This window comes from Oryza brachyantha, chromosome 1, assembly GCF_000231095.2.
Source record: "Oryza brachyantha chromosome 1, ObraRS2, whole genome shotgun sequence".
Lineage (NCBI taxonomy): Eukaryota > Viridiplantae > Streptophyta > Magnoliopsida > Poales > Poaceae > Oryza > Oryza brachyantha.
In genome coordinates, this window is record NC_023163.2 from 21991341 (window position 1) to 22118438 (window position 127098).

A 127098-nucleotide genomic window follows, 5' to 3' on the forward strand; every position below is an offset into this window, starting at 1 on the left:
TTTACTTAAATTGCTAAACGGTTTGTATTTTGCTATAGACTATAAATAGGAATAGGCGAATAGCGTCGAAAAAGAGGTGAATATATAGGCGAGTAAATTGATTCTTCTATGCATTCGAGGGGAACCCAAAGTTCAAATCCGCCACGAATTTCTCATCGCCAATAATAATACTACAGTATTCGTGGGAAATTATTTTTAGCACATGGGTGGATGTCCACCCATATGCTTGTATGTCATCTAAATAGTCATAAAAAATATGAAAAAAATTGATAAGATAGATTAATATGAGTTATATCACTCCACAAACATGCAAGTTTAAATTTAATTTTTACAAGTTATAGAAAAAAACAAAAGTAAACTGAAACTATATACGCACATTCGCAATTATTTTTGTTACCACATGTAAAAGTTGAATTTAAATTTATATGTTTATAGAGTGATATAACTCATATTAATCTATCTTATCAAAATTTTTTATAATTTTTAAACTATTTAGATGACATACAGTAACGGGTGGACATCTATCTACCCATGCAAAACTGCGTCCCAGTATTCGTGTGTGCCGAGGAGAGAGGGAGGCAGTTCCACAGGCCCAGGAACCGACGTGAGCTCCAAAGTCAGAGGGTCGGAATCTCCCCCCTCGTTCCGGCCAGGGCCCACCACTGCGGCTGGTGGCCCCGCAAAGTCACCAGCTCGCCGACAAAAACCCGCGAGCCGCGACGCGAGCTCGGAGACGGCAGCGCCGGCCGGTCTTCCATTCCACTGGTCGCGTCGCGTGAGATTGCACAGGCACAAAACCCGCCTCGCGGTCGCGGCCGAAATCTTGTTTAATTCTTTTCTCTCCCGCGGTTGCCCTCTCGCCGGTCCCAAACATCGCTCCGCGCCGCGGCTGCCGGAGCCGTGGAGTCCGCTGTGCTATAAGAGCTGCGCGCGGAGCGAAGGCTAGCCTAGCCTGCATACACAGTCGCTAGCTGCTAGCCTGCTATACCACGTGTGCGGTGATAATGGAGATGGAGGCGAAGCCGGCGGCGATGGAGGTGGAGGGGGTCGAGGCGGCGGGGGGCAAGCCGCGGTTCAGGATGCCGGTGGACTCCGACCTCAAGGCGACGGAGTTCTGGCTCTTCTCCTTCGCGCGGCCGCACATGGCCTCCTTCCACATGGCGTGGTTCTCCTTCTTCTGCTGCTTCGTGTCGACGTTCGCGGCGCCGCCGCTGCTGCCGCTCATCCGTGACACGCTCGGTCTCACGGCCACGGACATCGGCAACGCCGGGATCGCGTCGGTGTCGGGCGCCGTGTTCGCGCGTCTGGCCATGGGCACGGCGTGCGACCTGGTCGGGCCCAGGCTGGCCTCCGCGTCGCTGATCCTCCTGACCACGCCGGCGGTGTACTGCTCGTCCATCATCCAGTCCCCGTCGGCGTACCTCCTCGTGCGCTTCTTCAGTGGCATCTCGCTGGCGTCGTTTGTGTCGGCGCAGTTCTGGATGAGCTCCATGTTCTCCGCGCCCAAGGTGGGGCTGGCCAACGGCGTGGCCGGCGGCTGGGGCAACCTCGGTGGCGGCGCCGTCCAGCTGCTCATGCCGCTCGTGTACGAGGCCATCCACAAGATCGGTAGCACGCCGTTCACAGCGTGGCGCATCGCCTTCTTCATCCCAGGCCTGATGCAGACGTTCTCGGCCATCGCCGTGCTGGCCTTCGGGCAGGACATGCCCGGCGGCAACTATGGGAAGCTCCACAAGAGCGGGGACATGCACAAGGACAGCTTCGGCAACGTGCTGCGCCACGCCCTCTCCAACTACCGCGGCTGGATCCTGGCGCTCACCTACGGCTACTGCTTCGGCGTCGAGCTCACCATCGACAACGTCGTGCACCAGTACTTCTACGACCGCTTCGACGTCAACCTCCAGACCGCCGGGTTCATCGCCGCCAGTTTCGGGATGGCCAACATCATCTCCCGCCCCGGCGGCGGTCTCCTCTCCGACTGGCTCTCCAGCCGGTACGGCATGCGCGGCAGGCTGTGGGGGCTGTGGACCGTGCAGACCGTCGGCGGTGTCCTCTGCGTGGTGCTCGGCATCGTTGACTTCTCCTTCGGCGCGTCGGTCGCCGTGATGGTGCTCTTCTCCTTCTTCGTCCAGGCCGCGTGCGGGCTCACCTTCGGCATCGTGCCGTTCGTGTCGCGGAGGTCCCTGGGCCTCATCTCCGGCATGACCGGCGGCGGGGGCAACGTGGGCGCCGTGCTGACGCAGTACATCTTCTTCCACGGCACCAAGTACAAGACGGAGACGGGGATCAAGTACATGGGGCTCATGATCATCGCGTGCACGCTGCCCATCATGCTCATCTACTTCCCGCAGTGGGGCGGCATGTTCGTCGGCCCGCGGAAGGGGGCCACGGCGGAGGAGTACTACAGCCGGGAGTGGTCGGAGCACGAGCAAGAGAAGGGGTTCAACGCGGCCAGCGTGCGGTTCGCCGAGAACAGCGTGCGCGAGGGCGGGAGGTCGGCGTCGGCGTCGGGCGGCGGCCAGCCCAGGCACACCGTCCCCGTCGACGCGTCACCGGCAGTCGTCGACGTGTGAAGAATGCAACGCACAGCAATGTAGTACAATTGATGGTACGTGTCAGTTTGACCGCGCGCAGTACGTAGAGTACAGTGAGGGTAGTGTACGTGTGTGTCGTGGCCCGCGCGGTGGCCTTAGGGATTTGGGAGCACTGCAAACGGTACTCCAGATACATAATACAGGGTTTGATTTACTGTGGATCGGCACTTGGTGGTGTGCTCCCTTCGGTTGTGAATTGTGATGGTTATTATACAACTTTTGATGTGATATACTGCTACTGGTGTTCCCATTGTCAAAGTCGTCGTTGATTTGCTTGATAGCGACTCGAAATGCCGAGAGTGAGAGTGAGAGTGCTCGTGTCTTATGAACAAAACTTGAGTTTGAAATCAGCGGGCAAGAACGCAAGATCAAGCTTCATCTTTTTCTCGGCCAAAATAGGACCACCAGGTTTTGGGAGAAAACCAGTGATAATGGGCTTCATCTAAAAGAGGCGTGAGCTTCAGTTAAGCACAGTACTCCGTACAAAAAACTGGCATGACGTTCATCCGCATGCTATCAACCCTATTTACTAGTGGAAATAGCTCCAGTTATTTAAGTACGACTCATGGTATGGTGGTGGGAAATTGAAGTAGTAGGAAATACGCTACTAGCAAGCTCAATAGCCAGAGGTGGAAGAAAGGAGATCGCAAGGCGGCAAGGGCCTAGGTTCCAGGACGCCACCGCTGTTCACCGTTGTGCCAATTGATCTTTTCGATGGACACAGGCGGCGCAGCTTTGTTTGCCTAACGTTTACCTTGCCGTGGAGCCCTCCGAAGCCCCGGCCGACGACCACAATTATCATGGTTTTTTTTAGTTTTGCTTCGCGCGATAACCGTGGCGGAGAAGTCATCGGTTTAGTGAACCTTTAGCCTAGCTATCAATTTAACCATGTTATACCAATTTATTTATTTTATAGTCTTCTTCAAAACCAAATTTTCGTCACCCTATTCCATTAAGGCCGCTTTGGCAGCCGCCTCTTCTCAGCTAACATATATTCTCTCGTTTTTTACGAGTACACTTCCCAGACTACTTAAATAGCATATTTTGGTAAAAAATTCTCTAGGAAAGCTTATACCACAAATAATTTTAGCTTATAGAAAATGTCTCTTGTGCCCTTCTCATTTGTTCTAACTTTTTAAAGGCTTTTGCTAGTTTGGCCTAACATTCGTCATAGTCTCATAGATTAGTGCACTATGTGAATTACTTGACAGATTGTGTCAAATTTAATTTGATTTAGTTGGTTTGTGATAAATTTGACTTTCGTTTGATTAATTTTGTTATGTTTTGATAGAGTTTTGACAAATTTAACAGAACTTCTGAGGAATTTGAAATTTGAATAAACTATAATTTATGACAAAAAGTATTTTGTCAAAATTCATTCATAAGTTTGATGAAAAAATATTTCTTAAAAGTTTATTCATGTTTCAAATTCGTCAAAAGTTCTATAAAAATGGAATAACATTTGTCTATGTCAAAATGAGATAAAATTTGTCAAATTGAATTCCAATTTTTCAAAAACCAAATAAATTAAGTCAAATTTAACACAAATCTATCAAACCACACACACATTGTACTGATCTATCACAAATGTGTTAGGGTAAACTAGAATAAATCTTTGGAAAGTAGAGTCAAATGAGTTAGGGTAGAAGTGGTATTTTCAAAAGTTAACCCTGTTTGGTGTACTTAACAGAATGGGCTAGATGGGCTAGACGGTGGATTCGTTTTTAAAAAGGAGAGTCAACTTAGCAAAGTTGATAAAATAGAGTAAAATTAAGTTAGGCAACAAAATAGGGTCAAAGTCCCAATAATCCTTTTTTGGATTATATAAGGGATGCACACAAGCGCATGTCTAGATGCACATTTTTCTAAAATATTGGAGGATTTAAGTTCATACATGTGTATATCTATACCGCCTAAAGGTGATTCTCGACACAAAACAAACTGCCTAGCGACCAAGCAGAAGGTTGGAAAATTCTGCATTTCTCTAGATGGAGTCTATGCAGTAACCCCAATATAATATGTACTCTATCCGGGATCATGTGTTTTGAAATTTAACCGAAATATATTATAAGAGACACTATAATATTGCTTGTCCCATCAACTTTTATTTGAATTTTTCTTCCCATTTTATCATCAACAACCCTTTACTTTACTCCCTACATTAATAAGGACTATAGTTTTCTTTTCTATATTCTTAATTTCTTACCATCTGAAATCCCTTACAAGGAGTATAAAGTGAGCAGATGGTTTAGCATTTTTTTTCTTATTTCCGATGCCAAAAGTTCCATTAATCCGCCCCTCAAAACACCAAGCAGAGCCCATCTAACCGTGGAGTTGCAGCCCAAATGTAGCGGGCGCAGCCACCGTTTCCGTCAAGCGGCCCGGCCTATTCCATCTCCCGGTGAAAGCGTGCAGCTGGGCAGGATTCCCCGAGGCCCGTGGCCACCGTGCGCTGCGCATGCGTGCGCTGGGGGAGGCGAGCAACCGCGACGTTTCTGCACCAACCGCCCCGTGCGGCCGTGCCGGTCGCGGTGCCCGCCGCCCCCTCTTCCCTCTCGGGCTCCACCTCCTCGTCTCGTCCCCCCTTCCTCACTGGCCCGCTGCTACAGATAACGCCGCGCGGGAGAGGTAGCCGCGCCCATGGCCGCCGTCGCGAGCCCCGCCCTCCGGCTCCGCCCCCGGACCGCAGCACCGTCGCCTCCTCGCTGCAGCGTCAGCTCCTCCCCCTACTTGTATTCCAAGGCAATCCCCTCCTCCTCCTCCTGCTCTAGCTAGTTTATAGAATTTCATACGGTGTTGTTTCGCTTTCTTCGGTTGGGGATTAGGCAGGGTTTTAATTGGCCGCCGTTAGAATTTCCCGTGAGTGCTTGTACATGTTCCAGTCGAAAAGAGATAAAATCTTTTGTGCGTGCGGTGGTGTCATCCAGTGAGGTTGTCAATCCGAGTCAGCCGCAGAGGAGATACATTAATGGCAGGTAATTTTAGGGATATTATCGCTTAGAATGGTCGCAGTAACAGTACCTACCCCCACATATTTCTTGCTTTTGAAAGATCACTCCACATACTCTTGCCATTCTGCATGCTATGAGCCTATGACCACTAAAAGGCCATGTTTGAGATAGTTGAAATTGATGAATTGTCATATTTTTGTGGTAGCTATTTGAGAGTTCAAACGAATGAGTTAGTTTCTAGGAGAAAGTTAAAAAGTTGTTCTAGAAAAATTATTCCAAGAAAATTTTATGTAGAAAATGTTTGCGTTAGAAGCTTGGGAAGAGCGCAAATGAAAATACAAAATCATAAAAGAACACAGCTGAATTGTTTGTTTTTGCCCTAATAAAATACTGATAACACCGATTATCTCTCAGGCTGCATGGCCATTGCCAATTCAGAGAGTAAATGAAGGTAGAATGCAGCATTTGGATGCTCTAAAAGGTTTCCCCCTTGTTCCATCTATTTTCCATAAAACTCTTAACTGAGTTACTTTGAATTGCCGTTTTATGCTTATTTTCTCTACATGCTAATAGGGCATGCTTTAAGAAACTATGGCAACCACGATGGAAGGTTTCATATTAAACGAATTACTTCCTTCGCTGCTATGGACAAACAGGAGCCAATTGCTTCACCTACCACAGACGTGTTGCCAGTGGAAGAGACCGATAACAATTCTGGAGATTCCCCTATGTCTAGTAGCTCCTCATATTTTACTGAGAGGGGTATTGGAAAATCAGGGTTCATCTCATTTCAAGGTGGTAGTTATCAAATGAAAAGTGTAGAGAGCGTACCACACCCTGGCAAGGAAGCGTCTAGATTGGTTTGGTTTGTTGGCCCAACTATCCTTGTGGCCTTCTTGGTTCTTCCATCACTTTACTTGCGCAAAGTACTCTCAGCTGTGTTTGAGGATTCCTTGCTGACAGGTATTGCTTTCTTTGATACTTCAATAGTCGATGGAAACAAAACAATTATGTTGGTTACCACTTCCATATCCATGTCTGTGTGTTTGCACAACTCTAGAGGAGTATGATTAATTAGTACTTGAAAGTAGGTTATTTTATATTACATTTATATTGCTCTGTTCAAGCAAACCTGATAACAATTCCATTTTTTGTTTAAACTGAACCATTTCGTGCAGCATTCTTTTGTTAAAGCGTTTTAACATACTTATAATGCTAAGTCCTAAGACACTTGATCTCCCTGATTCCCATTCCACATTATATTATCCCAGGCATGACTGCATAATCTGATGTTTTTTGTATTGCTTGCAGATTTTCTTATACTATTCTTTACTGAGGCTCTGTTTTATGGAGGAGTCGCAATTTTTGTCCTGTTGATTGATAAAGTCTGGAGGCCTTTGCAGCAAGTAGCACCTAAGAGTTACATCTGGTCAAAATCCAGATTTTTCCGTATTTCTTCAGTAGCAACAATGGTTTTGAGCTTGATGATACCTCTTTTGACAATGGGAATGGTCTGGCCCTGGACTGGACCAGCAGCTTCAGCTACTCTTGCCCCTTATCTGGTTGGTCTTGTTGTACAATTCGCATTCGAGCAGTATGCACGGCACCGGAAATCACCTTCTTGGCCAGTCATTCCTATCATCTTTAAGGTAATCTGACGCTTATATTTATCTTGGTGTTATTTGATACTGAAGCAAAGCTTAATCCATTGTGTTTTCCAGTTATAGTCAAGCATGCACTGGTGTGATTTCAGTTTATCCATACTACATGTTGCAGTGTGTTAGATGACAAAAAACCGACTAGATAGACATGTATAGAAGCAAGCATCAGATCTTTTTACACGTTATAATTAACATTCTTATTTGTGTCAGCTATATTTTTTTCCATTTCATCTCTAGCTATTCCCACCTAAACCAAAGGTGGTTATAGATGCCCCAACTAAACCTCATACGAAGATGTCGCTAGAAATAGTTGAGGATCAAATTTTATCTCAAAAGAGAAATCGATGTTTTACCACCAATCACAAGCTTTATGTTTGGCACAGTATTCAACCACCCATACTAGAACTTACGAGCAAGAATTGCTCTATGAATCACCATCTACCTTAGACATCTTCTAGAACTTTTTTCAAACCCAAAAATCCAGTATCTTCCTACAAATTATTGAATTACTCCAGTAGGGGATCTTTGTGCAGAAAAAGAAAGAGCAGGGTAACATTTCAAACTAGCATTTGAACTGCGAAATATTTATATAAAGGAGGAGAGATCAAATTAAGCAGGCCAACTATTTAGCTCAACGTCCATTCCAACAAACTGAGAAATTGTTTTGCCATTTTAAAGGAATTTTTTGTGATTATTTCGATACACAATTAGATATCAATTGATGTTGTTTGTCTTGTAAACTGCTTCGGTTTCTTAGCATGGGTCTTTTACTCTTGTTCCTCATCTCTGCAGATCTACAGGCTTCACCAACTGAACAGGGCAGCTCAGCTGGTGACAGCACTCACCTTTTCTGTTAGAGGAACAGAGGCAACGAACCAAACCTTGGCTATCATGAACTCCTTAGGAGCACTACTGACTGTCCTCCAGATTCTTGGGGTTATCTGTGTATGGTCCCTCTCGAGTTTTCTGATGAGGTTTCTTCCCTCTTCAGACATTCCAGATCCATAACTTCTAGCAGCTCTTGTAGCATTTTAACTTATGGGTATAGCCTCCATTCTGTAAATCGATTTGCCTGGAGCCCAGTTGCCCAATTGGTTACCGTTGGTTTAGGCATTAAACCTTGCGCATCATCATCTGAGGAGCTGCAGTCGAATTATCTATAGTTGCTAGAATTCCTTAGTTGAATAAACTGTAAAAAGGAGATGAACTGCCCGTGCTGTAGAATTAGGACCTTCGGACTTCGCCGATCCGACGGCTAGCATGTTAACATGTTCTTGTGGATCAAATTCTGGGCCTCCACAAGCCAGTCAGTCAACCTTGACTGAAGGTATGTGAAATGTATTTATGCTCCACCAAAGACGTGTTGAGCAAATGGTGCAAATAGAAATTATATGCTCGTTTCCATGATGATGCTAATCCAATGCACCATTTTATTTCGTCGATCGTATTGCTTCTTGCTAGTTGTCAGATGTTCAGCCTGTTGTATTTTCTTTTCCTGCTGTCCTGCCGTCCTTGTTTCTCTTTGTATGTAAAAGCGACTAGATTCCACAGCCTGAAATTAGGTGCAGCCTTTTTGGTCATAATTTGCTGAGTTCTAACAAGTCAAACGTTAGTTTATTGGGTGGGGGAGATTTGTACCATGAGACAGATTGAAACAGCATATTCTGCGGGGATATGCTTTATTGCCCTGGGATTTGATACCCCCTTGTATGTACGTGTCTATCATGATAAGATAAATCTAATTAGCCTAGGCGTAAGCATGATTTTCATTAGTTGTATGTAGCGATTTGAATATACGTTGCGGTTATGACGATTGGCTAGTGCTTGTCAGCAGTTCATGCAAATCAAAATTCTCCTTGCAAGCAAATGGATTTATTTTAAAACAAAATGTTTTGGTGGCAAGTTATCCGGAAGATAATTACATGTTCCTTTCCAAAAGGGATCATATGAATGATCGAATTGTTCCAGCAGACTGAACAGAGCGACTGTGTCATTTGTCAAAGCTGCACTGTTTTACTACCATCGGTATGTACTTTCTCAGATCTAGCTTCTTCTGACTGAATTTCAGATAAAAGGCAGAATCAGAAATGTTACTTAAAAAACAGATCTCGGGGGTGGTATGAAAGAGAAAATTAAATGGGATGCAAGATAGAAAACTTAAAGAAACAGATCTCAGGATTGGTATGAAAGTGAAATAAAAGGGATGGAAGATAAAAATATGTGCGCTTGCTCCATTGGGAGGACTGGAAACGGATGAATTCCAATCCTCCGCGATAGAAACGAGGCAAAGCGCTTCGCCACTAATGTTTTAACACCCGTAGCCCATCCTTCTGTGCAAAAGGTGGCCGGGCTGCCCAAAGGAGATTTGTCACAGCCGGATTGGAAGATTTTGCACCAGCATACGCAAACAGCAACAACATCCAACTGACAAGCAGCAAACAGGATGATGAATCTAGCTTAAAAACCATAATAAAAAGAACAAATAAACCACAAGAACAGGCAAGCAAACTCCAAATACAACCACCACAAACCTATAAAACTTGACCTTGTTTCTCAAAGCAACAGCAGCACAGCATCAGGATGAATGCTAAAAATGACCAAACAGAAGGGGATCTGGTAGAGGCGTCTAGCTTGTGCTCTGCTTTATATAGGGAGGCTGCCCGGCCTTGGGTTGCTCTTTGCTCTTTGCATTGCGGCGGGCGCTAGGGTTCCGGGGCGGGCAGCGCCCAACTCGGCAACTTGCCTGAAATAAATTGCAAGTTGGTCTTACTGGGCCCCGTTCTCACCACTAAACTGGGACGCATAGGTCTGGGGTTGCACTGGCCCACCCAAAGGGCCTAGGTCTGGGCCCATTAGCACTGTGTCGCACTGCAGTGACGGATTTGGATATCGCACAGTCTATACTCTATAGTGTAACTGCAACCTATGCAGTCACGCTGTTTGATCTCAATCGAATGGCCCAAAAATTTTGCGACACTGTTTATTCAGAAAACATGTAGCACGGATACTGTACCATCAGATCGTAGCCTTTCGTTAAAAAAATGGACGGTTAAGATTGCGTGCAGTTCTTAACATACCGTTGACATTAGGACTGCACTTAATCTCAGTTGGCTAAGGCTCCAGTACAGATGTAAACTCAATCCCAAAACCACATCATTTTAGTCCAGCTTATTTATCCCAGCAATAAATTCATTTTCGAGCAATAATTACATTTGAGTTTGTGAAAATGGTGAACAAATTTGTTGGAATTAGGTAAAATACGAAACAATGCAATTTTGTTGGAATTTGGTGAAGTATGAAACAATTGCATTGAGATTTGATAACCCTTAGGACATTATAGTCTTTTTTGTTTATATATTGGTATGGGTGGGATGGATGGAAAAATGAAGTTGTATTACGCACAGTTAGTACAAAAATTTTGAATATTGTTTTTGAAAAAATAATATAATGATAATTTTTATTACTGTTTTCTTTTTAAATTTAATTTTTAATAACATGTCGATATGTGTTGTCGGATAGAGATTCGACTACGGTAGATGAGAAGTAGTTTTCGGCAGATGCCAAAGTATATGCAGGATCATAACGATGGTAATGAAACATAGATTTTTATAATGGTTCATGGATGGATAATGACCCTAATCCAGTTCACCGAACTGGTGTCGCCTTCATATGAACTCAGTGAGAACTACATAATTATAAGACCGAAAATATCTACTTAGCTATATTTAACTTGGATGTTACGAAGTCGACAAGAGTGAATCAAACCGCTATTGATGAGGTTGCTCCTCAAGTCTTGATCCTATGGACTATGTATCTCTTAAGACCTTATCCCTCCATTCTTGGGTTGACATGGTATTTATGCTAAAGAACATCCATACTTCTCAACACAGGAGCTGGAGAAAACTTTTAAGAGTACGACTAGATAAACATAATTGTATCTAGATCAGATTGGTTATTCCATCCTATCCAAATACAACTCTTCTCCTTAACCATACCCGTCCCGAAGTGGGATCATACCTATCCATAGTCACTGTGATACGTGGTATTGTTGAGATACATTAGCACTAGGGTACAGTGTACTGCATATCTATAACATTGACAACATGGTATTAATGTTACCACTAAATAGTTAAATTCATAAATATAATTACAATCGTTTTGGATCGCTTCCATAAAATATGATAAAATAATATTATCTCCATGTTTTAAAAGATGATATCATTAATTTTTTGACACACGTTTGATCATTCTTCTTATTCATTTTTTTTGGAAATATATAAAAATGTAAGTTATAATTAAAGTGTATCTAGTAATAAATCCAATTACAATAAAATAAAAGATAATTACATATTCCCTCGAACTTCATTTTTAACTCACCCCATACAAATCAATATACAATCAATCACAAAGACTAAAATACCCTTCATATTTTCAAATCCTGAATTCCTGATGCAGTCGTTGCCTACTTTTTAAAATTGCAATGCATGTATCCCACGCTATACCAAACTCCAATTTAATAATAATTACTCTAGAAACAAAGCCTTTTTGGAAAAAAAACAAAGAAGCTACAAACCAATATAAGATAAATGATTAAACATATACCACAAAAAGTTAATGACATTATCTATTATATCATGTCGATCGCTACATACATGGATCGTCAGTTTGAAACTACCTATGTCGGAGTGAATCATCTGGCATATGCCAAACCGGGCCTCAAGTAAGTACTGCATGGTTCCTATAGGCTACTGTGGTTTGAACTTGGTTTATGGCACGTAAGGCAGAGAAAAGAATCGGTATGCCATGTTGGGTGGCCATCCTGGTGTTGCATGCACTTTACGATATCTTGCTCCATTAAGAGCATAACTCTATATATATTACTTTATCATTGTGAAAATGATATTATAAAATAAAATAGGATGAGTTATCTTTAATTATATGGACTACCCATATAAATTATAATATATTATCTCTCATCTCTCTTTCCTCTCTCGTGAGATAGCCAAAAATATTGGATATGATTTATGTTATGGCTTATATTTATTGCTATTTTTATACATAGTGTAAATTAAAATAGCAAAATGTAAAATATATGAGTCTTATCTATTATCTATGGACTAACTAATTTATGCTCCATCCGTCCCTAAATGTTTGACGTCATTGACTGTTTTATATATGTTTGACTAATCATCTTATTTAAAGAATTACATATTTAGGAATTATTTTGATATCATTTCATTTATTATTAAATATACTTTTGTGCACGTATATAACTTTACCTGTTTTAAAAAAACTTAAATTTCACGAATAGCTAAACGCGTATAAAAAAGTCAATTACCTCGAACAAGGGGAGTATATATTAGGAATGTCATAGATCTCATGGTCCATCTAGAACCACTCTAACTTGGAAGAAGCCGTAGCTCTATTCGAGTTGGTCCAACTTTCTACTTAAATCCGCACAATTAAATCGGTTATATTGGGCATGACATTAAAAATAAGGAGGGAATAGTACCGCTTTCAGCCGTTTTTATCCGTAGACTCGAGGCTCGAGCAGTCCCTGTCTACAGCGTAACGTTCCAGCGAAACCATCGATTTTCTTATCTCTGACCGGTCCTCACTGCGGCTCGTCCGCTATGTTGGCAGCTACAGATACGCAACATCCGGGACATGATGCACACAGATTTGTCAATCGTTAGCAGCCGCGTTTAGATTAATAATCTGCTCGTTGGAATACAGATGGTGTTTTCTATCCCCATACCCCATCTATCGTCAAAGTCTTCTGTGGCCACATGGTTTATGAGTTGTTTCCAATATATATCTATCTTATTGCAGATTTATTTGCCATTAGTCGTATTGTGCAGGCATATTGATAGCTCACGTATTGAACAGTTATTTGGTGTTGATGTTTTCTACCCTCATCTTCTTTATTTGACAAAACCCACTTCTGATATAAGTTTAGCCATTTGTATTATTTATTTTTTTTAAATATGCAAAATTATATGTCATATTTAAATAGCTTTAACAATAAAACAAATCACAATAAAATAGTTAATAATTATTTATTTATTAATAAAATAGTCAAACGTAGATCTAAAAATCAGTAATATAAATAGGAATTTATAGGATTTTATTCTTATAGGAATTTTTCTACAAGATCCTTTGAATCAAAGGAATGAACCCTATAAAACTCCTATAGAATGCATCTTCCTATATAAGTTTTGGAGGAAATTTAGTAAGAGGTTGACCCTCATGGGAAAAATCCTTTGAGTTTATATCTCTCATCAAATTCATGTGTTTTTTCCGTGGTCCAATCAAACGGCCATTACTACGTTTTTTATTTTGCAATCGTCTGTTTTACATCTATATTCCTGTCAGAATATGTTTTCCTTATTACTCTGCTTTTCCATTCCTGTGATTAAAAGGGGCCCCAGAAATATAAGGTAGTATACAAATTCTGTTTTAAGTGTAGCGTTATAGAGTACAACACGCGACGTGAAGTCTCTATAAACAAAATTTTCTTTTGTTTCAGAACGATGACAAACAAAATAATAAAAGTGGTACTTCACTTTGCATGACCATCGAGCCCCCACATGGAAATTGATTCCTGTTTCGTGGATCTTGCCATTCCTTTTTTAAGTAGATAGAAAACACTGGTCAAAATCTGAGCAATGCTTCCCACATTAATATATCTGAAATAGCAGTCAAATAAAAAGGAGTTAGTATACGTCTTAATCTACTCTCCAACGCTGTCGATATATAATCATTTTCACCTAGTGGCTGGTCGCTACTGCCAAGATATGCTTGCACTATAAAATTAGGACATATGTTTTCTGGAATGAGGCCAAAATATTTTAGTGCGCGCCACATAAAAGAAGTAGTACTGCAAAAAAAAAAAGTAAGAAAACAGTGGATAGGTCACTTCAGTACTTTACCCTCTGCTTAAATAAAGTTACAAAAAGGAACAACCATCAGCCTTGGCATGGACTCAATGGCACGAGGCCGGGAGGAGAAAAGAAACGCAAAGATGTGCGACGAATCGACGGAAGTATGTGAAACGCGGCAAACTTTGGAGTAAAGCAACGCATGCAATTTTCACAATGAAAGGCATTTATTTACAAAAGCAACTTTTGCGCTCAACTTGCATTCGACTGTTCAAGTCAGTTAGCAACAGCACATGCGGCCAGCCGGTCCCGCGCGAGCTCGTCCAGCCCGACCGGCGAACACGCGAGGATGACGCGCCCCAGCGGCTCGGCCTCGACCGCCGGCGCGCACGGCACCCACTCCCACCGCTCCACGGCGCTGCCTTCCCCGTCGCGTAGCTCGTAGAGCACGGCGCCGGCCGCCGGGTCGGCCGCATTGTACACGTACCCCCCGGCGGCGTTCCCGCACACCCCGATCGACGGTGACATCTCCTCTTCGTCCTCCTCGTCCTCGTCGCGGGGGAACAGCCTCTCGGACATGTCGCTCGGCATCGTGTCGTGCGCCGCGCCACGGGACAGCGCGAGGGCGTCGCCGTCCACCTCCCATGCTTGGATGACGACTCTGCCCTTTGCTTGCTCGGTTCCACGCTTCGCTCCGAACAGGACGAGTCGCTCGGCGCCGGCGCGACCAGGGGCGAGGCCCCACGTGGAGACGGCGGCGTCGGGGCGAAGGCGACAGGTCGGTCCCCACTGCAGCTTCGCCGGATCGAACCAGCTTGCCCATCCGGTGGTTCGGTCCGTGAGGTACACTCTCTGATCCGTCGCGGCCGCCGAGAGCCACGTCGCCGCCGCGGACTCCCGGAGAGCGGCGGGCATCGGGCCACAGGCCGTCCAGCTGCCGCTCTCGTGGACCTCCACCACCGAGGCGTCCTCGCCCTCGGCCAGCGCCAGATGGCACGCGCCACCCAGGGCGACCACGCGGTCCCCCACCGCGGCGAACACCGGATCGACGCGCCACACGCCGGGGGCCTTCAGCGCGACGCACGCGTCTTGGTCTTTCCCGAGGGGATCCCCTGCCACGGCGAGCCCGGAGAGGGAGAGCGCGCAGACGCGGTCACCGCCCGCGCCCTGCACCAGGCGGACGTGCGACGGCGTGTCGTGCCGCGCGGCCGGCACGGTGACCCAGGCGCCGGAGTGCGGGTCGTACGCCGCGGTGCGCCTCCGCCTGCCCTGGAGGTGGACCACGAGCCAGGGCAGCCGCCGCGGGCGCCGCCGCAGCGCCGCGCGCACCGCGCGGAGCCACTCCCGCGACACCCGCGCCGTGGCGGCGAGGTCGGCCGCCGGCACGCGCTCCACCACCGACTCAAGCACGTCGCCGTACAGGTCCATCGCAGCGAGCGACGCCACGCCGTCTCCCGCGACCTCACCCCCCACTTCCTCGTGCCGCCTGTGCTTCATCTCGCGACCCCAAACTCGCACCCCCATCTCCAACGACACCATAGCTTCTCAACTTCGAGACGATCACCCGCAACCGACAAAAGAAAACTCCTCTCGCTCCCTCTTCCAGCGATCTCCAACCTCGAGCTCTGATATGGCGAGCCAAACACGGAAGCGCCGGCGCTTAAAAGGACACGACCAGTGTGGGCAACCAGCCACAGTGGTCAATGATCAATGGGACCGGATCACCGGAGGGGGATCCCCCACCTTGCAGTTACACGAACGGGTGGAGCAGCCGACACAACAAAACGTCAGCGGCTGCGCGACTTGGTCAGTGCAGCGCACGACACGGTCACCCCCCGACCGCGACGGCAAGGCCTATCCTTGGCTCCTTGCGCCGGCGCTCCTGAACAGAAGCCATCGGCGTCCGTTGCGGCGTCGCGCTGCGCCAATTTGCGATCTCCAAAAAGAAAAAAAAAAGTCGACTTCGCAATAATTAGTTCGGATGCGCCATTTCCAGCCGATGCTGCCAAACGCCGCACGGATGGGGCCAGTGGAGAGAAATTAGAACGACTCGTCGAATCAGATAAGATCATCGCCAATTCGCCATTAGCCGGGGCTGTGTCTTGATTGTCCCGTCATGTGGCTAAGAGAAGAGACGTCGCGAGTCGAGAGCTATCAGTACCGGGAAATAGATATTTTTCAAGTGGCGCGGAATTCTCCGGCCATGGGCGGCGACAGTGGCAGGTGATCGAACCGCACCACTTGGTTGGCGCGCGCGATCTAACGCAGCAAAACGTCCGGTTTTCAGAGCCGCCCGCTGCTTGATCGTGTCCTTGACGATCCTAATCCTATCTCCGCTCTGGGCATCGCTGTCGGGAAGACGAGAGCCACTACTTTGTTCTAGAAGCACATAGCCTTTGTCGAAATCAACGGCAAATTATCTAGTGACGACTCAACATCATACGCGTGGGACGAATTTTCTTCCAGTTGTTAGATATCTCTAACATTTTAGCCCAACAGCTAAAATGATCTTGATCACGTCCTGATCGAGAGCATTCAGTCTAATAAGCTGGTGGATTCCTATCACACTGCGCAACATAAATAGGGGTTAAGGCCGGCATGGCACACATCACGAGATTTGTCGTCGTCGTAACTACAGTCCATAAAACCCTAGCCGATCTAGAGGGAACACGGTAAGTGACGGAAATCGTCACCAGCTACACCATAACCTCGCCGGAGTTCGTCTATGACCACCGTCTCCGCCGTTTTTACCCGTACAATGCCATTCATACGCATAACAGTGAAAACCCAAACTAGCTAGAACCATTGGTGATTGCAAATAGATCCTCACACCTGTAACACTGTAACTCAATCCATTATTACACGCGTAGTATGGTATGCGGTAGGATGAAAATCATACGGTTTCACGAATTAATAGGCCGTCCGCCGTCGCTGTCGAGATATGCATCTGCGCTTATCTGATGTGGCCTCATGGGCATGGCCGCCCGCCATACCGGACCGGCCGTCTCGATAGCACGAGTGGACGACGACCGCTCGATTTGCACGGGCTAATCGATTCCGTGGGCGCCGTACCGCTCTGCCGCCGTTTGCTCGTCGCATACCCGCCACAAATCATTAATTATTACGACTTGCTGGTCTTCTTCCTCCGGTGTTCAGTCGGCACTATTTTTTTTTCATTCGGCTTTTCCTCCCGAAAAATTAGACCAGAAGTCGAATCTAGGATCTTAAATGTTATTAACATTTTTATAACTACTAAACTATATACCCTTTTGCTAGACAGCGTCCTTTATAGAAGAAGAAAAAGAAACAACGTTACTATCGGTTTTCAATTACAGCCACGATATGAATGCATGATTCCCATCGCTTTTGCAACTAGTCAAAATTTAAATTTAAAATTTAATTTGAAATTGATTTTATGGTTTTTAAATTATAATTTATTTATAATATTTTTTTAATCAATGTAGACACATATATAAAACTTTTACCCATAATAAATAAGTCCATTTATTTTTTTAAAAAAAGTGAAACGATCTTAACCCATAACTCTGATTCAGAAACATCAAACATTATTCCACTAAGCAGCCACAAGGAATCAAGGATCCACAAAAGTTCACTTCATTAACATGTCTATTGGTCTCAGATTATCAGTACAACGCCCTCAATCTTAGACAGCAACGCCTCACGCTAGTTTATGATGCCTCGGCTTTCCTCGTGCTAGTTTCTATCTTTCCGTGAAAGAAATGTACAAGAAATTACATATATATTATCTATGTTCCATATTATAAGACTTATGGTTTTGGCTAGATTCATATGTGTGACAATTATACAAAACTAGATACATGGATAAATTTAGACAAACACAATAAGTCTTATAATATGGAACGGAGGGAGTGTACTTTGTAGAAGATGAATCTAGATAAACCCTAGCAGCCACTTAGGTTGCAGTTGTGGCAACATGTCAAAAGTTTCGACCACAACGGCCACCTTCCGCGAATTCATATTCTTCCCATGTATATCATGGAATTTCTTTCGGTCCCTATATTATAACACACCATGTAAATTCTGTTAGGGGTGTTAACGGATTGGATAGTATCCAATCTGATCCTAATCCGCTCGAATTGAGGACGCGGTAGGGTTTAGAACTATCAGGTAGATACGAAGTTGGATTCGGATAATGAGTTGTCGATTTGGATACGGATATGATATTGTTAATACCCGGTAGATGTGGATTATCCGATTTTCTTATTGGGTTATCCGATAGTCATTTTATCAAATAACCCGAGTTTTTTAGCCCATAGAACAGTCAATCAAAAGCCCATTAATAGCCCAAGTATTTTTCATCCAATATTGAATCACAATGTATTGATTGCATGCACATATCACATTGGATAGCAATAATCCGTTTCTGAGCCGTCTCCGCACCGACTCCACGCCATTTCCGACATCTACAACAATTCGCGTCCGCAAGTATCTGGATCTTCTTAAAATTATAGTTTAGGATATGGTACGACCATTATTCGTCCGAATCCGCTCTGTGAACCCCCTAAATTTTGTCACCAAGCAAATATACATATACAATGGCTATGTTTGAGTAACTTAAAATTCTAATAAACACTCGGTGAGAAGTCATCTTTTTTGACACTTGAAAAGTTGAGTTTTCTAACTACAGTCTTCTAATTCTCAGGATCTAAATGGTAATTTAGATTGTTTTGAGAGCGAGAGAGCTTAGAAAGAAACTGAGCCACCAAAAGCTCCTTAAACAAACCCAACATGTGTGTATCGTCTACGTGGTCGGTTCTAAGATTTCGGTGACCCAAGGCGAAACTAAAAACAAGGCCCTAAATATAACATATGAGTAATTTCAATCTACTAAACCATAATACCCTTTTGTCCCGTAATACTACTACCTTCCTAGTTCAAATTTGAACTAAGAAAACATTTGTATTGTGGGATGGAGTGGGCATAAAGTAAGCACTATCTATTAACCATGAATGTAAAGTATTTGTATCTCGTACTTCCTGGCTGCGTTCAAAGTTAGAACTTAGGACCAACTTTTATCTAGTTCACACTGACAATAAAAATCTATCTTATAAGGATATATATAAAGATAGAGTCATATATGTTATGTTAATCGATACATAATTTTTTTATTATCTTATTTTTTTATCTGCCCCATGCAACAAATGTTCCTATAATAAATAGTAAAAGCTAACTCTAAGTCGTTATCACGCGTAACATTAACATTTTTCATTCCTCCCTTCTCTTTGCTCCATACCTATCATATTTGTTTATAAGATGATAGAGAGATTACGTCTAATAAATGTCTTTACCGTGCCCTCAATTGCCTCCATTTTAATGTCAACGGCGTCCTTTCCAAGAGATGTCAACGACACACACACAACTCAAAATTTTATGCAACGATCTAACAGTGAAGCTAGTCAAGCTACATCCCTTCTCATGTGGCTAGACAAAAACTCTTTCTGGTATTCAACTCTACCTCCTTAATCCTCAAATCTTCAGAACTCTAAACATTATCAGCTGTAATTTCTTTTCACTAAATTAAACTTAAGTTCCATACACCTCCGTTGGTTATTGACTACATGAGATTTAGGAAAAGACCCTTTAAGGAAACTCTATCACACCAAATATCTTCCGACATATTATATTTTAATCCTGAACACATGTCAAGTGGTCTGTTTTGTTTGCATCACACTAACCGCTTCATTAATTTTTGTCAGCTGATAGGACATGATAATTAAGTCGGTTTTGCTTTGGACCACAACGTGACTGGCATTGGGCAACATTAGCGACATAATAACTAATTTGTTGAACAACTCTCTTCTCGAACGCTGTAGCTGAAGGCTGCCGGGTAGGAGCAAATCTAACAGTCATGTATCTTATCATCTATATTAAAAATAGATGATACGAAGAGAAGAACAGACTTCTAACAGATCATACATCTAATTATATAAAAATAGATGACCATCTAAATTAGAGAAATATCATCTAAATTTGAATGTTCTCTCTCCTCCATACATATTTCAACATCCAATCACAATAGGAGAGAACAATATCAACATAATAGTAGGTGGTTACAAAATATTAATAAATAAATATGGATGATATATTATGTATGATCTTGGAGTAGAGGGTAATATGGATCGAGAATCTTTTTTGGATGGTCATCCAAATGATCATATATATATATATATATATACACGTGAGCTGTTTGGGTTTTGCTCTAAAAGACACTAACAAAAACAGCGCAAGAGGATTGGAGGGAGCACGTAAAGTTTCTGTTAGAAGTATTTTGTTTAATTTAGAGGTTCTTGTCCAGAATAGGGGCAACAACAATAGCAGTGAAAAGAAGAATCTCACTCAGTTTCTTCAACTCGCAACATCTAACTGCATGATCTGAGCTCATCTCGTATAGGTTTTCAAGCAAAAGCAGTTAAGAGCATGTCCGTTTGTGGTTAAATAGTTATAATCAATTAATCAGTTCGGTAGATCACCTTTGATATGTTTGTAGAGTTATCTATAAACATACTAAGATACTAACTAGATATTTAAAATGATTTTCCACATTAACCAGAAATATTTGGATATTGATTTGATGAATTGTATAGTAGATCGTATGGAAAATCCATTACAAAAAGATCAGAAAGTTGGAAATAGCATGGGCACTAATTTAATACTCCCTCCATATGCATGAACTAACCAACGTCTAACCAAAAAAAATAGGAGTAATAATTCTATAATTTTTATTAATGTGATATTCATATCTGTCGTTTTAGTGTTTGAGTAGTTTAATTCTAAATCTTAAAATTAATAATTGGCCTCTTGTAACCAATACGAACTCTTCTTTTATTATAAGTTGTCACAATTTCAAAGATAAACAATGTGTTGAAGATAGTAGTATTAAAATTTTAATATTTCTTTCCTATTTGGTTCTTTGGATTCAAATTTGAAGCTGTTTTTTTTATTCTCTCATCACGTGTACAAACGTGGAAAAGTTCCTGGTGATTCCTCTGTGAATCTGAAATGATTTTCTCCATTTGGATGCGATTTCTATGATTCTCTGGAGAATTTAGGATGAGAATCTATATCTAACATGCCCTTATAACACTAGTAATGCGACCAATTGATCTAGAGTCAGTTCTTCATTTGCCATTGAAATTTTACATGATCCCTTTTATGTTCCTAAGATTTACTCAATCCCTTATATAACTATGAGCCTTTATTTGAGTCATTTAATTATATACGTATTATGTTTGTTAAGGTACCAAAAATTCGTACATAAAATTCTTGGTATCTTGAGATACTTTTCAAGGATGATAAAAAACTCTCGTTAGTTGACCATTAGCTAACCGTTATAATTGATTTTATTGCCCTTGTCATATATTAACAAAAGTTGGAAATGTTCCATGTAGGAAATAAAAACAGTAAGGGACACACTGATATGCGATTTTAATTTTTTAAAAAATTGGAAGGCAATTTCATTAAAATTTTTAAAATAATCAAACTTTGCATCGAATATGAAATGAGTTTTTGAATAAATATGCAGTGAGAACAAATTCATTTGTAAGAACAAAGGGGATGGAATAATTAATTAATTTTTTCATAAAATATTTTCACCAAAATTTATAACCAAATTGCAAAAGCCTGGTTAATTTTCTGTAGAACCTAGTGTATAAATTTAATCATAAATTTTAACATTTTATCAAAAATATAAACTTTATTTTTCTAATTTGATAGTATCTGATTATGTCTCGTTTGGTTTTATGATGAATTAGAACTTCTGTCATTAGATTTATGAAGTAATACAAACAGCACATAAGTATGGGAGAGAATGTAGTCATTTTAGAAATATTTAGGATATATAAGTGATGAAGCAAAATTCAGGGCAAAAGAATTAAGTAAATGTGAATTTATTCATGAAACTATATATATATCATACGCATACATTTATACTACCATGACACACTTATGTTTTTATTAAATCTTACTGAACTCTAGATTTATCGGTGGCCACTTTTCTCAACTGTGTTAAATGGCATGTAACTAAAAAACAGAAAGGGTATAATCTTTAAAATAGATGTCATTCTAGTGTAACAAGAAAATTTGTCGAATGTGAATAAAAAAATGAAATACCTATTATTTTCATTTAAAATAATGCCAATCCCAGCAGGTGGGTCCAATGGACAAATACCAATACTTTCATTAACCCACGCAAACAAATTTGCATAACGAACATTTTATACTCTAGGTTCATATGTATAGGATTAATTTTATAAAAAAATTATACTACATCAAAAATATTATCTTAGAAGATGTATCTATAATGATTAAAGCTAAAAAAATTTATATATAAAGCTACTTAATTATTGAAAGTATTGCATATAAGGTGGCGCATATGTGTATGTTCATCCGTTATAGGCTTTTGGCACGATAACACATCTTTGTTTCCTTCTTTTCCACAGGCCGAAAACAAACGCCGCCGATATGGCGGGAGACACGTAGCGGCGTTCATAGCCACAGCGTAAAACGGTGGAAACAAAACGGCATCCCCCACCTGGAAAAGGCCGGAAATCCGCAGGAGAGGAGACGCCTTGCCTTGATCGAGCTCAACCTGGCTGCAAATCTGCAATAGGCTAGAGATGAGATAGCTGGCTGCAGTGCAGCTGCAGCTCCGAATCCATGGCTCCGCCGTCCGTGTCCCACTCCCCCGCGGCGCGTGTGCTCCTCGCCTCGACCCCGTCCCCGCCCCATCTCTCCCGCCGCCGTGCGGCCCGCGCCCTGGTGGCGCGGCCAGCAGGCCGGCGCCGCGGTGGCGGGGACGGGGGCGTGCGCCTTCGGACCATCCGGTGCGGCGCGATGAGCGAGGAGGACGGGGACCGGGGTGGTGAGCAGGTGGAGGCGGCCTGGGAGGAGATGGCGGCGCCCGGCCGCGACCTCGTGACGCTCTCTGCCTGCCTCGTTGGCCTCATCACTGGCGTCTCGGTCGTCCTCTTCAACCTCTCGGTAACTTATCCTCACGTCTAGTTTTACGGTTTGGATATGTGTATTCCACAAAAGAAACCGGTTTGGATAGTTGGATGTGATTCGCTAGTTGATTGAACATTGAAACTTTCAGGGAAAAAAAGAGAACATTGAAACTGCTATTTGATTTTCTTGTGAAGCAAAAAATGAGCAAGGTGATAGTGAATTGGATTGGTACAACAATACTGACGAACTTGCGAAGAAGTATTACTACAACATACACTTCTGAAATCTTAATCCCTTCTAAAGCTCTTCTCACATGTAGCATTCCTGACTCATAAGCTAAACAGGTGCTAATTCATGTATCCATGCCTTTAGTCTAAAAGAAATAGCTAGTCCCATAATCATTTTTTCCGGGCCAGTTGGAGCATTCTTCATCCATTGTGTTGGTTTGATTCAAGTTGTGTTTGCCAAATTAGCTTGTCCAGTCCTTACCCATCTTCAGGAAAATGTCATTTCTTGATTATTTCCTATTGATAACATAGTGCATAATTGCGTATAATATCTGTGAGCCATTAGATGCCCCTTGAAAATGGAGACTGGAGTTTCAGCTGTCAGGCATAAATGATAGACTTTGACAGTTTCAGCATCTCAGCTGCATTAAAGTCTTGAAAGGAATCACTTTTGTACATGTTGGAGACTCAGATGTGAAGTTTGTAATCTTTTGGCATAGGTTCATGAAATACGTGATCTGTTTTGGGATGGCATTCCATTACGAGGTGCTTCATGGCTAAGGGAGGAGCCCATTGGTGATATTTGGCAGAGAGTGATACTCGTTCCAGTCACAGGAGGCATTATAGTTGGCATGTTAAACACATTAAGAAGTTCTATAGAATTCAACTCAAATGACAACATGTCTAAGATAAAGGGTGCCGTTAGGCCTTGCTTGAAAGCTGTGGCAGCATCTTTTACTCTTGGAACTGGAAATTCGTTGGGGCCTGAGGGACCAAGTGTGGAGATTGGTTCGTCTATAGCCAAAGGATTTGGAAATGTGCTTGAGTTGGAAGGCGGGAAAAAACTCTCTCTTGTGGCAGCTGGATCAGCAGCTGGAATTGCATCAGGTCAGTCTTGCTATCATGTTTTTTTAGTTTGAAAAATTCCACTCGCTGCAGATTATTTTTCTGTATATTTTATCTTCTGACATTGGTCTATAAATCTATCATGTTTTAGTTAATTACACACATTGAATAGTTTTTGTATCAGAAGTTGCACATCTTAATGCAAATAATCGGTATGTAGAACTTTTTGGTATGCTCCTAGGTTAGTAGTTCACCTAAGTTGACCCAGCATAAAAAAGGACATTCACCTTTTGCGAATACAGTACATACTCTAAACAGTCCTACATTTCAAACAGCCCAAGCAAACATTTTCCCCATGCGTTCTGATTTCTGATTACATTGTACTTATATTTCAGGTGATTGCCTTGTATTTTAGGTTTTAATGCTGCTGTTGCTGGATGCTTTTTCGCTGTGGAGTCTGTTTTGTGGCCTTCTTCTTCTGTGGATTCTTCATCCCTTTCCAACTCGACACCTATGGTGATACTCAGTGCAGTGATAGCGTCTGTTGTTTCAGAGATTGGTCTTGGTTCTGATCCTGCTTTTACCGTTCCATTATATGATTTCCGATCACCAACAGGTACTTTATTATAACTGATTTTTCCAGCGGTATTGAATGTGATGCATATAGAACATATCATGCAATACTTTCATTTAGTATATGCATAATTTTTAATGGGTAACTGACTGGTATTTTCGACATGTTCTTATTGTAACTTGTAAAAGTGTAATACCTCCTGAATAATTTACGATTTCAAAATAAAACATGTTGTAGCCAACTCCTAAAAGTTGAGTAAAAGGAAAGGAATCAAAAGACACTGCCAAATGTAGGAATCTTGAAAAATCTCGATGTTTGCATATTGTTTCAAAACCACGCATTGTGTTGTTGTTAACCTGATCCTCCTAAAGCAATTAGTTATGCCATTAATAAGGATTGATTTATTAGTTGTAAAACAACTCTTAAAACCTCCTGGAGGTAGCCTAGCCATATCCATCCTTGTTTTACATATTTTTTCCTTGTGCTCCAGAGATTGAAAGTATGAGGATATTTACATGACTTAATAAATCTCAGAACTTCCTCTATATCTTTTGCTGGGCATCTTCTGTGGCTTGGTGTCAACTACACTATCTAGGTGTACAGCACTTTCTATGGAGATAGTTGAAAGTTTACAAACGACCGCTGGATTACCAAAGGCTGCATCTCCTGCCATAGGCGGCCTTATTGTTGGTCTTCTAGCCCTTGTATACCCTGAAGTTTTATATTGGGGCTTTGAAAATGTTGATATTTTGCTGGAATCACGACCATTCACAAGTGGACTCTCGGCAGCTGTATTGGTTCAGCTCATTGGAGTAAAAGTATTGGCGACATCTTTGTGCAGGGCTTTTGGATTGGTCGGAGGCTACTATGCACCATCCCTTTTTATTGGTGCAGCTACAGGCATGGCATATGGCAAGGTCATGAAGTTTACATTTACTGGCCCTGAAGCACTGTTCCATATCCCATTCCTAGATGTGGCATCACCTCAAGCATATGGCCTGGTAACTTGTCTATCAGAGATAGTCTTCTCTTTTGCGTAATTTTTTTACCGGGGAAAATATCAAGCAAAGAAAACTTACTTTGCATGTTTGTTCTGTCTTTGTAGGTTGGTATGGCAGCCACACTTGCTGGCGTATGCAAGGTGCCTCTGACATCTGTTCTCCTACTGTTTGAACTTACACGGGACTATCGTATAGTTGTACCTTTGCTTGGGGCTGTTGGATTATCATCTTGGATTGCTTCTCCTCAAAGGTTTTCTAGGAGCAATAGGGGTAAGCTGGATTCCTCAGAGGCAAAATCAAGTAAATTTAAACAGGCAAAAAATGTGCCCTCCCAAACACAACAAGCAGCTACAATGGATACTGATGAGCCTACTACAGAACTATGTAAACTTGAAAGCTCATTATGTGTCTATGATGCCAAGCTTGATAATATGCTGGAAAATCTTACCGTTGCAGAGGCAATGAAGACTAAATATATTTCTGTCTCAACAACAACTCCAGTAGTTGAGGCCTTAAACCTTATGCTTGTGGAGAAGCAACAGTTTGTCATGATAATTCAGAGTAATAATTCTCTAGTAGGCTTGCTAACGCTCAATGATATCCAGGATTTCTGCAGAACTGCAAAAGGTACCAGGGCACAGATTGAGGTGAGTTGCTGTCATTTTTCCTTCTTTTTTTTTCCCTTCTGCAAATTGACCTTAATTGCACATTTAGGGTATACCAAACTTCAACTGGACATGCATCCTTGTCATATCAAAACATCTTAGTTTGCTAGCCCCTTGGGATCTTAGATCCTTTGGCCAATCTTGGTCTCTCAAGTTTCTGTGCTTCATGCTTTCTTTAAATATTTCCATAGAAAAATAAAGTTGATTTCTTATTTGTTTTCTGAGGTGCAATCATAATCAGAAGATGCTAACTGTATTTTAGCTGGCACATATATTTTGTTGCCTTGTAGTTCTATCTGTTAGTTACTCATTTCTAGTCATACTACAGGAGCCTATGGTATCTCATGTTTGTGGAGCTGTTGAGTGTAAAATGTTGCCAGTGACATCTCAGACACTGCTAATCACTGTTGAAAAGATTATGGACTCTCACGGAGTGGATCAACTTCCAGTAGTTTCAGAACATGTTAATCGTCAGAATAGAGGACTCTTGGTTGGTTTCGTAGATAGAGAAGGCATCACCATTGCACGAAGGTAAAAGTAAATGCTTCGAGAACTTAGTTTTAATTTTCAAAATTTTTAACACCATAGAAATCATTTATTTTCCAAGTTATAACCAGGTTTTTTTTGTCCTCGTTATCTTCTTTCAGAGCTGCAGCAACAAAAGATTTTTTGAGTTTTACATCTGATATAAGAAGCGAGGAAAGATGACATGGAATCGCTTAACGCTCCAACTTCACATCACATGATATTAGTGCGTAGCTGTTCAGAACTGCCCATTTGTGTATATAAGTGCCAACCCCATCGGACTCAAGATTTTTACCAGACTGTTTTGCTAACTTGAGAATGTAACTGGCAACTTAACTGTTCAGGAGCCTTTAGTTTTACTCAAAGGAATCCCAGTATAGCAAATCAGTCTCTGTATGTGTATGCACAAATGGATATATCTGGTTTTGTCGTACCAGTGTGGTAGAAGCATTTTGAGACGAAAGCAATTTGTCAAACTTGCGTTTTCCATTGCCCCGATATATTGCTAGGACAACAAAGGCCAAGTTTACTCCCAAATTTTTTTTCCAAAAACCATCACATCGATACTTTGAATACTTAAATAAAGCATTAAATATAGATGAACCAAAAAACTAATTGCACAGTTATGGAAGGAATCTTGAGACGAATCTTTTGAGCCTAATTAGTCCATGATTAGCCATAAGTGCTACAATAACCAACATGTGCTAATGACGGATTAATTAGGCTCAAAAGATTCGTCTCGCGGTTTCTAGGCTAGCTGTGAAATTCGTTTTTTCATTCGTGTCCGAAAATCCCTTCCGATATCCGGTCAAACATTTGACGTGACACTTCTACCAAAAATTTTCGCAATCTAAACACCACCAAAGTGGAGTATTGGACTAAAGTAGCTCTCTAAAGACTATACCAGAATGGCACCCCTCTCTCGCGCACAGACACGCCATGATCCGAACAAGCGGTCAAATGAAAATATGAAATGTTGTGGTTAGTAAATGCGGTCTCAATCTTTCGTGCGGAAGAAATAGCCATATACTTCAACGTATGACCAGTGATTACCCCTGCAAGTATGCAGGTATGCAAAAATGACATTTCGTATGCGTCTATTTTGTAGGCAACTTGCATACGTACTGCAGTTTGAACGCGAGACAGTTTTTGTTCAGTAGGGTCAGGTGGCAATTGCGAAGTCTGAATGGGCAGGGAATCAAGTCTAACCCCGTTAAATAAGCCGGAGAAAAAGCCGCTGCTGATCGTATGCACGAACAGAGCGCGCAGGGCGTGCGCTGATTCCTCCCATACGTACGAAGAGAGAAAACGAAGAGAGGACGAAAGAGACAGGATGCGTGCCGGTGTTCACGCTTCCAGTTTAAGCCCCCACAGAACGGAGTTAATTATAGGGATTGCTAGTAATACGAGAGGTGTAATTAACCCTATGACTCAAATGCAAACGGAAAATAGTAGAAAACGCAAACTTCGGAATATTCCATAAAAATGCTGCGAATTTGACGCTCTGCAAGGTAATTCCCATGAGAATCAAACCAACCGAAAGAAAGCTGAACGTTGAAAAGAAAATTAAGGCCGAGAGATATGAACAACGTTGATGCCGTATCACAGATTCACGAGCGAGAGCAAGAGATCAAGCATGGCTGCACATTGCGAAAACGTGTGTACAAGAAACACAGAATAACAGAAACACGATTTAAGTATGATGTCCTTTTTGATCATGCGCATGGCGGCATGGCGATATATTTGCTCTAACCTTTCTTGCACGAAGCAACTAGCCGAGAGCGAGCTAAAACAGAGTACGATCAAACACGGGGACTGGCTCAGCTCAGCGGCGCCGGCTCTTGGCGCTGGCGCCGCCGCCGCGCGGCTGATGCTTCTCCTTGCCGAAGAGGTTGCAGAAGCCGCAGGCGGCGACGCGCGGGGAGGGCGGGTCCAGCGCCGGCTGCACGTGCCCCGCCTTGTACCCGCCGTGCCCGCTCGAGCCGCTCCGCCGCGGCCGCGCGGCCGCCGGCGCCGCCTCGGCCTTGCCCCCGACCCCGAGCTCGCCTGACTGCTGCAGCTTGTCCTCCCACACCATCCCCGACGACCCAGATCGCCGGAACGTCTCGCTCGACCGCTGCAGCCCCGCCATGGACGCTCTCTACGCGGCCTCTCGTCCGTGTGCTTGTGCCGTTGTGCGTGTGTGTGCGCACGCCGCGGCTATATTGTACTACGAGCGAGCCTGTGTGGGTGGCGCGGGGGAGTCAAACGCATATGTGCTTGTGTTGCGTGTGTGGGTTTGGCATAGGAGTCGCCGTGCGCGCCCGGCCGCGGCAGGACAAAAGAGCAGCATGCACCTGGCGCACGCGAGGGTAGCAGCAGCAGATCCAATTAAACAGAGAGAAAAATCCGACCAATACCAATTCAAAGAAATACCATCGCTAAATACAACATCCATGGTAAATACAACATCCATGGTATACCATCGTTAGAGCCTATTTTCTCAAAAATATCATCTTCTTTTGTTACTCTCCGTTAACCCCAATTATTTCTTTATGAAAGAATAGATGAAACTATAATGATAAATGATAAAGCATTTCTAGACAAAGCTGCTCGTAGGATAGTATTTTCTAAAAGTCATGTTCATCGATGGTATTTCTCGAAGGAGAACGCTTACATTCGTTGAATTTTCTCTCAAACAAAAGCCGTATCTCCGCGACTCCGAGGGAGTTGTTGGCTGTGAACTCGCATCGTGAATACATGGCCGTGGCTATTCTAATCAATTAAGTAGGGAAACACAATGATAAGCATGGTTACGATCAAACATTGACCGAAATGAGAAGAGAAAAGTAGTTTAACAGGAGATAAAAATACGCTACCAATCACGTCAAATCATGAATTAATCAAGCGACGAGGTGAGGTGCATGTCAGCAGCATGCATTAGGTGAAAGGAACGTACGCACGCACGCGTTCATTGGACAAGTTATTCTACTTGGGGCGGCTCCGCTTGCGACTCATCAACGGATCGAGCGAGAGCGTATTCAACTACGTACCGACGTCGAGACTGATGAAAGACTTTTGAGATCGATCGACGCGTTCAAGACATGCTCGCGCGCGCGGTGGCTACCGGCTAGCTAAACTAAACCCTCCGCGCGCTCACGGAGGCTCGACTCGGTTTGCCCGGCACACTTCGGTATGATCGATCGGTCCGGCGGGCGCGCCAACCGGGCTGGCCTGCACCGTATGCTACCCGTCGTGATAGTTTATTAGACGGGTTTTCGCTCCCCTTTCTTTCTTTGCAGGGGTTACGTACCCGACGTTTACTTGAATGAAAGTGAAAACCAAAAGAGTAGGAAGTGACAAATGGATGAATTGCATACGGAACGGAAGAGTAGGAACGAGATGCTGAAAGAGAGAGACGCACGCATGATGCATGCAGATTAATTCATAGAGAATTGCAGCATGATGCAGACATGAATATACATGAGTTGACTCTCAAAAGGAGTTTTGGTTCTCTCTATATAAAAAAAAGCCGTGGTTGAAAGGCATGTTCTGGAAAAATAACAGATCTCATGTATAATGTCATCAAGGACTAGTCGACCGGGTGGGTTTGCAGTTTGCTGCCCCCATGCATGTCTCCATCTGTTCTCTCACTAGTGCATATATACGACAATCAAAAAACTTGAACAATCCAAACAGAAGCCATTATCGTATGACCCTTCATACAAACGCATGTACTCTGAAAAGATCATCAGTGACATTCAGCAAACAATACTTTCTTTTTCATTAGCATACAGTAGTACGTGTTACTCCACGAGTGTGATCCATTAACGGCGAGTCTCAGGGTCAGGGTCGCCAGACCCGGTCCGCCGGTGAGCTCGCGGACGGACGGATGCCTAACAAGTCAAATCGATCGTCCTGGTCTGAACACCCGCCTCTCCCGTCCACCAAAAGGCCATCTATTGACCGCAAAAGCTTTGCCTCGGCCGGCGCATGACTGCCGACTTAACAAGTCCGGGACAATCTCCACTGGCAATCAACACTCCACAGCGGCAGGGCAATACGCCAATACGTCGTCGTTTCGTGCCTCGTTTGCGGCAGCCTTTCGTACTCGTACGTATATGGATCGCTTTCGTCCCCAGTGCTTCCAAAGCCTTCTTCCACGGCACGAGCGGACCGGACGTTGACGCACCGCGCTGCACCCATCGATGGTCGATGGCTTGGATACTTGCCCATCCATCGTCCATTCCAAGATCGAACTGGTCACAGTAGATCGTGTGAGATCATAGTCATGATCTATATTTTATGATGAACAATTGGTTTTTGTAAATTGATTGAATTTGGTTCGAAACGGTTATGGTGTTGGTGTGAGTGTGTGTGACTAATATGGGTCAGGTGGCGATATTTGTGTACGGAAACGGTTGGTTTGTCTCTATGTGTACAGGTGACTTGAGGTCAACTGCGGTCAATGGCGAGGGCCATGACTAGGTTTAGGGAGGAACCAAGAGCTGGATAGCGAGGACCATGACTAGATTCAGGGAGGAACCGAGGTTTGGATGGTCGGGATGCCATGTGACATGCTTAGACTAAGTCGTGATTCTCGGAGGTCAATATCGGTCAACGGCGGTGTGATCGTGACTAGGCTCAGGGAGGAGCTGAGGTCTGGACGATCGAGGATGTTGGGTGACGATGTTGAATACGAGGTAGCACATGATGGAGAAACACCGTGTGGGATGGAATCGTAACGGGCTTTACATGTTATATTTTACATGTTATATGTGTAAGCGGCGGAAAAATCGCGTTGATAAATTAGGGAGAAATTCGGAAGAAAGCTGGAGTTGGAAAAGGAGACACGTAGAGGCTGGTTCGTGTTGCTACAGTAACTCGGACACTGTAGCGTGAGGCATTGGGATTACTGTAGCATGTTTGCCTCTCCGTGTGGCGAACGTGAGCATGGCACCGTTGGTGCGCCGGAGTTCGCTTCGGTCACGGAGTTCGCTCCAGTCGGCCGTGCGGCTACGAGAGTCGGCGGACGTATTCGATTAATTATTCTTTGAGATAGATTCAGATATGGATTATTTTGATATAAATAGAGATCGAGGAATATGCTCTTGCTATGTTTTTGAGAGATTTAGTTGTTGATTTTAGATCAATGATTTTGATTGGAGTACTGTTGGTGCACTTTGTAAATATCTGTTGAAGCAATAAAGTTGAGCATCCAATCTACGTCTTCTGTTTTCATCTGCTAGTAATTTTCTGAATCCTGACGATCTGATCGGCGACACAAGAGCGGCACAATTAAGTTGATCTCAGGAGCGGCGTAACCAGATTGGCGGCGGCATAGGAGCGGCGTCAGATTTAATATCAGAAGCGGCGTAACCAGAGGTAATCTTTTATTTCCGCTAAAAGATTTTTGAGTTTTGGTTCTACCTACCGTTCACCCCCTCTGGTAGACGTGATTAACTCTGTTTCGATCTACGTATAGTTGAAGCTGCGACGAAGGATAATGAAGACCTCATATTTGTGTACTTGAGCTGCCATCTTCTTCTTGCAACAGTTCACCAGAGCTGGCGTCCCATGGTACCTCCATTTAAATCCCAAACTTTTAGGCCTAAGCCGCTAATCTGATGAGATGGACAATGTCATTGGATTTGAGATTGGGATATGTCTTCCAAGTTCTAACATAATACCGGGCCTCCTTGAGTCCATTTAAAGCCCAAACTTTTAGGCCCATACTGGGTCTCCTCGAGTCAGTTTAAAGCCCAAACTTTAGGCCCAAAATTAGTAGTAAATCCCTCATACGACGCAAAATAACCCCCAAAACTGTCTTATCGATCTCACATGTGCGCGCTAGCTAGGTAGCAGTGCACCACCAGCGCCGGCGCGATCCCCACAAAATTCCGGACACCACCGCCCTTCTGCTGGTCTGCCAAATGGTGTGCCCTCCCGACCCGACGCGCGCGCCGGTCTCTCGACAGCGACAAACGGTACGTGCCGACGCGTGCATTCACGATTTGGCTGTCGTCCGGCCGCACGCCATGCCATGCACGCGCTTCGCGACCCCGTCAACCGTCTGCCTGCGCCGCCTCCTGCCGCCTGCTGAGCTGCAGCCTGCAGCGGCAACGTCACCAACTCAGCTAGCATCCACATCGGCAGAATTTGTTTCACGTCACGTCCACCCGTGCACGCATCACGCTAGCATTACATATAAGCTAGCGCATCCACGGCCACCACCAAGATCAACACTCGTCGGAAAGATCGAGCAGCAGCCAGCTAGTTGCTCTGTCTTCGAATCGATCGGTCCTTGACTACTTGCATTACGGACGATGGCATTGTCTCGCTCCGCCGTTCTCCGTGTGCTGGTCGCGGTGGCTGTTGTGGCGCCGCTTGTCGTCGTCGTCGTCGTCGCGGACTCGCCGCCGCTGCAGGACATCTGCGTGGCCGACCTGCGGGCCGCGACCGCCGTCGACGGGTTCCCGTGCAAGCCGGCGGCGTCCGTGGTGAGCGACGACTTCTTCAGCGACGCCATCGTGTCGGCTCCCAGCACGAGCAATCCGTTCGGTGTCAACTCCACGCGCGCCACTGTATCGGCGTTCCCTGGCCTGAACACGCTGGGCCTCTCCATCACGCGCACCGACCTCGCGCCCGGCGGGCTTAACCCGCCGCACTCGCACCCGCGCGCCTCTGAGCTCGTGCTCGTCCTCAGCGGCGAGGTCATGGTGGGGTTCACGACGGCCACCAACCGGCTCTTCTCCAAGGTGGTCAGGGAGAAGGAGCTCTTCGTCGTGCCCCGCGGTCTGCAGCACTTCCAGCTCAACGTCGGCGCCGGCAACGCGTCGTTCGCCGCCATGTTCGACAGCCAGTCTCCCGGTCTCGTCACGCCGACCTTCGCGCTCTTCGCGACCCAGCCGGCCATGCCGATGGAGGTGCTCGCCAAGACGTTCCTCATGGGCGAGGACGAAGTGGACGTCATCAAATCCAAGTTCGCTGGCTTTTGACCGTGATGGCCATTAGTCTAGCTGTCTAGCTAGCAGCGCAGATCGATGGCAGCTGCTGCCCCACATTCGTTTGTGTTCATGCGTGTGTGCATTCGTTTGTTTTTCATGGTATAAAGTGGCACTCGTTTGCTACTACGTTGTCTGGTCTGTGTATCTGAAATTAATCTTCAGTAATGAAGGTCTGACATGTGATTGAGTTCTGTGATTTACACGATCCCCCTCTTGTTTTCCTACGCAACGAAACAGGAAATATTTTCATTGTCTGAAGTTACCAATCGTACGCTTATGTGCTTATTGTCATTTGCCTAGTCGCCAAACGGGAAAGGGACACTTTTAGTTTTAAGTCTGAACCATCTTTATTATTAGAAGTTAAAACAAACTAAACATTGACCTCCAGACTGGCCCTCCACGGAACCAGAAACATGAACAGTTTGAGCACAACTGAAAAACCAAAGTGCAACACCGAACACGTCGGAGCTGAAACTTAAAAAGAGGATACATCACATACACTCGGCAAAGGCAAGATCAGTGCCAAAGATGACACAAGTACTACTACTGGTAGTCCTTCCCAGGCTTGTAGGTGCTGGTGTCCTTGCCGGCGGCGGTGGCGTTGTTGTCGCCGGACATCCCGAGCGTGTTCATCACCGCGTCCTTCGCCCCCACCGCCACACTCTTCACCTGCTCCCCTGCCTGCACACCAAGAGAACATTTTGCATCAATATGAGCACGATTGCACGAATGATTGACGATATGCAACGGTTAGGAAGTGCGATCTGTAAGTGCGGGGGGCGTGTGCAACCTGCTGAAGCACCGCGCCGGTCTTGTCCTTGCCGGCGATCGCGGTCTCCTTGGCGTACTGCGCGGCGCCGGCCGCCTTCTGCTTGGCGGCCTCCGCGGTCTGGCCAATGTAGCTCCCGGTCTGCCCGGCGCCGTCGCGGGTGCGGTCCGCAGCGGACTGCGCCGTCTCGGACGCCCTGTCCTTGGCCTCGTACGCCTTGTCCCTGGTGGCGCCCGCGGCGCCACGGCCCTTGTCCATGGCGCGGCCCGTGGCGTCGGAGGCCGCGTCCTTGGCCTCGTACGCCTTCTCCTTGGTCGCCTCCTTGGCGTCGTGGCCCCTGCCCACCGCGCGCCCCGCGGCGTCGGACGCCGTGTCCTTGGCCTCCCGCGCCTTCTCCTGCGCCGTGCCCATCACGCGCCCCGTCTTCTCCTGCAACGGCGCCAACGCGCAACACAATGTAAGCTAGCACCCCTCCCGGCCTCCGCAATGGATGGCACGGTGCGGTGTACGTGCCCGGATGCACGAAGGAAAAAAAAAACTCACCTCGGTGCGGGCCTTGGTCTCCCCGGCGTGGTAGCTAGCCCGTTCCTGACGAGAAGCCATGGCAAAGTTTAGCTTGAATCACTCGCGAAAACTAGACCGGATCACTGGATCGTGTCTGACTGAATCACACTCTCAGAGGCTGGCTGGCTAGCACGGATGCTTTGCTTAGTGAGGGAGCAGCTTGAGGCTACCGGTGCATTTATAAGATCGTCGAGGGTTTGGATGAGGAGGGCACGTGTCGTGCATGGGCATGTGCGTCCCGGCCACGTAAGGGGGACACGCGTTGCGATGGGCGGAGGCGCACCAGGTGTCCGAGTTTCGGTGGTCCGAACTGGCGCGGCGGGAGCAAGAGACAGGAACGGGATACGTATCGAGAGGATAGGGGGAGCCGACGAGTTCGCGAATCGAGATTCGAGGCGCTTAGGCGGCGTGCGTTTCGTGCGCAGTCGTGCTGCGATAGGCGACGAGCAATGTGACGCCGGTGGTGACGGACCTTGTGATTTTGCGGCTGTGTGATCGCCGCACCGACCTCATAGGGCATACACAGTATAAGTATCCCTGTTTTAGGAAAAAAGAAAATGTCATGTAGAATGAAACTACACACCTCACAGTACAAATGGCATTTTAGGTAGGTCCCATAGAAAAAACACTTTTCTTTTCTCACCACTCCACCATGCCTCCCCTCTCTCTCCTCTCTTTCTCCCTCTCGGATCTGAGCCTGATCTCGGCGGCAGCGGCCCTCAGCGGCGACGGCGGCCCACAGCGGCGAAGCTAGGCAGGGGCAGCGTGTCGATGGCAACAAAGCTCGGCGGCGTAGGGGAAGAGCTCGGCGTCGGGAACCGTGGATCTCGTCTTGGCGACGGTCGCGGATCTAGGAGGCACCGGTGAAGCGTGGCGGCGCAGGGGAGGGAGGGGGCGGAGCTCGGCGTCGAGGACCATGGATCTGGAGACCGGTGGCGGTGGCCGACGAGTCGGGAGCGGCCACGGTGGCCGGCCTTGGTGGTGGCGGATCTGCCGGACGGTGGCGGCCTCGGGGGCGGCAGCGGTGGCTAGCCTCGGCGCCGACGGTCAGGGGCGACGGCGATGACCGGCCTCGGCGACGACCTCAACTTTCTCTGGTGCCTCCCTTTCTCCAGGTGATAGTTTTTCTCTCGAACGTTGCTCCATCTGACACCATCTGATGAGGAGCTCGTTGCCTCTGCATGATCCTCACGCCTCCGTGGGGGGACGGTCCATGCCCACCTAGCTCGCTGGCTCCGACTTGGTGGGCTAGAGCTACCCGCCACGTCGGAACGTAGTGCATGCTCTTATGTTGGCAGGGGTGCACGCGGCGCGGTCTCATGGAGCACGATGCGGCCCACACCGTGCTGGTAGCTAGGCTCTCGTAGGCTGCGTTCGAAGTTAACAACTGCAAGTAGTCAAATCAAATCATGTAAAACGAGGAAAACCATTATTACATGATTAATTACCTATTAACTTTTACAAACTTGAAAAATAGATTAATGTGATTTTTTAAACAACTTTCATATATATATACACACACAAAACCTTGTTTAGCAGCTTGAAAAAGCGTGCACGTGGAAAATAAAATAAAAGTTTTACTCATTGGTCACTTGCGAACGCGATTATCACAATAATCATATGTATCGTTAAGATATGTAGCGGTTTTTGGCGATATAGAATGGCAAATATCGACTCAATTTAAATTTTTTAAAAAAATAGTAAAAATATTCAAAAATTTCATGATGATAGTTATGTTTATCTAAACTTAGCAGTGAAGAAAATTTTTAAAAGCAAGACATGAATTATTTTGAAAGTGTCAAAAGGTGAGAAAAAATTGCACGGTTTCTTACTCCCCAACACTACCAGGCTTTTGTAGGTTTTTTCCTGCTTATCATCTCCTTTGACCACTTGTTTTAGGGGGGAATTATTGGTTTCTTTAGGAAAAAGCCAAATGCCTTATTTATAAATAAAAAATATAAATATAACTTTTATATACGTGTTCTTAGTGATCTAAAAGCTAAGGCTGAAAATAAACCACAATAAAAATTCAAAATGTACTCCAATGTATAAGCCGAAGCGAAACAACGGGGCTCATTTTGTTTTTTCTTTGTAAGTTTTTATTTGTAATAAATAAATCTAAGAGCTTAAATAGCTCTAAATTATCTGTAATCAATCTGGATCGAACATATACTGCAGCAGAGAGCGACAGTGCAATGCATTGAGCATATTTTGTCCTAAATAAGATCCGTACTATTCACTGACATATGCCACTGACATATGGACCACACGTTAGTGAGCCTCGTTCATAATGTCCTTCGGACGCAACAATCGCTACTCTCTATAGTAAACAGAAGTGCTACAGTTATCCACTTAATAGCTGGTGCTATATAATGACATGAGTAGTGATAGGAGCGTAATGTCAGATACAGTGATGAGCTCGAAGAAAGCATTGGGAAAAGAGAAAGGAAGCCGACGACAAAAGGGGTCATCTCATGGTATTTTAAATGAAAAAGGCAAACCGCATAATTTTTAATGAAAAATAATTTATAAATATAACTTTTATACATGAGTTTGTAGCAATGTAAAAACCAAGTTTAGAAAATAAACTATAATAAAAAGTATCTCAAAATAAACTCTAGAGTCAAGGCTAAAAATTTAAATTTTAAATTATAAGTATAAACAAAAATAAAAAGATGATAGTGAAAATAGTCGCCAACTCCTCACATGCTCCAAAAATCTACATTAATTTATACTGTCGTGTAGCCAACACTAGCAGAATGGCTGAGAAAAAAAAAAGGCAGGTATAACACTGACAAGCTAGAGATAATTATTTTACATGTCATCTTAGGTAGGATTGAGATCACATACAGCCGTAACTGGGACTGCATGTTAATGATTGCATCATGAATGATGTAGATTAAGTGCTACATTTACATTGCTAGAGTATGTGTCTAATGTTTATCTTTGGTGAATAGTGTCCCAATCAATCTCAGCCATTGGATGTTATTTAGATAGCCTTAGTCCGCCTGTTTTAGTTGCAGTCACACTAATCACTGCACAGAAACCAAATTTATCATCTTATAGCCAACCATTTTGCCTATTTGATTATTTTTAGATATGACAGTCAACTACATTGTTAACCTTGCTATATGGTCTAGGTCGGATATTGTAGCTACAACAAATTCCTTACAGCATCATCTTTTTGTTGGTATTAAGCACAAGCAAAATGATTAAAAAAATTATAGGCAAAACATGTATGTATGCGTTCTTAGCAATCTAAAAGCAAAACCTAAAAAATAAATTAGGATAAAAAAATCCAAAAAATAACCTTAAATTTAAGTTTTAAAATTCATATCTTGGCTTATAAAAACATAAGTATAAGAGAAAAGATAGGGCCTTATTCAACACATTAGTTATCAATAGCAGAGACATCTATATCCAATGTACTGTTGAGGATCTAGATTCTATTACCACTATAGGTCACCCAAAAATATCAAGCTTCTATGAATGATCCAAATACTCACACCCATATCTTTTCGCTTTTATCTATACTTATAAGCCAAAATTTAAATTTTCAATGTTAAATTTAGAGGTTCATCTTAGGGTTTTCTCACCATCTACTTTCTGACCTTAGTGATCGCTAAGTATACGTATATAAAAGTTTTATTCATAACTTTCTTTTTATGCAAATATACCGATTGACTTTAACATAACAAAGTCAACCAATCACTCCCTCAACAAGCAGGTTAATACAATATTGTCGAAGCTAAAATTGTCAACATTAGTATACATGGATAACACATGAAGGAATATAAAATACGAAGAAACAAAATTTTGCGTATATTCGTGGGTTAATAAAAAAAGATGGAAATATGTAGTGTAAGTGTATTACGTGTCTCTTTGTTTTTCTCCATTGTCCCACTTGTAGTCATGGATTAACAAGAGGGAGAAAGTTCGTGTGTTCGCATGGTTAACTGGCGCTAACACTCTTTCTAGTCCCTATCCTGTTTTTCTCCTCCAAAACAAAACGCGGTTTGCTAGAAGTTAGAGACGGTAGATCAAAGATAGACAAAAGATATGAGTAAATTAACCATGAAAGTTTCTAGCTGGATGGATAGATAGATTGGTAGGTACTGTACCGCCTAAGTACATCAGCCACTGTAAGGATTGCAACCGGTCCCGCGGATCGCCAAATGCTGAACAGCTGAAGGTCCAAGCACCTTCTAACCAGCTCTTCAGATCCCAAACTGGGCTAGAAACTTGGCCTTTAGAATGAGGAGTAGCCGGTATTTCCTGCAAGTCCCTGATTCACTCGTTCTGGCTTCTCAAGTACAAGTCATGCAAACGTGCTTCGATACTTCTCAAGTATCTTGACTTTACTCAATATGCTTCTCAGAAGTTAGGATTCAGGATATGGTTGCCACCCAAAAGAGAAGCAAAACATAATTGCATCGACACCGACCCCCGTTACTGCTGTACTAGGTAGCCAAGTTCAAGGTAAATCAGTCGTAATGACAACGTTATGGACTTACGGTAGCATAGACCCGAAGGATCTTTTGATTAATCAAAGCTTTTGATGCATGAAAAATGGTGTTTGCCCCCGGTGACTTTCAGTGCAGATCGCAATTCACAATGTCTAAGCGCATCCTGGACTCCTGTAAAGCAAAGCAGCGATAGTCAAAGACAAGATGACAGCATTCGATCACTGCCCCTACTGTACGTTAAGCCTGGAGAGCTTCTTGCAAAATATCACAATCTGGAGATAGGCAGCATTTTGATCATGAAAGTTATGCCAGCGAATCCCCAAATACTCCCAGACGGTACAGTGAACGCAGCCAAATTAGGAGTTACCTGCAGACCGGACGGCTCCATTCTGAAAAGTTCTGTTTCCTGGTCCTGCAGAACAGTAATGATGAATGGTAAGAAGTTATACATGCAAGATGCCTTACAGCCTCGGCAATGTAGCTTTGCTCCACTTCACCAAGCGGTATCTCGAGAAAGAAAAGAAAAACCAAAAACAAAATGACACAGAGATCTCATTTCACTATTTGAATAAGAGCACCAAAAAGTTAGAAGCACCATCACAAGCTAAGGGACTGCCTTTTCACAGCTTAAGCTACAGGTTTCATAAAAAGGAAGAAGAGAAATAGTTTTGAATCTGAAAAACTCCAGTAAAGCAGTAACAACATTCTTGCATATAGTATGAGATTCCTGGATAAACAGTGCAAACTCATAATACATCCATCCCGTCATAAATATGTCATCAAGCAAACTGGGACACAAGGAAGTCGCCTCAGCTCAAAATATCAGATACAGAAACAGTGCTTCTGAATTGAGGTGCAAACTAACCACTGATAGTGCTTCTCACTGTTCACATCTATGTAAGCCCTTGTGCATATGTAAGAAAAGATGTATCTTCCTCTTACTTATGGAATGATCGTCCTAGGCAGATGCCATACCACCATGCTTTTTTCTCGAGTCAACAAGAATGTTGATTTAGTTTCTCCTGCACCATATTTCCTACTAGTATGTTCCAGACTATCTTATTTTCTTGACTAGAAGGCTATACTCAAGACTCTTGTTTGAAATGGACCTTATACTACGTGGCAAATAAAACATCTCCATGCAATCTCAGAGTAATGCTTGCACGGCCACACGTGCACTTCCGATGTAACAATCGATGAGGATATGGTATGACACTGACATATGCTGGTCATTCCATAGCTTCTCTGCATGTGTAGTCATGTTGTTCAAGAAAGACTTTTATACATGGTGTCATCACAGATGAAGATAGAAAGGTAGTGGGGATGCCAATTTCTATAATCCTACAGCACTTGGTGCTGTGTGCCGCTAGTTGCTAGCCTATGGTTGGATCATAAAGCAGTGACTCCAATTTTTTTTTCTCCTGTTGTATGCATTTGGCTCTCAGAATGCTGCACCAACAGATAGATGGGTCAACTTCATAGAGGTGCTCGCTGCCTAGGATGACATAATGAGCGGCCAACAACAAAACTGCATCTTGGTCGTGATCATTTGTACAGTTGGTAGTACAGTGGATAGTGGGTAGTTAGGTCATAATATAGTCCATAAACAGAATGTGCATGCAACCATATGTAGCAGAAGGACGGCGTACATATATAATAAGTCAGCAGAATATGTATCTGCATATGCCAATGGTATGAACAGATCTAGATAGGGAAAATCTCAAACAGGATCCCCACAAGGCCACAAGACAATGGGCAAGTTATTTTTCCTTTTGACCAAAGGAACCATTAGTGGGGGTGCTGTTGCACTTGCATTTGCAGTTCTCTCCAATTACATTGTATTTTCTCCACTCACTGTCCCCTAGCACACTGTGACATGGCTGTGGTGTGCACTCACTCCACTTATTACTGCTGCCTCTTTTGCATTTAGTTACAATGTGATATTGGATGCACTATATCAATGTTTAGGTTATTTGACAGATTCTCTCTCCTTTTTTGCGTGTAGATAGATTTTCTCTCCTTGGATGCTTTTAGTATGCTAGTACTATAATTATTAAATATTTTATATTGTACCAAATATTGCACCATGATGATTTTCAGAGGTGACTTATATGCTGTAGCAAACTAGCCATCACCAAAGCCTGCAGTATACTCATCATTACTAATTCACTATGCCATGATAAACTCTTTTAATACTTTGTGCTTACAAAATAACAAATACATAACCTAATCATAACCTTCTTGAAAAGATAAAGGTGCTATTCCAGGTAATATTTCAAGCGTGGTCGGTGACTCGGTTTATCTACAACTTCAGATCAATGGTGGAACAAAATTGACAAAACAATGCTTTAATACGCACGTATCAGTTTGCTTTAGCTTTAGTTGCTGAAAAAGCAAATGTAACTTTTCAAGTAGCTTCAGCCAAGTGCAGTTGACCTTGTGTTGTGGGATTATGATTTTCATCATAATTCTGGACAACAATCATTACTGGCAGACCATATATAAAGTTACAATATTTTTTCCACTTCCCATGACCCGTCCAGTATAAAAGGGGCAGAACACAATAGCTCCTTGCCAACAATCCTCTGAAACGAATAACGTTCTGTAAGCAGAGATCAACATGCCTAAATCAAGTTTTGTACTCACTATCATCCTTTTAATACTTCTGTGCAATGCATCTGCTGGTATGATATTTGCTCTCTCTTCTGTTCAATATGCTTCCATTTTATTAACTATCTATCTAAATAAATTTCTTTTGTCATAATGCAGGCCAAACCATAGTTATAAAAAATGATATTCCTGCTACTCCAAAGTTGATAAAGGTTTGTCCCAAAGTTTTCAATACAGTTTCACCGAGGGCAATTTTAGCATCTCAGATCAATTATTTCAATTCATACATGTTAGAGCTATTTAATATTTTTCCAATTTTCACCTTTTAATGTGTCCCCTAATGTTGTCATAGTTGGTCACTTTATGCTCCCCAATATTACAGACAGCTAATGCTTCAAACATTCATATAATAACACTTACTAAGACAATGTTGTTGACTGCAGAACTCATTTAAACAAACACCATAATTAATAACTTCCATGTTTCTTTGTTCATTTATATACTTAATTAATTTTCCATGTTCTTCATTTTCTAAATGAAGGGGCATAGTAGAAAGATTCTCACGGATATTCAGGATTATGATTATGGAGGGGCAAACTCTAAGCATGATCCACGCAGAAGGCCTGGGATTGGAGGCAGGAGCCGCTAGACATCTAATCTCCTTCGTACATATCACTGCAGATGATCGTGTGAACTACATGAAGGGGTTGTATGAGTAAAACTAGTAACTTACCTAATATATGAATATCTGAATCCCCTGATGTATGCTTTAATCTTTATACATCCATATGGATCAGAAAGTCATATAGATATACCCTTATCCCATCATTAGTTGCATGGACTTAAGACCAGCTCATTTTATAGGGCCTTAGGTGTAATACTAGTGCATACTTCCGAGGCAGTTGACCGTGTATGAAGCCATTTTGTGCGGTGATAAATATTATTCACTTGTGAGTTCATACTGTCCTCTACCAAATTTCGACGAAGCAGATCTGCTCACCTCTTCTGTCCTTTCTAAAAACACGTGTAGTACCCCAAAACTTGTGAGTTCATACTCTTGTCGTCAGCAAGAACAATCGAACAATCATCACAGGAAATCATGATAAATTGAGGGAAAAGGCAGGACGAAAAATAGGTGAATTGACAAGTAGGCTGTGAAATATACTTACTGTAGAGCATGTGGTTTATTCAGTGCCCTTCTTCTTTTATAAAATAAGGACCTGGCTTGATAGGATAAGGATAGAGGTAACCTTCCGGCCGAGAAAATCCAGCTTCATTCATGCGGTCACTGAGCACATGCAGTATAGGCTTTTTCAGTCCATACTCATGCCTGTTCTTTTCAAGATAGGAGTTAGCTTCCTCGGCCACCTCCATAGTGAATGCAAATCTATTCTCTTGAGATAACATCAGCTGGTTGATGTCTAAGCATATGATCTTCCCATTTTCCCTGACTTTTCTTACTGTCTCTTCTAAGAAAGGAATACGTTCCAACTTGTATCGCAACATGTCATCCTCCTTGGTCTGCAAGAATACGTGTAAAAATCATATACAGGGAAACCAGAAAAGAATGTGAAAATTTTAGAGCATGACAACAGTGCCAAGTTCAGCAGTTCAAATGTTTTTTATGTGGTGACATGTTCAATAGTGATGCAAACAATGAAGCCATGACCCACATACAACTGCCTGGCAGAATGCTTAATTATTCGGCATGGTCATGCCATGCTGAATAGGATCCATGGTTGACACAAAGCAAACGAAGGCCAACGTGCTAGTAGCATGTGGTGGGGCGCTCTTTGGGGCCTAGGGCTATAGTAGGTTCCAGTATCCCTTGCTCAAAAAACATTGTTTGAATGCAGACCTGTATTCTTGAATGAATGGATTATTGACTAATTTAAATTAATGTATGCTACAGTATTTTATTTCAGTCCTCCACATGAGGCACTTATAATCCACTCCCATATCTTAACCTCCTCTTAATTCATTATAATGTATAACTGACTCCACCATTTTTTGGGTTGAGCTAGTGCAGTGCTGATCATGTGTTTTCTAGTTTGGGGGTCAAGAAAAGGTCTCTTATACAAGATGTGAAAACGACCGTCTTGCCTACAGCACATAGAAGGCAGAAACCTACAGTTAACAAAACACAATTCTGGATCTTAATAATCTAACCAAAAGAATATCATACCTTTAACCAGCGTTACTTTTCATGGTCCCCTTGTATTTTAGTACTGTGTTTCCAGTGGCTTTCGAATACTTAATACACGTATAGTTGCATACAGATACTTTGATATGATATACTGTTTACCAATGATGAAAAATAACAATGCCTAGTACTTTGATTATCCGTTGATGTCTATCCAGCAATATAAATGTTGAATGCCCCTGAGTAATTGAACAATTTTATCTGCCACAGCTAGCAGCCTAATTCTGATGAATATGGAACCACAAGAGCCACACTAGAAAGATGAAGGAAATGTCTTGAAACAGAGCATGCATAACACTGAATAACAGATGTCATGGGGTTGCATGAGAAAACGCTACAGTAGCAAAGGAAATTTCTTGTATGAACAAACAGAAAGTTTTTTTTTTTGGAAATAACCTAAAATAATTGCCTTATCCACGTGAAGCTTTAGGATTCTTCTAAATAAAATTATATGCAAACAAGAGCTCCATAAAAAATGCGTGCAAATGATCGCATCACATACTCCTCGCAACACAAGAAGGATTGCGAGGCTTAATGCCACATGGTAATGGACAATTGGACAGCCCATGGCGCTTGGACAGCCCATGGCGCTCCTCTCTCCTGGACACAACTGACCCCGTGCTACCTAAAAGGAGCGAAAATGATAATCTCGTGAAAAGGCATGCCTTGTAATGCTTCATTCCAAAACGGAGGCTTGCAGATTATTCAGCGAGAACGTCATCCATGCCATCCTAGTTCCATCCCAAACAATCAAGCACGCGGATACATAGGAACAACCGAACTAGGAAGAGACTACCCCCTTTTTTTCGGCAAGAGCGCATACCAGTTTCCGGCGACGCCACACTCGCCGTCCACCGCTGACTCGCCCGTCCCCGCCGCTTCCCTTCCCACTCCCAGAGTCACTGTTCTGCTTTCTCTGCTAGGCATTGGGGAAAAATTAAAAAAAAAAAAACAAAACAAAATCGTGAGTCAGGCGAAGAGGACATTGTTAGGCTGGGAGCCTGAGAGGTTTGGGGGTATGGGTGGTGTGGTGGGTGAGCTTCCACCTGCGCCCTCATGGAGATGGTGACGCCGCTGCGGCCGGTCCTCCCGCTTGCTCGTGGCGTGGGGAGGAGGCCGGCGCCGAGGTGGTGGGGCGCCGCGTGGGAAGCAGCCATTGCCATAGCCATCTCGTACCGGCCGGTCCTCTCCTCACACGGCCTCACCTCATCGGCTCATCCGATTTCTAGACGAGCCAGGCACGCTGCGCTGCGCTGCAGGAACGGTCCATCTCGGGCCTCACGAGAAGATTAGCTGGGCCTGAAGGCCCATGTAAGCTGGGCCTAAACGGTATTCCGATTATATGCGGCCCAGTAATGCTATTGGGCCTTGCGTGCGTCTGGATATCGACTTACGTGCGGCCCGAGAGCGGGGAATACACGCGGCCTATATTAGTTGGGCCGAACCATGTTTGGGACTGGGTCATGGAAACGGGCTTCTAGCTCGGCGTCACCACGGCGAACCTTTTCTCCCCCCATCGAGCTGGGACACCGCGGGCGAGAAGGAGAGGAGAGCGTGGATCGACGGGACGGCTCGGGGCCGGGGCGATTCCATCGGCGAGGAGGAGCGATGGGCGTGATGGGGAGGCTCAGGGTCTTCGTGGCGCAGGAGCCGGTCGTCGCCGCCTCCTGTCTCATCGCCGGCTTCGGTATCCTCTCCCTTCCCTTTACGTTTCGACATGTGCGTTTGTACGGCGGCTGTCAGTTCGTCGCCTCCCCGTCCATAGGTGTTTCTGGTGACCTCACTTTGGGGAACCCTAGAATGGACTCTACCGGGAGTCCCCACGTTTGCCGGAGGTATCGATCGTCGGACGTCAGCTTGGAATATGTAGTAATGATTAGGCAGGGAAATGCTTTGGCCCCTCAGATTCGGAGCCATGGCCTGTCCTAGGTTTCTCTAGCCGTGGTTCCTAGCTTTGATTTGGTCTGTATATTAGGTTTTGTCAGAGACTTTTTTCCCTCCAAAAGACCGTAACTGCTGGATATTACACTGGAAGGCCGTGGTGAAACAAAGAGCCAATGCAATTGATTGCGTTAGCTTGGAGACTGAGGATAATAGATTTAGCCATTGAGCGCTGTCGCTGCCCTTAACTAAAATTCTGCCTTTCTATAAAGGGTTTCAGCTGCCAGAGACCATGTTCAAAATCAGAAGGCAATATGTATTACCCTGTGTATGCACAGTTTACCAAGTACCATTCACTTTCAACTGTAATTGTAATGTGGCATGCTTTTATGTACACATGTTGGTCGATTTATTGATAATTTACAACCATGGTAAATTGACCTAAATTTACATGATAGGATGTGCCTGCCATAGTGCTTTATATGTAAATTTTTATTTTTCCCCTGAAACACCAAACTTGAGAAAAGAAAATTCTATGTGAAGGTTATGTTTGAATTATTAAATGGCATTCTAACAAATTATCTAATTTGTTGAATGTATCTCTAACAGAACACATGCTTCTAATTTGCAGACGTCAACTAATTACATATTTCTTCATACTATCTACTTTGTTCAAGTCATTTTTGTTGTTAAGAAACTGCTATACCTAAAATGTTATACTTTTTACTTAAATTAAAGCTGTCTAACATTATAATTCTATAGTATTTCTTCTTTTAGAAATGGTATTACCTTTTTTTTTTGTTTGAGTGATCACTTGCTTTAGTGCAATTAACATCCCTATCATTAATTCCATTTGTCACACACTCACACACTAACTTCTATGTTTAAAATGTATGTTCTTTATTTTGATGGAGAAGCTCTTAGTCCGCATCTAAATGAGATTATTTGGAAGTTCTGTATTTTGATGTTTTGGTTGTTTTTTATTATTGTATCTTTTATACTTTAGTTCACAAATTCTGGGTATGATGAACAAAGGTTAGCTGCAACTAGACTTGCGTAATTCTCTATTGCACTATTCTCTGCCTTAGGTTGAATACCATGTAGCAATGTAGCACTTTTTGTATGCCGTTAACAATAATGGCTTTTTCCTTCTCTATTTTTCTTCTACACTGAAACTTTTGTGCATGATTGGATTTATGATCTTGTGTATTGTTATGTCGCAAAGAGACTTCACATAATCTCTAGGAATAAATGAATATATATTTGCATGCCATATTATGCAGGCGTAATATACTTACTACCTCCGTCCCAAATTTAGGTCGTTTTTAGCCATTCTAATCTGTCCCAAAATAAGTTCACTTATGAGCAATCATTGCATTGGAGTTTGTGAAAGAAGCAATAAATGCATTGAGAATAGATAAAGTAAGGGATATTGTAGTGGGATTTGATAAAGTGGAGGGTATTTTAGTTTTTTACCTTTTGTACTGGTAGGTGTGATGAGTGAAAAATGAAGTTATTTTGGAACGGAGAAAGTAGTATCACTTAGGTCTGTCTTTTTATGTTCTTAGAATATTAATTGAATCGGCAGTTTTATGCATTAACTGTAGTTTGTCTGTTGGAAATATCATAGTTTTGTGTTTCTTTTTGGCCGTTCTTTTTATGTATTGTGCCCCTGCAATTACAGGTCTTTTTCTTCCAGCTGTTGTCCGGCCCATATTGGATTCATTTGAGTCTGCCAAACAAGTCCCCCCAACCAACTCTCAGTGATGTATGCAATTTTGTCTCCTGCAGCTTCATTTTGTTGATATTGGTTGCTCCAAATCCATTGAAAATGAAGTGTTGGTTTCTCTTGACTTATGAATATAATAATTTTAACCATCAATGACTTTTCTAGTTAGTGTGAACTATTTGAATACCATCCAGTTTTACCATGTTTTTCTTGTGACATTCAATTCTCTGTCACTGAGATATTCATTGATTTAGGAAGAAAGCATGACTAGCATCTTTAATTAATCGCCATGAAATCGTTCAAACTTAGTCTGAGTATTAGACTAAACAGTCCACCATATGTTTTTTTTTTTTTGTATTCCATACTATTACTGAAATAAATCATCAAACCATAAAGACGAATAATCCTTCAGACTGCAGCTGGCTCACAGTCACACTGCTGGATTTTTTTTTTCTTTCTTGATATCAGTTGTAAACTTCGTTTATTTATCGAGACTGCAAGTTTTGTTCAGACAACAGTAACTGGTTGCCTTTTGCTACTGCTGCAGATGGTTGCTGGTGTTGACAAGAAATAAAGAGTTCAAATTTCTCGTGTTGGGCATGTAATCTGGAACTATTTTCTTTCTAAGTACTTATGTTACTTGTTTCAACAACAATATGATATGCTCTCTCGCACATACATCACGTGCGTTTGGTGCTCATCACAATCCAAAAGGTAGAGAATAGAGCATCTTTGTAGATTTGTCAAAATAATGACTGCAGGTGAAGTTCGATTTTCTACCCGCTGCATGCATGTGGTCCGAGAGAAGTGACTGATTTACGTTTTGTTGTATGTGGTTTGTGGAACACCAGTTGCTACCTCAATACCTTTTAATTCTCTGTGAGGCACATATAGATAAGAGTGGGTTACTGATGTCCGTGTCAATACGTGGCAACGCTGGGTGGATGGGCTGACACTTTTGTGTTTTGTCCGTTTGGAGCTTGAATTGTTGAATACTTTGTGTTTCTCCCTGCGTGGAATGTTGAAAACTTTCCATAGCGGCGACGATTTGATCAGTGATTGATCTTGTAGTCATTGGAAACGTCGATCGTTGAGCCTGCGCTGTGATGACATGCTCAAAATTACTCATGGTTTTGCTGTCAATTCAAATGCATTCTAGTATCTCGGTTCTGAACGGTTTGCTAGAAATAAGCTGGATTCCTTTGGATCGTTACGGTCTGGAGTCCGGACATAGAAGTGGATTTCGACTCAATTTCACGTGATGCAATGGACCAAGCTCCGGTGCGTCCTATTCAGTGAGCCAACCATTAAAGACAATCTCGTGAGCTTCTCTGCATTATGTATGTAATATGTACGATGCAGTATGCTGCTGGACACGTGGGAACGATCACAAGGCTACCGTGGATTCGCTGGAGCAATAATGTTGGCAATGGCGAGGTGTGTACCCGATCCATGCATCTGGACAAAGCTATCGATAGTGCCCCGTGAACAGTCCAAGCGTCTATCTAAAAATTATTGCACTCTCACTCTCTACTGTAGTATTTTCGACAAAGAAGATGCTGTCCTTCCGTATTTGTTCATCCATCCATCCACTATTTTTCTGGCTTCTAGACGTTTATATGTTCAAAACATCTACAGTGCGATCTCGTCTGGTGTGGGCGTGTGGCCCAAGATGGGTGAGAGTGACTGTGCGCCATCAGTTGCACGTGCGCGAAAGGGAAGTGTGTTGGCCCTGCTCGCGTAAAGCGAGATTTGGAAGACTCTCTTCACCGTCCTCTGCTATGTGCTGGAATCAGTCACCCAAAGATGGCTCTTTCTTTTCTTCTCGTAATGATGTATGATACGCGGGATAGTAACTATTAAAGTTGTAGTTAGTGTCATGCATCCATTAGCTGAGGCCAAAACTTTTAGACCAAATGCGATGTGCTTTCAGATTCGCGCTAGGGTAAAAAGAAATTGTTTGGTGCACACACGAAAGCTAGGAAATGAACTCGCGCAGTGGCCTTGGAACTTGAAAGTGATCGACGTTATCCACTGCACCAGCCACATTTCTTTATCAACTTCTATGAAAGTTATATAGAAAATATAAGTTACAGCGTGTGTGATTACTCTATAACAGTTATGGTTGAAAGCTTTTCGAGAGATTTTTAAGTTGTAACAGATAATCCCAAAGGGCAAAAGGCCGTGGCCCCCCTGAGCATGCCTTGACCTGCTCGTAGCGTGTAACTCGTGCACCATCGCCGTCCAACCGATGCCTTCCGGAATGGACATCTGGCCCGAATCTACGCAAGATTCAATGCATGTTTCTTAATGCGCGGCTCATCATCATCATCAATCGGGTGCATTGCATGTCGCCACAAATGGTCGAAGCGCCCCCGTACGGCGGCGGCGGCGCTCGCGTCGCCTTCCTCGTCACGATCCTCATCGATCCATGATCGCGTGCGCGTGCGTGCGTCAATTGCTGCGGCGGCCTGGTGGCTCGTCAATCGGACACGCGTGGTGTGAAACGATTGGTCGTTGCGCATCTGCTGCTGCATGCGTGAGCTGGACATGGATGGGACAACATTCGTAGAGTCGTGCGCGCGTGTCATGCTCGATGAGGTAAGCACGCCGGCCGGTGGTGGCGTCAGCTGCTAGCGAGAGGGGGCCGGTTGGTCGGACGATGTTTGGATCTGAATGGACTGTGCATTGTTAACGCTCCGAAGAGAGGAGAGCTGCACGTGCACAGGCCATCGATGCGACAGCGAGTAGAGATAAGAAAGCTGCACTGGCCTGCGGGTGCACGGGCGAACTCAACTCTTTTTTCAGCTTCATGAACTGAGGCATGTGGGTAGGTTGGTTTGCAGTATCACAATTATCATTGTAATAATCACGATAATTGGCTGCTGCCAGGACACGATAACGATAACTAAATTTTGGTTCAGTAAATATCGTGAGAATTTAAATTTTTAAAGAGAAAGAAAAATCCAAAAATAAATCTATGATGGTATATCACGACATATCACGTGGTTTTAACATAAAATAGTGATATTGACATCGTGAAACCATTGCGATTATCGTCCCATTTATCACGATTACTATTTCTACGTATTTAACAGGAAATCAAACGTTTGATCAATAGCAAAAGTGGAAAAAAATGGTATGTGTGGGTAGAGAGGTGTACATGTACGTGCCACGGGAACGATCTTTTGCCCGGCGCCCCCCTTCCCTTTTGATAAATATAGAAGTATTATCGTGTTGTATCTAATCTCTTCTACCATTATTAAGGACAAGAGTGATTAGTAGCAGCAGAAGTTCTGCCAGTGGAGCAGTGGAGTGTACAGGTGGTCTGTAGTCGGTTTGTTGGATACTTGGATAGATGCAATCGGGCCATGCGATATCCGTGTATCCGTGCGCATTCCAAATTCTGTTACTGCTTGAATCCTTGAAATTTGACCTACTAAACGCATAAGATCTAAGCTTAGCCTAAAATATCAAGAAGTATGAATGTGATGGCACTGGTGTCCAAACTCCGTAGCTCAGATATGGACGAGTGTGGAGTCTTTGCGCTGCTGGACCTGGACCCCCACCACAAAGAGGAAGAATCATATGCATGGTTCGCCCGACGCAAAGGTTGAAAAGAGAGCTAGCTAGCTATCGCAAAGCTGCTCCGATCCAAATCGCAGGCCTTCTGCGTCGTAACTATACTCACACATGGGCTGGATCATTAGCATCTTCAGAAGGACAAGACCATCCCCCCCCCCCCCCCCCCGACTGCCCCGTACGGGGTTGAATTCCCATGCCCGGAACAGCTCGCAGCAGCTATCATGCATACCCCTCCCTGGTCCACCCCCGTGCACTCCATTTCGTTGCCGCCAAGAGAAGGGAGAGGCGGCACCACGCACGCACGCACGCCCGGCCGGGCCGCGAGGCTGAGGTTGCCGCGGGTGCACGGCTCTCGCGCGCGCGCGACAGGGAAGAGGGCGGAGGGGCCTCATCTACATCTCTCTGCTCCCTCGGAGCCACACACACCGGTGTCATATCCCTCTCCCTCGTTGAAAAAACCGGTCCCGAATCCGACGGATCGGGATCGATCTGCTGGATTGCTGGTGCGGTACGTATAAGTGTACACGTGGCGTAGCATTAAGAACCTTATTAGCTGTCTCTCACCGGTGTGCATGCATGCACTCTGCGAGGCGGGCCGCTGTGCGTGCGCGCGTTCGTGGGCAATCCGGGGCGGCGGGTATCTCCTCAGACGCGCGTGCGTGCTCGGCAGGGGTAGAGGGTAGGAGTAGCTAGCTAGCATGGTCCATCGCGTGTGTCTACCGAGGTGGCGAGCCTGCCGATTCACTCCAATGTATTGCTATTTTTGGTAACGGTCGTGGACCCTTTTTCAGTACACTGTCAATGCCGTTGCACTGCCATACTATTGTAGTGCAACTACAACCTTCCACAGCACTTGCCGCTCTATTCTCGGCCTGTTTGAGAGAATATCGATCCTCTGTGCTCCTTAATAGCCATGTCCCATTGTCCGGTACACAAGAAAACCTAAGAGAGAAAAGAGTTTTTTTTTTTTGTTGAGGCCACCTAAATAGAATATTTCCATTTGTATTTTGAAGGGTCTGTCAACCCTAAATTCATTTATTTCTTTCACTATTAGAACATATGTGAAGTGATGACTTTTGCTGCTGTAGAAATGATGTAAATGTCATGCCTATGACAAGTTTGATGCATATGGAACCAGTCAACTTATCATTATGTAATATCATGTATGTCCGCTATAACAAGTTTGTGATGTTACGGTATTGGTGTTGGTCTATTGTAGTATGGATGTATTAATTGCAGCGCGGCCTTTTGGATGTCAATTTGAGTGGTGAAATCCTGTGTAGCAGCAACTATTGTTGTCATAGGTCAAATCGACAGGATCTTTTGTGAAAGTCTATTGGCCTTATTTTTAGTATATTTTTCCTAAGCTACAACTCAACAAATGTTGTTTTGGGGTCTCATTGGAGGAAATTTTCCCATCATATATCCCTATCGTGACAGGAAACATTTCCTTGACAGTGACTTGTCATAATATTAATATTTGGGAAAATTTTGAATTATCATCTCAACTATTGTGATACTCTGAATTACCCCCTATGAACCACAGCACCATATATTTAGCACCTGTAACTTTTTCAATCCGAATGAATTAACCCCCTAAGCATTATTTGGAGTGGTTTTTGTCATGGGATTTCACATGTCGAGTTTATATTAAACTAATATGTGCATGACTACGACGGAACTATAATTTTCTTAAGACTAGGGTTGAATTAGTACAATTTACATAAATTTGCTTTTTATCTTTATTTTTTAAAAAAACGATCTATGATATTAATAGATATTTAAGTCTTGGGGTAGTTTTTTTTAGCCCTAGCTGGCCTACTCCTAATACCACCCTTATGAATGTCTATCCTGTGGTCTGACCACATTTATATCGGCCCCCGGTTTAGAAGAAAGTGAACCATACACAAAATTATACCAACATTCAAATATGAAAAAGTTAGACTTTCAACTTTAAATATAAGTCCGAACGACAAGTATGTTTGTGGTGATATATAATCCTTCCCCTTATGAAAGGTCAATAGTAATATATGGTGACAACCATTGATACTTTGTCACATCAGGGGGAGAGGCGTGGCACAATGTTTAGCTAGGAAGAAAGGAGTATATGGTTGTCAGTCTCTCAAGACATGAGACTGAGTGCAATTCGCAACGCGGGATACTATGATCGCTAAGTTGCCTTGTGTCCTATAAGAATCAAACTGTCCATGATACCTACGCCCGACCGAATAGGACACATGGGATCTAAATTATTCACGTGTAATATTCCATTCGTTTTATGATATAAAATTTTTTAGCTAGAGCTACGTTCATATGTATATTTATGAGCATATATATGCATACACGCATATATTCATCCGTGGATAAATCTAAAAAATCTAGAAATTTTGAGGGGGGACAATGTACACATCGACGGAAAGGAATCGGCCGAACCATCCAAAAGGCCAGCATGATTCACATGCCGCGACGCCTCGCTCCAAAAACCGCTCAATCCCATGAAGGCCCCCGACCACCCGCTCGTCCTGGTGCACCGAACCCGCCCTGGGTCCTGTACCTTCGCCGTACGCCAGCGCTCCCGCTATTTTAACCCCAGCTCGATCGCCACTTGGGATCGCATCCACATCCAATCCACCACACCACTGCAACACTCGCCCGGTCATCCACTTGGCACGCTCGATCGGGTCGACGGAGCCAAGCAACTTGCCGCGGCAATTAGCTCCCGTGAGCTGACGTCTCGTGCTCGACGGCTCGGCTCCCTCTCTATATAAAAGCGTAGTGAGCTGGTAAAAATTTCACAAGGGCACGCGCATCTTGTCTCGGCGAAGAAAAGAGAGAGCACACGCGGTTGATTTGTTTGACCGACGCGTGCGGCGCGGAAGGCGAGCGAGCGGGGGGCCGGCGGCATGTCGTGGTCCGAGACGGACGCCGGGCTGTTCGCGGCGGTGCTGGGCCACGACGCGGCGCACCACCTGGCCACCACGCCGCCGCACCTCGACGCGCCGGAGGACGCGGCGGCGGCGGCGGCCTCGGCCGAGCTACAGCGGCGCTTGCACGACCTCGTTGAGCGGCAGGGAGGGGCCTGGACGTACGGCATCTTCTGGCAGGAGTCCCGCGGCGCCGGTGCCAGCGGCCGCGCGGTGCTCAGCTGGGGCGACGGCCACTGCCGCGACGGTGCCATAGGCGCCGGACCCGGTGAGGTCGGCGCGGTGGAGAGGAGCATGGCGCGGAAGCGTGTTCTGCTGCGGCTGCACGCGCTGTACGGAGGCGGGGACGAGGAGGGCGCCGACTACGCGCTCCGGCTCGACCGGGTCACCGGTGCCGAGATGTACTTCCTGGCATCCATGTACTTCTCCTTCCCGGAGGGCTCGGGCGGACCGGGCCGCACGTTGGCCTCCGGTCGCCATGCCTGGGCGGAGGTAGACCCCCACCCCTCCGGCTCCGCGAGCGCGCCAGGTTGGTATGTTCGCTCGTCTCTCGCGCAGTCCGCGGGGCTACGCACCATCGTCTTCCTCCCGTGCAAGGGCGGCGTCCTCGAGCTCGGTTCCGTCGTAGCAATCCGTGAGACTCCCGAAATCTTGCGCGCCGTCCAATCCGCCTTGCGCGCCGAGCCTTCTCCGCCGGAAGATTTCATGAGAATCTTCGGCAAGGATCTCTCACCCGGTGCTCCAATGCGACCGGCCCAGACCATGGGATGCGACGCCCCTTGGACGCCGCGGCTCACCAGCCAAACCACGCCGGCACGCCCAGCCAAGAGGGAGGTGGTCAAGGCCAAACCAGCAAATTCCCCCAAGAGCATAGACTTCTCCAAGGCGAACGTGCAGGAACAGGCCGGTGGCGAGGAGCGGCGTCCGCGAAAGCGGGGCCGCAAGCCGGCGAACGGGCGGGAGGAACCGCTGAACCACGTGGAGGCGGAGCGGCAGCGGCGGGAGAAGCTGAACCAGCGGTTCTACGCGCTGCGCGCGGTGGTGCCCAAGATCTCCAAGATGGACAAGGCGTCCCTGCTCAGCGACGCCATCGCGTACATCCAGGAGCTGGAGGCCCGGCTCAGTGGCGGCGCGCCCGTGCCCGCGCGGCCGGCCGTCGAGGTGAAGGCAATGCAGGACGAGGTGGTGCTGCGGGTGAGCACGCCCCTGGACGAGCACCCGATCTCGAGGGTGTTCCACGCCATGAGAGACTCCCAGCTCAGCGTCGTGGCGTCCGACGTGGCGGTGTCGGACGACGCCGTCACGCACACGCTCATGGTGCGGTCGGCCGGGCCGGAGCGTCTCACGGCGGAGACGGTGCTCGCGGCGATGTCGCGGGGAGGGAGCGCCACCACCCCCTCCCCGTGACAGTGCAGTAAGTTAGACCAGCACTACCCTCGTGCGTACAGCTACCAACTTCCATCCGTCTGTGAGTCCTAGGTATAGCTAGGTTAGCCTACTCCTCCTTGTGTCCGCAAGGAATTAACGACAACGTACATGGTACCCCGTTAAGAAAAAAAAACAAGAAATGCACCGGCCAATGGAGGCAAAGATGAAATTTATAATTCGTTTTCCTCATTTGTATGTTAGATTTTAGATGCATGTACACAAATTTAGCCTGAAGCATCGTATAAGAGTTTTCCATATGTTATGGCAATTGCATGTTCTTGCTGTCGATATAAGCTTTTGTTTTCGCCCAATGCGTGTTAAGAGCAAGTATAATAGTAGGCTATAAATTGACTATAAACTGACGTGGAGAAAACAGATAATGAAAATGAAGTGGGGTCGACTCTTATGCAAGAGCCAGCTATACACCAATTCTAAAAAAATACATTAAATGCAAAGGTAAAAAAAAGAGATAGAGATAAAAATTATAGCCAACCTTATAGCTAATCTATTATATGTATTGACTATGATATAAGCTTATAGCTAGTAAATTGGCTTTATTATTAAACTTGCTCTAAGAAAAATCTAGACTCTGCAAACCAAAACTAATAAGTTAACCTGATCTCTTTGCTACAGTCTGTGGCATATCATGATTCCATCTTTTTGGGAAGCATCGGTACTGTTTTCACGCGGTTTACTTTGACCAACCGCTTACCGACCAGGCGACCACGGACTACCTCCATGTCCCTTACTATATTCCACATCGTCAACGTCCACGCCGGCGTCTGGAAGTTTTCTCCGTCGTCGAAGCAGTCGGCCTCTCGTGAGAAAACCGGCCGTTCCGCGTCCACGCGCAGGGTCAAGTCAGGGGGTGTACAGAACATGCGCATGCAGCGGTAGTATTGTGTATGCACGCGTGGTACACTGGTACACGCCTCGGCCCTCACACCTCACCTCACCTCACCGCGCGATCCCGCACCGCACGAACGGTGGAGAGAGCCACGCGGCGGGAGAACGGGCGTGGTGTGACTGGTGTCCCGCCGGAATGCCGGATGATGGGCATTGGGCCGTCGAGTCGAGACGTCGTATCGGGCGATCCGATCGATGGGTCGACGTGACGGGCCAACAACCTTAACACAGCAACTCCGCGCGCTGCCCCCACCACATCGATCGCCGTGTCGATCCGCGGCACAGAAAACGTGGGGCCGTGCACGAACTTGCCGACGCGTGTCTGCGCCCGGAAATTCCTTCATCGGCGACGCCGTGCGGAGAACTGGGGCTGGTTCGTGGCACGGTACCGTCGCGCCTTTGATGACTCGATGGATCACTGCAGTACATCTATTACGGCGTTCTCGACTCATAACACTAGATATATTTTCTATAAACTTTTCATCATCAAGAAATTAGTACTAGATACTACTCTAAAAATGCAAACACCACTATTACACACTTAAATTTAATGCTACTTATCTCACATGATATCTTGGATTCATTCTCTTTCCTCATTTATTCACTTGCCACATCATTTTTTATCCTATGTGACAACTTATTTAATGCTATAGACACCATCCTAGTCATTGGGTTAGGAATGCTCGTTCTCAACCCATAACACTAGATATGGTTTCTATAAACTTCTCGTTATGAAGAAACTAGTACTTAGACACTACTTTTTCAATGCAAACACCACTATTCCACACTTAAATTTAATGCTACTTATCTCACATGATATCTTGGATGTTGTGTAGAAACTATGTCTTATGCAAGACATGGTTTTATTCTTTTTACTCATTTATTCACTTGTCACGTCATTTTTTATCCTATGTAACAACTTATTTAATACTATGAACATCATTCTAGTCATTGGGTTAAAAATGCCGCTCGCTCTGGACGCTGCCGCACACCGTCTGTCGATACAATGTCAGAATAATCCGTAATTACTCGTACCTTTTGTTTTTTCTGCCTGCTGGGCTGCTACCCACACGAAGTAATCCGTAATTACCCGGCCAGCTAGCGGCTAGCGCGCAGCGGCCAACTGCCCTGCACTTCACACATGAAACCCTCGGCCTCCACGTGACGCGCATGAATCTAGTACTCCCTCTATATTTTAATTATACCATTAACTTCTAGATCATATTTGACCATTCGTCTTATTCAAAATTTATATCCAAATATATAAAATTATAATGCATAATTAAAGTTCCTATAATAATAAATTATATTATAATAAAATAATTATTAATTATATATTTTTTTAATAAGACGAATGATCAAACGTAAACCTAAAAGTCAACGGTATCATATAAAAAAAATGAATGGAGTAATAGCTAACTGCAGTACGACGGTGGTGCACCGGTGCTCTTTGCCCACGCAATTCTGAGTTATTTGTGGTCATATTTTCCAAACTATTAAATTGTGTATTGATTAAAAACTATATATAGAAATTTATCATCTCATATTCACAGATAATTTTTTAGTGGTCATCGTTTATACCATTAAATAATTATAAAAAAACTCAGATAATCTCTTAGTTTCTTCAAACATCAATAAAAGAACACAACCATCTGATTAAAAAAGAACACGACCAATCTACTACTGTTTCACTCTAAAATAAGTGTAGTTTTTAGTTCAAAATTAAACTATAATATTGTATTTATTATGAGATTGAGAGAATACCTTTGTTTCAAAGACTTCTTTTTAGTTTCTCTTGTTTGCATAAAAAAAACTTTAGTTTTAAGCAATTATTATATTAAAGTCACGGCAAAGTAATAGACATGCATTGATATTTGAAAAAGTAGGGGACATTCGAATTTGAAAAAAGTGAATGACATTTTGGTCTCCATAGTTTGTATAGGTGCATGTGAGATATACTAAGGCCACGTTCAGCGGGGAGAGATAAGTTAACTTATCTCTGGCACGAAAAACGTACTAATCGATTAGTACATGATTAATTAATTATTAATTATTAAAAAAATATAAAATAGATTAATATGATTTTTAAAACAACTTTTCTATAGAAAATTTTTATAACAAAGATTATCGCTTAGCAGTTCGGGAAACTTGCGCGTGAAAAAGAGAGAGGTAAGTTAACTTACCCTGCTACCCGAACACGACCTAAAAATATCTCTTTACGAGTAACACCAAGAGTATAGGAATAATTACCATGCACCGAACGTCCACCCAACTCGATAAACATTTTTGCTAAAATATATGCATGATGCCACATGTTGTCTCTACATCCAATCCCAAAATAATTGAAATTTTATTATATTTAGGACGGAGCTAATAACTTATTTTGGTTGATTCTTTTTTCCTATGTGATTGCTATCGCAAGTATGCTTCTCTCCCATATTTGCTCTAGTAGTTAATCAGTTACCTTTTTCGTAATTCTCTTATATATATATTTGCTTTGTCCCATTCTTTATGCACACACAACTTTAGCAAAAGAAGAAAGACAGATACAATATTAGGTTAATAGTTAAGCTAACATTTGATTGCAGGGGCTCAATCCCATGACCTGTCCACTAAACTATGGCAAGTTTGTGTAATTACATGTGACTTAAACCTAAGTTTAACTGTACTGTTATATTTGATAATTTCTAGGGTGATTTTTGTTAGTAGAATGTTAAGTAAGCAACTCTATATTACTCCCTCCGGTCAAAAAATTATCATTTATGACAATATTTGTTTAAATTTCTAAAATTCTTATGGTCAGGGGATTTTTAGTTGGGGAAATAAAAATTTTTGGATATCACATCGAACGTTTGACCGGATGTCGAAAGGGGTTTTCAGACACGAATGAAAAAACGAATTTCACAGCTCGCCCATAAACCACGAGACGAATCCATCATTAGCACATGTAGGTAACTATAACACTTACAGCTAATCATAGACTAATTAGGCTTAAAAGATTTGTCTAACGGTTTCTCACATAACTACACAGTTAGTTTTTATTTTATCTATGTTTAATGTTTAAAATTTTAGAAACTAAACCAAATCTCTCGTCTAAACGATAAATATTTTTATTTTTGATCGAAGAGAGTAATAAACTTTCCCTTAATCTCCATACCACCGGCCGTGCACAAACACTTCTCGCCCCCGAAACGCCTCATTCGCACGTGCGACAGTATGTATGCCACGCTCGATACATGCATTGCATGACACAGTGAAACAAGAGGTGGTACTCCTACGTGGTTAGGCAGGTGGTCACTCATCGTTCATGCCTAACAGGCCGGGCCTGCATCACACAACTTGCGTACATTCTGTCGCGACAAACGCGAGCTAGAGGCCAGGCGACGTACCGGTGGCCCACATCGCGTGCCTGTGCACAAATGTCGTGCGTGACCGTGCTGACATAAGCAGTTGTTTGGAAACCTACACCAGTACTAGTTTATTCAGGAAACCAAGAATAAAGTGAATGAATTTAGTGGTAGAAAAGTAATCCATCGGATAATTCCATTCCCCCTCTTCTTTAACCCGTGTTTGGTTGGTTGGAGTATTTTACTATTCCTCTTCACTCGCACGTGCAGGATGCATCCGCCACGTCCTGACACGGCACTACTTTCTTACGGTGGGCGATTGGTTATTTGATTTTTATATTTATTTAATAATATAAATAATAAAATAAGCTATTATAAAATTAAAGTCTACCCTATAAAGATAAAATAACATGTAAGATTATGAACTTTAATATAATAAAACCAAGGAAAAAGATGGCTAAAAGCTTAAAACATCGCAGGGCTATGCTATGGTGCTAGGCTGCTAGCTATACTGCTAGAGTAGTGTTGTCACCACTCACCACGGCCCACACGTGCTTAACATTAACCAAGTAGTAAAGACGAGTTGTGAGAGGCATTTATAGAACTTTAACCAAGTGGAGGCAGCCATAGGTGGTGTGTTGCGCAAACTATATCTATATGGTTAATTGATTAATCACCTTATGCAAAGTCCACAAATCGTTAGCTAAAAGAGTCATCGATCCTTGCAGGTAGCTAGCCAGCCGGGTAGAGCATACATGGTCGCTGGTTTGTTTCGCCTGTTTGGGCAGACAGCTAATACGATTACATGACTACATGGTACCGCGGCTTATTTGGGGTCATACTTTAATTGTCACCATGTGGCTAATTAGAGCTGTACCAATTGTAGCAATTTCATGCTGTCATTTTCCACAAATGTTTATCATGTTCGTGGTCCGGGCTTTGGTCGTATTCCAGAAATAATTGTACCATGACATGACGCGTACGTGGTGGTTCCATTATTGGTTCGGCAACGTGCAACTTGTGGCATTAGAGGGTGGTGTATTCGTAAGGAATGAAAAGATGGTTTGCAAATTGCAACAGTATCAGGGTCAATGGGGTGATCTTTTGGCTGTTAAAATAACGTATTTATAAATAAAAAGTAATTTATGAATAAAACTTTTATATATGTTTTTTTAGCAATTTAAAAACCAAAACTAAAAGATAAACTATAATATATATATATATATATATAAAATCTAACAAATGCCATTAACAAACACTTAATTCTAAGAAATACCACCGATTGTATTTTATCTTATACTCACTCTATTTCACAATGTAAGACTTTTTAGTATTATCTAGATTCATGTGGATGCTAATAAATCTAGACATATATATAAATTATATACATTCATCGATGAATGAATTTAAATCGAACTAAAAGATCTTATAATAGAAACGGAGGTAGTACTAAACATGAGCTGAGACGAAAACACTAGGGCGAGGATTTCAGGGATAGTGTGTTCACAGGTGTGCACTCCTTTCTGGCCGAGGATAGTGTTAACCATCATTACTTTACTACAGATCTTACCAATACCATAACCTCACATCATAGTTACCTATAATTCGTACCCAGAGGATTGCATCTTTCCTGGTCAGGGAGGCAAGATTCGAGCATCAGAAAAAAAGGGTATAGTGCTGCAAACTATGGAGTAGAGTATTACTACTACTAATTAAACTTTATAGTACATCCTTTGTCCTGGCTTCAGGAATCAGGATGGCACAAGGCGTGAAACCCGTGTGATTAACCAAAAATCAGCTTTGAGAAACAAAGATAAAAGAACAAGTCACCTGCTCAAAACATATGAAATAAAAGATTCCTTGGCGCAATTGTCAAGCGCAAGGACATGACTCAAAATACTAAGGCTGGGAACTAGCTTTAAAATATGAGTTAGTCCGATGACAGTGTTTCATGATCCAAACAAAAGAGGCTTGAAGTTAGAACCCATGAATGATTTTTTATAAAGTGGCCAGACGCATGTCAGTATACAAGTGAAGGGAGATGGCGTGGCAAACAGGCCGGCAACATAACCAACTCCAATGCTAAGACGAGCATATGAAGAAATATCTCCAACTGTCTACCCTAGGCATGAAGCTTGACTAAAGGATAAGTTCTACAAAAGTTTATAGGAACTCTAGTAGCTCTAGCCACTCCATAGAGGACTTACAGCCATGTACTGGCCCTTAGTAAAGGGCCAGAATGAAGGCCCTTCTGATTTGGTACAGGCCAAAAAGGGCTTCTGAAACATGCTTTCAGTCCGATGACTCTCCAAGCTTTTTAATAGCATCCTCTATTGCAGGCACGGCATCACGAAATGCTTCCCACTGCTCAACTGTCAAACTTATCCCTGCAATTAAGAAACGTGCAAAATAAGAGATGAAGACCATAATATCAACATATCAAAATAGATGATGGTACAGATACGTCAGGATATTAGAAGACAAAAACGAACTACATTCACAAAGGATGCAATAGAGGACATGAATTGTGTACACTTGAACGACACAAACATTAAAACTGGAAAAAGATGAGTTGTTTTTCAACTTTGGTGGTAAAAAATGAACATGCTACAGAGGCTGATCCTTTAGGAAGGAAGATTTCTCATGTGAAGCGATTGCTGGACTAAGACCTAACCAACTCATGACAGAAGTACAATCTGAGAGGGTGATATCCTATTCAGAACATTATAAACCAATACATCATTAGGATCCTGTTGTACAGAACATGGAGAGCAACTGGGACTCATTTTTTATCTTTGGTCTGCATACCAAAACAATAAAAGCTCTAAATAAGATTCACCAACCATTTCTGCATAGAAACTAGAAGATTTCGAAGGGTAATATGACGGAGGGGAAAATCCCACTGATTTGTGAGTCTAAGATTAAGCTTCAAAAGATGGGGATATACTTTCAAGGATCAGTAGCCAGCTAGGCTTAAATGTTCATTTCATAGCACAAAATCTGGACAACTATAAAAATAGAGCTGGGCAGCTGTTGCATAAGATTTAATGACATTGCATCTATTCAAACATTCCACAAACTAGTTGGAATGATATCATTTAACTTTCTCAGCAACTTTGTTCAGCTGGACTGTACAAATATTAACAAACTGCACAACAACTTCCAAACTACACTAAAGACTTACATGATGCTAACACAAGGTAAGATAGGTTCCTAGAACCCTAGTACTACCAACATGAATCATTGGTAATGACTACTCGTGAACCGTACTGGCACAATTAGTAGAGGAAGAATCATAACCATGATCAAGCTTGATTCAAAAAAAAAATGATCAAGCAGTGACAAACGGACAGTTGCGCGGATCTATAAAAATATTTTCATTACCACAATTAAAGCATAAAGGAAAGTGTCAACAGACAAGTAAGCCTCACTCAAGAATGATATTTGCAAGTACCTTAAAATTACTAAGGAAAATTGCACAAAAATAATAATATTATTATGACTTTTAAGTTGGAAGAATATTTTTAAACCCAAATCACGATCCCCTATATTCTTATTATTATCACCCCTTTTCTTTGAGCAACCCACCCTTAATCCTTGTAGCAACACTGGGATATAAGCAATAGGTCATACATGCACAAAACAAAACCTAGTTATCATCTGTCATGCTTGCAACTGTGATCAAACAGGGGGAGAAAAGGATAGACGAGCACAGAGAAGACATCAAAATATTGCGCTGATCAAGCTATCATAGAATTCACAGTTATGATGCAATTTAAGTGTACGGATGCCAGACAATTGGTACGAGTGTAACATTTCCCCAGAGGTCCAAACAAAACCTAGCCCAACTGACATTGCAGCAAGCTCCTCACGACTGGTAAATTCGAGAACTATGTAAACATACTAAGGTGCATTTTAATCGAGCGGTTCTAAAAATTCAAGTCCTGCGTTTTAGCAGAAATCCTTAAGAAACTGGGAAGATGTGCATCACCTTTGGAGGGCCTCTCCTTGCCGTCCTTGAAGTAGTATTCGCGGATGGACAGAAGTGTCTTGCCCTTGAACTCCTGAAGCGTCACCCTCCTACTGGTCGACAGCTGCAAACGCAACCCACATCACACTGCGAAACCTAGAACCCGGACAGCCCAATCAAACAGAAAAAGAAACAATGAAGCACTAGCGATTTCACGCAAGGAGAGGAACTCACGCGGCAGAGGATGAGGTCGCCCTCGTCATCGTACTCCCTCTTCGCTCCACCTCTCGGCTCCTCCTCCTCTTCTTCCTCTTCCTCCTCCTCCTCCTCCTCATCAGCCTGTTTGTCCTTCCCCTCCTCGCCCGCACCGCCGCCCTGCTCCTGCTCCTGCTTCTGCTTCTGGTCCTCCTCCTGGGAGAGGGCCTCCAGGTACCCCTCGACGACGCGGCGAACGAAGCGCTTGCGGTCGGGGACGGAGAGGTCGATGCCGAGGCGGTCGGCGGCGGCGGTGCGGACCTTGAACTCCGTGAGAGACTCCATATCGGAGCCCCGGAGGATCTCCAGAACCGTGGACTCCACCTTCTTCTGCGTCTCCTCGTCCATGCCGACCGCCCGCTGGGCGCTGGCGGCCGGGAGGCGGCGATGCTTCGGCTCCCCCTCGCTGGCTCTCTCTCGCCCCCACGCGCCGTACAACGCCGCCTGCGTCGATGGACTGTGGCTGTGGCCTGTGGGGGATGAGGACGGCCGGAGCAGACTCGTCGGCTATCCGGCCCGAGATATTCGGCGGTGGAGGTGTGAATACTGGGCCGATGAAGATTGCGCCTTTCACATGTGCTTGTGCTGGACCTTGCTGTGTCATACGCTCATAGGAAAATGTCCATTTCGCCTCCCTAACTCGTAAAACCGAGAATGTAACCTTCCTCCTATGTTGAAACCGGTGTGTGTTTTGTCTTACCCAGTGGTGGTTTGGACGGAGGTTTCGACCTAGTGGCTCTTATGTGGCTCGTTGATCTAGTTTTCATCTAACGTGGTATCCATATGACGCTTATGTTGTATTGCTATGAGAAAAATATATAAAAGATCAAGGACCCACCGGTTAGTAACATCTTGCTTCTTTCCCTTCTCGTGCAACCCGACACAAAATAGAATCAAGTAGCCAACAAAGAGACCAGCGACACAAATGAGGTTATCGGAACCATAGCTCAGCGCTGACAGCAGACTCGCCTTTTGTGTCTCGATCTTCTCGGTTACGAGAACCATAGAAGCCCCGCTAGGATCTTATCATCCTTCGTCTTTCTATCTGCCTTGCTCACCGTCTCTCACTCCGCACACCCACTCCTTGTGGTCCCCTCTAGCTCGTCTATGCCATCTCCTCCTTTGTCTCCATGGTCAGCCCATTAATGACGACGCTGAGCTCCTCTTGTTATAGACTTTATGGTAACAACTTAGTGTCCTTAAGTTCTAGCTCAAGGACAACCTCCCGCTGAATATAGCCAAGGTTGATGCCTACTACCAAGATCATCTGCCTCATCTCCCTTTGGAAGGGATAGTGGAGGATACCTAGGTGGGTCAATGACGGGTGTAGCTTAGGCAGCGATATCCACTGGACAGAGATGAGAAATCAACAAAGGAAGTATATTGGACGGTAGGATTGGAGGACGGGGAGCAGCCGCCAAATGCCAGTGGTGACATTGGGCCAACAACAATCTTGATTAGTGCTCGCTAAGAATGTTGCACTCCTCATCGAGCTACTCTACCTCGATGGCCTTGTTTATCACTAAGTGCATCCTGCCCCACCATTATCAATCAACCATGCTCTCCACCAGCTACAACGCACACATGCACCGAAGATGTGGAGACTGCAGAGAAAGGAGTAGAGGAGGAAGATGAATAGGGACCCAACATGTCGGTCTCATAAGTTATTTTATGTTTTGTTATTGATAGTGATGCCACATTAGGACCATGTGGACACTAAATTAGAGATCAATGTACCACGAATAGGGGTGGATTTCGAGCCATCTCAGTTTGTCTCGTTAGAATAATAAATTGGCTTGAATGACTTAAGCCAAAGCAATACATTGACCATGACATTGCACACACAACTATGTAGGATGGTAAAGAGAGGCATCGACTAACAACACGCTCATAGGTCTTGGACAGAGGTGCCCGTCGATGCATTCATGGGTGGAGGAACGCAGTAGTGACTATTGGCGCTCTTGTAGACCAAGGAGGACAGAGGCCGACAATGTGCTTCTAGGTGGAGGATGGTGGTGCGCTCATAGGAACAATAGATGGCACTTACAAGCAGAGGACGACAGCTTGTTTGTAGTTGAAGGAGGACAATGACCACAAATGCAATCAAAGGAGGATGGCAACCGGTGGTGCTCTCGCAAGCAACGGAGAACGATGACCATTGGCTCCCTCGTGGGTGAAGAACCAGGATGGCATAGTCTCAAGGGGCAGAGTATAGGGGTCGTCTGGTTCTCCCTGCCTTGCATACACATGATGGGTCATGGGATGATGAAAAGGGGGTTTGATTGGGTTGTCTCCTTTCTCACTAGTATGTAGAGTTGTAGGATTGCAACTGGTTTAGCTCCCAAGCAACTTGAGTTGGCTTGTTAAACCTAACGAGCTAAAACCCTGACTCAGCTTACAAACAATTCCTAACGAGCCGAGGGAGCTAGCGAGCCATGAGTTTTTTGTCTAGGCATAGCCATGAAATGTCATATATAACAAAGCTGCTCTGCAAACCACTAGAAGAGCAAAATACACCGATTTTGTGGTTGTGGGAGGTAAATCATGTTCGGTCTATAGTTGAAGGAGGACACTCGTACATAGTAGTTAAGAGAGTCGTGTTCTTCAAAAAGACAACATGTGACACACTGATTTACACATTGATTTATTTTTTAGTCATTGTTTTTAGATCGCTAAAAACACACATATAAAATTTTATCGTAATTTATACTACTAATAAGTTGTTTTACTTATACTTTATTTCAGCGAAACAATGATACTTGCTGTATAGTTGAGTAAAAGAAGCTTGGTTGTCAAAACCTCTCAAATGACATTCTGGGTATCAATCCTGTGAGGTTTTCATAGATAAACAGGGCTAGCAGCACAGATAAAGCTGGAAATGTTCACTCAAGGTTCAGGCAGAACAAATGTAGCAACCAGCTGGAACGTTATGGTACATATGAAAACAGGATCCTTTTCCAAATAGAATATATATGAAAAAGCAAAACCTTGGAAGTTCTGTACTTCTGCACATCTGACTGCATAATTTGCTTATTACACGCTAACAAATCTTTCGTCATGACAATAACTAAGATGATAGGCCAAAATAGAATAAAAGAATAATACTTCCTCCATATTTAAATTTACGACACTTTAACTTTTAGACACTTTAACTTTTAGACATAAAGTTTGTCATTCATCTTATTCATTTTTATTTTTCTGGAAGCATCATTTATTTGTTTTGTTGTAACTTGTTTTATTCCTAAAAGTACTTTAAATACAATATATATTTTTAAATATTTATACTAATCATTTGAATAAGGTAAATGGTCAAACATAACTATAAAAAGCCAAAACATCGTACATTAAATATGAATATGGCGGTAATGTCAATATGAATTGTTTACGAGACAAATAAGATCGAGTGTGGATGCTGTACAAAGGAAGCTATAGAATGTATACCTGTGTGGTGTAAATATGACTTGTTTACATGTAAAACTCCTAGTGGTATGTGAGCGTAAATCTAGCGGCGTTTGGTCCGAAGTGACATAAAATGTGCAGCGAACGAATCATAGTCTGTCGGAAGCTTGGGGTGAACATGCGCCGGAGCAGTTTTTGGGGTGCTTTCTTTCGGTGCTTCTGCTGGGCTTTGTGTGCTTTCCTCCTTTCTTGTTACAGAAACTGTATTCGGACCAGCTTCTTGTGATTTCCCTTTGCCCAAGGGAGGATCCACGCGCACAGGTTTTGGTGAAGTTCGTGGTACTGGAGCCCTGGAGTACACAGGTGACTCTCTCCTTTGTTCAGTAAACCCAGTAAACGAACCGGTGGGTGATTTCGCCTCAGTTTTATCAGCATGCTGAACCCCAACTTGGACACCGGTTTCTCTCTTTGTATCTGATGCCATCTCCCGAGTCCTGCGTGATTTTATCTGCTCTCCAGACCACTTTGTCTGAACCTTCTCTCGTTGTGCCAATTCATCCTCACTGTCATCCGAATCAAAGTAAGTTTTGGTAGTTTTAGTTACTCTGCGCGCTCCAACACCTGACTTCTCATGGTAAAGATCTTGACTGGAATTTACACCTCCAGAACTCTTATTTGTGCCAGAGCTTGGTGCATTAAAAGATTGCTCAGATAACTTCCCTCTATCACCTTCTGATTCAAAGTAATGCCTCCTCATTGTTGATCTAGCTTCCACACGTGCTCCAACACTTTGATACTGGTCATAAAGTTCATTGTTGTAATTTTCATCCAATGAACTCCTGGCCATACTTGTAGAAGCATTTCTTGTATTTTCAGACAAAGTATCATTCTCTTCAGAGTGCACTGATTTACCAATGGCAGCAGGAACCTTATGCAAAAGCTGCTTTGGCAGCATGTTGTCCTCAGAATCCTTTCTGTAAGGAGGAGGTTGCCTGAGCTTGTTTCTTAGTCCAGGAGTTAGCTTTCCAAAATTCAAGCCTAGATCACCTTCATCATAGTCAGCAGAAGATGCTGATGTTTGCCTGCCTAAAGAAAATGGTTGATTCTTATTCTCCCCTGTTATCTCTGATGATGCACCTTCCAATTTATGTGGAATTCTTTCTTCTTCTTCAAGATCTCTCATTTTTGTATGATCCAATTCACCATCCACCCATGAGTAATCAGACCTAAGTGAACTTTGACCATAGCGTTCCTTAGCGGATGTATTAGAACCAGATGAATTAACGTATTTATTCCTGGACTTTGATTCAAGATCTTCAATATTAACATTAACATTGTGGACAACCTTTCCAGAAATTATATCTTCTTTACTCTCAGAAAAACCAGATCCTCTTGAATGAGGTGAGGAAACATCTTTTCTGTTTGCTTCTAAGTTATAAGATGGATTTTCTTCTGTTCTTGAAAATAGTGTTGAAGTGCTATGGTTAACTGAATATTCATTTCTATGCTGCTGACCCCAATCAGCATTTGAGAATCCCTTGTGATCTTCGACAGTGGATTCTTCAGTATGCTTTGAAGAGACATGATCCAATACATTTTCTTCTCCAACATCAGAATCATATTGATCAAAAACAGAAGCTGAAGGATCCTTGCGATCATCGACAGTGGATTCTTCAGTGTGCTTTGAAGAGAAATGATCCAATAAATTTTCTTCACCAACATCAGAATCATAATGATCAAAAACATAAGCTGAAGAATCCTTGTGATCTTCAACAGTGGATTCTTCAGTGTGCTTTGAAGAGAAATGATCCAATAAATTTTCTTCTCCAACATCCGAATCATATTTATCAAAAGTAAAAGCTGAGGAATCAGGTCCATTTTTATCATTCTGACTGTCCCAAATGGTACTGCTGCCATGGGTGAATGTAACATGGGAAGAACTATAGTTGCTGTAGTAGTCGTCCGTGTTCTCTTGATCAAAGTTAGGCTCTTTGCTTTCTGTGTCCTTGATGTTGTGCCCACCAAGTTGAGCATCAAACAACCTTTCTCCAGGTAAATTAAACTGATGATCATCAGGCCTTTCAAAGTTGCTTACTTTCTCAGATGAATCGTCAGAATATTGATGACCAGGTGAATCAGTACGATGCAGTTCAGTTGGCATGCCATACTCATCGCTGTGAATAAGAGGGCTATAATCAGGGTATTGACCTGAGGAATGAGTTGACATATTCTGATTACCTACACGGCTTGTTTCTGCTCTCTCTCCATCCTTCCTTGCATTACTTGAGGTCAACCTTGGATCATAAGCCCCTGAACTCTGCTCATTAAAACTCCTCTGCCCCTCCATAAAATGTTCAGCTTGTTGCTTCCTGGGTGTAGTTTCATGGATGTAAGAAGGTGACTCAAAAGCCCCAGTATTTTGCTCTGCAGAGAAGTTTCCACGACTAGCAAGTTGGGCAGCAGCCCTAGCAGCAATACTCGCCATCTCCGCGGATTCTGCTGCTGCTTGTGCTGCAGATGTTGCATCCTTGAATTCTATATTCCAGTTGGAACCACTAACTGAAGATTTTCTTTCCCTAGACTGATTGAACTCTTTCCTTCCGGATGTCGTGTCTGAAAAAATAACATTCAAACTAGGAGTGAACAAAAAAGCACTACAAAAATTGTGATATTCAGATTATATGACCTTCACCTGTATCATATTGGGAGTGAGGTCTAGAAACATCTGGGCGTCCAGCATTAACATGAGAGGAACTGTTAGGAACAGGAATCTGTGCTGAAGAATAAGCAGTGGCACCATGTTGTAGGCTAGGGGGCATTGAAGCATTAGGACTGGCAAAGCTAGGGGGCATTGAACCATTAGGATTGGCAGTGACAAATGGAGCTCTATTGTCTGGAACCTCAGCTGATGAATATGAATGCGCTGTAGGCATATGAGAATTGGATGATTCCATATATGAATAAGAAGGTGCTGCAGGCTGTGAAGTTGGCATGCCAGAACTAGAATCAGCCGATCCCCTAGTTGGAATATTTCCTCCAGAATATGTTGTAGTCCCATGCTAAATCATCAAATAATTAATCCAGTTAGGACCATACTACTTGAACAAGCATAAACAAAATTTTAAGTAAGCTAATTTACCAGAAGATTATCATTTTGCTTCTGTAATTTCTCCTCAAATGCTTTTGGTTCCCATTTGATGTTGTGCTCCTCTGCAATAGAGGTCAAGGTTTTGATTTTGGTTTGTGTATCAGGTGCTCCAGCTGACAGCTTCTCAATTACCTGTATCCAATTGTATTAGTAAAAACATAAGCTATAATCATGGCATGCATAATTTATAAGCCAACCAAAGTAAGGAGATTCTTTTGCCATATCAAAACATTCTAAAAGCAGCGTAAATTACCAGTCGGCTTACACCACTGTCAGGTCGCACTTCTAGAGCTGCTGCTGCAAACTCTTTTCCATACTTGCTCGTGAAATGCTTGCGAACATCCACAAGTTCTGTGACATCTGAACACCTCATTGATGCAAATATAACACTGGCTATTGCCTCCTTCAGATCAATAGGGCAAGTCCTACAGGAGAAGAACACACACAAAAAAAAGGAAAGGAATACAACAGATCATCAGTTCCATGGGAACGGAAACCTATAAAACTAATAAATTAACTACAAAGACCAAACCAATGCATCATTTTCAACCAATACTAATCTCAATTTGCTTTTTTTTTAATCCAAACTCGATTGTTTCTTACTATTATCTTAAAAGAAAGGTGCACAAGTCCTAGACAACTAGGAAACAATGTACATCCAACACACTAGACATTAGTATGTTAGAGTTAGACAATCAATTTGTGTATCTAGCTTAAGAAAGCATAGAAGCACTCAACTTAGTAGGCTATCATTATGTATTTCTGAAAATGAGTATGCCATCAGTTCACTGCATTTATTCCCCAAGTAACCTAAATGTTGCCTTAATTACACTATTTTTCAGAATATTTTGATTAGTTAAGATTTATGAGAATGAGTAATATGGAGGATCTGTCTCCTTTAAAACCTATAAAATAATACTTGGAGTGTAAACCCATGTGGAGGCTACTAGGCTAACTCGATATGGAAGAATTGATTTCATACAACCCTCCTCTGTGAACTAAACCAGGTAAGTTTCAGCTGGAAGTTTGGAACACATAGGGAATTTACATTTTTATCTAGTAACTAAGTATGATTGTGCCACAAAAAATTCACAGTAGGTTTAGTTTCCAAATTACGCTCACAAAAAAGAGGCCATGCCAGGATTATAAGCAATTTTAAGGCCCATAAAAATCAGGTAAAATCATGCTTTTCTTATAAGAAAATGGTAACTCTAGCTAATAACATGGAAAGAATCTGAAAGTTTTGCTAATAACGTGGAAAACTTGTATAGTATCAAGTAAACAAACCAACTAGATAAGAAATAAGATATCTTAGTGGTAATCCTCCAATTAATAAAATAAGTTTCTGTTATCTTTTATAACAAAACAATTTCTGAAATAAGCTACAGACATAGAACAAGAAGTAAATGGCTATATACTCGTATACGATAAAGTGAAAAATGGCTTACTTCTGTGAGTCAATAATGGACATGCGTGCCACCATAAGTTCACAGTATACTTCAATTAAGTCATATGCTTGCATGAACTTCTCTTCCCTTATGACATGTTCAACCTGTGGAAAGAAAAACAAAAAAGGCCAAAAAGAAAATAGGTGAGCCTGTTGATTCCCTAATACTCCTTACAATAAAAATACTTTAGCACAGATATTGGCAACAACAGACAGATAAAACTAATGAAATACCAAAACAGATGGAACTAAAAAACAGTAAATTTCAGAAAATCTCAAATGTTTTGTCAAAACTATCACTTTGCTGCAACTTTAGCTAGTCATTTCACAAAGCTGCAACAATAGCAAACCATATTATCAGAAAACTGTAAATTTTATTCTGTAAGTGTGAGTGACATGAGGGCCCAAGTTGCAACAGTGCAATTATAATTTATTTGCATGGCAAGTGGGCCCTGCCTACCAGGTGAACCAAATTTGCAGTTATGTGATAAAATCATTAGCTATTCTTGTAGTTTTGTGAAATTTTCTGCTAAAGTAGAAGCAAAGTGATAGTTTTGACATAATAGTTGTAATTCTCTGAAATTAGCTCACTAAAAAATGACGATAGGTTGGAATGTAGCTACCGAGAGGCATCGAACAATTGTTGGATAAGGATACAATACTACCATGGAATTTAGAGTCCAATAGAGCAAACAAATACACCGACCAAATTGATGGCACTTCTACAGAACGAATTGCAAATGGTTTCTGTCTAGACAAAAAAACTGAATTGCAATTGAGGCAGCACGCATATATACAAGTTCAACAGGCCCAAGTCCTTCAATGGCAATTCTACTTCTAAGTTCTACTTGCAATAAGGCATCAGCATATCCAAAGAAAGTAGATCATTTGTAAAACATAACCAACTCACAGATTTTTTACATATAAAGACCTTAAGCCACGCTAATACCGAGCAGCTGGACATTCAGTTAGCAACGGAAGCCCTTCTGAATCAGCGTCCAGGCACCCAATTACCCAATTCCACCGTCAATTAGAGGAGCTGTACTACCAAACGACCGTGTGAAGAAACGAGATGAGACAAATTGGGACCGCGGGAGGGACGGGGGGGCGAAGTGTACCCTGATGCGCGCGGTCTGGTCCTGGTCAGCCTCGAGCAGCTGCGCGACGTCGCGGCGCATCTGGCGCACCTGCACCTCCTTCCGGTTCCTCAGCAGCTTGATCCGCGCCAGCGCCATCCGCAGCGCCGTCTTGCTGCGGCATCACGAGACCAATACGGTTAGCCCTTACACAAACGTCCAGGCAGCGTCGCGGGCGAAGACGACCCCTCGGCAGGCGGGACTGACCACTTGTCGGGCTTGAAGCCCTTGTGCAGGACGCCGGAGAGCTTCCCCTTACTCTTGTGCATCTCCGCCTTGCCGCCTCCTCCTCCTCTTCCTACCTTGATTTGAACCGAATCGGCTCCCGCGAGGCGGGCAGGCGAGGCGGGTAGCTGTGCGCGGGCGCCTCCGGTTGGTGCAGGTAGATTGGAAACGACGGAGGATCGGTTCACGCGGATGCGTGTCCTGCGCTACCGACCAGCGGGGAAGAGGCCAAGGACGGAGGAGACTTTCGCCACGGAAGAGGAGAAAGGGAGAAAAAAACGAAGGCGTTTCTCGACGAAGGCGCAACCGCGCAAACGGAAGCCAGGCCACGGCGTCCGTCACGTGATCACGTCTATCAGGCCGATTGACCTTGACCTGCGCGGCCGGCTCGACGGTAGGGCGCGTGGGGGATTAAATGGGGGAAGAGGAAATCCGTTTTATCTCCGCGGCTAAGGAACATGTTGAGGCACGAATGCAGTCTTTGTCCGATGATAAAATTTCCTACATTTTCCTTTTGAATTTGTTCAATTAATTTTATGTACCCTTAAATTTTATTTTATCCCTATACTCCTTACTAGTATCTCTGTTCCAATATCATCCCTCTGTATGTCATATAGTGGTATATTTAATATATTAATTTTGTGTGATCCAATGTATATAAATTTATTTAAATAACATAAATATATTATACCAAATATATATATAATTTAGCATTAATAAAAGATCACCATCACATATTATTAGGGGAGTTTTCTCCTTTTTTCTCTCTTCCTAGACGTTAATTTTCTTTTCTCACGTACATATATGCCTTAGATAAAAAAAAAATTGGTTGTTAGGCCATCGGTACCATCCCTAGATTAGCCACTGCTCTCGTACTTACATGCTACCTACTTTATAAATCACAATACGATAACATTTAATTTATAATAACATCGAATGGTTCCAAATCATTTAATATCAAAGAAAATGTTACTTTAAAAAATAAATATTTTGGATTGAATGCATCTAAAGTTTTAACAGGAAATTGAGAGCCACATTTTTTATTTGGGTCTAAATTTTGGTGAAAATGTCATACAAATTTTACTACATATGATTTGATAATTATTTAAAATTTTAAATATCATTTTTTAAATTTTTGATTGAATAATTCCGCCTTGTGGGGACACCTTGATAAACCAAAGTGCCTCGCGTGTATGTAACTATCTAGGAAATTCAGTTACGCATGGAAATTATATAAGAGCATAAACTTTCGACTATAGATTATTCATGCCATGGAGTTTACACCACAACGAAAGCATACAGTATTACACATAGGCCCATAATCCACGTACTTACAAACATTACAAACAAGTAAAAGTTTTCTTCCAAAAATAAAAAACGAACAAGTAAAAGCTAGACTTACCCCGAACATGGAAAGGATTTGAAATGATTGCATTGTATGGCTACGAGTCAAATTTTAATTTTTAACTTTAAATTTAGACTTAATTTTGAGGTTTTTCATCATAGTTTATTTTGATTCTTTGCTTTTATATCGCTAAAAACACATATAAAATATTTTTTTATAAAATATTTTTTGTTTGCAGGAAAAAGGCAAACATTAACCCGAGTTTGTAGCTTAAGGTAGTATTGTACCGTACGTAAATGAACGGAGGATGCTTTAGGAAGGTGGCTAAGGACATCAATAAAAGATAGTTTTGTGTTTTGGGTAATATTGGTGATGCAGGTTAAAGTGAGACAGCTTGGGTGATGTCTTTGTCACGTATGAAAACATTGAATTTTTTGCAAAAAATATTTATTAAAACATCCAAAGAATATCATATGTAACAGTTGCAAATGAAGTAGTAAAACATCATTAAAAAAACTTATTGAACCTTCCAAATATAAATCATGTGTAACATTTAAAATGTATTGTGAAAAATCTACTCCATCCATTTCACCCTACGAAACTTTCTAGACTTAACTAGATTCATTTGAATGATAATAAATCTAGACATATATAAAAATTATATAAATTCATTAATAGATAAATATAAGCACGGCTACAGAGTGAAATAGATATAGTAAGTTTTTTTTGATGAAATATAATCACGTAGGATTTTGTCGTAAATATCTCTTGGATCGTAAATAGATAAATAACTTAGAAGAAATTATTTTAAAGATTGTAGACAGTTTTGCATGCTGCGTGAGAAAAGAAATGGTGCTGACACAGTCGGTTAGCGCTATACTCCAAGAGATATGCAGGACGGATTACAGAGAGTCCGACAGAAAGCGTTTTTCGAAACTCCAGCATGGTTCACCGGAGAGGCGGAGAGCCGGCGGACACACATGTCGATCGGCGGAAAGGCTGCGAAGCACCACCGCCCAGCTCATGCGACCGCCTCTTGTCCAGGTTGGGCGCCGGTCCGCTCGTGGACATCGAGTCCGACAAGATCAAGGGTGTGTTCCGTCGATGGGCCAGGGCGGTGGTGACGAGGGCGCGCCAGCTGAACTTGGGTGCCTGGCCGGAGTAGGTCGACAGCTCGTCGGAGCAGCAGGATGCAGGCAATGGCGGATCACCTGGCTTTGCCGCTGATGACGTAAGACCCTGTAACAGTTTCCAAATTTTTTTTCTAAAAACATCGTATCAAAATTTTGAACATCTAAACAAAGCATTAAATATACATGAACATTAAAACTAATTAAAACTAATTACGCAGTTACAGGAGAAATCGTGAGACGAATCTTTTGAGCCTAATTAGTACGTGATTAGCTATAAGTGCTACATTAAGATCTCGCAGTTTCTTGCGGAATCTATAATTTATTTTATAAAATTATATAGTTAGGTTATTAAACGTATGTCTATATATATCCGATGTAATGTTTTTCAAAAAAAAATTGCAAACTGAACCGGGCCTAACTTTACTTTCGCACGCATCACTTCACACGCAGACAACAAAGATGCAGCAGGCTATACACAATTCAGCAGTTCAGCTCATTGATTATTCAATTGATTGGCGATGCAGGCTGTACGCTGTAGTATGTACTCTAAAATCTCTCTTCTCCATTCTGCCAGAGATAACAAATTTGGGCTGCGTAAATCATGGCTGCCAAGTGAACAACAATAAAACAGCAGCATGGCAATTTTCTCGTGTAAACTGGCCCGATTCTTTCTGTGCTTTCTTCGTTAGTGAACGCTATTCTAATTTAAGATAGCGCACAGCACATACATGGGGGGAGGTACGTGCCCGGTTCAAAATCAACAAACATGTATAGTTAGAAGGAAAGAAACACCCCTCACATTCTTACATCGACGATGCAGATCCTATCTATTATATAGCGATATCTACATTTACCAATTGGAACAGTTAGTAGTAGAGATGTTGCCTAGTACCTACAATTTGTACATCCTCAAGTGAGAGCCGTCTTAGCACTGTCCTAATCTACAAAACTACTGCCGCCTTATAAAATACCTGGCATTCCTCACTCCCATTTTGTGTCCAGTTTTGAAATACTTCTCAGGAGTTGTTTGGAGCAGACATTCTGTGCCTGAGCTACATACCGAACACGATTCGCTTTCACCCATGCCGGTTCCTACATGACAAAAAAGTCAAGAAACCACATTTAAGTGTTTCAGCTAGATAGAGATCAGTAAACACGCTCAGAGAACACAAAGAATAGAAAATCACCTCGGGAACAAAGTGCGAGAAACCAAACTTGATTAAGAGGAGAGCATGCTCTATTATGAGGATTGCTGCCAGTCCTGGCTCAATTCTCCATTTGCCCTCCACATCATACAGACAAACAAGAAGCAAGCAGTTTGTACAGATTGCCATAACAACCAAGAACTGAAAAGGAATTTTTAGACTCAACATTAATACATGAGACGTGCAAGTACGGCAATCTTAAATACAATCAATAAAAACTGCTAATGAACCTGGAATATGTTCAGCCAAGCTCCAATTGTAGCTGCAGCACGGGGAGCAGGTCTTTTCAACATGACCAACAACTTCAAAGCATCCGCTCTTATTTCAGTCACATTGTTCTGCCATGAAAATATTAAAAAAAAGTTCAGAACACAAATCAACAAGAACACAAATGTATGGTACGCACACACAAGAGAGAAGGAGTGAGACAACACCAACAGCTGCATAAGCCACATACCAGAGCAGCAAAGCAGAATATCAATGGAAATGCACAAGCAAACATCATGATCATCCCAAACTGAAGAGTTAGCTCAAGAAAATCTGCGATGAATTGAACAATGTAAGCATAAAATGCAGACATCTAAAAGAACTGAGAATGGACAGGGTGATCATCTGTGACTGTTACCATCAAATAAACCATCTTCAAGTTCTTCTCCAATGCTTGCAGTATAAGATGGCTTTAAATATTCTTTCTCCACTCTCGTAGATAACCGAACAGACTTTCCAGCTGGTGATTCTTTCTCATGTTTTTTCTTGCTACAAGAAGGAAGTGATTTCTTACATCTCCATATTGGTTTGCAAAAAGAATAGTAGGACAAACAGGTTTGGCTGCAGAACTTACTGAACAGCCCTGTACTTCTTATAGCTATACTTGAGGTAAGGAATGGAATTTTCAATCAGATTTTCCAATACCTGGAAATTAAGATGTATTATAAGGACTAACGGTATCATCATAACTAATGATGTAATATTTACAATGCAGACATGCCTGGGACACAATGAGACGCTTGATAAGGACTTGCCGGAGTGTCATAATGTCACGGTACAGTGAAGCATGGTAAAACAACCCAATATATGATTGCATAAAGTAAAGACCAAAGACCTGCATTTGCCAAAAGAGTAAGTAAGAAACCTAGCATGAAGCACACTCCTGAAATCATTGTGTTTACCTTATAAACCAAACTATCAGCACTAGACTGTTCTCCTTGGTTGTTTTCATACTTTATTAGAATGACAGACACTTTGCCACCTATCCTTGTGTAATACTGAATTGCAACAAGATACATGGCAGTTAATACATACCTGCAACATAAACAACAATAAGAACTGCATACTATATATTTTAGTGGCAACCATACATAACAAAATAAAAAAGGGAATTGATATAAAATAATTAGGACCAAAATAAGCTCTCTCCACATTATTGATAACTGAAGAACCATGGAGTAATCACGATATTCTTACATTCTTACCTTAGCACTTCAGTTTCTATAATCTCGTATAGATGAGCATAAGCCAACTCAAATGGTAGCTGAAGACAAATGATAGCCAACACAATGATAGCATTATTCCTGATTCTGAGGAGAACACCAAACCACTCATTTCTTTGTAATATTCTTTTCTCGTCAGGCACATCACCTAATTTCCTTTCCTGAACATCATCATCGGCTAGAGAACAGCTTAAAGGGCCCAGTTCATTTGCCAGAGTTTTGTATTCCGAAAATGAATAATCTATACCCCATCTGTTGAAAGAATCACATAGAAGGCATGGTTGTGCATGATCTTAAATATGTTTCAAAGAACTTAATTGACTTGGAAGTATATGGATTGTACAGAAAATTCATTTCTACCTAGCAATAAGTGCTGAATTCTTCCGTTTCCAGAATTGCAGAAAGAAGACGGCCCAAGAAATAACAAAGATAAAGAAAGCAGGAAGAACCAACCACTGTAATGACCTGAATTTAAACAGCAGAGAAAAAACATTTAAGCACTTAGCAGACAACAATAAGATTTCAATGATATTTACTAAATGAGAAGTCCATACCCGAAATCTATAAGCTGAGTTGCCAGTCCAAACACAGCCGGAAAGAACAACCAGCGTGTATACATTCCAAGGAAAGAAAAATATATTGCAATCTGAAGTTCAAGAGTGAAGATTTCATGAAGTAGAGAAGGTGATACTTGATTTGCTTCAGATAAAATAGTTCGTATATTAAATATGGTAGGTGTAACATGTGCAGTTATGCTGGTTACCTTCGTTCCAAAATAAGAGTAAATTTCATCCATAGGTTGCCATGTGAAATCAAGCCAGTTGAGTGCCCAGTTTCTCAGGAGTTTCTTCCGTTTAACTTCATCTGCAGAAAAACTGTTAGTTGTCGAGCTATAAGAATTTCAAAAACAATTCTGATTGATTTACCATGTAAAGGGAAAACTAGCTTTACAACTCCTTCATCTTCCAGCCTGGTTAAGAGTGACTCGTTTTGATTCCAGTGAAACTCTTTATCATCAAATTTGAGAAGTATATCAGAATTGCTCTTGTTCACCTGCAAGTCTCGATATCTGCTTACTGTCAAATATGGAAATATGAAGCACAAGAAGACTAATCACTTTGTAAATTAGCTTATGTTTCAATATTCAGTTTGAATCTCAAAGTACGTAAATATTTCTGTCGATAAATGCACAATGAATTAGTTAGCATTTTTTGAATCAGGAGGGCTGTCAAAATCAATTCTCCAATGCAAAAGCTGGGCAGGAGATGCAGCCATGCAGGTCGTTTGGGAAATACCAGTACCAACAGGAAGCATTGCTCGCCCAGGAAAATGCCAATTTTGCGTTGCTACTTAATGTGGAATCTCCAAACATTAATAATTGCAATTTACTCAAATAATCATAACTGCAATGTGCCGAAGTGGGGAACAGGAATAACAACAGCTATAATGGGAGACAACTGTGCACTTACGATGCCGTATATCAAGTGCCGGAAGCAGGCAAAGCGCTCTCGCCAACTAAACAGGGACCCGTCGGGCTGCCTGACGAATGCTGCAACCTGGTCCCATTCAAACTGCAGTTCCATTCCTGAAGAGCAGAGAAATAAATAAAACACGAACACATCATCGAATCACCCATTCTGAAATACTCAGGTGGATTTTTTTCAGTTACCAATATAAGTCAGCTTCTTCATCTGCATCTGTGACGCAGCTCTCCCTAGGGTCCCCATGGGCGCAGACAACTGAATTCAAAAAGCAAATCCACATGCATTAGAGAAGGCTCATGGTTTCGGAACATCGCCACATGATTGTACCAAAGTACACGGATTCTTTCCCCAAATCGCCTCTTCCTTTGATAAATTCAAAAATCAAAATCATGGCACCCGTGCCAAACAGCGGAATTCAAAAACAAAACAAACAACCGCAGCACCACCGGCGCGGCCGCACGGACCTTGATGAACTCCGCAGGGACGCCTCGGACGCGCTCGACGAGCAGGCCTACGTCCTCCAGCTCCCGCACCAGCCGCGCCACGCAGTCCTCGACCTCGCCGCATCCTGCCGCAGCGCTGCGGGAGAGCTTGGGCACGACGATGCCGACCTCGAACCCCGTCGCGTCCTCCACGGCCGCTCCTGCTCCCGCTGCCGGCCCCCCTTCCCCCATCCTCCACCGACGGATCAGACGCGGGCGAGGCGGCGAGGAATGGCGGTGGATACAAGGGGGCGGATCCGCATTGGGGGAAAGGCCGATGCGGCGAGCGTAGGAACGAAGGACAGAAGGAAAAGAGAGAAAACAAAATGATGTCTGGGAAATGGGGATGAGAAGACGAGGCCGAGGAGGCGAGCACCGGTAACGGATTAGGAACCCTTTCTTTATTTTGTGATGAGAGATATAATTAGATTTAAGTTTTTTGATTATTAGTTAATTAATCCATTGTTAGCTGGTGCCACCCGATACCTGTGGGCGTAATTAAGGCGTCGATTGGTAGGAAGACGAGGATTAAATTGGAGGAAGAGGTTTTTGGAAGTGGTGGCTGAGCAGTGAGCAGGTGGGCCCAGCCCAGTCGTCGGGTTTCTGTCATGTGGGGTCCACGAGCCAACGGTCCATGTGAATGTGCGAGCAACAAGGCGTGCGCAGCTGCCACGCGGGAGAACGGGTTGACGTCTCGACAAGAACTCGAGTTTTATGACCCTACTGCTGAGTCTGACACTGGGCCGCGGGCCACGGCCCACAGGTGCGCCACGCGTCACGGGCTTCTTTCCTGCCCTCGCCGTGTGACGTTTCGGCTTCGAACTTATGGATGGATGGCTTTCGCCGTCGTGCCGGTTTGGGTCCGATCGCAATCGCTGGCTCGGATAATGCTCGACGTGAAATGTTTCTGTCCCCCCAACTCTAATCTCTCGCAAATCGCGATGGCAAGATTTCGTACTCCTTTTCAGCTTCACCAATCACCATGATTAAGTATGTGTTACTGTGTAATCACAACCACAACGCGGTAGTTCGGCCAAATTACAAGTCGATAAAATGTTTTATTTCAAAGAAAAGATTTTTTTTATTTGTAGCACCACTCGAACGGTTTCCTCCTCTGCAGCTGCGCTCCTGAGCCCCCGTTCCCGTAGACGACGGACCGGTACGCCATGGCGCCGCGCTCCTGCACCACGTCGCAGAGCGTCTCAGCACGCAGCGCCGCGACGTACAGGCCGATGGCGTCGAGGTGCCACCACCCGCTCCTCCCGCTGAACCCGACCACCACGCCGCGCTCCATCGGGTACTCGAACGGCACCCCGTCCCCCGGCGGCACCGGGTCCCCGAACGGCCCGTGCACCGCCCCCTTGCTCGTCCGAAACGTGAGAGACCGGATCACCGGCGAGCCGCGTGCGCCACTGGGCCCATGCGGCCTTTGACGCCGGTCAGGAACTCGTACGGGTAGTCCAGCTTCACCTGCACCCCTCTCACACGCATCGATTAGAGGGGTTCAGAGAGATCGCATCATTGCCATACATAGAATGAACGCGTGCACCTCGGCAGTGCGGCTGCCTCCTGCTCTGCCGTCTCCGCCGCTGCCGCCGCCGTGCTTCTCGCCGAGGACCGGCCGGCCGCTCCTGTCGTCGTACTCCACCCTCATCGACTCGAGGAACCTCCCGTACGTCAGGATGATGCGCCGGACGCCGCGGTGCGCGCCGTCGTCCCACGGGCTCCCGGCGGCGCCTCCCCACGGCCCGACCTTGATGGTCTTGCTCGAAGCAACCATCCTCCTCTGATAATGATAAGCCGGTTGCTGGAAGAACAAGAAAGAAAAAAACAGTGTTAAGCTGAGCTCGTCGTCAGAAATGTTCAGCACGATCGAGATCGCTACGAGTTGCTGCTATTTTGCCAAGGTGCATGTTTCACGGCAACTGATGTGCCTTACCATGACGGATTGATAGCTTGTGCGTGAACCTGGATGAGTACACAATTTTTCATTAACAAGTACCCCTAGGAGACTTATATAGATCTGAAATACGAGTACTGTTGCAAGTGGTAGTGGAGCATACGAGAACTAGATACTGGAATACTGGATGGCACAATCGAGACTATGATGTGTACCGTATGCTAGCGCATAATGTACTCGAATTCGTGCTTCACCTGGGGTCCTGAAACAGCAAGAAACTTAACATTTTTTATTTGAAAGAACCTTAGCATTGCCGCTAATCAGCTTTGAGTGTTTTGTGGACTTAGGTGAGCATTATTACTGCATGATAAAGCAGGTATGGCGCGGGCGAATATGATGCTCGTGGCATATTAGGTGGAGGAGAATCACGTGATTGGCGCATATGTACCTGGAATTTTCTTGCTCCCAAAACTTTTCTGGTATGAACTTAGGACTGATCAATTTGTCCGGTATCACCCCCACGTATATGCTCTGAATAAATTATATGAATTCGCAGGCATAAGTTCTCTGGTGGTGTCCAATAATATAAGCAGCGCCGTAGACTGACAAGCTGACGAGGAATCAGAAACTCCCGTCCTATCTGTGGCTCTGTGCGTATTGCCGCCTAAACCAACATTCTCGGGAATCTTAGTTGCTGATTTTCACGGTTAATAAACACTTTCAGGACAGGACCACAAGAACAATCCGATCAGAAGCATAACAGAAGGTGAATGATAATGCTATGTGTGAGCTGTCCACAGCTCACCATCTAAATATAATTCAGATATTCGGTCGTGGTAGTTTACACTTTACAGCAACCGAGCGCACTTCTCCGGCCAAAAATGTGTCGCAATCTTCCTGTCATGAGCCATGAACCGGCTCATTCCCAGTACTAAATTATCAAACTAACACTTGTAAGATCACATGTGGTATGTATGATTAATAACTGTCAAGGTATTATTGTTTGGACTAATGTACATCAAGTTGAGAAGAACTTATTTCTGAAATATGTTTTCTTTTTATTTATTTTTGTCAAACTGGTCGGGTGCTCTTCTTTATCTTTAATTCGCCGGAAAGCTAGTAGGTGATCATGATGAGTGACAAGGAGTTAGGACTAGGATGTGATGTCCAAGGTGAGAGTCGGTCAGAAGATGTTACTGAATAGTTATACTCTACTTTGGTCACGTAAAGATGATGTGGAAAGAGGAGGTTATGTGCTGATTGGGTATGTGTACGGGCGAATCCACGTTATGAGGAGTGGGGTAATTAAGTAAAAAAATTAAGTACGCTAACAATTTTAATAAGGTATATCCACTCGATTTTTAGGCTAGATTCGTCCCTGGGTACGTGGTGTTTAGACATGATGGAGTTGGCACGGATTATGGCCTTATGGTTTAGTTTGTGCTAGATTATAGGATTGCAAGTTTATATGGGTTAATTGGGCCATATCATAGTTATCACGTCTTTTCTTTTTTACTTACAAATAAAAGGCAGAGAGGTGAAGATAGAAAGATGATGGAAAAAAAAATAAAAATGCCGTTGTTTTTAAGGTTCGAGAGAACTAGAGTTAAAAGAGAGATAGGCACCTTTGCAAAATAAACTGATCAGTAAAATCGGATTCATCATCAATTCTGTTTTAAATTCGGATTTCACGCAAGGTGTGAATTTTAGGAGGATTTTCACTTATCTTACGTCGCTTCTAGACTTTGATCTAACCATTGGATTTGAGTACAATTTTTTTTGTTGATTTCCTATTGAAGTTCAGTTCTTCCTACCAAAATTGATGAGATTCTATCGGTTAGTTTTTAATCAATATAGTTTTTAGTGAACGTATGTCAGCTTTTGGTTAGATCAAAGTTTGCTTAGCTCTCTTCAATGATGTCTGTTGTTTCTCGTGTCTTCAAGGCCAGAACATCAGAAGCAGCCACGGATTGTAACTTTGGAAGCACGTCTTTTCATCTGCGCTCCTCAGCTTATAAGGGCATTCCCAACCCATAACACTAGATATAGTTTTTATAAACTCCACATCATCAAGAAACTAGTACTAACACTACTTTTCCAATACAAACATCACTATTCCATATTTCAATTTAATGCTACTTATCTCACATAATATTTCAAATGTTGTGTAGAAACCATGTCTTCTCTTTGCTCATTTATTCACTTGTCACATCATCTTTTATTCTAGATAACAACTTATTTAATGTTATTGACACCATACTCATCATGGGTTGGGAATGGCATAACTCCTCCGAAGTTCGACGGCTCGACCTTATTACTGGCCTTGCTTGGCTGGGTCCTCATACCGCTCTTAATTCTCTGTAATTGTACCTTAACTTAATTTACCAGTTAATGCAATTTAGGTGGGGAAACCTCTCCTCCGGTAACCCTTAAAAAAGATTTAAATCGGTGAAGTTTTAACGATTTTCGCCTAAGGTAGCGGTGTTGATTTCACTGTTTGTGCACTGTTCCTTCGAGGCACTAGCGTGAGTACTCTAACGGCATGGTTGAATACTCTTTTGAGTCCTTTTTTTAATATTCGGGTGATTAGTTTGGTGTTTGAATATTAAAATAATTTTAAAATTATTGGTTTATTATTTTCGCTAAATATTTGTTTGGAACTTTAAAATTGAGACCATCCTTCGCCCCGTCTGATCTACATCATCCGATCACTCTGGCAGCTATCAGATTGTGTTCTTCAGTGTAGTCATGGAAATCGTGGCTTTAAGTAATCCTCGGAACTTATAGCTCTCTCTTTTTTTAGATGAAGAAAGTTTTTATTGATCTCAAATAATTACATCAAGTGATACAATCACTCGAAGATCACTTTTAGCCTCTGCATAACTAATAGCTCTCTTCTAAGTTCCGGTCTCTAATTTTTCTGTAAGAGTGTAGCAATCCCATATTTTCGCTTTGAGTTGTGACTTTAAATTTAAATTTTTAGACTTAAATTTAAAGTAGATTTTAAGTTTTTATCATCATAGTTTTTTTTACATTGACTTTTTTTTTGAAAAACGAGCCAGCATTAGGCTGGTGATATATTAAGGAGAAGTAAGCAATAATTACAAAGGCTAAAGAGCCCTGGAGAGGAAACAGGGGAAGGGGAAGAGAAAGCCGAGCAAACTAAGCCGCTAGCTGCTCCTTGCTCGCTCAGATGTCGCCAACTGTGTATTCTCGTTTAAGTGTTTTGCGCCACACTGCGCCCACAATCTAATCTTATCCTGTATCGCCGCCACCAGTTGTTGGTCGCGGAACTCTCCTTTGAAGATCCTTCTATTCCTCTCGTTCCATATCTCCCAGGCTATCAGCAGTTTTAAATAACTAAGAACTAAGAACAATTGTATTTATAAATTTCATTTTTTTTCTGAAAAAGACCAAACAATTACCCTTAGATGTCCTCCAAAACACCAAGCTCAGCTTGTCCCATGATCAACAAAAGATTGTAGAGCTTCCATTCATGACTTGACACCCGATCAGCTTCTTCTTCGCGCTGTCAAAGTGTGAGGCTATTTTTTCCGCAATGCTGGACGGTGGACACTCCACCGCATATCCACTGTTAGTTGGGGCCCTGTGCCGTTCTGTAAAGATTATTGGACACCTCTTAATAATGTCTCCAGACAAGCTTAACTTTGCCCTTACGTCAATTATCACTAGCTCAGCGTCAGGTGAAGTACAATCTGTCAATCTACGCTTATTACCTTTTTGACTGAACGGAACAAGAACAAGACGTGGCAACTGTTTTTCTCCTAACCTGTTGCGTCAGCTCAGGTTTAAGCTGGTCCCGAAGACGCCTGATCTTGCAGAGTGACTGACGGGCAAGCTGACAATTGGCAACAGAGAAAGCTCCACGGGCACTTCACGACGAACCGTAACGTAGCCTTCAAAAGAGAGGGAGAAAACGACGCTGACATGCCGTCGTCTCTGCGCTCGACGATGAGCGAAAGGGAACAGGGGAATCAATCAAAAATTCAAAGGCCACGGCCCCAAGCAATGCATGACAGCATGAGGCGCGCGAGACCGACCGACCGACCGCCCCACCCCACCGGGCAGTCATCATTGGGGGAGCACCCAGCGCTTCGGGCGCGGTGGGGTCGATCGCATGTGGCCATGTGGGTTGGCTCCATCGAAGCAAGGTTCATACTGTTGCTCGAAATTTTTCTTCGAAACCGGCCACGGGCACAGCCAACTGAACCGTTCTTGGTGCGATCGCCGTGTATTTGTCACTGGCAGCAGTGGCATGTAAAAATGTACCGCGAAGTTTCGTTTTGCTAGCCATAACTTGCAAGAAGCCGAGAACACCTTGTTGTAAACACTAGGAAGAACCTTCCTCTTTTTTTTTCCTTTTCTGTGAACGACACCGGCCGGCGGAGGCTGGCGCCAACCTGCCGATCGTGTTGATCGTGAGCTGTCTCGGGGTAGGCAGGCCAGAGCTAGACAGACAGACAGACTGTGAGACGAAGAGGTCCCAACACCTTTTCCTCTTCAGTTATAAAACGAGCCCTTCCTGCCTCCGGCCTCATCTCACCGCACGCGCACGCACCACGCATTCACGCAGCGCTGCTGTCCTACAGATCATCACCTGCGGCGACGTTTCTCATTCGGTCATGGCCACCAAGATGTTCCGCGCCGCCGCCGTCGTCGCCGCCGCGGTGTCTTGCCTCGCCGGGGTTGCTCTGGCCGCCGACGGGCCCGCGCCGAGCCCGACGTCCGGCGCAGCCGCCGTCTCCTCCTCGCTGGTCGCTGCCGTCCTCTGCCCGGCCGTGGCGCTCCTCTTCGGCAACCTGCGTCACTGAGCTCGTGAGATTGTCGCAGCGCGCGCGTGTCCCGGAGGCTGGCTCCATGAACGATTCTGTTCTTTGCTTGATCACTCGCCTAGTGTGCCTTCTTTTACCCCCCCTGATTCCTACCCGTACCTAGTACTCTCTCTCCTTCTGCTACTAGATTAACTGTGCTCTCTTTTCCCCCATATTGTGATACCTGTCTGTTTGTATTGATTCAGATCATTTCATATCATTGGATCTATTTATTATTTGCTCTATCAGGTTCTGAGTCCTAACCAGAGTTGCAATCCACAAAACATCATTGATGGTTTCATAAGGAATACTTCCCATTCCCATCTGATTCCTAAATTACGGCTGCAGGGCAATTAATGTGTGCAAATTTATCACCATTTACAACGCGTCGTATCGAACAGCATAATCGGCCATTCTACATTCCACGTGTTTGTCAGAATCGCAGGATCGAAGTATCGAACCCGGATCTCCTTACACAGTAAGTCGATGATGACGACCGCCGCCGATACCGCAAGTCGAATGCACATCACCGGCGCCGTGACCGCCCCCGACGTCGCGAGTCGAATGCAGGGCGCAGCAACTGGACGAATCTAGAGCACCTCGTGAGATTGCGAGACATCGCGGTGGCGTTCGTCCAGGTACCTCATGGCGAGGCTGGCGTGCAGCGCCGCACCGAACGGGAGCGCGCCGTCGTCGACGAGGAAGTGCGGCGAGTGCGCGAGGTGCACCAGCCCCTCCGTCTCGTTACGTATCCCGACGAAGTAGAAGTGGGACGCCGGCACGGCCTCGGAGTAGGTGGCGAAGTCCTCGCTCCCCATGCACGGCTCCAACGCGCCGTGGACGTGCGCGGCGCCGAGCGTCTCCGTCGCGACGGCCTCGAAGTGCGCGTGCAGCGCTGGGCTGTTGATGGTCGGGGGCAGGAGAGGCGTCCCCCTGGCGTTGAAGTCCACGGCCGCGCCGCACCGGTGCACCGCCGACTGCGCCACGATCACCTCCTCGATCCGCCGCTTCAGCCGCGAGAACCCTTCCTTCGAGAAGCACCGGAACGTGCCGCCGACCGTGACCGAGTCCGGGATCACATTGAACGCGTTGCCGGCACGGAACCTCGTCACCGACACCACCTGCGGCCCAAAACCCAGAGATGGCTGAGATGCCATTGCCGCGATCGAGGAGGAGGTCGGAAAAGCTTTCCACGACGCATGGGACGGCAGGACCGTACCTGAGAGTCGAGCGGGTCGGCCTCCCTGGAGACGAGGCTCTGCAAAGCGAGGACGACGGCGGACGCGGCGGCGACAGGGTCGACGCTGCCGTGGGGCCTGGCAGCGTGGCCGCCCTTCCCGGTGATCACTGCCTCGAAGAAGCCACAGCCGGCGAGCAGCGGACCTGACCGCGACCCCACCACACCGGTGGGAAGCCCCACGCTGACGTGGAACCCGAAGATGGCATCCACGTTGTCGACGGCGCCGTCCGCAACCATCCTCCTGGCCCCGGTGCCCACCTCCTCCCCCGGCTGGAAAAGGAGGACCACCGTGCCCTGCAGAAAAACACCAGAAGTCCAGAGCCATGCATGCTGAATCAAATGTTTCCATTACTAAATCATAATTAGTTTGCGCACTTCCAGAAGAGATCGCCCGGATGTATATAGTACGAGCATTTCTATAAGAAGGTATAAAGATGGTATCACAGGTTACTACTATTTTTTATATAAAATTTGATGTTTTCTAGTATACAAGTATTAAATTTTATATAGAAAATAGTAGTATCTCCCGGTACTTTATCAAGGATGGTAAAATTGCTCATACAGTATAAGTATGAATCAAATCTGACTATCTTAATTGCTCATACAGTATATCGAATGTTTGGACACTAATTATAACTATTAAATATAGACTATTAATAACACACATCTCATACTCTGGACTATTTCGCGAGGCGAATCTCTTGAGCCTAATTAGTTTATGATTAGCGAATGTGATACTACAGTAAACATTTGCTAATCATAGATTAATTAGACTTAAAAATTTGTCTAATGAAATAGCCTTTATTTATGTAATTAGTTCTATTATTAGTTTATATTTAATATTCTTAATTAACATCCAAATATCCAATGTGATAAGAACTAAAAGAAAAGTTCCTGGACCCAAACATGCTAAAGTACTCCCTCCATGTCACACTAATTATTCCTCAGTGGCACAATGCTAAAGTACTCCCTCCGTTAATGTGTTTTTTTTATTGTTATTAGATAATAAAATATGAATAATAATTTAGATGTGGCTTTTTTAAAAAAATACTAAATTTTTTAAATAAGACGAACGGTTAAAAGACGTTGGACACGAAAATCCATAAATACAATTAGGAAAAAATTAACCATTTGCTACTCTTACAAGTGCAATTAATCTCATATATCTATGACATGTGGATCCAGTCCCACATGTCATAGATACATGAGAGTGACAAAAGGCTAAGACCACTCGTAAGAGTGGCAAATAGTTAAATGCCCCCATAAAATTATATTGAGACAGATATAGTATGCGTCATGTCAATCATTTTACCCCCTTCAATCATGGAAACATGACCAGTCACGAGACTACATTTTTCTTGAGAAAAATCTCAAAGAGAAGAAAAGGAAAGGAGGGATATTAAAAAGAATCAACAGGCTGATATTGCTTCAACTGTGGAGCAGAAATATTTGAAGAATCTAATGGGAAAAAGACACTCCAACAAACAAATGCTCGACCTAGCTGATAGTTATAAACCAGTGCATATTTTTCCTTTTTGCATATCTGTTGCAACCAAACCATATGACATTCAAAAAAAAGAAATGCTAACCGGCTGAAGGCATCTAAAACAATCAAGTTATAAAGCTTATAGCTATTCAAAGCTTATTGGTTGGGACGGAGGAACAGAACAATAGCAAGAATATAGATCCAACTGTAACCTGCAGCTCGTGACGTCGCTCCTGGAGGATCCTGGCGGCGCCGAGCAGCATGACGGTGTGCGCGTCGTGGCCGCACGCATGCATCTTCATGGACACCTTGCTCTTGTGCTCCCACTCCACTTCCTCCTGTCGAGTTTGTTGGAGTCAGTATATATGGGTATCCGATATTATTTTCTTCTTTTAATGCACCGAACTAATCTCTTATCTATTAGATAATATGCGTCAAACTATATCAAGTAATTATGTTCGCATGTCATGTTAAACTTTGATTTCATTCCTCACAGAGCGGAACTGCATGTATGCACAGTTTGTTACTAGAAGCTAGTAGATAGTTGTGTTAACACCAAAATTTGTCCAATTTTAGCATCAACAAGTTGTTATGAAAGTCAACCGTATTGAATGATTTGAAGTAATTTAAGGTGGTCTTTTTAAAATTTCCAATATTGCTTAAATGAATTTAATTGGTCGCACTGAAATCATGTCTATAAATACTTGACTTGAAAATCAAAAATTAATTATTTTTATGACACTCTAATTTGTATGGCTTTAAAATCGTGTAATACCCAGTTGGATGGAGAAATTAGATTTCAGTGATACCCAGAGAATAACGCCACTTTTCTAAGCCACCACGCAAACACCTGGCAACAACTTAACAATTATGCTTATTTGGACTAGAAAGGATTTTCGTAAGATTTCATTAATTATTCCTTAAGTCATTTGCATTTCCGCATTCTAAAAGCTAGGATTTTCGTAAGATTTCATTAATTATTCCTTAAGTCATTTGCATTTCTGCATTCTAAAAGCTAGGATCCTCTATTTGTATGGCACTGCCTCAACCGATCACCTTATATACTTTTGTTTTTGCCAATTTACTTCAATTTTACCTGATAATAAAGATCATAACAGAAGAAACCCCTGCAGAGATTCCATCTTTCAAAATACTACTCGCTTAACAGAAAAAAAAAAACAAGAATGTCAATCAAACATGCATGTGCGTATAGGAAATCAATGATCCATGGCACATTGCCCCCTTGCTGTAGTTCACATACGTTACCTGCATCGGGAGGGCATCTATATCCGCACGCAACGCGACGAACGGCGAGCGTCCGGTGCCTATGGTCGCGACAATGCCTGTGCCGGCGATCGGGTAGCGGTACCCGACGCCCATGGCATCGAGCTCCTTCCTCACCAGCCTGCTGGTCTCGATCTCCTCGAACGCCAGCTCGGGCCTCTCATGGATGGTCGCTCTGACGCCGGCCATCCACGCCGCGAACTCGGGCCGCCTCGTGCGATCGAGCACGTCGGCGGCGCTGCTCAACGACGAACGACATAGGCATAACGCCACAGCCACTGCGAGGAAGACGTGGAAAGAAGGTAGATGACTGGCCATGGCCGGCAAGCGGGCGAACGCACTCGCAGTCGCGTGCGGCCGACGAAGAGGAGGATACAGATAATGGGTATGACTTATGGTTGGAGGATCCACGCGATGCTATAGATATGCACGTGGACGCATGTGTGCGCGCTCTCGCGAGGGCGACGGCTCCCAATCCGTGAGTCGCGAATAATTTAGCCCGGCCGTTTTACCACGCATGTAGTTTGCAACAGAACAATATGGACAAGCGTCAGGTGGAGAAAGCTTTGCATGTAGAAGATTCAGCTATCATGACGTGATATGTGGTTTTTATTTTTTGCATGTGCAGTTGCGATCGTTACTTTTGGGGTTTGTTTTTTTTTTTTCATCGCATGCGAGTGCGTGTGTTATTTTTTGGATTTCTTTCCTTTTTTTTTACTTGCACAGATTTTGTTTTTTTTCGGAAAGCTGGCGGACGGGATTTCCATCCGACGGGACGATTAAGTTCTTTTGCGTAAGAGAAAATCTATACAACGTCGTCCCGTTCGGACGGGAATAAGTTAATAAAGAAAATACGATGCCCATCGTCTTCTTCGTTGATAAGCATTCCTTCGTCCAAGTGTTTCCTCCCACGGCGCCACGCGCCCTCCATCTATCTGTCGTATTTCTTTCCCACGGATACTGCCTCGCCCGGAGCTTCACATCTGCGTTGGCTCGTGGACTCGGTGCCGATGATACTACATGATACCAGGTAATATCATTTGGTATCAAATGGTACCAGCATCTCGTTTGACTCGTACACTGGGTGCCTATGATACTGCATGATACCGGGTGCTATCCAGTACTAAATGATACTCAGAAAAACTGTAATACGAGGTTTTGTTCAGACGGGATAGTTAAACGATGTTTTTGTCGCACGCATCTTTTCTGCTACGACGCACTCGTCTCCCCTCCCGTGCTTTTCGCCGCTCGCATCTCCCCGTGTTCACACCACGCACCCATGCACGCGAACCTCCTTTTTCCTCTCCCCCATGCATGATTACCGGACGGCGGTGGGTTCGCTGGAGGAGGAAGGAGGAGTCTGTAGCCATTCGAAATTTACACTGGATACAAAATTTTCACTGGTTAATACCGTCAGTTATCATCCGGTATCATCTGATACTTGTTGAAACTAAGTGGTATCAACAAGTATCAATATGTTATCATCCAGTGTAAAAATTATAACATGTGTATACATGCTGAAATTAGGTGATACCTTCTGGTATGATGTGATACCACAAGTACCTACTGATACCAAATTTTATACTGGATGATATCTGATGATATCATCTGGTATCATATGATACTTAGTGATACTAAGTGGTATCAACACTTGTTTCACATGTCATCATCCAGTGTAAAAATTATAACTTGTTGATACATGCTAAAATCATGTGATACCTTTCGGTATCATGTGATGCCACTAAGTAACTAATGATACCAAAATTTATACTCGATGATACCATCGGTTATCATCTGGTATCATCTAATACCTTGTGATACTAAATAGTATCAACAATTGTTCCATATGGTATCATCATTGTAAACAATATAACATGTTTTTACATGTTGTTCCATATGGTCTGGCGGTGAAGTATCGCCGGCGGAGAAGTATCAACAATGACGGTAATACGGCGAGACCGAGCAGGGCCCGTGCGTTGGCATGGTATCAGCGATGGTGACCGATGATACCAACTAGGAACCAGGCGCCGTCAGTGAGGTAGGAGCAGCGGCGGTCAGGTGGCGAGGTAGACAACGGGGCGCTGCGGCAAGGTATCGACGGCCGCGAGGGGGAGTGTGGCGGTCCGGTGGCCTGGCGGAGTGCGACGGAGAGGGGCAGTGCGCCGGCACTGGGGAAGTAGGTAGACAACGGCGGCGTCGCGGCGAGGTATTAACGGTGGCACGGGGGAGTGCGGCGACCCGGCGGAGTGCGACGAAGAGGAGGAGTGCGCTGATGCGGGGGAAGTACGTCAGTGGGGGATTGTGTGCCAATCGAACAAGCGGCGGGTGGAGACGTGCGGTCGGACATGCAGCGCAGGGGTTATGTTCCACTAATATGTCCTGTGCCGTACACGGGATCCCGTGCTGTAGCGTTACACAATGATACCAGGCAATAATGATATCAGTTGGTATCATCTGGTATCAGATCACCAGGTATTTATTGTATCGTTACACGCTCATTACTAAACGGTCTGAATTATTGAATTTCCCTAGGAAAGAGAGTAAATCACACAGGACGAAGGATGAATCTTTCTGCATCTTGGACCAAGAATAAACATTTTTTCACTTTATACAAGATGCATGGTCGAGCATGGATGATGAGCGGAGGCGCGCGCAGCGCGGAGGAGGAGCGCGGCTGCAGTGCAGAAGCACGTGCGGCACAGCGTAGAGGCACGTTTCGATCACATGTGCGTTTGCCATCGATACATAACTTATACCGTACGAACGGTATACCGTCGGCTAGCTGCGCCCTTTGCATAATTATGTTTGGAGCGTGGTTAAGTTGATTGACTACGTGGCGCTGCACATGCGAGGGACGAGTTTGACCCCGACGATGCAACCGATGTCTCACTGACTGATGCTGATTTTTTTTATCACTTTTTACCCTTTAATTTCTTAAAAAGATAAATTCTATATTTATTTTTTAATCTGAATAATTTAGTACGGCAGTCTGCTAGGCTAGCAGTAGAACACTCCCATGATAATTTGTTCATGGGGAGTGATATTTGACCATATTAAACGGTGCTATAGCTAAAAAATGTTTAGATTTTGACGGCGCCAAGGTCTACTTCCCCGTTTGCCTCCCTCTCGGCCACCTCGCGCCTCACCGTCCAGTAGCTCCTCCTCGGCGTGTCACAACCGGTGTCGCGGATGGCGGTGACGGTGCTCTTGATGAAGGAATTGTTCGTGCCATTGACGTCGAGGTCCAAGTGATACGTGACGTAGTCGTTGTGGTACACGGTGATGGTGTTCTCCGACACCAGCATGTCGTGCGCGTCCTGCTTCACCTTGTCGGTGTGCGTGTACGTTGTCCCCTTTACCTCGAGCAGCCCGGTGAGAGACACCTGCGACGACGCGTCATGAATTGACAAGCTAGCACTACACTCATTAGATATGATATTTGTTGACACTAAATGGTATCATGTGATACCACTTATTAATATATGATACATGTTGATACTATCTAGTGATACCTTCTGATATTATGTGATACATGTTGATACTTTCTGATACCACTTAGGACCTAGTGGATTGATACCTATTGATACCTCTAGCATCTTTTGGTATCATCTGACATATGTTGATACTAATCGGTATCATCTAGGTTTTCATATGGGAATCAAACGATTCCCACTAACATCATATGATACCACTATTGATACCACTAATCGGTATCATCTATCGATACTTATTGATACTTGTTGATACATACTAACATCATATGATACCACTTAGAACCATATGGTACCGCTTGGTACCACCTGGTATCACCTGACACCTGCATCGTTTTGAGTTTTCTTTGTCGCGCGACGCTATGATACCAGATGATATCAACTGGTATCACACCAGTGGTATCATCTAATACCAGCACACACTAGTATGTGAGGCGTATCTGAGCACGAAGGCGGTGGAGGCGTGCGACACGCTACGGTGAGGGCGCGACGTTGGCGGAGGCGGGCAGACGATGGCGGAGGCACGCAGCGACGGCGGACGATGGCGGGCGGACGCAGGTGTTGGCGGACACGGACGGACGCGAGCGGCGGCACGCGGTGACGGTGGACGATGGCAGGTGGATGCCGGCGTCGGCGGGCGCGGATGCACGGCGTGCGTGCGTGTAGTAGTAAATGCGAGAGATTCTAGGTCACATTCATGTGAGCAGCTCAGCATAACTAGCAAGCACCAGCCACAACACACAGCCATAGCCATGCATGCACGAGACGGACTTGGGCTCGACGGACATACCCTGTTTTATTTGTAAGTATCCTGTCCGACGGGATACCGTGTTGTAGTTGTTCTCTTTTTTTTTTACATGTGGATGTATAGTTGGCCATAAGGCCTGATCCCTGAGGGCCCCGCCTAAGGCACGACGTCGCGGCCTGGCCCGATGGTTGGGCTGTGCCTGGGCCGCACCCTTGGCACGGTGGGTTGGCCCGGCACGGCCCAGTTCAATAAATAATATTTGGGAACCTTAAATAGACTTAATTTATTCATATAAAACCTAGCCCAAAAGAGAAGTATGCAAAATAGACTTATTCTAGCCATATATAACACATCCCAAAGAAGAGGGAGCGAAAATAGACTTTTCTTAACAGCCCAAATAAGTGAGGGGTAGAATATAGACTTATTTTTTGAAGAAGCATGATGGTCCATCGTGCCTTCGGGCTAGCCCGGCACGGCCCTGAGTGGTATTGGACCGTGCTTGGGCCGCCGGTGCCACCCGTGGGTCAGCACGGCACGGGCCCGACCATGTCTGAGCCATGCCGGACTGGGCGGCCTAGTTGGCCATCTATATGTGGATGCACCTAATTTTTTTTAGAGATTTTTGTTGTTTTTTCCAATGCATGTCGGCGACGTTGTGTTCTTTTTTATATTTTCATTTTGCGCATGTGGTTAATTGCATATGGTTACCTGTCTAGAGGTATTTTAGGTCTCTGTTAGTTTCTGTTTTTCTCAGCTCATGAGCTTTTCGTTGTTGGTGGCAGGTTCTATTTCCTGGGTGTGTTCTCGCCCGTAGACTTGTGTTTCTGAGCTTGGTGCTTGTTTTGTTTGCTTATATTGTAAAATCGGACACCCCGATCTTGTGTGAACATGTTTATGGTTTTATAAAAAACAGGGCTTCGACTTTTTTCTAAAAAAAAATCAAAAGCAAACCATACAAGCAGCCAAGTGGTTGAGAGAAGCAGATGAGGTCACGGAGGGATCGATGTTGGGCATGACTGCGATTGACGAACGGTGGCAGCGCAATGATGGGATCAACGAATGACAATTGAGATTTATGCGGGTGCTTGAGAACGAAAGTAACAATGTCTAGGGTTAGGGGACCGACCGCTCGAGGGAGGTCGTTGGGAGCGTGCGACGACAAGACGAGATATGTGATGATTTGCAGGAGGAATCGTTGGTGGCGGCAATTATTGGAGAGAAATCGAGAGACACAGATGTTTGATTCTCGTGGGATTATCTGGGACGTTTATTTTGATGTTGATTGTTTGAGGTCGTTGGATCTGTTATGTTACCATGGTTCTATCAATTAGTCATTTCAATGCAGATGGATGTAGGCCATTGGATATGTCATCCGATATAATGAGTTTGACGAGTTAATACACTATATGGTATAATAAGATAAAAAGGAACAATAAAGTTTTGGTAACACTCATGCACTATCAACGAAACAACCTTCAAAATTTTCTTTCATTAGCTGGAACTTCACACCCAAATTACAACCACCGATGACACATGATATTTTTTCGTATGATGATGGCTAAAAATAAGAGGGAATACTTTTCCGAGCACTTTTTTCTTACTATGGGTACAAAAGTATTTAAAATTCTTTGTAACCTTTTCTAATATTAATAAAATTATACTGTGCGGGTCTCCCTCACTGTCTTTTGATCAAAAAATTATTTTAAAAAAATTAAGCTGGGAGATAAATTGTTTAAAGTTTGAAATCTGAAAACTATTTATAGAAATTGTACAAGTATACATTGATGCTATGGCAAAATAGTTGTGTAGTAACCTTGCAAATTCTACATAATGACACATATCTGTCCTCACAATCTATTGAAGCATGGTTCCGTATGGATGTCACATCTACACTACCATGCAAATCAAACACACATACTAAATTAAGAATATAGTTGCTTACATATAATAACATATTATAAACATGAGTGAAGTGCACCAGCGGTCCTTAAACTTGTATGCATGTGTGATCTAGGTCCCTGAACTCTCAAAATGCATTTTTGGGTCCCCGAACTTGTCTGAGGGTGTCATATAGGTCCAAACGAACTCCGACCCGCTCCATTCGCTGACGTGACATGCCACGGTGGCGCCTATGTGTTGGTGATGCCATGTGGGTCTCACATGTCAGTATCTCTCTCCTCCTTATTCTTTTCTCCCCTTCTCGTAGGCGCCACCGTGACATGCCACGTCAGCGGATGGACCGGGTCGGAGCTCGTTTGGACCTATATGACACCCCCGGACAAGTTTGGGGACCCAAAAATACATTTTGAGAGTTCAAGGACCTAGATGACATATACATACAAGTTTAGGGACCGCTAGTACAATTCACTCTTATAAATGTTCTTATGAATTACATTAATTACAGTAATATCATGATAAAAATGTAATAACACGAGAATTGGGACCATGAACATGACCCATTGCTAATAGCCTATTTTTCTTGCATCATATGTTACTGCAAAACTTATACGTTATTATAATTTTGTTGTAACATCACAATAAAAAAACAGTAATAGGCAGTGTGGCAATACTACTAACATGTGAAAAACTTTGTATTTCTAATCTTTAGAGAGAAATATCTTTTATGTCCTATATTATTTTTAAAAACTATTTTCACCACCATGCTTAAAAACGTAATTAAAAAAACTAGACCCGTCATTAAATTGTGATTTTTTTAAAAAATAATATAGAACATGAGAGATATTATTTTTTAAAGATTGAGAATACAATCTTTTAATTCTCCCATGTACTAATAGTACTGCCACACTGTTTATTTAAGGATTGCATGCAAGTTAGTTTTGGTTGATCATAACGAAAGATTCATTGTTTACTTAATTATTCAAGGTTATTGCCATCGGATTCCTTCAAGCCTTCGATAGTTGATTGTTTGACCTATTGGCTAAAGGTTGCTATATTGACATCCAATCGACTGGATCCATATATCCATTGGCTCGATAGCTGATCGACTCTTTTTACTCTTTATCTTGTCATTTGCAGGATCAAATTGACTATCACACCCGCACCTCACCTAAGATTTAGGTTCTATACTAGAGTGACGCAGAGACTTTCGAGCCTTTGCGTGTATTCAAGATCAAACATATTTGACGTCAACATGAGTCTTAGCATTTATTTAAGGAAAATTTTATTGCATGTGATAGATAAAAAAGAAAAGAAGAGTTATAAAAGTATTTATTATTGTATTAACAAAGAATTCATACTAACTTTAACTTTATAACTTTATAGATACCCTTATAAAATAAATAGTTATCGATGATATGTATGAGAGAAGAATATATCCTAGACTCTATCTTTGATGTTCTTATCACTTGACCTACGTGTATCTTATCCTGGTCCAAATTTCATATAAATGTCATGTAGGCGTTACATCAGGAACCTACCAAACCATCTGGAATCTACACGGATTTTGATAGTTGGGGCCTTGGGGGCGCTATATACCCGGGTTTACGTTGGAGGGATATAATTTAGACTGGATACACGTTAAATGGACTTCTCCACGCGCGAATTAGCCCACACAGTGCAAGTCCGTGGCCCGTGACCCGTAGCCGTCCCACCGTGCGTTCGTCCTCGACCACACGCGGTGCCGAGGAGGGCCCGAGTTTGCTTAGCGACACGGCAACTACTAACAGCGCGGGCCCACGGCGCAGTGTCCCATTACACGCACAGTGTCGATACGCTAAAGCGCACGTCCCCCGCGCAAGCCTTCCCTCTTTCCGCTAATCCACCTATTTTTATTCGGCTCACCCACCCCAAAATCCCCCATCCCGACCCGATCAAAAATCGAAGTTTCCACCGAGTTCCCCATCGCCGACTCGCCCGGATCGACCAGCCGACGGGTTCGCCCCGGCCATCCGCTCGATTTGAGGCCGGGGAGCTGCTGTTGGTGGTGGATCGCATCGCCGGAGTGGTTCGATTCGGTGGGGGGATTTCGCGGGGTAGCGGGGATCGAAGGGAGCAGCCATGAGCGAGGTGTTCGAGGGCTACGAGCGGCAGTACTGCGAGGTGTCCGCCTCCCTGTCCCGCAAGTGCACCACCGCCTCCGCCCTCGATGGAGGTAACCGGTCGATCTCCTAGCCTAATCCGACATGCCTTCGAGATTTTGTGCGGAGGGATTTCCCCCTTGGTGTTTTTTTACGTCTTATTCGGTGTCTGATTTCTGCAGAGAAGAAGAAACAGAAGCTGTCCGAGATCCAGTCCGGCGTGGAAGAAGCTGAATCGCTGGTAAATATTCGTCCATTTTTTGGATGCCTTACCTACATCATTATTCCACTATAATGACTTGCATTCAGCGGTACGGGATCAATTAGAGCCGTGCTGGTGTTTTTTTTTGTGCGGATGCATAGTTATATTTGTGATTTATAACTGTGTAAATTTATGTTCATCTGGGAGACAGGTGCAGTATCTGATGCTTCTTTACCTGTATGTGTTTGTGCAAACAGATTCGGAAGATGGACCTAGAGGCGAGGAGCCTACAACCAAGCGTTAAGGCCGGTTTGCTTGCGAAGCTGAGGGAGTACAAATCTGACCTCAACAATCTCAAGAGTGAGCTTAAGAGGATCTCAGCACCCAATGCAAGGCAGGCTACACGGGAGGAGCTCCTTGAGTCAGGCTTGGCTGACACACTCGCGGTGAGCACTGAGCTCCCTGATTTGTATTAACAGCTCAATTTGATCACATCATAGATTTTAATCATTGGCAGCGCCTGGCTTTGTTTGTCCATTGCTGCTGTAGTTTTAACAATGTCAAAATAGGGTGTTTTCTGTATATGTCACAGTCGCAGACAACTGATAGGTAGCTTCCATCAGATCAATATTACTGATAATTAGCTGTAGTTATAATTATTTATTGTGATTCCTGTTGTTAGATGGTCTAATTGTGTCTGAATTAATGGCGGGTTTCACATGGTTGTGTTCTTTTTCCTAAGTTGTAAAGTATAGATCATCAACAATTTAGTGGTTCTAAGTTTCGTATAGGTAACCATGATTAATAGTGCTGTGTTGAACTTCTGTTAGGCTATTAGGTATTTACTATTAGTGAAATCTGTAATTTAGTTTTACTGTTGGATTAAATCCTTTAAACCAATGGAGTTTTTGGATGTTCTTGCAATTTGTGCATGTCACACTTAAGTTTTTTCCCATATATGTTTTTGTGTATGTTACATGTCAATCTTGTAATTTAGATGTGTATATCACCATATTATTCCAGTTATAGACTTGTAGTCATTTTCAGATTTGGATCCTTAACTGTCACCATTATCAATTGTACTACATATTTCACACTATGAAGACATTATCTCCACGAGTTTTCTGAATAACTGGAATTTTGTTTTGAAGTTTGGTTGCATTTGGTTATATTTATTGATGAAAATATGTTGTTTTCGTAATGTATTGTTGTCGAAACAAAAATAACAGAGGGAATAATTAAATTTCTTTCTCTTTCAATTGTTCATTTGGACACAATTGACAGATATGTGTTACTCAATATATTTCCAATCTGATCTTCATGGTACAGCCCCATAGCCGCATGAGTACCGAGAACTGTTTCTTCTCAATTTTTTGTGGTCCAATTTGGCCCTTGGTGAATATCTTTCATGATAAAAAAAATATTATTCTGGATTGTCAGGAAATTGCAGCTAGCACCCTCAAGAACTTCCTTTTCTTTAATATGCTTAATGTTCTTGGGAAATGAATACATTATTGAGCTTATGTATTCCTGGATGTTGCTAATACCTTATGGGAATGCTACCTTTGTGTTCTTAATATGCCATATTTTTCTGCTGATATAAGATAACATATAATAATGCCTCAGTATTACGTTGATTCTGATTTCTTCAACATCCTGTCAAAGTTTATGCCATTTTTTGTTGGTATTCATATCATAACTGGATTTTTATGTAACTCAGGCATCTACTGACCAAAGGGGAAGATTGATGATGACAACAGAAAGACTGAATCAGTCCAATGACAAGATTAAAGAGAGCCGAAGAACCATTTTGGAGACAGAAGAACTTGGTGTGTCAATTCTTCAGGACCTTCATCAACAACGGCAGTCTCTGCTGCATGCTCATAGTACTGTATGTATCCAGTCATAACATTTTAACAAATTTATTGAACTCCTTCCTATTAGTGTCATATTCATTAGTCAACTTTGCATATCTTGTTTTTTTACCCTACTTGTGTTGTCCAGTTTTACAGGTAGATCACCTGGAACTCTACCTAGCATAAAATAGGGATATGGCATAGGAATGCTACTATTTAAGTTTTAGGGTTGTTACTTTGCTCTATCTTGGAGCATTGACTTTACTTTTAGCAAGTTAAGGTTGCCTTGTGCTTCATGCAGAACTTGAGTTAGTACTATCTGATTTTAGGATTATATTCCATGCAGCAGTTGTGAAAACAATAGTGTGCGGTTGTTTAGTATCGAAGCTTTGTTTTCCAGGAGCCTTGTACAGTTTAGTATCGAAGCTTTGTACAGTTGTTTACTATCTGATTAAGGGCCTGTTTAGGGGAGAAAGCTTTTCCCAAAAGCTGCTCCAAACGGTCCACAGCAGATTCTAGAAAATAAACTAAGAATCCAGAAACTGGCTACCAAACAGTTACTTCTCAGAATCTAAAGGTCCCCCAAACAGGCCCTAAGTTCTCATTTACGCCTATCAGATTGTTGATCATGTCCATTCTACAATGGTGAACCTATTGTGTGTGTGTGTGGGGGGGGGGGGGGGGGGTGATCCATTTACATCCGACTTTTAAACCTGACACCACAGATTCCTAAAGCAACCTCCCACATAAAAAAACCTCTTGCAAGTTGAACAAAAATATAAGTACCTCATTGTTTATATTCTTCAATACCAAGAGCAGGTGGACAGAGTTCCTGTAAATTGTGCTATCTAAAATACTTGCAGTGTGATTCATATCATTGACAGTAATTCATTTAGCTGCAAACTAATGGCAACAGTAATCACACATCGAACAGTCTACCACTTATTTCATACTACTATAATGAAATACTGTCTTCCTCTTTATCACAGTTGCATGGGGTTGATGATAATATTGGCAAGAGTAAAAAGATCCTGGCGGCAATGTCAAAGAGGATGGATAGGAACAAGTGGATCATTGGGGGAATCATTGCAGCTCTTGTTCTGGCCATTCTTCTAATACTGTACTTTAAGCTCACTTATTGAGCCTGCTTTCTGCTAGGTTTGCGATGCAATTTCTGCTCAGTAATTGTGTGATAAAACAGTTGTCTGAATGATGTGCATTGGGCAACACATGTCTCTCCAAGCACACATGTTTCCCCAAACTTCTGGTATTTGTGTGGCTCATCGCTCATGTCATGTAATGTATAGTGAACGTGCACTCCAATATGTAAAATGTCTAAAGAGGGCTTAAAATTGAATGAAATGTGGCTCATATTGAGTTCTCTTTGTCCAACTACTGCGTTCTGTTACACCTGGGGTTTTTCGTAGGGAATATGTATCCCTGTATTTGAACTGTTGTCATTGTCGACCTACCAATCATTCGATTCATTGTGATTGGGCAGCTTTAGCTAATTTGTTATCGTTGTCGACTTTGGTCGCAATAGATGCTTTCTGAATTATTGTGCAGGGTGGGGCTCTTGTGCCGGTGTGCATGCTGAAGCTAGCTCAGAAGACGCAGGTCTGTCATCTGCGGTTGCTGGGCTAGGGTGGCGATGGCGAGTGGGGCTGTATGCGATATGGCTGCATGCATGTGTATGCCATGCTTTGTTTGATTTGCCACCCGTTTGGGCGATTGACGAGGTTGATGGCGATAGTCTCATGGTATGCATCATGCAACAATCAATGGATATCATGTTTGACAGTAGTGCACCCAGCTGATGACTGATACACCGGCCGGGTTCATAAAATGAGGGAAAGGAAAGGAAAGCAACAGTGCTGCAGCATCTGATCCGTCGGGATCATCTCATCCAACGGCGGATAAGAGCCCACAACACTGTACACCGACGGTCATGCTGCTGTTTTATCATGATGGCCTTAAATGGCGTATATCCTACCCCTCTCTAATCATTGCGAGATGGGATAGGATGAGCAGTTGAGCACTAGCCATTCCACCACATCTCCACGGCCATTTTTGTCTCCGTAGTCCGGAGGTCAGCCACGCGCTATCCATCGGCTATCTACTAATCTACGTACGTGAGCATTGCACACCGATCTGCTCTGACTCGAGACGCTCCTGCTGACCTCCCCCTGAGACTGAGACCGCGCGCACCTCACGAGACGTGCTACGAGCGGCACGCTGAATTTTAGTACGAAACCGGTGTGATCCACCCGCCCCGGGAAGCGAGGGAGGGCGGCAACTAACGCGTGCGACGTCACGGACGGTTCCTGAAATCCTGATCGAATTGATTGATATATCCGTGACGTCGCCCCGCACCGGCCGATCGAGGCCAAACTCCCATGGCCAACCTTGTCAATGGAACGAATCCAAGCTCTTGTGCGAGGTGAGGTTTGGCACGAGGCCTAGCGTGTGCATGCATGCTGGCCCGGTTCCCAACTATAAATGCGAGTCCCGAGGGCTGAGCTCACGATCACACGATGACAAAAGCGAACGATCGAACGCCGGTCACCGACCGCCCGTTCGACCTGATCCTACGCCGGACGCCGCTGTGACGACTTTTAACCACCAACTAGAATAAACTCGATCGAGTGCTGAATAGTCACGCCTTGCTACTGTTCTGCGAAAGAAAATACCGGCAAGCGTTTTAGTTCCTGTGGCCTTCCAATATTATTAATTCTTGCCGGCCGTTCTGTACAATGCGTCGTCGTCGAACGGCCTAAAGCTAGCTAGTAGCAGTCTGCTATATACAGCAATCACAAAGCAGCCACGAAAGCTGCATGCCTGCATCGAAGATGAACTCGTACTAGGTCGCGTTTTTTATATATTCTCTTCACACTCGTAGTTGACATACTGCTTTGACCGATCGCGCCCGTTCTTTGATCACTTGATCATTTGGATGATGCACGCACCGAAACTGAAGGACGGCCGGTCGAGTCCGGACACAGATCGAGCCTGCCAAACAAAAAGGTCGTGAGCTCAATCGTGAGAAACGGAGAGTTTAATACTCCAGTTTTATGTTGATCAGGAGAAGGAAAAATAATACTCCAGTTTTGTGTTGTCACCAACGTGTGGATGGTCATGCATCCGTGGTGTACTTTGCTTCTTGTTTGTTATTTTTGAATTTTGGACCAAATTAAGGATGTCGATCGGTGTTCAGGTTTACTATAAACCGAAGGAACTGAATACCGTTCAGACTTCAGGGTTCAAAGTACTGCTGATGAACTGTACACCCTGACGGCAAAGCTTCTTAATCTTTCTATTTTCTAGGCATGCGCAGTCCATATAACCATATTACTGTACATATATATACTCGTTCATTCGTGTGCGAGATTGCGGGTTTTATCCAGCAATCCGAAGCCAAGTTTGACCCTCCATAGAAGTAATAGTAAATTAACAGCGATGTTTATAATTGAGAAGAGTGTCAGTAATCAGCTCAGCAAAGCAGAAGAGTCGTTCGATCGTGCGTGCATGTGAGAGGAGGCCGGGAGGGGAACGAGGGCTCGCAGTCGCAGCGCAGGCACGAAGGAGGCGCCTTTTCGGAGGGTGTTCTTTTCAAGGCGCACGCTCCATGTCGTCGACACGAGTCCAGGAACGGTCGCAGACAGACGGTAGTAATTAGACATAAAATACTCTTCGACGATATAAGTTATTGTCTAGTTTTATATAAATATTAATGAATCTAGACATATATAAATTATATATTCATCAACGAATAAATTTAGATAAGGTTGAAAATACTTACGATATGAAACGGATGATTAATATTGGATATCATTCTTATCGTACAAATACAACTAACTTATATTTAAATTTAATATTACTCATCTCTTATTATATTTTGGAATATATAGAAACCATATCCGATTTTTTTTTTTGCTTCATTTACTCGCTTAGAGCATCTCCAAGAGATGCCTAATATAAGTCCCAAAAATAAATATTGGTATTAGAGGCTAAAATTGTTGCTCCAACAGCTTCCCAAATTAACTCCTAAATTTTTAGTAGCCTCAAACACCAACCTATTTTGACCCAAATTTTGGTCTTCTATTGGGTTGCCAATCCAACATTTTCAGCTCATTTGCTTCACGGTGTCATCGCCCTCAGGCTAGCTCCAGCCACCATCGCAGCAGTAAGTCTTCCTCTCTTTATTTTTACATATAAAAGTAAAGTTTGTTTATTAGTTGCATAATCCAATGTCCTTGACTACAATATGAATATGCTAATACCAAAAAATCAATCCCAGAAACATTATGCAACCAAAATTAGTGAAGAATGAGAACTTAGCTACAAATGTTATCCATTCTACATATTTAAATCTTTGGCTTAGAAAATTTCAATTACTATCAGTCTACACAATATAATGTCCTTGTGAGTTGAGATGCTCCAATACACACAGTGCACAGGATCAAAGTTGCACAAGTTCATCGAAAGAGCATTTGCCAATCACTTTTTTGTCCATTTATACATTATATTATTTACTGTCCAAAAGTGCCCAACATTCCCTTCTGATGGTATCTTATGTCATGTACCTCAAGTTAGAATTCTATTGTTGAACATTTGTCAATATATATTCTCAAATTATCCTTGGATGTAATATATATTTTTGATTTCAGAATGAGTTGTTAGTTTTGTTATGTTTAACTCATGCATATGCTGGAATGGTTGTTGCAAAGTGCCATAATCGTGAGTTGGCATATTTAAAGTTTTTGGGACTGTATTTTTAGACATCTCTTGGAGATGGGGATGTTTTTTTATCCCAAAGTTTATTGGCTAAATCTAAGATTTTTAGGAGCTAATTTTTAGCCTTTTATTAGAGATGCTCTTCCAACATCAATCTTCCATCATTTACGACATCATCTTCCATCATCTATAAACGCTATGGTAATCTCAGCCCAGGAGCGGCCAGGCAATTTGCAAGCTACTCCTCCGTCCTATACAAAATACATTTTTACACAGTAAACATTTGACTGTTTTTTATTTTAAAAAGTTTTATGATTAATATTTTTATTGTTATTACTTATTATATGATAAAGCATAAATAGTACTTTATGTGAGACTTTTTTTAATAAAAATTTTTAAATATGACAAACTATAAATATTGAACATAAAAATGTATAAATATAATTAAATTGGAACGGAGGTACTAGTATTCACTGCATGCCGTCAGTACGTCCTCGCATGGGGTTCAGACCCAAAGGCGAGGGAAAGGAATGTCTTTTGGCATCGGCCGTCTCGCCCGCCCCGCCGGGGACGTCGGCTCGCGGGGCATGCAGCCCAACCGAAGCCACCGATGCATGCGGCGGCAGCAAGCACGCACACGCTGCCTGCCCGCCCGCCTGCCTGCCTGCGTCTGCGTGCGCGGGGCCATTCTCGGTCTCGTTTAATTCCCAAATTTTTTTTCCAAAAACATCACATTAAATTTTTGACATCTAAAACAAGATATAAATAAAAAAAACTAATTACACAGTTATGGAAGAAATATTGAGACGAATCTTTTGAGCCTAATCAGCCCATGATTAGCCATAAATGCTACAGTAACCAATATATGCTAATGACATATTAATTAGGCTCAAAAGATTTGTCTCGCGGTTTCGACTAGCTGTGAAATTCGTTTTTTCATTCATGTCCAAAAATACCTTCCGACATCCGATTATGACGTGCTACTCTCCCAAAAATTTTCTAAAATCTCAACACTACCTCAATTCGCCGCTCCTGCGCTGCACGCGTCGCGAGCTGAGCCCGAAAGGCGAAACCGTACGTCCTCCCTGCAAAAAGCGCGTGCTGGGCAAGGCCACCGGCTGCACCGGCCGGTGTGCATCGGTCTCCCCCCTCCCCCCTCCCCGGTTTCTCTCCCATGGCAGATAGGCGCACACTGCTCGAAGATTTTGATTCCGGGACACGAGGGGGGGGGGGGGGGAGCGAAAGGGAGAGGTACGAAAGGGAAAACACGCAGCTGGAATAAACGGAGGGCCGGGCCGGCCGGCACGGCGCACACACACAAAAGGAGCCGGGCTACAGGATGTGCGTGCGTGCGTGTGACTGCATGTGAACAGCCCACATTACCAAAAAAAAAAAAAGAAGGCAAGCAACAAAAACACACAGAAAAACAACTAATGAGAAAACGAGGCGTTTCGGACCAGATACACTGAAAAATGTGGGAAGCCTCAGCAGTGATTCCAGAGGTTTACAGCATGAGTCTACTTAATTAATTCGGTTTCTATAAGTGAGCCTTTTCCTTGCTGCCGCTACCTGTTTCCTTTTGGGAAAAAAAATGAGATAGGTGGAAATAACTAACGGTTGTAATTTGTAACAGTATTGTGTTAACCGTAGCTGAGAAACTGATGTCCTCTTTCGTATTTGTTTATTGTCCATTGATCACAGTTCGTCCACTGTTTCTCTGCTGTTCATCCACCTTTTTCTTTGGTCCAAGAATGCAAGATGGGAAGAGACCGGGAATAATCTTTTAGCATGTAGGTGGGCATCCACTTATTATTTATGGGTTAGCTAATTAGATATAAAAAACAAAAATAACAATATAGATTAATATAAAATATCTCTTCATAAACATACAAGTTTAAATTCAACTTATACAAGTTATAAAAAACAAATTAAACCGAAACTAGTTTACGCTAGTTATATTTAACATTTTTGTTATAACTCGTAGATGTTAAATATGAAACTACATGGTTGTGAAATGATATATCTCATGTTAAACTTTGATTATTAATTTTTATTTTTTAATAACTATTTAGATAATACGAAAGAAACGGATCAATGTCCGTATGTGCTAAAAAGACTTTCCGGACGAGACCAATCTAGTGTGAGATAGGAAAAGGATGTGTCCGGATTCCCATGACTAGCTTGGGCTCCTTGATCATGGAGTATATGCCATTATTCCATTATTCTAGCTATAGGAGTACAGCATATGCACCGTTGCATGACGACTAGTGCTTCAACGGCCTGCAGCTTTTACTGAAGAAGAAGGCTGTGAAATGCGAATGATATATAGATGAATGCAGAACACCAGAGTGTGCCTAGGTTTTTTCCCTGCTCGCTGCATGGCGTGTGTTGCGGTGTGCATCGATGGAGGAAATGGTGCTTAGCAAAAGTCCCTTTTCGTGTTAATTTAATCCTAAACTTTATATCATCAGCATGCAGAAAGCCTGCCCCATCATACATGATATATAGATAAGATAAAAAGAAGGGATATTTATTCATAGATAGATGGATAGAGAGGCACAGTATAGCATCTAGCTAAGAAGATAGCTCTCTTTCTTTGGTCTAAAAAGTATAAGCCTTTACATCTCTATTTCTCTTTTGCACTTGGAATAATTGAGATTTCGTTGCGTTGACACAAAAGTGAGAAGGAAAGCGTTTAATCATGCCCAATATTGGAAGCACAGAGATTCACCACTAGGGCACAAGCACGAAACAAAGATTGAAGATTGCCAGAGCCTCATGATGCACCCAACGATATGATACATACACATGCATGTGGAGAGATCGAATCAGCTACAGTAGTACAGTAGCGTAGTAGGTGACAGCATCACAGCACAATGACACGCTTGCATGAGCAATATTGACTTATATGCACAGGCTAATTAGTACTTTGTCCAAAATTTTAAGTCGATTAAGAAGGACAGTCAATTCACTTGTACTCCTACACTTCCCTTAAAAGAGACAGGGTAGGCATGTGGTAGCAATTCCCGTAAGGACTCTCTTATACCTCGTCACGCATATACAGATATACTAGTACTCGATCCACACCTATCTAAATTTCGAGCAGTGGTGATAATTAAACCCACTCGATCGGTTCATGCAAAAATAAATTTTAAAAAATGAAACTGGCCAATAATCTTCACTTGCAAGTCGCTCGTTCGGCCACTCTCTTCCATTATCGAACCGTTTGTTTCCTCCGTTCAGATTATAAGATTCAGACATGGGATAGTTATAAAGTTAAATGTCATATTTACAAATGAAAAATAACTTGTGAATGAAACTTTTATATATGTATTTTTAATGCTGAATTGTAAAGTCAAACGGTCAACTTTGCATGCAATGTCTCACTGCAGCTGAATTGCCAGCGGATGTAATCTAAATATTGCTCAAGAACATGATCACGAACTACTAGCTAGCACGCCTTAATCAGCACGTACGTACTCCAATTATGTGCCGTGTACGTGCACTAATTAATCACCACCAAGCCTAGAATAATACTAGAGAACAGAAACATGCTACATGTATATAGAGGAGACTACGTACGTGTAGCACTTGTACGTGCTAAGCAGAGTGTGTGCTACAACAGTTTCGTTGCATTTCCATTAGAATTTGCGTAGCCAGAAATGGTGTTGTTATTTGCTGCGAATGCAAGCATTCCATGGCTGCTGCTGCTGCTGCCGCCGCCGTAATAGTGGTGCTGTAATTTGGCCGTGCTGCTGCTGGTGCCTAGGGTTTCCAGCTTCTGGACCTGGGACTTGAGGAACTTGAGGTAGCTGGCCGCCTCGTCCAGCATGGACGCCGTGTCCATCTTGCTGCCGCCGGGGACCAGCTTCTGCAGCACGCGGAGGCGGTCGCTCACGCGCTCCCGCCGGAGACGTGCCGCCACGGTCTGCGGGTCGCTCGAGATGCGCACGTTCTTGCGGCGTGGCTTGTCCGCGGCGGCCTCCGTGCCGAGGTGGACGGGGCGCATGGCCGCCGCCCGGTAGATCATCTCCTTCACCTGCGCCATCGCCTCCACGTCCGGCTCGTACCCGGCGGCGGTGGGGTCGTGGTGGTGGCACGGCTGGACGAAGGTGATGCTTGTTGCTGACGTGGAAGCCTTCCGCTTTACGGCCGCGCCGAGGTTGGGGCGCGGCGCGAACGGCGGTGCGGCTGCGGCTGCGGCTATGGCTGGGTGGTCGTCGTATAGCTTTCGCTTGGGGTGGTGGAGCGGAGGCTGGGTAAGCGACGTCGTGGTCGGGGACATGGTGGACGTCGGGGAAACCACCTCGGCGTCGTAGCAGCCGCCGCTGTAGTTATTGGACTCGCCGGAGGAGATGTTGCCGCCGGTGGTGCCGCTGTAGCTGGACAACATGGCGCCGTTTGACACGGCCCCGCCGTCGCTGATCCCGTCGCAGGGGGCGCCGAGCTTCCGTGAGAAGGCGAGCGCCGCGTCGAGAAGGCCCTCGTCGTGCGTGCCGGCGCCCTCGGCGACAGACGCAAACATGTCCCCCGAGCACAGCAAGCCCAGCGGATCGCCCATAGCGCCAAATCCCGAGGCACCCTGCAAGCATCCACCGTCGTCGCCAACATGACCACCGCCGGCGCCAACACCTCCGTCGTCGCAGTACTGGAGCTGAGAACCGAAGCACGCGCCGAGGAACGCATCGTCCAGCTCGAACCTGCCACACCCCACCGAGCGCGGAAAGTATACGTCGTCGTGCAGCTGCCCGCCGCCTGCCCAGCCGAAGGTCTCCATCGCCTCGCCGCACCGCCGCCGCCGCCGCAAATCACCGATCGAACAAATGGCTCACAGATTCGTAGACAATGACGAGACAAAAACCACACACTGCACGCACGCAGAAAAGGAAGAGCGTGAGCTATATGGAATAATACTCAGCCAAACAAATCAATCATACGGCCGATCAGACATTCAGACACCGATCAAGACGAACGATTAATTAATCTGAATTGATTTGTGAATTAAGAGGCGCGCGCACGATGGAATTACAAATCAGTAATCAGCATCAACGAAACAGTGGCACGGGTGAGCCGCATTGATATTCAGATAACGACGGGAGGGGAAGATGTCTTAAGCGTCATAATTACACTGTCCGTGTCCGTATGCGCTTCGCTCTACAGTTCAACTTATTACACATGTTGGCCTTGTTGCCAAGAACCAGTTGAATCTGATACACTGTTACTGTAAATCAAGCAATCTGCCAGCTTAACTGAATGAACAGATACGCAAATTGCAGGCTACGAGGCTACACATGTTTGTCGTTTGTTAAAGACACACAACCGGCCGACGTCAATTATTCTGTTCCTATATAGTAGAACTACTTAAATTGGTTGTTTGGAGAGTATGGATTACTCCTAATTAAGTAACTTTTTAGTGTGAAAGTCTGCATGCATGAGATCACATGTTGCGAAACTACCGTCTAATGGTAATATATCGTCATTTTGCTTAGCTAGAAAACATAAGCTAAACCACCTACTAACAATTAAAACGTAATTTATAGGTAAAAAATTTATATATCTATTCTTAGCGATCTAAAAACATTAGTTGAAAAATAAACTATGATAAAAAAAATCTTAAAATCAACTCTAAATTTGAGTGTAAGAATTTAAATCTGGGCTTATAACCACACGCATACTCACGGAATTAAACAGGATCTCTTCTGTTCATACCTATAGCTTGGTACAGATGATTGATGCCGAGGCCACCGTGAAACAACGGAGGCAGCTTAATCTCAGTGTTAACTCCACCGGCTGGAGAGCTCTGAGCTACTCACTGATCAGCTGGCCAGCTCCTCCGACGACGGCGAGTCAGCTCCGACCGACGCGGAGCTAGCGCCTCTGTACTCAAGAGAGTGCCAAAACTGATGTGAGCAACAGAAAGCTAACCGAGTTGAAGAACCAAACTAAGTTACAGAGAAAAGAAGTATTGCTAGTTCTACAGATTCCTAGTGTATATATACTGTAATACACTGGTGTACAATAGTAGAGCTGGCTACCTGTACCGTCTTGTTAGTTTCCTTTGCGCTGGCTGATGAGGCTGCGAGGCAGCAGAAGATTGATTGATCAATCGATCAGCTGTGGTTCTTGTCCAGGCCGCCGGCCTTGCTTCCAGGAAGCTTGCTTAGCTCTAAGTAACCAAGCAAGCAGGGGGCAGCACGGGCAGAGGAGAGAAGAGAGGGGACAGTACAGGTGATGTGTCTGGGTCTGGGATGAGGTATGTGATGGCCCTCTTGTTCATGGCTGCATATGGGGCTTCTTTTATAGACGGCTTAAGGAGGGCAGCTACCTGTGAGATTACATAGAGGTAGCTCCTGCACTACACGCCGGTAAGGGGTAGCTAGCTAAGCTACTTAACTGTCCTCTCTCTTGAGAAAGAGCGAGAGAAGTAGACTAATAGTAGAAGGTGTACATGGTTTCTCATTTTTGACTTTGTCTAGAGGAGCTTTCTCGCAGCCGCAGCTAAGAATTTCTAACTTTTCTCAAATAGTTTAGATTCTCGCAAGGATTCAATAAATTTGTAGGTATATATCCAAAACGTAGGGGGTGATTGCTTTGTTTTTTTAGGAAAAAAATCCAAACTACATATTTACAAACAAAAATAATTTGTGAATAAAAAATTTATATATATGTACTCTTGACTTTAAAATACAGAGTTAGAAAATAAACTTTGGTAAAAAAACAAAATCAACTCTAAATTTAAAGTTAAAAATTCAAATTTTAACTTATAAGTATAAGTATAGATAAAAAGATAAGGTAATATATATTAGTTGGAAACCAAAGAAACCGACGGACCTAGCTTTTCAAATTCTCGTCTACTATTTCTGGAGAACTTTTCTAAACTATCGATGGGTTGCCTTCGCTTTTTTCATGTCATTTAAATAATTACTAAAAAATTACAATATAGATTAATTAATATTATATTATTAGACAAACATACAAGGTCAAATATGGCTTCTATAAGTATTAATGAAAAAAATAATTAAGATCATGAATATGCATATACTAATTAGAGTTTAATTTGTTATTTTTGTCCTAACTTATAGAGGTCGAATATGGGCATATATGTTTGTGGAGTGATACTAGGTATATCATATATTAATTTGTCTTATAATTTATTTTATTCTTAATAATTATTTAGATGACATGTAAAATAAAACAAGTGTCCGTACTACATTTCGTTATTATTAGAATATTTAGCTCCCAATCAAACGCTTCTCTGTCTAGCTTTCTCTGTTTCTGTGGGGTTGCTCGCTTGTGAAAAAGACGATGATGAGTGGGCGGCACATGAACTTGCATACACAGCTGACGCGCTCTCATAAATACTAGCTCGTCCAAATCTGTAATCGCCTTGTAATATCTAAATACTTAAATAGAGGAGTATATAGCCATATATTTTTTAGAATAGTTTCATTGTTAGATTCTGTCATTAACAGATGTTCCGTTCCTTTTCTTATGATTAAGCATGGAGTCTTATACTGGACGCAGAAGCTAGGATAACTTTAAAAAATGCAATGATCAAAAGATCGGCTCTCTGAAAGCAGAATGCTCCTAATATTAGTTAGATTGGGCAAAAGGTTTCGGCTTCCTTTGGGCAAAAGCTAGGCTCCTGCTTGTTTCTGGTGCTCTGAAAAAATACTAGCTTTTTTGCCTTTGGCTAGCTGCAGACTGAAGAATCATCAGAAGGGTAAAAGGGCTCCTTGACTGCCACGCTCTCCTGTCCATTTCAGCAGCTACACTTTTTGTTGCTTGCTTTAAGACCATTTGAGAGATGAGGAAATTAACAAGGAGAGCAAGCTAGCCATCTATACTGTCTAGTAGTACTTCTTTGCATTTGGTTACACCAGGAGAATCACATGAAAAATGGCTGCTTCTTTCTTGGATATATGATTCTCTTGCCTATAACAGAAGCACTGATTCAGTGCAAGCAGTATAAGGTAACTGTAAAGCAACAAACATTGCTGAAATCTCTCCAGCCGTCCAGCGATATGAAACAGTAGGTGAAGCTTTCAGCAGAGCAAGATGACAAAAAAATGCTACAGCAGGGGTGCTGAAGTGGATGCAAGATTGGTACTGAAGAAGTAAAGATAAACTGACAAAACAATGACGACAAGCACGATCCAAGGAGGGGGAAAACAAAGACCAAAACTACAGAGAGGAGAAATTAGTGCACACAATCATTTTTCTTGATTCTTTTCTGAATTTCTGTGATGTGGAACGAGATAGAGGAGACCACATCAAATCTGTATATGATAGGGTGATGTAGAGGACCACATTGATGATGATAGGCAACCAATTTTACAAGATTAATTCAGAGTTTGATTGTATATGTTTTACAAGATGCAGGTTAAAAGTTATAACCCAACAAACAGTAAACCACAATAGGGGCCAACAGATAATCTTTATGCGTTTTCTGGTGCATACCAATGGTATGATTTGGTATGTGTGTAACTTAAATCTAAAATAAACTTGTAATTAAGGAGAACGTGCAGATTATCTTAAATCTGAAATAAACTTGTAATTATGGAGAACATGTAGAGTCTAAACAACAGCTAAGAAGATCCAAATCTTGCTTCCGGCCTGGGGTTCGATACTTGCTACTATCCTAAAGAAAATCTATATTGTTGTTTAATTAAGGTCGTCATATAATTCAACTCGCTAGATGACATATATTTGTCCTGTAGTACTACCTATTCTATCATTTTGATCGGGAGGCACATGACTTTGTCTTCACATGCTTAACATCATTACCACCTCACCATAATTTCAGTCAGATAGCTACTCCTACTTAACAATCATATATTTCGCCTTTAGAGTTCCCATTAATCTAAAAACGTCGAAAGAGAAAAGAAATATAAGATTACCAAAAAAAGTTCTCATTTATCTCAAAAAAGTTAAATTTGGATAATATTTTTACACAGCCACCCATCATTATCTTATCGGTATGTGAGATTTTTTTTGTGTGATTTTAGATGACATTTTTTGTCATGTTCACACGAGTTTTCACATAGGACAAGGTTTCACCATATATTTTCCCAATAAATTTGATAAGTGTCAGTGTTATAGGAACTAAGGTCACCATAAAAAACCATATTACAATTACTTTTGCCATTTTAGAAATAAAGAAAATACGAAAAAGCACAGACAACTAGGCGTGCGTGCGTGCCACACGGAATTGTTCAAGCATTAATTATATAAATACAAATTGCGTGCAATCCGTTGATTAACTCGTCGATTGGACATTTCATCGTATCGATGTCTTAAAAAGGAGATTTTTCACGGTACTATACATATACAAGCCGTTTAGTGCCGTACAGAGTGGCTTGATGCGTAAACAAATTAACCCAAATACTTAACGAATTTGTTTATTCAATTATGAAGCAAATATACGCACACACCCACGAATTTGCCCTCACGCAGTCACGCTTAAAGTAACCGGTGCACGGTTTCCGTTCCACCGTTAAAACTTTTTTTAAAAAAAACTATCTTAAAAAATTTTCGTTCTTCTGTTGTACTCTCTCAGTCTCTAAATGTTTGAAGTCATTGATTTTTTAATAAACATTTCACTATTCGTCTTAATCAAAAATTTTTGTAAAATATGTAAAAGTATATATATGCATAAAAGTATATTTAACCATAAATGAAATGATATAAAAATAATTAATAATTATATAAATTTTATAAATAAGAAGAATAGTTAAACGTGTATAAAAATGTCAACGACGTCAAACATTTAGAGATGAAGAGTATTTAGTTTAGAGTGCCAAAAGGTCTCAGTTCTCATTCCTTGCAGCCCAAAATAAGGGTGCAATCTAGTCCCTCAAGTTTTCACCAAAGACTCGATTTGTTCCTTGAGATTATATTTTGTCCATACAAGTCCTCTACGTATTTCTTTTGGCTTAAAATCATCCTTGATCCTACATGACATGCTATTTGACTAATCATACTTAATAGTTGTATTAGAAAATGTCTCTTCCGTTTTTAGCTTGCAATTACATACACTAGAAAAGACGAATAAAAGATAAATAAGTAGCATTGTATACATATTTCTCATTATTTAAGCAAGTGCATGAGGATTTGAGCTTTACTACATACCTTAGGAAGTAAATAATTATTTTTTTATTTCTAAATAAATGTTTACGCATTACCTGTACAAATATTCATTATACATAAATTTTAACTAAAAAATATCATTATATAATTATTAGATGTATGTCCGATAGTAAGTTGAGTATATATGGGGTCTCGTAAAGATATAATTTTACTGCATAAATACTAAGACATATTAATTTTCTTTCTTTTTCTTATACGTGAATGAGGGGTATAAGAGTCATTTATCATAAAAGATGTTGATTCGGTTGAACCTTGTGCTTTCTATGTGAGTCCAAAGATAAATTTGAACCAAAATTAGAACTTGAAGGAGTAAAATGGATAGATTGAAATATCAAGGATCAAACTAAGCCTCAAGTGAAACTTCAAGGATCAATGTAGATATTCACCCCCAAAATAAACCAATTGAATGTATTCTTTTTTAAAAAGGTGACACCTATAACATAGGCGTTGGTAGCGTAATTCGACACATATAAAATATAGGTGCTAGTTTTATCTTTGAACCGGTACATTTAGTTAATTTTAGGTGCAGTATAATTAATCGGCACATATGAGCTAGTCATCACCAACTATGCTTTTAAGCAATGAAGCATAGTCATATATTTAAAAAAATAAAAAAGACTATATATACACTTTTTTAATAAATTACCATTACTCCTAAAAAACTAGCCAATATATATAACATGCAATCAACATTTTTAATATTTATAATAACACCAATAATGAGTACACTGTCTCAAAATAAGTTTATTTTTTAATTTATAGATATAATGTTTCTTTCCAAATAAGTTCATTTTTTAAGTCAATCTACAGCTTCGTTTTTTGAAAAGCGGGGTCAAATAAGTGAACTCGAAAAAAGCAGTGTCAGATTGGTAGATTGGTTTTCAACCAGGGTCAAATGAGCAGTTGACCCTATTTTTATTGTTATTAGATGATAAAATATAGATAGTACTTACGTGCGACTATTTTTAAAAAAATATAGAATTTTCAAATAAGACGATAGTCAAATGCTAAACACATGAAACCAAAAATATTTTTTTAGGACGAATGAGACGTACTCGGTGCAACGAATAAACTACGAAAGCAGTTGACCCTATTTTTATTGTTATTAGATGATAAAATATAGATAGTACTTACGTGCGACTATTTTTAAAAAAAATATAGAATTTTCAAATAAGACGATAGTCAAACGCTAAACACATGAAACCAAAAATATTTTTTTAGGACGAATGAGACGTACTCGGTGCAACGAATAAACTACGAAAGGACTATCTGTCAGCTCGTGTATATGCTAATTCACCGTAACAGTGAATGCAGCCAGTTGGCTTTGCTAGCTAAATATTCCCTCCTTAATAACGTCGACGTGTGCATATCGTACTTGAATTTTGTTCCCGTACAAAATTTAATCGCAACTGACTATATATAACGTAGGTCCAACTACTCAAGTTCCCCGTCACTGCTCCTGGTTCTCCATTTTGCCTCTTCAAGTGGCACGCATATAAATGGATATATATCTCCCTGATCTCTTTCTCTCTACGTCGAGGCCGATTTTTGCATCGGCAAGTGGTCAGCGAGGTCGTTGCACATTGCATATATGGTACTACATCCGTTTCATAACATAAATGTTTAACTTTTATAGTCATAACGTTTGATCATTTGTCTTATTCAAAAATTTAGGGGTTGTCCATAAGTCCCTCCACTTTAGTTTCTTTTAGCCCCTAAAATACTGAACAGGAGGGACTGATTGAGGCTAAAACTATCTAGGTTCATAAGTCCCTAGGGGAGGTGCTAAAAGAGACTAAAGGCCTATAGTACACCTATTATACTACTCTAGGCCTATATTCATGTGTATAGTGTGTACTATTGAATAGGTCATTTAATGAGGTTTTAGTCCCTCCAAACAAATAGAGTAGTACTAAAAGAGACTTATGTTTTAACAAATAGCACCTTAGTACAAATATAAAAAATGACAAGTCGTGTTTAAAGTTTTTTTTGATAATAAAGTAAGTCACAAGCAAAATAAATGATATTTTCATAATTTTTTAAATAAGATAAATGGTCAAACGTTATAAGAATAAAATTTAAATATCTTATGTTAATTATGAAACGGAGGGAGGGAGTATATCATTGTCATTGCACAACTCTACCACGCTTCCCGTGGACGATCTCCCAGCTGCTAGAAATTAAAACCGATGAATAATAATCCACTCGATCTACTTGACCCGTAAAAATATGTAGCGGCGTGCAGGAAACGGCCAAGCTAACGCATGCACGTACGTATAGTAGAGAGTACGTAGCCCGTCGAGCTAGACAGGCGGCAGCTGCGCTAGCTCCTCCCAGTCTTGAGATAAATCTCGTCATTCCTCGCATCGATCGGTCTCATAAATAATCCATAGTTTCGAGGAGCGAATACGTATAATACTTTTGCATCTGAGAGCATTTATAATGGATGAATGGCCTCAAAGAGAGCCCCATCCTTCACGCGTATAAACGAAAGGTGGATCAAGCCACTGCTCCAACGCTGATGAATTACAAATTACAATAGTGGGTTCAGTTGAAATTTTCTATACCATGCATTCTCTCTTATTTTTTTTAATTTCAGTCCATCTATTTTAGAGAATTTACGGCATAAGCCTCTCAAAACCGATAAGGAGTGGGAAAAGGACAAACGATATATTTACAAACGAATAATAATTTATGAATATAAATTATATATTTTTTCTATGTGATCTCTAAATTTAAAGATGAAAATTTAAATTTTGGTTTATAAGCATAAGGAGAAACGAAAAGATAATAGTGATAATAAATTGCAAGCCAATCCATGACCCACCTGTCAACCATGTACTAGTCATCCAAATTTTCTGGTTCCACGTTCCCTTATCAAACTATCCCAATTTTGTTCAATTTGCAAAAAAAAAATTCAAAAACATCGTACCGGATATACGGACACATAATTAAAGTATTAAACATAGTCTAGTTACAAAATAAATTATAGATTCCGCTAAGAAACTGCGAGACAAATCTTTTGAGCCTAATTAATCTGTCATTAGTATATGTAGATTACTGTAGCACTTATGACTAATCACATACTAATTGGGCTCAAAAGATTCGTCCCACGATTTTCCCCATAGCCGTGTAATTAGTTTCAAGGTAAAGTTTGCTGCAACGCATCGAAAAAAACGTAATTTGCCCGTGGACACCGTAAGATCACGAATTTGCTACAGGGCACCATAAAAATATGTAATTAGCTAGTAGTCACTCCGCTCGATTTTTTATTATTTTTAGAGTAAAAAATTCTAAAAATGACAAGATTGCCCTCGGTGGCAAAACCCGTTAGGTGCCCTCGTCGTCGCTGGGTCACCGCCATCGCCGCCTGCTCACTCGCCCTATAGGTTAGGGTTCAGATGTGGTACGGCGTCGAGATCAACTGGGTCTAGTTCGACTGGACCCAATCGACATAACGGATTAACGGGCTGGTGATCCGTGTGTGTTAAGTCAAAAGGATATATCTATTTTCTTTACATCACTCTCAGCTTCTCGATGCAAGACCTAATATTTAAGTTGGGAGCGCTTTTACAATGGTCGCTACCGAATAAACCGTGCAATGGCGCAAGCGCAAGCCGTGACGTGCAAAACTGAAAGTTGCTAGCTAGCCAGCTGCATGTGTACCCGATAGGATCGATCGATATATACATGTTCCTTTCCAGATCGAATAAAAACGTACCAGGCCGATCGGGAGGACAATAATTTGGCGAAAACAACCGTTCATGTCGGCACCAGAGCGTCTACTTACTTCTGGCATGCTACGAAGTACGAACTCTGGTTGTTACTCCGTATTTGTTTACGTCGACCATACTGTAATTAAATGTCTCAGATTGTCAGATTCTAGCTAGCAAGTCTCAAACCAGGCATGGGGACCTTTCGTTCAGTTTGAGACTTCGAGTTCAAGTTTAATTGGAGCTCGATCTCTGATTAAACTTAACAACGCCATATATTATTTTGCTTCCGGTGGGCTATGATCAGTTTATCACTTCTAGCTGCAATGCTCTCTAACTCATCACAAGGCACCAAGTTAATTAACTCAAAAATATTATTTTTCTAAAAGAATACGATGGTCCTTTTAACATGATTGGGTACGTCTTTTAGAGCATACTTGTTTTATTTTTTAGTTATAATTAAGCATGTGTGCCATCAACATTGACTTTTTTTTGTTTGCGGAATCAAATTGGCAATTAATAGTGTTTGCTGTATGTTTGGTGTTAGTCCAGTTTAGCATGAGCTTACACAATTAATTTCTGTCGAAAAGCAACTGCGTGGTACTGTAGATACAGTCCTGTGCAGGATGTTGATCTGTTTTTTTTGTACTCTGATGGATAAATGTTGCGGCTGGCAATCGAGATGATCGATCGGGACAGGATGACGATGCAACTTAACTACGCGTTATTTTTCCAAGCCAGTAGTGCGATATGTGATTCTGACTGTTCTCCACTTGTCCTCTCTTTTGAAACTGACCATTGGGAATCTATTGTTTTAAATATACAGTTAGGAAATTAATTAGAAATGTATAGTTATTACAAATGTTTGCACTATTTAGTTACAACTTACAATGCAAGTAGTTAAGTGGATAAAGATGACCGTGCATAATATGCATTTATTCGAAAGTACGAACTACAAGAGTTGAAATACACCAATTAATGGTATTTTGCTTAGTATAGTTAAATAGTTAAAACTGAAACCAAAATTAAAATGAACCCCCCTCCCCCCCCCCCACACACACACACCCCACACCCGCACACCCACATCCACATACCGCCCTAAAATTCCTACTCCCTTGGACCAAACATATTTATCGTTTAAGATAAAATTTGGTCAAGTTTTTAATATTTCGATAATTATTTTTTTGTTAGAATAAAATTATAAAACCATATAAGTTTATGATATTATGATAGTACCTTTCGAGGAAAAACTATATATTTCTTTGTTTTGTATTTAAACTAAGCGTTTAAGAAATAATTGATTGTACAAATTTGAGAAGTTTGGCTAAATCTCGTCATAAAATATAAATATTTTTTTATCAAAGGGAGTATTTTGAGTTCTCTCATTAAGGTCACTCCTAGTGAAATGTTTCTTTCCACAGTTTAAATAGTGTCATGTTATATGAAAATGTTTAGATTGATAAATCAAACAAGCTCTCTGGTGCACAATTTCATTTCACAGTTTCACGGGAGTTATAGCATTTCATAGCGATGCATGAGAAATGAGACACTCTAGCATCCGATGCAGCTTCAACCAGTTTTGTAGTCCTGGGAACAATATATACCCGGTTTCATCTAAATGAAACCCACATTTGCTTCCTCTCTTATTAATTATATTGCCATATTACAAATTTGCTTACATGACATCTTATTTATTAAGAATGCAACTACAATGGAACTCCCATTAGGACCGGTCTAGTTTCTTCAAAACAATATATGATGTTTGGGTAAAAGAATTATATTGTAATATATTATTAAAAGAATAAAAATACCATAAGCTATATATTAAGTTATATATATATATATATATATTAACTCAAGTTTGTTTAAAAAAAGAGTTATCTATCTATTATAATATAAAGACCGCCTTAAAAAGGAGACTTCACGTTCACGCGGTAGGCTAGAAATTACCACGTAAATTGGAGAAAAAAAGAAAAAAAATCTACACCACTAGTTCAATGTAAAACTACAAAAACTGACCACAAAAAATAGAAATAATCTTGTAAATCATTAACTAAATTCGGTAAATTATTAACTAGTTGTGTTTTGTTTTTTTTAAGAAAAGAACTCTCTAGGAGTATTTCTTTTGAGCCATACATGAACACTCTTGAAGTCATAGCGAATTAAACATGACAAAAGGAAGCACTTGAATACGGTGGTTTTGTTTCTACATGTTTCAATTATCGTGGTTCAATTATACATATGTTCCATATTATAAGTCTTTTTAGATTTGTCTGGATTCATCTATTTATCTATGTATATAGTCTATATATATATCTAAATTTATTAGCATACATATAAATCTATATGGAACATAGATAATAATGTGCCTAGTTATGCACACATGATGCTCGCTTAAAATAGAAATTTAGTTACTTCGCGTATTTATTCATGGACTGATCTGCCTCAAAACTTGGATTTGCTAGTTGTTGGGTCAACCACAATTGCCTGTGTTTGTGAGTTTGTAGTGGTGTTTTTCCATGCAATAAAAAACACAAACTTAAAATGGCACGACACAACCAGAACTTTTATTGTCCTCTATTCAATGTCATTTCCCTAATAACAAACTCTCCCGGATCCGATCGATTGCCCGTGTTTAATTCCGAGCAGCCGCAGGCCGTTTCGTGCTTCTCCCCCTGGCCAGATTAATCGATCCATTCCTTAGCCATCGCGTGATCGATCGAGCGATCGATCTAGCCGCGGGGAGATGGACACGCGCGGCCAGCCAATCGCGGAAGCTGTGTGCAGCGCCCGCGCGCGCGCGTGGTGCCTCCATGATCCGGGATCGATATATCGGCGCAATCAACCGACGTTTCGTCTCGACAGCGACGGCACGATCGTGCCTAACGGATTCGATCAGATCTCGGTACGATTAATTGGAGATACCTAATCTCTTGTCACGCATATCGTACTAGCTAGTCGATCGCGCTGATCATCCCTGACCACCAATCTTCCTGCGGAAGTTGTAGTAGCAGTGTGACACACAAAATCCACGCACGACAAGTGTGCGCACAGAAATATTTAAGGCGCGCATGCCGTGCAGCAGCCAGCTGAGAGAGCTAACGACACAAGTCTCTGACCGATCCCAATCCTGGTAGTGCTCGATCTGTCAACTGCGAGGAACAGTGCAAGCTGTATATTTGTATAGATATATACGCACGTATATGGCTGCGTGCAGTGAACAATGTGGACATGGAGATACACGGTCGATCGATCATTAGTTCACCTAAGACTAAGACTGTACTTTGGCCTCATATTATACTAACCATTCACGTAATGTCGTACGATTGCTTCATTTGTTTTCATCGTTCCGTCTCCATATTTCTCGCGTTACCAAACCGCGACAGCCTCGTGCTGCACTTGGGCTATATACATCTCCCATAGGCGAGGAGGGAGTGGTTGTTTGGTGAGCGATCGGCGTGTGTAAAAATTAGTTAATTAGGAGGCCTTTTTCTTGTTCGTATCGCGACAGATTAAGGGGTTCGTTACAGGTGCTTGTCGTTTCCTCGGTGTGAGGATCTTGCAACATGGAATTGTTTGTAGGGAGAAAAGGTTGCAGAAGGAAGATCTTCGCGGTGACCAATCTGGGAGATCGCCTATGGAGTTTGTTATTCGTGGTTGCAAATGTTTCTGGAGCCACTTGATCACCTGCAACTACGTGGCCGACCTAAGCTTCATGCGTCTATACGAGGATGCAACATGGATGGAAAACTATATATATATATATATATATATATATATATATATATATATATATATATATATATATATATATATATATATATATATATACACACACACACACACACACACACACACACTTAATAATCTACCCTTAATTTACTCACCATCAATCCACTACTTGCACCAATGGTAGTTGTTTTTTCCATCAGCTCTCCGAGAAGTTAGCTTAGCCGGACAATGCAAGTTACAATCATTGCGCTTGTCTCGCCAGCCAAATAGAAACGAATCAAATACATAGAAAAAAAATCAAGCAAATTAAATAGACGTTTTACGGTGGTCCAATGCAAACAACCTAACCAAGCGTGCAAACTGCAAGTATCCATCGTTTAATTATTATCAAGCCCGTCGAGTCCATCCATCCTACGACCGTGTTGTTCCAGCTCAGCTGGGCCGGGCTGGGTGGGGAGAGCGCGCCGCACACAGTACGTGCAAGCCGATCCGACGTGTGAGCCCCCATTTAATCGGCATGGACGCGTGGTGACCTGCCTGGCTGCCTCCCCCCGCGCGGTGCCGGTGCCTGCCCCGGTCGGTCGCGGCCGCGGAGAGCTACGCGAGATGGGCCGCGCGTGCACGCGCGCGGGGGCGGTGCCGCGCGCTAGCTACAAAGCCCTGCAAGGACATGTCCCTCTCGAGCCCCCACGACCCCGCCCGTCCGCGCGCCTGCAGGTCAGACCCCAATAATGGCTGGCGGCCACAGATCCGAGCCGGGTCCGGGTCAGAAAGGTCAGTTCAGCTCACCTGGCGCGTACGTACGCGCCCAGCTGCTCGATCATGCTCGCTGGAGATCGATCGGCAGGTTCGGTTCGGCACCGGCTAAACTCCAGGGCCGTCGCTGTTCACGCACGCGCCGGTGCCCGCAGAGGAGCCCCTCCCTCCTGCGCCACCGGTTTTGCGGACTCGGGGGAGCGTGGTTCCTTGCGTTGTCCGACTCTGCCGTAGGGGGGGAGATGTGTGTTCGTGGGTCGCGGCCTCGTGATGGATAAGATGGATGATGGATCGATCTATCGGCATCGAGGGTGTATGTATCCGCGCCCGAGATGCGCGAATTGACGGGCCAACATCCACCTAGCCACCAGTGTCTCTCGTTGGTGCTGAGAGCGAGAGCACGTACGTACGGTACAGCGCCGGCACGTTGGATCTGCCCTCCTGCTCGTCATGCCACTTCTTGACTTGTGTTGGGCCGATAGTAGTAGTTGACTGTCTACGAATTGTTCGGGTGAGCGATGAGCGAGCATGCATTCATGCGGACGAACTGCCCAATATATTTACAGGAACTGAAGAAGATGAACATGCGTACATTATTAGTACCCTATAAAAAATTATTTTCTGCGTTATCCGCCGCCTACTACTAAGGCCTGGTTTGAAAGGGTTAAATGGATGGATGGATAATGGATTTTATGATAATATATGAGAACACAAATAAATGAATAAATATTAGATAGTTCTTTTATAAAAATATTTAAAGAAATTTATAATACTATTAGAAGTTCCGGTAAGCATACCAACAGTAATCTATAATATAATACGAACGCTCCTACTAGGCACGCATGCACATGCTCTGGTGTACGGCGCCAGTAACCATCATCATTATTGGATAGACGAATGGAGCATCATTTACCCGTTCATGTGCTAGCTGGTCTCGCTTGTATAGTTGCATAGGCAACACGCGTCCTCTGCCGACCTCTCCTAATAGTAACATCGGTGTCGAGTTTTTCTTTTCCTTCTTCTATCAGCGAACAGAAGCAATGCATCTTGATTCTTCAGGACATGTGGAGGACTGCAAATGCAATAGCGATCTATCGAGGCCGGCCGCCGGGCGGTGCAATAACAGGGACGTCGACCTTAATTTGACGAATTTAAGGTGACGCGCTGCTCCGATACGCGCGTACGTACGTAGGGGATTACCGCCACAGCTTTGCACTGACTTACCAGTTTCAAAATAAACACGTTCAGGGATAATACATACGATCGATAAACCTTAATACATGCACTTTCTGATGCTAATTAGTGTAGAATCTGGCGGTACCCTTGTTAAGGACCGAAAGGAACCTGTTTAAACAGTGGTGCGTGTCAAGAGGCGATACGACCATATCATCGGAAATGATAATAATATCGCATCGCGCAACCAATAATGGTATATACTCCTATCTACCCAATTAAACGAGCTACAGTCGCACGGTGGTCCAGATGGCCTTACAGACTTGTAACAGTCGCATGAAAGATAAGCCACCTTGGCTGTGCCGGCCGGCTAGCCAGCAGCGCGTCGACCACCGCACCTTCGCCTTCATGGCTCAGGCGACGGACGGACGCGCTAATTTAACGATCTCACGATGCAACGCCGCTCCGGTCCCGGGGCCGGGCGCCGATCGATCGACTGCAGGGCACGCGCAGCGCGAGGCCCGCTCTTCACCGTCGTCGCCCGGGGGAATCGTGTACGTCGTTCGGCCGCCGTGTGATCGTGATCGATCGTACGTGCTCCGAAAGAGAGAGCGCTGACGCCCCAACGCGCGCGAGAGTGCAATAGCCGGCGAGCGCTTCCCCAGACGGGCCCCGGTCGCGGTGCTGGAACGAAAAGGGAAGCCTGGAATTGTGCTGCTCGGCCGGTCCTGCTCGCCT

At 43.1% G+C, this 127098-nt stretch overlaps 16 protein-coding genes and 2 long non-coding RNA genes across 21 annotated transcripts; 8 read left to right on the plus strand and 10 right to left on the minus strand.

Annotated features, from left to right (window-relative positions):
* Positions 1–825: 825 nt before the first annotated feature.
* Positions 826–2827, plus strand: LOC102701393 (high-affinity nitrate transporter 2.3). The gene has a single exon (XM_040529217.1). The coding sequence runs from the start codon at positions 1005–1007 to the stop codon at positions 2571–2573; it is 1569 nt and encodes a 522-aa protein (XP_040385151.1). The 5' UTR covers positions 826–1004; the 3' UTR covers positions 2574–2827.
* A 2255-nt stretch (positions 2828–5082) lies between these two features.
* Positions 5083–8859, plus strand: LOC102701670. The gene is made up of 5 exons (XM_006644517.3): positions 5083–5336; positions 5960–6026; positions 6119–6508; positions 6857–7194; positions 7999–8859. Exons 1-5 carry the CDS (start codon positions 5235–5237, stop codon positions 8212–8214), a joined length of 1113 nt encoding a protein of 370 aa, XP_006644580.2. The 5' UTR covers positions 5083–5234; the 3' UTR covers positions 8215–8859.
* A 4774-nt stretch (positions 8860–13633) lies between these two features.
* Positions 13634–15733, minus strand: LOC102712045 (F-box/kelch-repeat protein At1g23390-like). Its single transcript, XM_040526689.1, has one exon. The coding sequence runs from the start codon at positions 15624–15626 to the stop codon at positions 14364–14366; it is 1263 nt and encodes a 420-aa protein (XP_040382623.1). The 5' UTR covers positions 15627–15733; the 3' UTR covers positions 13634–14363.
* A 6932-nt stretch (positions 15734–22665) lies between these two features.
* On the plus strand, positions 22666–27434 carry LOC102712322 (chloride channel protein CLC-e). The gene is made up of 7 exons (XM_006646188.3): positions 22666–23108; positions 23800–24187; positions 24561–24761; positions 25254–25720; positions 25825–26367; positions 26714–26916; positions 27033–27434. Exons 1-7 carry the CDS (start codon positions 22785–22787, stop codon positions 27091–27093), a joined length of 2187 nt encoding a protein of 728 aa, XP_006646251.2. The 5' UTR covers positions 22666–22784; the 3' UTR covers positions 27094–27434.
* Positions 27435–28537: 1103 nt separating this feature from the next.
* Positions 28538–29367, minus strand: LOC121053265 (uncharacterized protein At1g15400-like). The gene has a single exon (XM_040519921.1). The coding sequence runs from the start codon at positions 29039–29041 to the stop codon at positions 28736–28738; it is 306 nt and encodes a 101-aa protein (XP_040375855.1). The 5' UTR covers positions 29042–29367; the 3' UTR covers positions 28538–28735.
* Positions 29368–33215: 3848 nt separating this feature from the next.
* Positions 33216–33887, plus strand: LOC102701951 (germin-like protein 1-2). The gene has a single exon (XM_006644518.2). It carries the CDS (start codon positions 33216–33218, stop codon positions 33885–33887), a length of 672 nt encoding a protein of 223 aa, XP_006644581.2.
* A 343-nt stretch (positions 33888–34230) lies between these two features.
* Positions 34231–35367, minus strand: LOC102702228 (late embryogenesis abundant protein 14). Its single transcript, XM_040526848.1, has 3 exons — positions 35209–35367; positions 34687–35094; positions 34231–34577 (listed from the first exon to the last, which is right to left on the minus strand). The coding sequence occupies exons 1-3, from the start codon at positions 35266–35268 to the stop codon at positions 34440–34442; spliced, it is 606 nt and encodes a 201-aa protein (XP_040382782.1). The 5' UTR covers positions 35269–35367; the 3' UTR covers positions 34231–34439.
* Positions 35368–35759: 392 nt separating this feature from the next.
* Positions 35760–45702, minus strand: LOC102702510 (protein PLASTID TRANSCRIPTIONALLY ACTIVE 7). Of its 4 annotated transcripts, none has more exons than XR_005811566.1 (5): positions 45555–45702; positions 45332–45427; positions 43475–43826; positions 40063–40107; positions 39037–39866 (listed from the first exon to the last, which is right to left on the minus strand). XR_005811566.1 is itself a non-coding variant. In XM_015832561.2 (4 exons), exons 1-3 carry the CDS (start codon positions 45675–45677, stop codon positions 43494–43496), a joined length of 552 nt encoding a protein of 183 aa, XP_015688047.1. In that variant the 5' UTR covers positions 45678–45702; the 3' UTR covers positions 41759–42280; positions 43475–43493. The 4 variants fall into 4 exon arrangements, 1 of the variants encoding a protein (XP_015688047.1); XR_005811567.1 differs by having other exon boundaries at positions 39038–39866; positions 45332–45424; positions 45555–45699; XM_015832561.2 differs by lacking the exons at positions 39037–39866; positions 40063–40107 and adding an exon at positions 41759–42280.
* LOC107303454 lies at positions 42277–43305 on the plus strand. Its single transcript, XR_001549415.2, has 3 exons — positions 42277–42379; positions 42465–42517; positions 42847–43305. It is a non-coding gene; the product is annotated as an uncharacterized LOC107303454 (long non-coding RNA).
* Positions 45703–46106: 404 nt separating the features above from the next.
* Positions 46107–48996, plus strand: LOC107303453. Its single transcript, XR_001549414.1, has 2 exons — positions 46107–46195; positions 48666–48996. It is a non-coding gene; the product is annotated as an uncharacterized LOC107303453 (long non-coding RNA).
* Positions 48997–54337: 5341 nt separating this feature from the next.
* LOC102712600 (transcription factor MTB2-like) lies at positions 54338–56521 on the plus strand. The gene has a single exon (XM_040526687.1). It carries the CDS (start codon positions 54607–54609, stop codon positions 56032–56034), a length of 1428 nt encoding a protein of 475 aa, XP_040382621.1. The 5' UTR covers positions 54338–54606; the 3' UTR covers positions 56035–56521.
* A 5764-nt stretch (positions 56522–62285) lies between these two features.
* Positions 62286–65033, minus strand: LOC102702795 (RNA polymerase II transcriptional coactivator KELP). Its single transcript, XM_006644521.3, has 3 exons — positions 64513–65033; positions 64300–64402; positions 62286–62695 (listed from the first exon to the last, which is right to left on the minus strand). The coding sequence occupies exons 1-3, from the start codon at positions 64879–64881 to the stop codon at positions 62601–62603; spliced, it is 567 nt and encodes a 188-aa protein (XP_006644584.1). The 5' UTR covers positions 64882–65033; the 3' UTR covers positions 62286–62600.
* A 2814-nt stretch (positions 65034–67847) lies between these two features.
* Positions 67848–74147, minus strand: LOC102712877. Its single transcript, XM_006646189.3, has 7 exons — positions 73871–74147; positions 73646–73778; positions 72529–72632; positions 71334–71505; positions 71072–71212; positions 70625–70991; positions 67848–70545 (listed from the first exon to the last, which is right to left on the minus strand). The coding sequence occupies exons 1-7, from the start codon at positions 73930–73932 to the stop codon at positions 68036–68038; spliced, it is 3489 nt and encodes a 1162-aa protein (XP_006646252.2). The 5' UTR covers positions 73933–74147; the 3' UTR covers positions 67848–68035.
* Positions 74148–77115: 2968 nt separating this feature from the next.
* Positions 77116–81441, minus strand: LOC102703164 (anoctamin-like protein Os01g0706700). Its single transcript, XM_006644522.3, has 16 exons — positions 81010–81441; positions 80731–80800; positions 80531–80646; positions 79988–80114; positions 79825–79925; positions 79616–79707; positions 79422–79526; positions 79044–79313; positions 78741–78873; positions 78560–78673; positions 78413–78483; positions 78197–78327; positions 78029–78111; positions 77802–77909; positions 77554–77712; positions 77116–77458 (listed from the first exon to the last, which is right to left on the minus strand). Exons 1-16 carry the CDS (start codon positions 81217–81219, stop codon positions 77348–77350), a joined length of 2001 nt encoding a protein of 666 aa, XP_006644585.1. The 5' UTR covers positions 81220–81441; the 3' UTR covers positions 77116–77347.
* A 591-nt stretch (positions 81442–82032) lies between these two features.
* LOC102703437 (jacalin-related lectin 19) lies at positions 82033–83156 on the minus strand. Its single transcript, XM_015840035.2, is given in 4 exon segments — positions 82033–82431; positions 82434–82497; positions 82577–82834; positions 82967–83156. Coding segments are annotated over 4 exon segments (648 nt in total). The 5' UTR covers positions 82970–83156; the 3' UTR covers positions 82033–82108.
* Positions 83157–87379: 4223 nt separating this feature from the next.
* LOC102713154 (IAA-amino acid hydrolase ILR1-like 2) lies at positions 87380–92230 on the minus strand. The gene is made up of 4 exons (XM_006646190.3): positions 91752–92230; positions 90698–90823; positions 88979–89293; positions 87380–88880 (listed from the first exon to the last, which is right to left on the minus strand). The coding sequence occupies exons 1-4, from the start codon at positions 92085–92087 to the stop codon at positions 88350–88352; spliced, it is 1308 nt and encodes a 435-aa protein (XP_006646253.1). The 5' UTR covers positions 92088–92230; the 3' UTR covers positions 87380–88349.
* A 7552-nt stretch (positions 92231–99782) lies between these two features.
* On the plus strand, positions 99783–103495 carry LOC102703730 (vesicle transport v-SNARE 13). Its single transcript, XM_006644523.2, has 5 exons — positions 99783–100119; positions 100228–100286; positions 100505–100693; positions 101968–102138; positions 103093–103495. The coding sequence occupies exons 1-5, from the start codon at positions 100026–100028 to the stop codon at positions 103243–103245; spliced, it is 666 nt and encodes a 221-aa protein (XP_006644586.1). The 5' UTR covers positions 99783–100025; the 3' UTR covers positions 103246–103495.
* A 6662-nt stretch (positions 103496–110157) lies between these two features.
* Positions 110158–113091, minus strand: LOC102704010 (transcription factor LATE FLOWERING-like). The gene is made up of 3 exons (XM_006644524.2): positions 112873–113091; positions 112547–112714; positions 110158–111704 (listed from the first exon to the last, which is right to left on the minus strand). The coding sequence occupies exon 3, from the start codon at positions 111612–111614 to the stop codon at positions 110454–110456; it is 1161 nt and encodes a 386-aa protein (XP_006644587.1). The 5' UTR covers positions 111615–111704; positions 112547–112714; positions 112873–113091; the 3' UTR covers positions 110158–110453.
* Positions 113092–127098: the final 14007 nt, after the last annotated feature.

Bases quoted from the DNA above. Each gene is read 5' to 3' on its own strand.
- LOC102701393 (XM_040529217.1), top strand. From the start codon at position 1,005: ATGGAGATGGAGGCGAAGCCGGCGGCGATGGAGGTGGAGGGGGTCGAG.
- LOC102701670 (XM_006644517.3), top strand. From the start codon at position 5,235: ATGGCCGCCGTCGCGAGCCCCGCCCTCCGGCTCCGCCCCCGGACCGCA. The intron at 6,027-6,118 runs GTTTCCCCCTTG...ACATGCTAATAG, and splicing joins GCATTTGGATGCTCTAAAAG to GGCATGCTTTAAGAAACTAT. The intron at 7,195-7,998 runs GTAATCTGACGC...TCATCTCTGCAG, and splicing joins TCATTCCTATCATCTTTAAG to ATCTACAGGCTTCACCAACT.
- LOC102712045 (XM_040526689.1), bottom strand. From the start codon at position 15,626: ATGGTGTCGTTGGAGATGGGGGTGCGAGTTTGGGGTCGCGAGATGAAG.
- LOC102712322 (XM_006646188.3), top strand. From the start codon at position 22,785: ATGGCTCCGCCGTCCGTGTCCCACTCCCCCGCGGCGCGTGTGCTCCTC. The intron at 24,188-24,560 runs GTCAGTCTTGCT...CTTGTATTTTAG, and splicing joins AGCAGCTGGAATTGCATCAG to GTTTTAATGCTGCTGTTGCT. The intron at 26,368-26,713 runs GTGAGTTGCTGT...GTCATACTACAG, and splicing joins GTACCAGGGCACAGATTGAG to GAGCCTATGGTATCTCATGT.
- LOC121053265 (XM_040519921.1), bottom strand. From the start codon at position 29,041: ATGGCGGGGCTGCAGCGGTCGAGCGAGACGTTCCGGCGATCTGGGTCG.
- LOC102701951 (XM_006644518.2), top strand. From the start codon at position 33,216: ATGGCATTGTCTCGCTCCGCCGTTCTCCGTGTGCTGGTCGCGGTGGCT.
- LOC102702228 (XM_040526848.1), bottom strand. From the start codon at position 35,268: ATGGCTTCTCGTCAGGAACGGGCTAGCTACCACGCCGGGGAGACCAAG. The intron at 35,095-35,208 runs GTGAGTTTTTTT...GCGCCGTTGCAG, and splicing joins AGACCAAGGCCCGCACCGAG to GAGAAGACGGGGCGCGTGAT. The intron at 34,578-34,686 runs GTTGCACACGCC...CTTGGTGTGCAG, and splicing joins CCGGCGCGGTGCTTCAGCAG to GCAGGGGAGCAGGTGAAGAG.
- LOC102702510 (XM_015832561.2), bottom strand. From the start codon at position 45,677: ATGGCTATGGCAATGGCTGCTTCCCACGCGGCGCCCCACCACCTCGGC. The intron at 45,428-45,554 runs GTGGAAGCTCAC...CCCAATGCCTAG, and splicing joins CCATCTCCATGAGGGCGCAG to CAGAGAAAGCAGAACAGTGA. The intron at 43,827-45,331 runs GTATGCGCTCTT...GTATTCTTGCAG, and splicing joins TGTGGCGTCGCCGGAAACTG to ACCAAGGAGGATGACATGTT.
- LOC102712600 (XM_040526687.1), top strand. From the start codon at position 54,607: ATGTCGTGGTCCGAGACGGACGCCGGGCTGTTCGCGGCGGTGCTGGGC.
- LOC102702795 (XM_006644521.3), bottom strand. From the start codon at position 64,881: ATGGACGAGGAGACGCAGAAGAAGGTGGAGTCCACGGTTCTGGAGATC. The intron at 64,403-64,512 runs GTGAGTTCCTCT...TTGCGTTTGCAG, and splicing joins GCGACCTCATCCTCTGCCGC to CTGTCGACCAGTAGGAGGGT. The intron at 62,696-64,299 runs GTGATGCACATC...TCTTAATTGCAG, and splicing joins CAAGGAGAGGCCCTCCAAAG to GGATAAGTTTGACAGTTGAG.
- LOC102712877 (XM_006646189.3), bottom strand. From the start codon at position 73,932: ATGCACAAGAGTAAGGGGAAGCTCTCCGGCGTCCTGCACAAGGGCTTC. The intron at 73,779-73,870 runs GTCAGTCCCGCC...GTGATGCCGCAG, and splicing joins GGCTTCAAGCCCGACAAGTG to CAAGACGGCGCTGCGGATGG. The intron at 71,506-72,528 runs GTAAGCCATTTT...CTTCTCCTGTAG, and splicing joins TCCATTATTGACTCACAGAA to GACTTGCCCTATTGATCTGA.
- LOC102703164 (XM_006644522.3), bottom strand. From the start codon at position 81,219: ATGGGGGAAGGGGGGCCGGCAGCGGGAGCAGGAGCGGCCGTGGAGGAC. The intron at 78,674-78,740 runs GTAAACACAATG...TGGCAAATGCAG, and splicing joins CTGATAGTTTGGTTTATAAG to GTCTTTGGTCTTTACTTTAT. The intron at 77,459-77,553 runs GTGATTTTCTAT...TTTGTCATGTAG, and splicing joins TCTCGCACTTTGTTCCCGAG to GAACCGGCATGGGTGAAAGC.
- LOC102713154 (XM_006646190.3), bottom strand. From the start codon at position 92,087: ATGGCCAGTCATCTACCTTCTTTCCACGTCTTCCTCGCAGTGGCTGTG. The intron at 89,294-90,697 runs GTTACAGTTGGA...GTTTTTCTGCAG, and splicing joins AGCGACGTCACGAGCTGCAG to GGCACGGTGGTCCTCCTTTT. The intron at 88,881-88,978 runs GTACGGTCCTGC...TTTGGGCCGCAG, and splicing joins CCGACCCGCTCGACTCTCAG to GTGGTGTCGGTGACGAGGTT.
- LOC102703730 (XM_006644523.2), top strand. From the start codon at position 100,026: ATGAGCGAGGTGTTCGAGGGCTACGAGCGGCAGTACTGCGAGGTGTCC. The intron at 100,287-100,504 runs GTAAATATTCGT...TTGTGCAAACAG, and splicing joins TGGAAGAAGCTGAATCGCTG to ATTCGGAAGATGGACCTAGA. The intron at 100,694-101,967 runs GTGAGCACTGAG...TATGTAACTCAG, and splicing joins GCTTGGCTGACACACTCGCG to GCATCTACTGACCAAAGGGG.
- LOC102704010 (XM_006644524.2), bottom strand. From the start codon at position 111,614: ATGGAGACCTTCGGCTGGGCAGGCGGCGGGCAGCTGCACGACGACGTA.